The sequence below is a fragment of the Carya illinoinensis genome, chromosome 4 (assembly GCF_018687715.1).
Source record: "Carya illinoinensis cultivar Pawnee chromosome 4, C.illinoinensisPawnee_v1, whole genome shotgun sequence".
In the NCBI taxonomy this organism is placed as follows: Eukaryota; Viridiplantae; Streptophyta; class Magnoliopsida; order Fagales; family Juglandaceae; genus Carya; species Carya illinoinensis.
The window spans coordinates 4,700,945-4,842,133 of record NC_056755.1 but is presented as its reverse complement, the minus strand read 5'-3'; the positions used below and the strand labels follow the sequence as shown (position 1 = coordinate 4,842,133).

At 35.8% G+C, this 141,189-nt stretch overlaps 11 protein-coding genes, 1 long non-coding RNA gene, 1 other non-coding gene and 1 pseudogene across 30 annotated transcripts; 8 read left to right on the top strand and 6 right to left on the bottom strand.

Moving 5' to 3' along the window:
• The first annotated feature begins 8,944 nt into the window (after positions 1-8,944).
• LOC122306661 (truncated transcription factor CAULIFLOWER A-like) lies at positions 8,945-18,564 on the top strand. The gene is made up of 8 exons (XM_043119110.1): positions 8,945-9,158; positions 15,557-15,644; positions 16,106-16,173; positions 16,687-16,786; positions 16,912-16,953; positions 17,713-17,754; positions 17,880-17,977; positions 18,206-18,564. Exons 1-8 carry the CDS (start codon positions 8,974-8,976, stop codon positions 18,402-18,404), a joined length of 822 nt encoding a protein of 273 aa, XP_042975044.1. The 5' UTR covers positions 8,945-8,973; the 3' UTR covers positions 18,405-18,564.
• Positions 18,565-21,002: 2,438 nt separating this feature from the next.
• Positions 21,003-25,033, bottom strand: LOC122308041 (E3 ubiquitin-protein ligase At3g02290-like). 2 transcript variants are annotated; one of them, XM_043121200.1, is made up of 5 exons: positions 24,815-25,033; positions 23,717-24,107; positions 22,777-23,206; positions 21,632-21,741; positions 21,003-21,305 (listed from the first exon to the last, which is right to left on the bottom strand). In XM_043121200.1, exons 2-5 carry the CDS (start codon positions 23,834-23,836, stop codon positions 21,279-21,281), a joined length of 687 nt encoding a protein of 228 aa, XP_042977134.1. In that variant the 5' UTR covers positions 23,837-24,107; positions 24,815-25,033; the 3' UTR covers positions 21,003-21,278. The 2 variants fall into 2 exon arrangements, with proteins under 2 accessions (XP_042977134.1, XP_042977135.1); XM_043121201.1 differs by lacking the exon at positions 24,815-25,033 and adding an exon at positions 24,230-24,721.
• Positions 25,034-27,254: 2,221 nt separating this feature from the next.
• On the top strand, positions 27,255-38,293 carry LOC122307627 (annotated as a pseudogene).
• On the top strand, positions 34,474-34,578 carry LOC122308671. The gene has a single exon (XR_006242184.1). It is a non-coding gene; the product is annotated as a U6 spliceosomal RNA (small nuclear RNA).
• Positions 38,294-40,299: 2,006 nt separating the features above from the next.
• On the top strand, positions 40,300-41,870 carry LOC122306936 (proline-rich protein 4-like). The gene is made up of 2 exons (XM_043119510.1): positions 40,300-40,625; positions 40,728-41,870. Exons 1-2 carry the CDS (start codon positions 40,460-40,462, stop codon positions 41,606-41,608), a joined length of 1,047 nt encoding a protein of 348 aa, XP_042975444.1. The 5' UTR covers positions 40,300-40,459; the 3' UTR covers positions 41,609-41,870.
• A 4,627-nt stretch (positions 41,871-46,497) lies between these two features.
• LOC122306633 (rhamnogalacturonan I rhamnosyltransferase 1-like) lies at positions 46,498-50,300 on the top strand. Its single transcript, XM_043119072.1, has 8 exons — positions 46,498-47,484; positions 48,042-48,109; positions 48,289-48,377; positions 48,485-48,650; positions 48,752-49,041; positions 49,158-49,362; positions 49,453-49,610; positions 49,681-50,300. The coding sequence occupies exons 1-8, from the start codon at positions 47,172-47,174 to the stop codon at positions 49,913-49,915; spliced, it is 1,524 nt and encodes a 507-aa protein (XP_042975006.1). The 5' UTR covers positions 46,498-47,171; the 3' UTR covers positions 49,916-50,300.
• A 1,838-nt stretch (positions 50,301-52,138) lies between these two features.
• Positions 52,139-56,479, bottom strand: LOC122308414 (transcription factor BIM2-like). The gene is made up of 7 exons (XM_043121729.1): positions 56,284-56,479; positions 56,089-56,179; positions 55,136-55,205; positions 54,947-55,042; positions 53,680-54,107; positions 52,795-52,924; positions 52,139-52,563 (listed from the first exon to the last, which is right to left on the bottom strand). Exons 1-7 carry the CDS (start codon positions 56,378-56,380, stop codon positions 52,453-52,455), a joined length of 1,023 nt encoding a protein of 340 aa, XP_042977663.1. The 5' UTR covers positions 56,381-56,479; the 3' UTR covers positions 52,139-52,452.
• A 3,370-nt stretch (positions 56,480-59,849) lies between these two features.
• Positions 59,850-67,378, bottom strand: LOC122307751 (U11/U12 small nuclear ribonucleoprotein 25 kDa protein). Of its 3 annotated transcripts, XM_043120832.1 has the most exons (5): positions 66,932-67,368; positions 66,716-66,821; positions 66,365-66,464; positions 60,702-60,844; positions 59,850-60,145 (listed from the first exon to the last, which is right to left on the bottom strand). In XM_043120832.1, exons 1-4 carry the CDS (start codon positions 67,161-67,163, stop codon positions 60,749-60,751), a joined length of 534 nt encoding a protein of 177 aa, XP_042976766.1. In that variant the 5' UTR covers positions 67,164-67,368; the 3' UTR covers positions 59,850-60,145; positions 60,702-60,748. The 3 variants fall into 3 exon arrangements, with proteins under 3 accessions (XP_042976766.1, XP_042976764.1, XP_042976765.1); XM_043120830.1 differs by lacking the exon at positions 59,850-60,145 and having other exon boundaries at positions 60,290-60,844; positions 66,379-66,464; positions 66,932-67,378; XM_043120831.1 differs by lacking the exon at positions 59,850-60,145 and having other exon boundaries at positions 60,290-60,844; positions 66,932-67,367.
• Positions 67,379-70,723: 3,345 nt separating this feature from the next.
• LOC122307793 (calcium/calmodulin-regulated receptor-like kinase 2) lies at positions 70,724-75,718 on the bottom strand. 3 transcript variants are annotated; one of them, XM_043120889.1, is made up of 9 exons: positions 75,446-75,717; positions 75,271-75,337; positions 74,512-74,905; positions 73,338-73,491; positions 72,648-72,774; positions 71,958-72,043; positions 71,795-71,866; positions 71,291-71,494; positions 70,724-71,189 (listed from the first exon to the last, which is right to left on the bottom strand). In XM_043120889.1, the coding sequence occupies exons 3-9, from the start codon at positions 74,838-74,840 to the stop codon at positions 70,899-70,901; spliced, it is 1,263 nt and encodes a 420-aa protein (XP_042976823.1). In that variant the 5' UTR covers positions 74,841-74,905; positions 75,271-75,337; positions 75,446-75,717; the 3' UTR covers positions 70,724-70,898. The 3 variants fall into 3 exon arrangements, with proteins under 3 accessions (XP_042976823.1, XP_042976822.1, XP_042976824.1); XM_043120888.1 differs by lacking the exon at positions 75,271-75,337; XM_043120890.1 differs by lacking the exons at positions 71,795-71,866; positions 75,271-75,337 and having other exon boundaries at positions 75,446-75,718.
• A 7,651-nt stretch (positions 75,719-83,369) lies between these two features.
• On the top strand, positions 83,370-85,431 carry LOC122307090 (GDSL esterase/lipase 7-like). Of its 2 annotated transcripts, none has more exons than XM_043119711.1 (5): positions 83,370-83,689; positions 83,824-83,945; positions 84,098-84,352; positions 84,539-84,794; positions 84,983-85,431. In XM_043119711.1, exons 1-5 carry the CDS (start codon positions 83,434-83,436, stop codon positions 85,192-85,194), a joined length of 1,101 nt encoding a protein of 366 aa, XP_042975645.1. In that variant the 5' UTR covers positions 83,370-83,433; the 3' UTR covers positions 85,195-85,431. The 2 variants fall into 2 exon arrangements, with proteins under 2 accessions (XP_042975645.1, XP_042975646.1); XM_043119712.1 differs by having other exon boundaries at positions 83,824-83,949; positions 84,237-84,352.
• A 10,892-nt stretch (positions 85,432-96,323) lies between these two features.
• Positions 96,324-109,544, top strand: LOC122307326 (DNA-directed RNA polymerase 2B, chloroplastic/mitochondrial-like). 3 transcript variants are annotated; one of them, XR_006241738.1, is made up of 20 exons: positions 96,324-97,456; positions 98,365-98,580; positions 98,673-98,806; positions 98,892-98,958; positions 99,253-99,311; positions 102,511-102,628; positions 102,842-102,955; positions 103,121-103,252; positions 103,333-103,749; positions 104,430-104,480; positions 105,464-105,534; positions 106,238-106,322; positions 106,557-106,709; positions 106,832-106,906; positions 107,021-107,110; positions 107,210-107,257; positions 108,015-108,129; positions 108,211-108,314; positions 108,838-109,064; positions 109,427-109,544. XR_006241738.1 is itself a non-coding variant. In XM_043120137.1 (19 exons), exons 1-19 carry the CDS (start codon positions 96,533-96,535, stop codon positions 108,946-108,948), a joined length of 3,084 nt encoding a protein of 1,027 aa, XP_042976071.1. In that variant the 5' UTR covers positions 96,324-96,532; the 3' UTR covers positions 108,949-109,544. The 3 variants fall into 3 exon arrangements, 1 of the variants encoding a protein (XP_042976071.1); XR_006241737.1 differs by having other exon boundaries at positions 109,355-109,544; XM_043120137.1 differs by having other exon boundaries at positions 108,838-109,544.
• Positions 109,545-128,021: 18,477 nt separating this feature from the next.
• On the top strand, positions 128,022-131,827 carry LOC122307004 (pentatricopeptide repeat-containing protein At3g29290). Of its 4 annotated transcripts, none has more exons than XM_043119598.1 (3): positions 128,022-128,157; positions 128,236-129,888; positions 130,116-130,636. In XM_043119598.1, the coding sequence occupies exons 1-3, from the start codon at positions 128,146-128,148 to the stop codon at positions 130,356-130,358; spliced, it is 1,908 nt and encodes a 635-aa protein (XP_042975532.1). In that variant the 5' UTR covers positions 128,022-128,145; the 3' UTR covers positions 130,359-130,636. The 4 variants fall into 4 exon arrangements, 2 of the variants coding, with proteins under 2 accessions (XP_042975532.1, XP_042975531.1); XR_006241605.1 differs by adding an exon at positions 130,741-131,827 and having other exon boundaries at positions 128,028-129,888; positions 130,116-130,410; XR_006241606.1 differs by adding an exon at positions 130,734-131,827 and having other exon boundaries at positions 128,028-129,888; positions 130,116-130,410.
• A 131-nt stretch (positions 131,828-131,958) lies between these two features.
• On the bottom strand, positions 131,959-132,853 carry LOC122307007. Its single transcript, XR_006241607.1, has 3 exons — positions 132,618-132,853; positions 132,329-132,450; positions 131,959-132,133 (listed from the first exon to the last, which is right to left on the bottom strand). It is a non-coding gene; the product is annotated as an uncharacterized LOC122307007 (long non-coding RNA).
• A 669-nt stretch (positions 132,854-133,522) lies between these two features.
• LOC122307006 (amino acid transporter AVT6A-like) lies at positions 133,523-138,643 on the bottom strand. Of its 7 annotated transcripts, XM_043119604.1 has the most exons (7): positions 138,326-138,640; positions 138,174-138,243; positions 137,398-137,835; positions 137,063-137,215; positions 135,838-136,041; positions 134,619-135,084; positions 133,523-134,011 (listed from the first exon to the last, which is right to left on the bottom strand). In XM_043119604.1, the coding sequence occupies exons 3-7, from the start codon at positions 137,822-137,824 to the stop codon at positions 133,873-133,875; spliced, it is 1,389 nt and encodes a 462-aa protein (XP_042975538.1). In that variant the 5' UTR covers positions 137,825-137,835; positions 138,174-138,243; positions 138,326-138,640; the 3' UTR covers positions 133,523-133,872. The 7 variants fall into 7 exon arrangements, with proteins under 7 accessions (XP_042975538.1, XP_042975539.1, XP_042975534.1 ...); XM_043119605.1 differs by having other exon boundaries at positions 135,838-135,929; positions 136,032-136,041; positions 137,398-138,643; XM_043119600.1 differs by having other exon boundaries at positions 138,174-138,640.
• Between the last annotated feature and the right edge of the window lie 2,546 nt (positions 138,644-141,189).

The window sequence follows — 141,189 nt, the reverse complement described above, 5'->3', positions numbered from 1 at the left end:
CTTTCACGATAACCAGCAGCTATGATCGAACCATAATATATAAATATATATATATGTATGTATGTGTATATATATATCTAATTTGTATCTTCATTTTAACCGTTCATATATTTAATTTTATTATAATTTTTTTTTTACTTTATGATTAAAGATGTAACTCCTAATGTATTGGTATTTTTTATTTTAATTTTTTTTAAATGTTAAAATAATATAAAAAAAGTTAGGCGGCACATTAGCATCGCCGTAAAAAATATATCGCATTCTTTCATTTTCATTTTTATTATTGTTAATTATATTAATTAATAATATGATATATTTTTAAATATTTTCCTATCTAAATGATTGACGTGGAAACTAATGCACGGCATAAAAAATGTATAAATTTATATTTACAATTGTAATATAAGTTTATATTTTCCAAACTTCTACGGTTACAAATTATTAAAAAAAAAAAAAAAGATTAATAGTTTCTTACAAATTAGTGCCAGATGATCTCATGCAGCAGTCGTCTGAAGATCAGTGCATATTGAACGTCAAATTAACTGAGTTTCAAAATGTTTACATATAGTAACCAGGAAAAAGAAATAATTGTCAGTTACGATGTCAGTAATTTTAATTACTGTACGCTGTGCATGTGCAGAAAAAAACAAGCCTGACATGCTACTGTCATGCACCCGTGCGTATGGATGGTCGTGTTACATATGGCATAAACAGTAACAAAACAAAGCCACTTTATTCTTGCTTATTCAAATTAAGAATAACATATAGGGTAGTACACAAACGGTGAAACTGGCTGCCACCAATGTGAACTGATCGGCCCCGTCAGGAACAAGCAGGAACCGATGGAGAGTTGGCGTGCGGTAGAAAATATGGAAAACGAAAGTTCAACGGTTCAGTCTCGAGTTAAACCTGGACCGGACCATTGAACTAGTCGATATTATAAACTCGTTTTTGTTTTAATATACATATTCCAAAATGATACCGTTCCACTTAAGTTAAAATTTAAGTGAAACGACGTTGTTTTCTTTACATATTATACAACACATAGCTGAAACAACATCGTTTGACATTAGATTGCCTGCAACTTTCTCTCTCCATAGTCTATCAGGATTAGACCACCTCTAGGGAAATCGAAAATCGGCCGAAAATTGATAGAGAATTGCCGGAGTCGAGACTGCCAGTTTTCCTCCTCCCCATCAACTACTTACAGTTGGTGGCTCCCCCCCTCTTACACGGCATTGATCGGTGTTGGTTTTGCCCAAAAACTATGCCGAATGAGTCAGTTTTCATCCCTAATAATATATACAATCTCGGTTTTAAATTCAAGGATGAGATGAGATTATTTTAAATGACAGGTGAAAGTTAAATAAAAGATTATTAGAATATTATTTTTTTATTATTATTTTAAGATTTGAAAAAGTTAAATTAGGATTTGTAAAAGTTAAATTGTTTATTATATTTTGTGTGAAAATTTAAAAAAATTGTAATGATGAAATGAGATAAAATGAAACGCTTTCAGAATCCAAACAGTCCCTAAATGAATCATGCAATCTTTTTATAAAAAGGCTAGGTAAATTTTATTATATAAAATTATGAAAAACTTGCCTTTTTTTTTTTTTTTTTGTTTAGCAAAGTTCATTTTTTTATAAAAGGTTTTCACAATACTCATGTATTGGAGGATTATCCCTAGCATTATTTAAAATAAAATAAAATAAAATAAAAAGGTATTTGGAGATAGTGTTTTTTTAATCTGAATGTATCCATTATAGCATTCTGTATAAGATCGAGAAGAGTTTAGATCAGTTTTCATAAAAGAACACAAATAGCTATATAGTTTATCAATTTTATTTTACACGCCTAATAATTTGGACCATCAGTTTCTACTTTATATATTATATATATTTATATATATATATATATATATATATATATATATATTGTATAGGGACAAATATATACATATTATATATATGAGAACTACTACAAACACGTACAAAAAGATTACATAAAAATAAATCTACAAATTGACATGGTTTTATATGATCTGTTAGATCTACTTTGCACTAAAAGTAACTTTATAATCTGATATACTGTATCAAGCCACATCAATTTGTGAAATCACTTTTGTGTAATCCCTTTATAGCTAAAGTATTTCTCTCTCTCTATATATATATACACCCACACACTTTGGTTTGCTTAATTTGGGGTGAATGGCCTGCCACACAATTGATATGCGAATATATAATATATTATGTTCAAATGTTATTTTTCATTGGGACCTTGAACTTTTTCTTGTTATTTTTTTGTTGTAGATTATTTTATATGATTTCTAGGAATATTATGTGACAAAATTATGAAATTTTAGGATATATTTTTTACGCTCCCTTTTGTTTATAGTTTTTTTTTTCATGATTTTCGAGGGTACGTATTTAATTGTAAAATGGTCCCTATAACTTTATATATATAGTCTACGAGCTAGGCCGCTTGTAAACCATATATGGTCCCAACATCATGCAGTTCCCTATTAATTAAGAAGCATGATGAGATGCTTAATTATAAAAAGATTAAAACAAGAAAGAAAAAGAAACAAAGGCATGCATGCATTAAATTAGAAGAATAAATAAATGATTCATCAGAAATTATATTAAACTGGCAATTCATCGACTTAAAAAAACCCTATTTACGTACGTACCTGGACAAACAACTTGTTCTTTATATTAATGCTACTTCCAATTCAATACCAATCTGAAGAATGAATATTGGACCACATGATCTAGCACACGTCGATCGATCTTCATTTGTACCATAGCATTTATTCCTTCTTTTTTTTTTCTTTTTTTTTATTAATTTGATGGTCATGATCATCACCTTCTTCCATGTTCTGTGGACAAGCTGGTTTCATGATACCAATTTATTATATGATCTTAATTTGTGTGTGCATGCATGATGAGTTATTCTTCAAGTTAAAGCACATGCATGCATGCAGTTTTATACATAGGATGTGGACCATGTGGTTTGCGTTTTGAGAAGTACTACTACTGTTCGGTTTATAAAGAAATTATATATACATATATATAAAGTTTATAAGTTAATTGGACTTAATTAATGCGACATGTCAAGTTTAGTTAATTCTAATAAAAAAAAGTTTTATAATCTAAAGTTTTATATCAAACCATTTAATCTTATTGTATGTTGATGGCCGGTGAATTCCGTACAAGAATCGAGTATTTCTTTCTCAACCCTTGGCAACTTGCTCATGATAGAGGTAAAGCATATGCCATGTTTTTTTCATGAATACAAGATTTAGCTTGTATCTAGGATGGGAAATGAGGCAGCACATCATCTAGCACGCCATACTTGGAAGGTTGACATGAATATTGACATGTGGTGGGGAGATGTTCCTTTGTATGTGGATCAAGCTATTTGGCTTGACAAACTTCATATGTAATGGTTATTCTATTAATGCTATTTTTGCTATAAAAAGAAGAAGTTTATAACGTTTTATAAACTAGTTTTTTTTCACAGTCCAAACATATTATAATTAAATTGAGTAATGTATAAGTCTCAAATAGACGAATCTTAAGTTTTTTGTAAAAATGTGGGTTCCACTAATAAAAAAAATAGTTTTATTTTATACTTTTGAAGGTGAGGAACACTTTTTTACAAAAGGCTAGCTTGCACAGGACTTGTTGATTTGAGTCTTATACAAATTATTTCTCTTATAAGTTAGAGAAATAATATTTGCAATCTTAGAGCATGCAAGTTTCAAACACCTTTTTAAAAAAAAGTAAATAAATGTGGAATCCATATAAAAAAAATTACTTTTTCAAATAATAGAACTCACTATATTTATAAAACAAAAAAAAGTGCGCGATGTTTGCACAGTACCCTAAAACTGTACTTAAATTGTAATATTTAGTCTATGAGCCTCGTTTGGTTATAAAGTTTAGATGAGATGAGATGAGATGTTTTGTTGAAAGTTAAATAAAATATTATTATAATATCTATAATTTTTTAATATTAGTTTTATTTTAAAATTTGAAAAAGTTGAATTATTTATTATATTTTGTATGAGAATTTGAAAATTTTATAATAATAAGATGAGATGAGATGAGATAGTTTAAGATTTGATAAACAAAGGAGGCCTGTTATAGCAGCTAGCGTCGGCAGTTTTGCTTGACACAAATTACTACTACGTACGTACTATATGCTTTACTTATTGTATGTCTCACGAACGTACTCAGTCTCTTTCATTCTTTCTTTTAAATTTTCCAGAGAAATTACGTATCCATGCAACGAATTAGTACTACAGGTAATTAAGGAAGCGCCATGGGCGCTCGATAAATACCCAATGAATAGTAGTATAGATCGAGAACATCAAATGCACATGCAAAGCTAATTAATCTGCAGACCATGTGAAGAACATCAAATCTCATAAAACCTGAATCCAACATTAATATTACCTATGGACCTGAACAGATGATCATGAGAAGCTTCCGTCCAGCATCGATCGCAGCTAGTTGGCGTGAATAATACTTAACTAGCTATAAACACTTTGATGATCTAAGTCAGTTAGATTAACCTAATTTTATTTTACTTAAATTATATAATCGATCAAATGGGTTCCTCACCATCCTGCAGCTTTTCAGATCATATTCCAGTACGGTGGCAGGCCACCATCCATTAATTATCACCACTACTAGATCATGATCGATCTGAACTAATTGCTATATTCCCGGCCAGATGATCTTAATTAATTAATTTCATGAATGGTTGGCCCTATATCCGGTGTATACATACATAAATATATATATATATATATATAGCTGCATCCACAAGCTAGGGACTAAGCCCATGCGCAGGTCCACATCCATATATATATGCATGCGCCAAGTAAGCTGGTCAAGCAGCATATATCGATCTCTGCAAGGCGTATACATGATCCAAGCGTCGGTGCATGCTCGTGCACTAAAAGTACTGTTCCGCCAATTATATATCAACCCTCGTACGTAGCTAGCTATATAGGTCTTCTAGCTCTAATTTTCTAGTTTCCGTATGGTTGCCGATCCGTCCATAATTTAATTTGGTACAATATATATAGTTAATAGAGTAATATATATATATACATGCATCTAGGTTTGTTTGTGAGTTTAATTAGGAGAAAGAAGTATAAAAGAATACGTACGTCGGCTGTTGATTTTAGGAAATGCATGCATGCATGGGTCATGTTTTGGTTTTGTATTGTTGCGAGTATGCATGATTCATGAGTATATAAATAAATCCTTTTGGTAGAAATTTAATATATACAATATTTAAGTAGCTAGCAATGCAAGGTTCTATGCTTGTTGAGGGATTCTTAGAAAAACGAGCCTTAATATTGGATGAATCTCGACGAATATGTGTATTGTACCGAAATTAATGTGGTTGCATGCAATTGGTTCGAGCGGCACTCAAATGATTTGCCGTTGGTCTTTGGGGAATTAGTATTAATTACTTGACCGGATCGAAGTGATAAAGTGATATATATATATATATTTATATATAAGTACGTACATTGATCACTGGCAAGACAAGTAATAGCTAGATTCCTGCAGGCAGATGATCGAATCATCATGAGAAATTAATACGCACGTCATATATTTATATAATTTATATCATCATATTCAGACACTTACGGAAATTGCACGTATTAATTATTTTGATTCCGAAAGATCATATATATTATATGTTTTTTTAAATAAATAAATAAATAAAAAAAGAACACTTTGTTAGAAACAATTTATTACACATTTTATCATTAATATATTATGTTCTGCATGCATATTGTCTTTCCCATAATTCAATTAATCGATCGACTTATGAAAAATTAGAACTTTCTCGCTACACCCAAAGAGAGTTATTTTCTTGCACGACAATTTGTTTTAAAAACTCGAGTTTTGTAATAAAACAGCAAGCACGTAGATCTATGATCTGCAGCTTTATCCATGGAATGGATGCATATATATCATATGCTTTGGGAGTTGAGAAAGGGTAGTGAATTATATAGATTGTACCACCCAAAGCTCCATCATGTATTAAAAGCTAGGTTGTCAACTTATAAAGCATTTCCTTCGCCATAAATATGAGTCAAGCTGAAAGCTGGAAAACGCTTTTGAATTTGCAAAACATCATTCCATATGTCTAGCTAGGTATTTCCAAGGGAGTTGAGATTTGTTGTTCAGCTAATTCATCGCCAAGAGAGAATCATATTCAATGATGAGTTCTCCGCACTAAACTGATAACAAATGAGAAACCCTATTAAGGGCAGAAACCCTAGCAAGAATATTGTTAGTGCCAACACACCAAGGTAGTGAGAGAAACCAATAATTAAAGAACAGCTAGCTTTTTGGTGTCCTCAAGAGGACACCACAACATGCCAGCCCTGGATTCTCTCTCGAAACACCATCTATATTGAATTTGAGTTTTCCTAGGGTAAGGGGAAACCATTTGATCAAACGGGGTTTTCTCAGTTTAATGGCCAGGGTAACGATGTTGAATATTTTGAGGATTTGGGCATGATTAGAACTACTAGTGAGGTGACTTGGTTTTAATAAAGAACCAAGATCTCTAACCCATCTTGAGATGTTATGGATAACAACCTGACCCTCGATTAGATCAAAATTTTCCTTGTTTCTGGCCAACCAGAACTCGTCCCAAAAAATAATGGGAGGAACCAGCTGAGCAATCGTGTGAAATTGATAGGTGGCATTGTAAACGGACCACCAACGATATAGCTTTTTATCTTTCCAGCCATGGAAGACAATATGGGAGCAGACAAAAGAGGAAGAAAAGAATTGCTACAGTACTTCAGAATTAGCAAAGATACAATCCATGAAGACATGATGAGTGGCAAATTCTTAATGCTTTTGCAGTGGCCACATATAAAGAGCTAGTTAGAAATCTGCACGGGGAGTTTGCCACTAAATATTCTGTGTCTTTTTGTGAGAATAGGAACAGATGCAGAGGAAATATTACCGGAACTGGATGAGCGAGGCGCCGCGGTCAGTCACCAGGAGACACAAAAATAAAGGGCGGTAAAATAGATGGGCGATGGATGCATGCATGTCCCCTTCGGATCCCGCAGAGCTTTAGCTGAGACTCGATATATGTCTGTGTACCGACTTCCTCAAATCCGTGGCTCAAAATAGAGACAATAAGGCTGTGGCCCACTCCCGACCAATCACTGCTCGATAACGCATTCCCCCAACTGCTCTCCTTTTTTTTCTCTCACTACCCACTCCGGTCTCCACATATACCATTGTTTATTTAGGGATCCGTACCCTGGACAAGGTGCCATTGTCCCACCCCCGTCAGTCCCATTCCGTCCACTGCCCGCCGGTGAAAAATAGTCGAAATATATATAAAAAAAATTATAAAATAACCGATAAAAACAAGAAATCTACATAATCACATATCCATCCATAACAAATTGAACAATAACAAAAAAAATTTAAAAACAACCAAAACAAATTAACAACAAATCTAAGAAAAATAGTTCTTTTTCTTTCACGTTATAGATCTGAACAAAGATTCAACCATTCATGACTTCAAGAAGAATGAGATCAAAAAAATGTAGAGGAGGAGGAGAAGAAGAGGAGAGGAAACTCAAGAGAGGCCATGCCGGTGAGTAGAAGAGAGATAGACAACTGGGGGGAAGAGAGGTATGAGCAACTGATAGGTTTGGATAGTGAGATGAAAATTTTTTATTTTAGATGAAAGTTTAAAATATTATTTTTTAATATTATTATTGTTTTATACTTTAAAAAAATTGAATTATTTATTATATTTTATGTGTGAATTTGAAAAATTTATAAGGATAATATGAGAATTTTGTATCTCATTCCACTTGTCAAACTTGTCCTGAGAGAGGAAAGAGAAAGAAAAAGAGGGGGGAGAGAGAGAGAATGGAAAGAAAGATAATCCCTGAAACGATTATCTTTAAAACCTAATCCTGAAACAAAATCATTTATGTCCTTTTATTTTTAAAATAAAATAAAATTTAAGATAAATCGACGCCATATTATTAAAGAGATTAAATACAATCTAAGATAACTCTTCGTCATTTTATTACAAGATTTTTTTTAATATATATGTGGGTTGGGCAGCGCCCGGCCAAGCTTAGCCCCGCCACCAGTTCCCAACTACCCTAAATGAGGTGGGGGGTGGTGGACCACCCCCGCCAACCCTTTACTCACGTTTTAATATTCTCTCTCTCTCTCAACTTAATATGTTCCGAGTAATGCTGATATAGTAATGAGTTGTGCAAGTGTCGAAAGCTTCTTTTGGTAAACAATATCGATTATTAAAAAATTAATTTTTTTATGTAGATCTTATATTTATTTATTTTTTAAAAAGAGAATACAGAACACTTGCACACCTATAACCGCAAATATCATTCATTTCTATCATTTCTTCTCACTGCCAACTTTTGAACAATTTTCATTGATTGGAGAAATATTACATGCCACCGATTACGTGTACTCAGGTAGCAGGAAAGACATTGGTTCCTGTTCTCTCTCTCTCTCTCTCTCTCTCTCTCTCTCTCTCTCTCTCTCTCTCTCTCTCTCTCTCTCTCTCTCTCTCTCTCTCTCTCTCTCTCTCTCTCTCTCTCTATATATATATATATATAAATTTATATATATATATAACATAGAGGAGCTTTTGCTCCATAATATATCCGAAATGCCCTTCATAAACATAAATACAGAAAGATACCCATAACACTCTGAGAGGCCCACCCACTGTCATTATCGTCATCTTCATCATATGCTTTCCTTTTTTATCTCCTTGAAATCGTGAACCCACTTTAGGGCTTTTTCTTGGAAAATCTTGTGCTGGCTTTGTTTCTTTATAAGTCCTTTCCTCTTACTTCCGATTTTCTTTTCAAGAGGGAGAGAGAGTGAGAGAGAAAAAATAAAAAGGTTTCACAAAAGAATGGGGAGAGGTAGGGTTCAGCTCAAGCGAATCGAGAACAAGATCAGCCGGCAAGTGACGTTCTCGAAGCGGCGGACCGGGTTGCTCAAGAAAGCTCATGAGATCTCGGTGCTATGCGATGTTGAGTTAGCTCTGATCGTGTTCTCCACCAAAGGAAAGCTCTTTGAGCTTTCCTCCAATTCGAGGTTCGTACTTTCTACACTTTATAGTTTAATCTTCATCTTCATTTTTGGGTGCTTTATGTGTTTTTTACAACATTAATTTTACAGTTTTTCTTCTGAATTTTCTTTTATTTTTTTAATCTATTTTGTCACTTGGTATCACAATGTAATCGTCAAAATCTAGGTCATCCCCGAGGGATCATGTGTGTTTGTTTGTCATGGCGGCCTGCATATTCATAATTAATCAATATCATCAATTTAGAACATCCGAAATTACAATATTGATCTAGTTGTATTTAAACATTATCAAGCTAGTTGATCTTTCTCTCTTTCTTTTTCCTATTGTTCTCGAGCACAAATTTGAAAGTACTGCAGCCTGCTGATCGATCAATGAGTTTTATATAACTTAATAATAAAGTTTGATCTATTTTTTTAATTTTTTTTTCTATATATATTTCTTCTGGCGCGCAGCTTCAAAGAAGGAACCAAAAAAAAAAACCTTACTTATCAAGACAAAGCCTGTAACCAGAAAGAAGTTAATTGGAAAATGCAAGTGTAAAATTAATGTCTGTCTGAGATTTGTAAAACGGAAAATTAATCGTGTTAAGCAGTTCAGTCCAAAAGAGAGAGAATTATCATCTCCTAAGAAAAATAAAGATCAGAAGGAACTATATATCCCAGTAAATATAGATTGATCTTTCATTTATTTTCATACTGATCATGCATGTTTCACGGACACCACATTGCATCCATATATTGTGTCAGACAAGAAGTGGATATTAGCTAGGCATTTTAATTACTAACTATATATATAGACACACACACACCTTGAGCTGTGTGTCACGAGGCGTGGTGTTTTTTCTCTCTTTTTTTGTTCTCGGTTTTAAAACCTAGTATAATATATATATATATATATATATAGATGTATGTATGTATGTATTATATATTGGCTAGCTAGTACCCAATGTGGGTGGTGCACAAAGGAGGAGGAAGCCTTCTCAATGATTTTATTCCTGGAAACGGCTGCTTATGAAAAGTTCGTAGTACGTTTATTTAAAATCTCCATTAAGATCTTCATCAACCCATATATATAATCCTTTTTCATTCCGATCAAACCTGCATGAAGCTAGCTAGCCTTGACATAGTCATGACATATATATATATATATAAGTTTTATTCGCACACCTGCTAGAATATTTATGTCTTTGGTTCTAGCTAGCTAGGTATATTAATATTGATTCAATATTGTATGAAGTTTTTTTTTTTTTTTGTCAAAGTTAGGAATTAAAGCTCCACAATATATATATATATATATATATATATATATATATATATATATATCTAATATTAGTTAGGTTTTTTGTTCTTAGGAGCTTCGAACATCCTTATTTAAAAATTAAAAAAAAAATCGAAAACGAGTAAATAATATTAGTATCGGCCTATCCAATGGGCTTGCTAATTTGCTTCTGGCCGGGTTTGATATATTTTCAAGAGTCATTCATGATAAAGGTCGTAAAAACTGCTTAAATTCAGATCAATTCTGAGGTTAATTAGAAGTACGCATGCAGTACGTTATACGTACGTAGAGCATAATTTATTATTGCTCAGGGTACGTTGGAGACTAATTACTACCGACTACGTACGTACGTTATACGTACCGTACCCGGGATTTAACAATCTGGGAGCAACATTACTGATCTTGCATGGCCCGTCACATATGTAAGAATTAACGAGTCCCCATAGAAATAAGCTAGAAGACTAGCAATGATACATGTATATTTTTGTTTTATAACTCTTTATACATCCATATCTTAAAATGATAATATTTATATAAAAAATAATAATGTTATTTAATTTATAAAATTGTCATTCATTTAAAACAATATTTTATACGGATGATAAAAAAAAAAAAGGGCTAAGGCTGTATCTCCATGATTTTCCAATTGGTAATGGCCGGGATTCACAGTTATTTCATGGAAATGAACATTGAAGATCAGTTCTGAAAGCTACTGATCATCATGAATTCGTTTGATTGAATAGTCAAAGTGCGGATCAGAAGTATATATATTGGCGCTGCAGCTAGCTGGGGAAGGTTCTCTGAAAAATATATACATTCGATCGCTAACTTTATTATTTTAAAAAGCTTCTATATATAAATATATGAATATCTATAAGGCCGAGGATACTTATAAATTATTAGTACTTAGCTAGCTAGCTAGGCTACTGTGTTTGAGATGTACGTGTAGTTCTTGTAACTTTTTTCTGCTTGATCATTGCTTTAATTTTTTGTGAATTTTTTGTTTTTGTTTTCATTTTTGGAGAACGAAATGAGATAAAAATATTTTGAATATTATATAATAATAATATGATTTCTAAATAGTATTGAGATAGTTTGAGTTAAGTATATTTTGAAAATTGAAAGAGAAAAAGTTGAATAAAAAATATTATAAAGTTAAAATATTATTAGAATATAGTTTTTTAATATTATTTTTATTTGAAGATTTCAAAAAGTTAATTTTATTTTAAAGTTTGAGAAAATTATAATGATTAATTTGAAAAAATTGTAATAATTAGTTTGAAAATATTTGTATTTGAGTAATATTTGGGAAATAGATTGGATCATCAGATATTGAGATATAAATTTTGGGATGGAAACTTTTTCCAAACAATTAGTGTAATGGAAAGAAGTTCAGAGCAAGGAATCCCTTCTAGCTTTTTAAAAAATCCAAGTCTAACTACGATATGTTCAGTCAAATAGATGTACTTTTTTCTAATTAATATTCTGCACATTTCAAGAGAAGTTGCACATGCAGTATTGAAAAGAGTAATATTAGATACAAATTCTAAATGTATAAGCTTTTGTAAAAATATGGGTCCCATAAAAATAAAAATAAAAATGTGAGTTTTTCACCTTTTTCCATGGTGTGGTTCACTTTTTTATAATGGGCTTGTGTGAGGCTTGTATATTTGAGACTTGTATATATCATTTCTTTGCAGGAAGGTTTGGATAGTAAGTTGAGATGAAATAAGTTGAGATGAAAGTTGAAAGTTGAGTAAAATATTATTAAAATATTATTTTTTAAAATTATTCTTGTTTTGGAATTTGAAAAAATAGAATTATTTATTATATTTTTTGTAAACATTTGAAAAAGTTGTAATGATTAGATGAGATGAGATGAGATAATTTTTATATCCAAACCTAGCCTAATTTCGATTTTTGTAGACTTAAGCATCATATTGTAGATTCATTGAGTGAGTCACTCAATCTTGACATATAATAGATTGCAGAAGACTTGATGCAAGGCAGAATAATAGTTATTCTAACGGCTAGTTAATCAACAAAAACTAGAGATTAAGTTTGAGAAATGATGCAAAAAAGAGAGAACACTCTAAGATTAGGGTTTACTCATAAAAGTCGAAAACTGGTTCTAAAGCCCACAAGTCGAGCTTAAATAGCCAAGAAAATCCAAGACTTTAAGAATGCAAAATAAACCCTAAAATCTTGGATTTCACCAAAATAAGTAATAATGTAAGGGTTTCACCAAAAATCTAGCCCAAACTGGAATAAGAGTCATATCTAAAAGTAACAGTGAAACATTACTATAAAAGAAAAAAAGAACTTAAATCGATGATTCTAAAGGGAAAATGACTGATCTAGGGGTCGAATCGGGATCCCTTAGGCTCAGCGTGATGACCATGACATGTGTGCCAAAAAAAGTTTTTTGAATTGGAATCATATGTGCAATTTTGATACCTATAGTTAAAGTTGTAATTAAGATATTAACACCGACACATGTGCAATATTGTCTAAATTCAAGCAATCTTCACATTTTTTTCTGTCCTTTTTGTGCTACTCTACCTTCTTGACGTAGTCCAATGCTATCTTTACCTATATTTGAGTAAAGAGATGAGATAAGAATTTTGCTAATAATATTGAAATAGTTTATAAATAATAATAAAATGGTTTGAATTAAGATGTTTTATTAGATTTTTGAAAATGAGAGAGAAAAACTTGAACAAAAATATTATAAAGTTAAAATTTTTAATATTATTTTTATTTTGAAAAAGTTGTATTATTTTTTGTGTTTGGTTTGAAAGTTTAGAAAAATTATACTAATTAGGTAATGATTAGATGAAAATGTTGAGAATTTGAAATTGAAAAATGTCTTGTATTTGAATAATATTTGGAAAGGAATTACGGAAAGTTTTGACATGTGTATCATCTTATAACTTCCCAAACAACCCCTTAGAATTTTACTATTCTAGAGTTTCTCTATTACCACCAATAATACAATTTTATCTATACTTTTACTATTCTATATACACCTTACATGATTCACTAATCTCATCTTTGGATCTTCGATCTACTAATATCTTTAATTTGGATTATGATCTACATGCACCATCAACAGTACTACGTACTCTTCCATCCTTTGTTTCCAACTACGTACCCATAACCTTCCATCTGTTGATTTCAACAAATTAAAAGTACTAGCATGCATATATTGACCTGCATAGTAGCATCCCCAATATGACTTACCGATAAAAAAATGTATCTATTCTGCATTTATCAAAATAGCTAGGATGGTGATGTTAAAGTTTTCAACTTGTGATCTATCCTCTAAAATTCAAGCCTATAATCACACTTAGGAAATATTCTTAACTATAAGTGAACTTAGCTCCTATAGTTAAGTGAACTTAACTATCAATAAATGTAATACAGAAATGGAGATCCAATGAAACTAATCTATTAGTCTTATGAGAAAGGATGATGGAGAGGGTTAGCAGAGAAGAGCGAGAGGAGATTGTTATGGTGATGAGAGGTATCTGGCTGAGAATGAATGAGTTCATTTTCGAAGAAAATTTCAGAAGTTCAACCCAAGTAATAAAAGTAGCCAGAGATGATTTAAGAGTATTCCAATAGGTTCAGCAGAATGTGAGGCAAGGTGATGATACAAGTTCAGCAAGAAGGGCTTTGTTGTGGAGTAGACCAAAAGAGTTCTATGTTAAGAAAACTGGAAGGCAGCTATTAATAAAAAAGATAGAAAGGTGGGTCTTGGGGTGGTAATCAAGGATGAGGAAGGGGAGGTCTTAGGAGCTGTTGGTGAACAGAAGAGGCATGTGACAGATGTAGCAATAGCCGAGAGTCTTGCTCTATGGAAGCATTGAAAGGCTATGGAAGTGTGTCGTGACCTCAATTTTAACAATGTTATATTTGAAGGTGATGCTCAAATCATAGTGAATGCTGCAAATACAGGAAAGGAGGACTTGACCAGGTATGGCAGTGTCATTGAAGATGTAAAGAGATTGTTAAAGGGTAAAGACAAGTGGAGTGTGAACTTTGTGTATAGAGAGGTAAATGAGGCTACACATGTGTTAGCAAAAGAGGCTTTATATTTTCATTTTGAAATTGTTTGGATGGAGGATGCTCCGGGTTGTAAGGAGTATTAGAGTCAAGGATATGTCTTGTAGTGATAATTTAGCTTTCATTTTGAAATTATTTGGATAGAGGATGCCGCAGGTTGTATAAGGAGTATTCTAGTCAAGGATAAGTCTTGTAGTGATAATTTAGCTCAATGAATGAATGCAAAGGTATTTTCTTAAAAAAAAATAAAAAATCTCCTATCGATATCAATTCTTAAATTAAACTCATATGTATAGACCCGAAAACTTAGCTCCACAATTGTAAATATAATTTTTCTTTATGTTTTGGTTCTGATGATCACTACCACTCAATGTAGACAATATTAACTGGCCACATATATAGATAAAATAATTAACTACTAAATTATTGATACTTGTCCATATGATTTTTTTTTTAATTTTGATAGTAATTAGCAGATAGATATTATAAATATATAGTTACAATTAGGGATCATGTCATGAGTTCATCAAGTCACAACAGTAATTAATATTTAATGAAAAAAATCAGTAGTAGCATTAGTTTTGAGAATGTTATATATTCAAGACTATTCGCAATTAAAACGTTATAAAATATGAAAACTCATGGAGGTCTGTTGATCAACAAGTACTTAAAACTAGGTCTGAAAAGTAAAATCAGAGTTGTAATTAATTATATGTTAATAGTGTATTCACTTGGTTACTTGTATATATATAATTTTTTTTAATCAAGTTTTAATTTTGAATTGAACCTCATCTTATAATCTTGTTGCTCTGATCTGTGATCAAAATCCTAACTAGCATGCATGTAAAGTAGTTAAACTTTTTACCTTAATATGAATACTTTCCTAGTCGATCATGATCAACCTAACTAGCTAGCTCTAAACATTTTCAGCGGCTATTTTGAATTGTTTATTTTAATTAAGTATTATGCACTCTATTTATTTTAATGTTCTAACTTATAGCTGATCTTAAAAGGCTAGCTTTAATCCATTTAAACTTACTACATGGTTTTTTGACAGCATGGAGAGGATCCTGGAACGATATGAAGGGTATTCACATGCTGAACGGCCGGCGCTTGTCGCAACTGATCATGATTCTGAAGCACAGGTACGTATGTATCTCATGCATGGCCATTATCTATATATGCGAAACATATATGTCCTAGTTTAAACAAGTTAGACAACATGATGCATATATATATGGCTTATATATATGGTAGTAACTAATATTTTGTGTCCATTCAACCCAAGATCTTGCATGTGGCTTTTCCGGGTTTTTGTTTTCTAATTTTTCGTCAAGTAATTTTTTGCTTATGTATTCAAGTTCACATCTGATCATCATAATATTGCATGTGTTTGAAATGTGCGTTATACAACGACCATTGGCCACCAATTTACATTTCAGTGTCTTAAGTGTACATATATATAAGAGCTTTATTAAATATATATCAATGCTCTGGTTCGCAGCTAGCTCTGTGATCCATCAACTGACCACAATCTTTTGCTGCAATATTATTATTGTTTCTTATAGGCAGTGATTTATATAACCCTAATTCGAATAATGTCCAGGGAAGCTGCAGGTCTCTGGAATTCCCCAGGCTTTTTGCTAGAAATGAAGTTTTACAAAGGAACATAAGGTAATGATCATCTGATGATCAGTTTTCGTAGCATATCCATTGAAAAACATGAATCGCCCCTAGCTAGCATAGCAGTCATGATCATGAAGAGTCGGCAACTAATGCCTTCGGATGAGTATAATTTAGAGAATCAGATTAATTTACAGCAAAGGGATTCGCCTGAAATTATGATATCTTACACAATGAATTAATTATTTCAAGGAGAATCGATTTTCTAGCTATATGATCAAAATATTTATATAATATCTATATGTATATATAATGATCACCGGAAGAATGCTTTTAAGTCCAATGGATTTTCGCAAAGTTAGTCTGTTAAGTTTGTTTAATCAAATTAATGTTGGGAATCATACAAATTGCATACAGTACTACGGCCTGCAGGCACATAAATTGATAAATCCATGTGATTACATATATGCATCTTGATTTGCGAAAGGCGTTGGCCAACAATCAAGAGGCCAGGTCTTGATCGTGATCAGATTCATGAGACATCTTATAAATTGAGTGATGCAGGAACTTCTTGGGAGCAGATCTGGATCCCTTAAGTGTAAGGGAGCTCCGTAATATTGAGCAACAGCTTGATACAGGTCTGAAGCGCATACGAACAAGAAAGGTGAACATATATAGCTGCTTTTGAGTCTCTTTGCATGGCATCATTTCAAGAAACTTGAAAACTTGATCGATTGATTTAGATTTATACGTATTCAACATATGACATGATCAATTTGGCTTATGCAGAACAAACTTATCCATGAATCTATTGTGGAGCTGCAGAAGAAGGTAATTAAAGATGGTTACATACATACATACAAACATACATTCCTATATATATTTATGTCATGTGTTAGGTATAGGTTGCTTTTGGGTGGGTGGGTGGGGGTGGGGGGGGGGGGGGGGGGGGGGGGGGCTTCGAGTGTGAAAGATAGTCTTTCAAAACTTAATTTTGATGAGATTTTGATATTTGTTTTGGATTGAAATTTAAAGTTTTTAATACTCAAAATTAGAAGTCTATGATTACTGGGAAAAACTGGAGATCGATTTTGAGGGAATGCATATGGAGGCTAGTTTGGACTGAATCCAATTGTATATAATATGAATAGGCCATCAAGGGTACATCATAGAACTTCAACAGAAACTATATATATTATTTAATGGGAAAATCATAGCTAAAAGGGGGAACAATGGGATGAACAGTAATAAAACTGTGAGTATGGTACTCCTTGTTTAATTTACTTTTGTTTGTGCCCATTCTTGTAGCATAACTCTTTTTAAGATTTCACAAGCTAGGCATATATATATTTGGACAAGCATATATTGTTATACACTATACTCTTATTTCACTTTATAACTGTAACAGTACTTTTAATTGCTATTGGATCATTTCTTGACATTTTTTTTTTATAAATTTTCAAAGATGAATGGAGAGTATCATCTCATCGTAATGAGATAAAAATAAAATGATGGTATAGTATATAGAATTTTTCTATTCAGATGTTCTGGACGTAAACTGAGCTAGTTAGTTGTGGCCGTATGTGACAGGAAAAAGCCTTGCAGGAGCAAAACAACTTGCTAGTTAAACAGGTAAATTAATCTACTCTGATCTAGGACTAGGGCCGTCGCATAATATTTTCATTAGGACTTCATGGATCCACTTCTACAGATAAAACTAACCTCATGTTTACAAACATTTATTTTTATGAAAATAGCTCCAGGAAAATGGAAAGACAGTACTAAGCGAGCATGCACACGGCCGAGATCAGCCACCACCATCGACGCAGCTAGCACTTCCACCTTTAACAATCGGGTACTCTCTTTCACAGCTCTCTCAAACAGCTAGCTAGCACGGCTGTAGATAAGATAGTACTATTAGGTTCCATCCACGAGTAGGCAGTACTAATAATGCATGGGTTGAAGCAACCTCCACGTAGGCCACATAAATTAGGCTAGGCTAGTTCGATCTCTCATTATTCAACAACTCTTGATTATTAGCTGATCTAATACGTAGATTTTCTTAAATAAATTATATATGCAGAGGGACTTTCCGGGCAACGGCAATGGATGAAGATGCTGGAGCTGATCAGACTGATCAGCCTAGAAACACTACCACTACCCTCATGCCACCTTGGATGCTTCACCATGTCATGAATGGTTATAGAGACTCTTCGCGAGGCACCGGCCCATTGGCCAGCTTTGGAAGTGGAACACATGACAGTTCTAGCATTCCTAATTGAAAAGTTCAATATGACGTTGTTCCGCTTCAACCCCATCTCTCTGTTTCGGGAATTAAGAAGTATTTCGAGATCTCGACTTCACCTTTTCGAATCAACAAATTGTAGTTTTAAGCCTAAGAGCTCAAAGTACTACATATGAGCGTGGCTACCAAGCAAGCCATGGACTGAACAAATAATTTTGACAGTATTTGCTACTACGTACTTTGCATAGCTGAACCTCAACCATGCATGCTTTGTTCTTAATCTAGTTAACATGGTCACAACCGACCTCTTTTTGGAAGTTGTCCCAAACAAATTAACAGTTAGACCACTAGAAGTTTGTTGGATTGTTATAATTAGGTGGCGTCGGATCAACTAGAAGATTTTCCTTCCAGTTTCCTACGATTTCTTGATGGCAACATGAAGGTTCATTGGATATTTAATTAGCTGATTTTACACTTGCTTTTTTCTTCCTCCAAAAGCGTAGCAGCATACTGGAAGTTCTAAAAAATGTCGAAGAAGTCCAGCGAGGTAGGAGATGGAAAGCAGCGCGCCAGGCTCGTTGTGTTGGTTTTCTAGTTGCATGAAAAAATGGCAACGATTCCATGCATTCCAATTTTCGAAAATAACGGATACATCTTAGCATTTAATACTCCATAAATATTGCAGATACGTCTCATATCTCCCCCTATCTCTCTTCTTATTAATGGCGGCTTCAAATTCTGAAGGATCTTGATTCGATTCTTCTAATTAACATCCGCACTGAAGGTTTTTTTCTTCATTATATGTAGGTTACACAGCCATCGATCGTTCGATACTTTCTGCATTTGTTTGCAGTACCATATATATATTGCAGGTACCTATTAATGAATATTGGGAAATGAAATTTGACACTTTGTTTGGAACATATATAACAGTGTCATTATCCTTGGAAGATAAATCTCCATAGTTAGTACTTAGTAGTTACTAATTCTTATCCCATATTTCGTAAGAAAAACACTAAGGCTACCGTTGGGTGCCATTGCTGGCCAATTTTTATTTTTTTTATTTTTTTAAGCAAAAATTATTTAATATTATTATATTTTTTTATATTTTTTTAAAATATTAAAAATTATTAAAAAATGATTTGAAAACAAAAACAAAAAAAAAATATATTTTTTGGCCTAACGGTGGCTCCAGCAGTGCCTCTAGTACCATCCATTTCGTAATCGTATGTCCCAAAAGTTTCTAACTAGAGAGAAACCAATAAGTTAGCTATTATTATATATAGTTGTGAAGTGCATAAATACAACATAATTATTTTAAAAAATAGTTAGATCTGTTATTAAAAAATTAATTTTTTTCATATAAGTCTCATATTTATTATTATTTTTTAAATATTATACGGTACTTAAACACTCCATGACTATTAATATTATTTCTCAAGAAATAATTCCTAAATAAATAATAAAGTCAATGATCCTTACCGCCAAGACAAATAATAATAATTATAAAAATGAAGTGAATCCCTATCCCAACTAATTTTGATAGAACCGACAACAGGCTAATTTTGGTTTGAACTAGACAATTAGTGGAGTCCAAACCAAAGTTTTAAAAACAGTTTTGATTGATACAGTTAAAATTTATCGTGTTGAAACAATACTCAATACGGTGGAAGTAGATATTTCATACCAGGTTAAATACCAGTCATTTTGGTCAAATACTAGACAATACTAGCTGATTTTCGAATTTCGCCAGTCGAGAGAAATCACTTGGGGAAGGTTAATTAAAAGTGAATGGCAATTTAGTAATTAAGAGTGAACTCAAAGGACTTTTCGTAAATATGCTTTTCCAAAACTCAGCCTAAGGGACGTTTTTGGTTTTTATATTTTTTTTAAATCCTTTCCGTCATTCGTCAACTCTCTCTCAGAATTCTTCTTTAGATCTTCCTCGGATCTTATAAAAGAATAATCTTATAAAAAGTGTACAAGCAACCCCAACACATTGGTCTGTCTGTCAACTCTGGTTTAAATAGCTGATATGGTTCTGTCATCTTAGTAACATCACTGTGAGATAAATTTATCAATTATCACAGTTAAAAGTATTATTAAATTTTACAAATAAAAAATTTTATCCATTATCTTCGCACCTTAAATCACACATAATTTTTTTTAAAATTTTTTTGTCTTACCAAATATTTAATGTGTAAATGATGCATAGAAAAAATTAGTTAGTTTATAAAAAATAAAACTAAAAAAATTAAAAAATAAAATAAAATAAAAATAATTGTAATGTATGATGTATAAAAATAATGAGTAGCAAAACTTTATTTTGAAATATAGTTTATAGAATAATTTTACTTATCATCCCCACAAACCACAACCATACCTATTTTGATTTTTTTTTTCATTATTCCTATAACAAATATGTAGTATATAAATAATAAATAGAACAACTTAATTAGTTTAACAAGAATAAATCAAATAAAAAATAAAAAAAAAATATTAAAATATATAAATTATGTGTTGCGAGATGATGAATAGAATCTCTCTAGTTTATATATATATAATTAATTAATTTATATATATAGGAATGGCACCGATGCCGAAATATTTCATTCCAATGTCTCAACCGAAACAGTATTAAAAACTTTGGTCCAACAACTTCGCTTCTCCACGGTTCATTCACAAGACTGTACAAGGCTATTTTACGAAAATAAGGCCGTATTTCCACTATACTTGGAAATGTTTTTCCGGAAACAGAATGTGCTCACAACAAAGGATATGAAAACAATTTGTTATATTTATACTATGGACAACAAACACTTCAGTGTGCAGTATTCACAATGAGTACACTTTTTGGTTTCCTCTCGTTGTGCTGCTTGCTTCCTCCACAACGCAGACCTTTCAATCAAGATCACGTTGTTTCATGGAATACCATCACCTAATGAAGCCGATCCAATAAACGGCAAGTCAGAATGAATTGAGATTCAGGCAGCATAATTTGTTTCATTCCTATTTTTCCAGGACAAACAATTTTTTTCGGGGAAATTACAGTTTATGGCCACAAATCACCATCTATTTTGTCTCTCAGTCTTTCTCATTTTTGGTTCTTAAATTACCAAGTTGAAGAGCCAAACCCACACATATAGTGATGAGTATGCATGCATATATGTATATGAACGTATGTATGACTATGTATCTATGAATTAATAAAAATACTATGTATCTCTATGAATGTAATAGACAAACAAAGAGAAGAAGTTGTACCTTGCCACAAACTGGACAGCTTTCACTTCTCTCCATCCATTCATAAATGCAACCCAGGTGAAAATGATGACAGCACTTGGTCATTATCTTAGGGTTCTCTCGAGTATATTCTGCGCACCAAATGTAAGTTTAATAGTTAAAACCATGAAATTCTATACATCAAAAGATGAGCTTCATAAGAGTACATTTTCAAAGATAATTGGCCTGTTGAATATAACATGCACAAATCCACAAAACGTTGCTTAGGATTTCCAGATTGGCTTATATGCCCTCTGTCCTTGCTAAGGTAGAACTCTGTGTTGATCTTATAAAAAAAGTAGCACTCTGTATTGATATTTCTTTGCAATCAACAAATCTTTGCCTCCATCCTTCAAGCCCAATTAAGTAAAAAGATGAAAATTGTCAAGAGAGATGTAAACTGCATGAAACCATTCGTTCAGCATGCCTTAGTTTCCAGCTTACAGAAATTTACCCTTTTTGGTCAAGGCTGCTGAAGAAATTCTGACTTTGCCAATTCTAAATATTGTCTGAGAGAACAGCGATCCTTTTTTGAAAAATCACCTGCCAATTCTAAATCACCTCCCAATCCTGGTTCGGATTGGGAGGTGATTTCATCTTATCTCAACTCATTTCATCTCATCTTATCTCATTATTACAATTTTTTCAAATTTCCATATAAAATATAATAAACAATTCAACTTTTTCAAATTTCAAAACAATAATAATAATATTTTATTTAACTTTTATCTTTCATCTAAAACTATCTCATCTCATCTCCGAATCCAAACCAGGAACCCCACAAACTTCTGGTTCTGCAGAAAGGCACTGCCCAGTCTAGCTTTAGCATATTTTAGGACGTCTGTGTGTTAACAGGAAAGACACCATAATTATAGGTTTTCCACAATCTAAATGCGAATATCAAAATAAATTAAGACCCGTCAGGGTGCAGCCTAATGATAAAAGGTGGGGCTTGGGATGAGCTGTATATTCAAACATCCTGAATTTGATCCCGCACTATGAGTTCCCTCAAGTACCTGACACATGGTTCTGTATTTGGGGTTTGCTCCCCAAAAGTGGGCTTGAAAGGTCCTACTTTGGTGATGTTTCACGTAATAAAAAATAATAAGAATTGAAAAAAAAAATACCTTCGAGACATGTAGGACAAACGTCCTCATCTTCTGCTGTTGTAAAAAAGCTCCCCACTCCAATATTAGTATTTGCCTGTGAGAGTTTGAGTGAGGACCTAGAAAGATATTCTTTGGATCCATCTTCACAAGCAGATCCATTCCATTTGTCTCCTGAATTGAAAGATTCTGCATGATCTGCATCAACATCACTTCTTAGAGGTTCAGTCTCCTCATGTGAATGACTTGAGCTCTTCTCACGTCTTGAAAGCAGTCCATCCCGCTGCAAGCAGAAATATCTGGGGTCGGCATCGTAAGGTAGGGGCCTTGGAGGAGAGCGATACATGTCAGATAGAGAGTTGTCAAGAGAAGCTGCAGAAGTCAGAGACGCTGCCCCCTGAATAGATGAAGTAATGGAATGCACTTCCCCTCTTCTAAACAGTGATGTGTACTACATACAAAAAACAAAAACAAAAAGTTAAAGAAAATATATGCTTAGGCAGTTAAGAAATATTCTCATCATTTAATGTTAAAATCTTTTTGAGTGATTTAGGACTAAAATTTGCGTCAGTGTACTAGTGCTAAAACAAGCTTGACCTACAAACCCAGATTAACAAATGCTAGTGAAAATCCCAAAAATGAGAAGACACTTTAACATGTATTTGTGGTTCAAGCATACAAGTGCACGCCAAGACTAATGCAGTTAAAGAAAAACTTTCCACATGTAGACAATGCCGAGTTGTTTGTAAAAAGAAAATGGAATGTAGACACCTATTTGCACATAAAAGTTTTAGGTTTTGACAACATGAAAACAAACTAAAAGACCCCAACAGCAGTACATAGCAATGGAGGAAAAGCTCTCAATTAAGTAACAGAGTCGTAGCTGCAGGTTTTGACTTTTGTAACTCAACTTACAGGAAATAGAGAATTCACCAAAAAAAGGGGAACCTTAGATACATACCGCATTTAAAAGGTTCTGAACAAAGCAACTGAGACACATACAATTCCTATATACAGGCCTATTTGAATTCACATATTCTTCAAAACTGTCGGAACTCAAACAGCAACAGACAGCACCCATTATGCCAGCTGCAATCTCTTTCTTTTACTTAAAACCCTCCACAGCAACCCCCCAATCTCATCAACAGATACCAATTGTCATATGCATATATGTCGAGCTCAAAATGATCTTATAGCAGTAATTCTTCTACTTTGATAAATGAAGAACGAGAAAGGACGCTCTGCTTGCAGAAGTCCCACATCCCCCGCAAACCAGTACCCTCCCTCTTCAATTTAAAAATACGAATGCCTTAAGAGGTTTTTCTGGCTTGCTTATGGATAGATTTTATAACCTGTAGAAAAAGAAAATAATAGCATTAAACAATTATGCGAACCATAGAAATGAGAAAGAGCTGAAAACGCTGTCCTCAAACCAAATTGAAAACCGAAATAAGTATAATTCCATTTACAGAACCTAGAAGCCAATCTCTAATAATGCAATCGGAGCTCTCACAGTTGGTAGTATAATCAAAAATTTGCCATCACAATCTGTTTACTTCAATATACATGCACAGATGATAAAGTATTTTTTGGTGTTCGATTGTAGCTGTATTGCCATAAACCAACAATCGGTGCAAAATTTATAGATCAAAAGGGGAAATACGAGAAAACTTTTTGCCGTCCAAGTTTCCACTTTTTTAGTGTTTCCCTTCAATTTAACCAAAAATTCTTCCTTTCGTTGCTAGGAATGATACCACATCGTCCAATAGGAAAGGTCACACAAAAACAAAGACGATTATTATGCTTATTGCACAATCGGACGACATGCAATTAAGGCAAAACACATGTATTATATGAAAAGACACCGACTTTTGGAAAAAGGATAAATCCTATCAGAAGAAAATGATCGACCCAGATAAACACGACAAAAGTTTCAAAACAAGAGAAACCCATTGGAGATTATCAAAACCAAAGAACCAAAAACAGGAAGAATGAAATAGAAAATCACAAGTAATAGAGGGAGAAATAAATCGATGAAAGAAAAAGTCAATAAATTTACCTTCAGGAAGCTGACTGGAGGGAGAAGAAAGATGTTATCTTTATCTAGCTTTAATTGTTGATTGGGCTCGGATTAGGTGCTACGAAAATCTGATACTAAAAATGGGTTTTGTGCCATTTTGCGCGTTCGAGAAGACCTGTGAAAGCGCGGAATAAAGCTCTCACATGTTTTTCTCTATCTCTATCCCTGCCGGTGGTTGGACAATTATGAGGAATCTAATCCAACTTTACTAAATTAATATTTAAAAGGAGATATATATATATATATATATTTTACTTTAATCTGGCATGCTTTTTCACATTGAGATAATGATTTGAATTCAGGCTTGGCAGTAGCATACGGTTCTAACGTGTTAGTTCGTAGAGGAAATGGGCACATTTGAGGTTATCTTGTATTATAATCAGAAAACTATTATTAAGGGTATTCGGCTTCTCTTTGATCACAAGTTCTAAATACAAATATTAATATAATATTTATAAGAAAAATTATAGAACGCGTTTGAAAATCTTTTTCAATCCATACGTACCAACCTTGGATGGAGGGGAAGACATTGTAAATTTTATTTATTCGTCCAACTGTAGGGTTATTATTTACTGTATATAAATTTAAAATAATTTGTGAATTTCAATTTTTTTAAAAATATTTGATATTTATGAAGGACTGGCTCAATACTTTTTGAGGCTTTAGGCTAAAATTTTGAATGAGGTTTTTTTTTAATAATTTTAAAAAATAAAATTTAATAAATTTATTTTTATTTTAACATTACATTTTTATTTAAAAATAACACCTATAGTTTTGCAAAGTAAAATTAGTGATTAAGATTTTATACCACATTTTTAACTAATAACTAATTTTACTAGAAAATTTTTTATTTAGAGAGGATTTTATCAAATCTAGTTTTACAATACGTGCTTTAGACTCTTAAAGTCTGTTAGGAAACACAATTCTTTTTTAGGTATTCTCAACTATCTTTAAATTTAACTTTTTCTCTCTCATTTGACAAAATTCAATAAAATATCTTAATTCAAACTATTTTACTACTATTAACAGATATTTTAAAATATTCTTAGTATCTAATTAATAAGTCTTAAAAGTAATTATTATCATTATTTTCAATTAAGTTCTATCAACAACCTATACATTTAGGAAAAAGTGGACCTTTGCCTCTTCAAATGATTATACTACAAATTTTATGAACACTCAAAATTTAAATTTTGCTATTTATAATTTTTACATTATATATTAAATTACTAATGACAAAAGAAAAGTATATTTTTAGAATGATAGTATCTGAAATAATTATTATGTGTGATATTTTTTAAACTAACAATGATATAATATATATTTAATATTTTTGATGTTCTCTCATTAAGTTAATTAATTTTTTAATTAAATTTTTTTCTTTTTAAAAAATTATATTTAAATTTTTTGTTTTTAGGCCCTTTTCTACTGGAGGCGTTAGGCAATTGCTTAACTTCCATAAGGAAAGAGCCAACTCTATACTTATATATTTAAAAATTGTATCTAATATGCCTGGTTTTTAATTGATAAGTAGAATAATTGATTATTTTAATAAGAATAAAACTCAAAAAAATTTTAAAAATAAAAAATTATGTGGTGTGTGGTGTATGAGACTTATGAATAGCAAAACTCTTCTTAACAACATTGTGGAACACTTAAAATTTGTTTGGAAATAGATCTCATTTCATAATTCTATCTATCTCTTTCTCAAATATGATTCAAATACAAAATCTTTAAACTAATTATTACAATGTTTTCAAATTAATCATTACAATTTTTCCATACTTTTAAATAAAAAATAAAAACAATTCAACTTTTTTAAATCATTAAATAAAAATAATATTATAAAACTATATTCTAACAATATTTTAATTTTATAATATTTTTTATTCAATCTTTTTTCTCTCATTTTTCAAAATTAAAAAAATATTTAACTCAAACTATTACATTAGTATTCATAAACTATCTTATTACCATCTCATCAAAGAAGAGATGAGATGATATTAGACGATTTTAGATAAAAGATTAAAATTGAATAAAATATTATTAAAATATTATTTCTTTAATATTATTATTATTTTAAAATTTGAAAAAATTGCATTATTTATTATATTTTGTGTGTATATTTAAAAAAATTATAATAATGAGGTAAGATGAGATAAAATACTTTACGAATCCAAACGAGATTTGTCTCATTCAGTTACACCATTTAGATGACATGTTTTATTAAAAATTGAATAAAATATTATTATAATATTAATTTTATTTTAAGATTAAAAAAATTAAATTATTTATTATATTTTATATAAAAAATTTATAAAAATTATAATAACAAGAAAAAATAGTTTAGATTTGAATATCAATCTAAATCCCAAACGAGCACTTACATCAGCTATCACTGAAGCGTTAGTCTTACGTAGACTTCACACGATAACAACTAAAAACGGAGCAAACGGTTTGAATTTTGCACGTTGTAACAGATAGCAGACAATGGTGGGAATAAAGACGATTGGTACATTTCATTTCAGTTCCTTACATCCTCTCCTGCCTTCGCCGGCCGCTCCACACCCGTCTTTCCCTACCCTCTCTCTATCTATACATAGATCTCACTTCAGCCCAATTTGGTGAAACTCTCGGTTGTTTTGTTTTCCCCAAAGAAATGCAGATCTCTTCCTGCTCGGTGGCCCAACCGGAGGCCATACTGGAGTGGCTCCAAAAGGAGATGGGTTACCGACCCTTGGGTCCGTACAGCGACTCGAGCGGCAAGTTACAGTTGCCCTGAATAGACTCGCTTCGCAGGATTTGCCGCGGGAATATGATCCCGGTCTGGAATTTCTTGATAGCCCGCGTGAAGTCGGCGAAGACGGCGGAGAACATTCGTAGGAACATTACGGCTCATGGCGGTGGTGGTAGCGGTAGCGGCTGCGGCAGTGGCAAAGAGGAGGTTAGGGGTAGAGGGAGGAGGAAGGAGAAGTTGCCCGTGGAAGAGGGATTGGGTGTGGCGGATACGAGGGAGGCAGCGTTGCAAGAGAGGGAATCGGCGGCCAAGGAGGTGGAGAGGTTGGGGCAAATCGCGAGGAGACAGAGGAAGGACTTGAGGGCCAAGATGCTTGAGGTTTCGAGAGAGGAGGCCGAGCGCAAGAGGATACTTGACGAGCGTGCCAATTACAGGTTCAGTCACTCGTAAAACCGATGACAATGTTTAATTCTCTATCTGTTTGTTGACTTTCTGCGATTTACGCTGTTCTAGACGAAATTGTGGAAAGAAATGTGAATTCGATATTAGGATCTGGTGTTTTAATGTGGAAATAGCTGAAGAAATTGTACCTGAATTGTATTTGTCCTTTTTATTCGAGGGTCATGCACATTGCAAAGTTTATGTTAGTACCCATATTTTTCATGTTTTAAAGACCAAAACTTGGTTGCTAGAAAGTACAAAGTTTATTGAATAGATGAGCAGCATAAGGATGAATACCCTACATGGCATTGCATAGGTCTTTTCTCGGGAAGTGCGTTAATGATACAACAGGATGATTTTTTGTCATTGTATATTTTTACCAAGTAAGATAATTTTTAAAATCCAACGGTGTTATCGAAGTACACGTGGAGTATACATTAGAAACATCTAATTATAAAGTGTAAGAAGATTAAAAAAAAAAAAATCAGAAGACAAAAACTGGAAGGAACTAAAGAAAGCTGCCATCCAATGGTATAGAGAGGAAAAAGAGCCTTATTTCTTGTCATTGTCTTTTCATAATTTGTTAATTAACTTCAATTTTAACAAAGCCTTATACTGAAACTATCTGGGATCGGCATCATTTCCTTTTTACACCTACTCTACAAGCAATTGATCTTCTTCTTGGTAACTTTATTAAAAAAACACATTATCAAGATATCAATTCTAGTGGCCCTTTTTAGGCTAGCCATCATCTTTGTATTTATTTATAATTTTACTTGTATTTATTGAGTCTTGATTCTAGATGCTTAGAAATGACTAAGTTTGATGGCTACATTCTCAAGAATAAATCTTTTTGGATATATACATTCAATTGATGTGGATTGCATTGATCTATGAAACTTGTGGCCTTTACATCGTGAACAGATTTTGCATGAGGGTTGATGGTATGACAAGACTGCTAGAGCATATATTGGTTTACACATAATGCAGGTACAAAGAAGTATTGTTGAAGGCTTATGAGCAACAGTGTGACGAAGCCACAAACATATTTGCAGAATATCACAAACGTCTTCATTACCATGTCAATCAAGCAAGGAATGATCAGAGGCTGAGTGATGACTCTTCAGATGAAATAAGTAACAGCTTTAGTGCAAACAGTGAAAAGGAAGCTGTTTATTCAACTGTTAAGGGAAACAAGTCTGCAGATGAGTGATTCTTATTGAGACGAATTGTGAAAGAAATATCCGAAAGGCATGTGAATCTCTTGCAGCGCATTTGATTGAAAAAGTACGCAATTCTTTTCCTGCTTACAAAGGAAGTGGTATTCATTTGAATCCTCAATTGGAAGCAGCCAAGCTAGGCTTTGATTTTGATGGTGAAATACCTGATGAGATTAGAACTGTTATAGAAAATTACATGAAGAGTACTCTTCAAATGCTTCAAACAGTTACTGCATACACTCTAAGGTTGAAAACTCTGATTTCTAGAGAAACTGAGAAAATTGATATTAGAGCTGATGCAGAAACTTTAAGGTATTATTATGCTTTCCTGTTTTGCATTTGTACCTCTGTGACTCAACCAACTCTTTGTTCTACTTTGTCAATGTTCGACTATAGTTGTTCAGTCAGGGGTATATAACTAAACAGACAAATGTCTGTGACGAGATTGTTACTTGCAATATTTTTCTACCATCGATTTTAACCATTTCTGTTATTTTCTACCATAGATTTTAACCATTCCCGTTAGAAAATAATTCGCTCAGGGTCTTCTTGAATGGTCATTTATGGTGCCTGTGATATAGATATATTGGTTGGCTTATTATTAGGAAACCTTGTTTGAGAAAAGAACTTACGTGTTTCAGTTTTAAATAGATGACCAAGCCTAGTTGGTCCTATACCGTCATTTCTATGTTTTACTATAAGCCACCACCCTTTACCGCAATGCTTGGAGCCGGTTTTGAGAGCTTGAATGCACTATTAGATGATGTTGTTCCGTGTACTTTGGCTACGGCTATTATTATATCTGGAGTTGATGTTTTAGAAGTTATTACTTTGGCAACAATGTCAACTCAAGGCTCTTTGAAGTATGTTCATTGGTTGAAGGTCCTTTACTGGATTTATTATTTTCTTTGGCCAATAATTAGCTTTGTGGGTCTTAATCCAATTTTTAACACCCTAGGACTTGTATCTTCCATTTGTTACTCTTTTGTGAGACACAGGGTCTATTTTTTGTCAACATGCATTTTTTTTTTTTTTTGAGTCGATAAACAAGATTTTATTGATCAAAAGAATAGGCAAAAGTCCAAGTATACGGGACATATACAAGAGCAACGCCTAAGCGTGCTTAGTTTAGAGATACAAGGAAGTCAAAAACGAAAATGGTGTTTATGAGTTTAGATTACTACTGAAGAAGGGGTTAAAAACAAAAATGGTGTTTATGAGCCTAGTGGAAAAGTTATCCCAACTATAGAAATTCAAGTTTGATTTTAGTATAGGATGTCTTTTTGGCATTTTTGGCTCTTAAATTGTCAAGTTTAAGAGCCAAACACACATATAGTGATGCGCGCGCGCGCGTGTGTGTGTGTGTGAGAGAGAGAGAGAGAGAGAGAGAGAGAAGAAGAAGAAGTTGCCATCATGGGGATATGTTTAAAGTGGCATGTTTATTCATTTGCGATATTTAATTGTTCTGGCATGATTTGTTACTTTATTTGACTTGTTTCGCCTTTGTTTCCTTTTGTCCGATAGTGATGCTTCCTTGTTTTCCCTGACTCTTCAGATTAAATAGATGTTTCACTGGTATTATGATTTTCAAAATTCTTGTGGTGGAATTCATGGTCTTTTTTGTCAATGTGTAATCACCTTTTAATGGGCCAATACGTTTTTATTGCTTAATATGAGAACAATACAGTTATGGATACATCTTCTACTGATGTGAACTCACCATTACACTATCAGCTTTATGGTAATGGAACCATTGGAGGAGATGTACATTCTAGAGGAACTCAAAATCAACTTCTTGAAAGACAGGTTTCCTTTTGAGTTTTCATTTTAATTTAATTTTATTTTTTCTGCATAATTAACATATTAGATCTTTCTTATCTGGTGGACCTGTAAACTTCTTTGTTTTCCTCTCTTCGGACTTTGACTTTTTATATTTATCTTCTACGGGTCACCTAATAATGTAAGTAGTCATGTTCCTTTATCTAATCTTATCAAGTTTAATTCTCTCCCTCTTATTTTCTAATATTCATTTGAACTCCCGTGTACCTGGCCTATGCCTAGTTCTCATCAATAAAATCCTTATTTACTGATTGAAAAAAAAAAAAAAGATCGTTTGAATTTATTTCCAATGATAAACGTTTTTTTAATTTTTTTAATCTATCGAGTGTAAGCTCCCTTTTTTTCCTCAATGCCAAATGGGCTTTTAGAGCTAGACACTGGCACCTTTTCCTAAAGACGGTTTTGATTCAATCATTCAACTATGTGCGCTCTGACTTTTTGTTCTTTTCGTTTTCTGATTTCTGTTCAGTTAATGTTGTTGGGAAGTTTAACTCATTCTGGTTTTTTGGTTGTTCATAGAACGCTCATGTTCAACAATTTTTGGCTACTGAAGATGCACTGAATAAAGCTGCTGAAGCTAGGGACTCAATTCAAAAACTTGTAAAACGTTTGCATGGAAGTAGTGATGCAGTTTCTTCACATTCATTTAGTGTTGGAGGTACATCACAGAATATGGGTAGTCTTAGCCAATTCGAGGTAAGCCGGTAGATCTTATGGGTTTCAGTTTCTGTTCAACAATAATATGGATGGATCATTGCCATGGTTAGAGGTTATTTACTCATCTTTGTTCTTCTGTATTTTCTTGTTTAGAATAATGTATTTTACTCAACTCAACTCAGTTCAACAAAGCCTTTAGTCCCAATTAGCTTCAGGTTAGCTCTGTGAGTCCTCATCAAGTGATTGGAGTTGGCCACATTTATTCTATGCTAGGTTCTATCCTATCTAAAAGATGCTCTCTTCTGCCTTCTAATTCAACATATCCTTCTTCACGATTTGTCAACTTGAATTATATCACTCTGAATCATTGGGCCATTCTATTATCTGTGGGTTGGTACAGTTTGAGGTTTGGTCAAAGGAACGGGAAGTTGCTGGGTTGAGGGCAAATTTCAATACACTAATGGCTGAAGTACTGTGCTTGAATAAATTACGTGCAGAAAGGAAAGAAGCAGAAGATTCTTTGAAAAAGAAATGGAAGAAGATAGAAGAATTTGATGCTCGTAGATCTGAACTCGAAATGATATATACTGCTCTTCTCAAGGCTAACATGGTAAGATACGTCAAATTTCTGGTAAAACCAGTCCTTTTTTTAGGCACTTTTAGTTTTGGGGAATATTTTTGTTGTCTTATAAAAGTTCGAGGATCTACTTTACTTTTGAATGGCATTTAAGAATTTGTTTTCCTTTTAAATGGGGTGATCAGAGAAAATATACGCTGTCAATGGAACTGCCATTTTAAGCACAATTTTATTATTAAATGGGATACCATACTTCCACTTTCCATAATTGTGTAATGGCCAATGGCACATCTTTGGTGATGGATCTATTGGTAAATTATAGTTTTAATTGATGCTGGAAGAAGGCAGGAAGGGATAAAAGAAAGTGCATTCTGTTTGAGAAATTATATCCAACATGTTTAGTATCTTAGGCAATATATTCATGTAGTGAAAGTAGAATATGGATTTAATTTGGAATTTATGGCTGTTATTTCCACAAGTTAAGTGACAAAGTGAATAATTTTTTTCTTCATAAGATTCTTCAGGTGATTTCATTAATCTTGTAGGATGCTGCTGCATTCTGGAATCATCAACCACTAGCTGCAAGGGAGTATGCATCAAGCACTATAATTCCAGCATGCGCAGTCATGATGGACATTTCAAATAGTGCAAAAGATCTTACTGAAAAAGAAGTTTCTGCTTTCTATCAAAGTCCAGATAATAGTATCTACATGCTTCCATCGACCCCACAGGTATGTCAGCTATGGTAGATAATGTTATCATGTGATTTATTTAAGTATTATAGTGAGTCTGTTGGCAGTCTTAGGTTTTGCTAATTACTAGTTTGATTTTTTTCATTGTTCCTTTCACGATAGTTGAATTCGCTCATATGATTTTGGGGGGAGAGAATTGGCTGTTGGAATCTATTTTTAATGACCAACTGCTGGAATCTGATGGAAGTAAAGGGAGCTAGATTTTGTTGAAAAATCGATTGCTTGTCACATGAGCTTAAGGATCAATAATATTTGTTTATTATTTTATATTTATCAAAAAAAAAATATTTGTTTATTATTTTACCTTTTGTGCATTCATTTAAATGTGCAATAGTATAATTATAACTATTGTACTGAACGTGGCATTTTGCCTATTCTTTTGAATATATCTTCTTACTTTTCTCAAAAAAAAAAAAATTATAACTAGTGTTTTGTGCATAAAGGAATGTGCATTAAGAGGTGCTGCATGTTAAGGCAGTTGTGTCTGTATGGTGCTATCTATGTTTCTGATTGCCATCTTAGCACGAGTTATTGCAAATGCTACTTGACATAAACGTTATTAAACAAAATGCACCTCATCCCATGTTGAAAATGATGAAAAACAGCAATCCCAAAAGCTTTAAACTGTTGGGATAAAGCTTTTGGGAAGTGAACCAATTTGTCTTTCAAGCTTTATGACATGAACACTTAGGGCTTGTTTGGATGATTAGAATATCCCAGAATATCTGTGAATAGTAGTGAAATGGTTTGAGTTAAAAATGTTTTATTGGGTTTTGGGAAAGGACAGAGAGAAAGTTGAATAAATATATTATAAAGTTAAAAATTGTTTGAACATAATTTTTGGTTTGAAGTTTGAAAATTTTGTATTGTTTTTTGAGTTTTATTTGGAAGTTTGGGGAAGTTGTAATTGATTAGATGAAAAAGTTGAAAGATTTGAAATTGGAAAAGTGTTTTGTGTTTGTTGTGTTTGAGTGATGTTTGGGAAGAAAATATCTAAGAATACCTTGGTACACAAACAAGGCCTAACACCAACCCTCCTGACTCCCCCCCTTTCACATAATGTCATGAAACAGTTCCATGACTTGTGCCCCCAACTCAAACAAAATGCACCTCATCCCATGTTGGAAATGATGAAAACTAGCTATCCCAAAAGCTTTAAGCTGTTAGGAAGACACTAACCACCCCCCCCCCCCCCCTCTCTTCTCTTCTCCCCCTTTTTCACATTATGTCATAAAACAGTACCATGACTTGTATCCAACTTAAGTTTCTAACTAGTAGGCAAAGAAGCCGAACTAGTTAGTAATACTATACCAAATACACATCTTGATGTTTTCTAGGACTCATCTCTAACAATAATTTATTATCAGAACTCCTTTACCTGCTAAATACTAAATTACAAGGGTAAAGTTTTGAGCCTCACTTTGAATTGGTGACACCTGCTGAAATTGGAATGACACAAAGACGCTTAGCATGACCCCTGTGTAACAATGACTTGACAAATCTAGGATTGATATTTTCATGGATGATTGATGAAGTATGTCCAAGGAACTGATGTTTTGAACTATTTCTGACCTATTGTCTGCAGTGCAGTAATTGCCTGTCTCTTTTGTAGTCTTCTTGAAAATTGAAACCCATTATTCACTGGATCTCACCAATAAAGTCTTGCAGGGTTCAATTCCGTATAGACAGTCAATTATTTGATCCGTGGAGACTCAAGTTGGATGTTGATAATGATGTTGCCGCCTAATATAAATGGATTTCCTGATAACTAATCAGACAGATCTGGGCACTAAGATATCCCTTATGGCATCATTGTCTGAAATAGCCCAGCCTCCTAGTGTGCTTATCATGTTTGCAACTGCTTTTTTTCTTGGGTTTAAATTTTTTTCTACTTTAGAGGTCATGAAAATATTTCTCTGCAGCTTGCATCTATAACCTGTAGGACTTATTTTCCAGTAATTTTGCATCAGGCCCTCTTGGAATCCATGGGTGCCAATGGATCCACTGGACCTGAAGCCGTCGCTGCTGCTGAAAAGAATGCTGCTCTTCTGACTGCAAAAGCTGGTGCCAGGGATCTATCTGTAATTCCATCAATATGCCGGATTTCTGCTGCGCTTCAATATCATTCTGGTGAGTTTTTGACCATCGACATAGAATGGTAATGCCATGGAGTACATAAAAAGACCAATTGCCTCCTTGGGTGTTTTGGTTCTTTGATTATTTCTTTTTATACTGAAAATGGAGAAAACCCAAAAAGAAAAGAAAAATACTTCCTTTCAAGCATGGTAAATGAGTTCCTGATCATTTAAAGTCTTACACGCTATTTAAATAAATTATTTTAGGGCAGATAAAATTGATTTCAGTCACTTGATCTTATGTATAGCCCAAACCTACTAGCCCTGAAAAACCAATCTTAATGGAAGTAAAACCCCACTTAGGTTTTCATTGAAATAATGGGTGTGCAACCTGCCATGTTTGTGTTTTTCAACTCGTATTCCTTAGATTAGTTGTGTGGCATACTAACAAAGAAAGAGATTATTCATATGGTGTGGAATGCCCACATGATAGGTGTATTTTCAGTCCCTACCTAATTCTTGTTTTTATCACCAACTAATAACTTGTGCTCTATAATTAATTAGGCTTGGGGGGTTCAGATGCTAGTTTATCATCAGTATTGGAGTCTCTCGAGTTCTGTTTGAAACTTCGTGGTTCTGAGGCTAGTGTGTTGGAAGACTTGGCAAAGGCAATAAATTTAGTTCGTATACGGCAAGAACTTGTTCAAAGTGGTCATGCATTGCTGAACCATGCTTACCATGCTCAACAAGAATATGAAAGGTGAGCCTGAAATGTTCTTCTAGCTGATAAATGCTATTATTATTATTATTATTATTTTTTTTTTTTCCTGTCAGTTTCTCCCTCATGGAAGTTAGTCTTCTCAATCATATTGCATATCAACCCCTAGGGGTTGGCTTAAGTGGTCAAGGCCTTGTTCTTTTTAGTATGCTCCCTCCAGGTCTAAGGTTCAAATCCTCTTGAGTGCAAACAATTCTTAGGGGCCATCGGACTAGGAGATTTTCCCCTTGAATTACCCGAGGCCCACTTGTGGGAGACTCCTTGCCGAGGGCTTGTGCACCTCCGGGATTAGTCGAGACGCTTTTCTTGGACAGATACCTAGTGCCAATCAAAAATGATATTGCATATCGTTTGAACCACCAATGACCAAGCAACATCTTTTACTGATCTGCTGTGTTTCATTTGTGTTGCTGCTTCAACCTTTTGCTGACTGTGCATCTTTTAGGAGATGCGTTTAAGGTCTTTCTAGTCTTAGTTCTTTCCCTTTTCTTCATCTTACATGTACCACGCGTGCATAGCTCTTGTGCCATTTTGGAAATCGATCTGCATTATTGAGCTATACCACTCAGGAAGGATCACATGTGCATTGTAGTACCTGTGACTTGACTTCTCTCTCTCTCCCTCTCTCTCTCTCTCTCCCCCTTCCCCTTCCTTTCACCACTCCCAAATGTAAATAAACATGTTGGTTGAGTTTCTTATTTATATAGTTTTTCTAAGTTTTGTGAATGATTTGTTTCAGAACTATCGACTACATTATGCAGGACAACAAGTTATTGTTTGAATATGGCTGCTGAACAAGAAAAAATGTCACGGAGAAATGGTTGCCTGAGCTTAAGACTGCAGTTTTGAATGCTCAAAAGTCCTTGGAAGATTGTAAATACGCTAGGGGATTGGTAAGCAAATCACTTTTCATCATGACTAAAGTTAATCAACTCTAGCAAACACTTTCTATATGCGCGCCCCCCCCCCCCCCCCCCCCCCCCCAACCCCCCCCCAACAAAAAAAAAGAAAGATAAAAGATAATGTTAGCTTTGGTATAGGGGTTGGGTTGGGTTGCGTAATAGATACTCTTATTGATAAATTCTCAAATAACATGTTGGTTGTAGACAAAAGGATATCGAGTTATGAACTACTCAAAGTTTTAGACAACATATGTGCTCCATCCTAAGTTTTTTGTGATATTCAAATCTCTAGGCATGCTGTTTCAAGAGTATCTGATTGCTTTTCCTTGGAGTTTGTTTGAACTCAGAACATTATTATTTATTTGCATCTGGTTCATGTGCCAATCCTGTTTTCTGTAGATTTTTTGGATGACAGGTCATAGATAGATCTTAATGAGAATGGCTGTTTTTCAAATTGTTAAGGCAAGAGAAAAAATGATTAATTCCAAGTACAATAATCTCAAATTCAAATAGTTAGCATTCCTGTTCATCCTGGTAAATTACTGAGAATACTGTTTTGGAGCCTTCTTTCTCTTGAGGCCTCATATGCAACTATATCTTCCTTAAGCACTTCAAATGATACATGCCAGATCAACATTCCTGAGTCTGGGTCTCAGGTAACCACTAACTATCCAAGTCCCCACATGTTTTCTGAAGCTTGATGCCTATATCTTTGGAAAATAGCTTAGTTTGTAATTTTTTACAAGTGATTTGCTAGACTGGTAATCTAGGTCAATGCTTCTTTGGTAAAAATGGCATCTCCACACTAGATACGCAATGGGTTGAGCAAAATATCACAGGATCAGTCTCGTATGTGTGCATGAGTAAACGTTAGGGAGGAAAAGAAAATTATTATTTTTATGTTCCTGATGTTAGTATGTTGTACTGGAGCTATCATCACGGTGCCAACGGGTGGTCATATAAATCCTTGATTTTTATTTTTTATTTTTACTTTCTGGGTTATTTTATTTTATTTTCCTTCTTATTAGTTTTTTTAATTTTTTTGTTTTATGACATGACACTGCAGCTTGATGATTGGTGGGAGCAGCCAGCGTCAACTGTTGTTGACTGGGTGGTGGATGGCCAAAATGTTGCTGCTTGGCATAATCATGTTAAGCAGCAGCTTCTTGCGTTTTATGATAAGGAGCTCTTGTGAGTGATTTTTTTAGGCTACGATGTAACAGTTGGGGCCTCATTTGTAGTTTGACATACGGCTAGGCCAATCTAATTTTGTACATGATGGCCCTCCTCCTCGGGGAGATCATTTTTTTTTTTTTGTATTATAGGCTATTCAATAGTGTTGGTTTTCGGGTGGTTTATTATCCCTTTTCGGGGGCTTGATTAGTGCCATGTAATCTTAATCTTAGCGATATGTGTTTGTAATTGATTGTTTGACATGGCTATAGGTGAAGTGGAATGCATAAAGATATTAACAGCTCTACTTCTTTGTACTTCTATTGAGTGCATACAATCTTTAGGACCATCGGATTGGGAGATTTTTTTTTTTTAAATCACTCAAGTGTACTTGCAAAAAACTTCTTACCGAGGATATGTGTACCCTCGGAATTAGTCAGGACTTTATTCTATAACACCCGGAGTCAATTAAAATAAAAAAAATTTCATTATACTATAGTTTCTGGTTGATTTATGTTAATTGGAAGCAGTCTGCTGCTCAATGGCACCAAAATCGTTTATACTTTATACCTCTGTCAAGGTCATATAAACAAGCCTGGCATTGATAACTTTAAGGTTTAATGGTAAAACTAGTATGGTAGAACGAGGGACCCTCTCTCTCTAGTTTTAAAACTTCTCCCTTCTCTCTAAAACACCCACCAATGTATCTCGGCTGGAGGGGGTGGGAGCTTCGGCTCCCTTCCCCCTCCCTCCATCTCCCCGCCTCCCTCCCCCTCCCCCCTCTGTTTTCGTGTTTTGTTTTTTGTTTTTCAGGCCAAATAAGGAAATCGAAAATCTGGAAGAATCTGACGACCACCGACCAACACGCGCCCCTCCATGGCGTTACCTAGCCATCGCTCTTCAAGTCCACCAAATACGGTGCCAAACGGAGCGGAGAAGGGCCCGCGCGCGCAGGTTAAATTTTTTCAGCGTTCCGGCGCGTGGCTCTCACGCGCCACCGGGAATCCCTCTGCCGACGCCACGAGCGGCGTTTCTGGAGCCTATGAGTAGGGGACTACCAAGATCTGCTGTCGGTTTCCTTCTAGCGTGGCGCGTGTACGGCATGCGCTACAGTACTCACTGGCTCACTGGTTTTTCATGTACAGTGATTCCAGTATTTTTTTGTTTTGTTTTGTGTCTTGTCTTTTATTTCCAAAAAATAAAAACTCAAAAAATAGTGTCATCGGACTTTTGTCCGGATGGAATAGTCCCCCCCTCCACTTCACGGTGCTTGGTGGGGTTGGTGTCCCATATTCCGTTTAGTCAGATATGGGGATTTGGTAACTCTATCATTGATAGAGTTGAGCTGTCTCTTAGACTTACGTCTTTAGAGGTTGGCGTCTGGACTAGACCATGTCAACCACATTAGTGTGTTGAGAAGCTATTAACGTTTGTAACTGGCTTGTTGTTTTAAGTCAAAGTTGTATGTCCTCTTTAATGAATGGATGTGATCTGTTATTAAAAAAAAAATGGTAAAACTAGTACATGAATTTTTCTACGTGTTTTCAATTGGATCTCAGTTTTTAATTTTGTCAAATTAATACTTGAACTTCAAAGAATTTTTTTTTTTCAAATAGGTAGGTACAGATGTACTGAATTGCAAGTTTCTTAAAATTTTAGGTATTAATTTTGCAAAAGGTGAAAACTCAAATATTAATTTTGCAATTAACCCAAACTTTAATGTAGTTATGACTGATCAAATTCCTCTAATGTTTTCATGGGCGTCTTAGTCATTAAAGTGATTCTCCCAAATAAACATTCATTGTTTTAAAATTCAAATATTTATCATTTAATTTCTTGTCTTATCATATTTAGCAATGTTAATTCAGGGAAATCTCTATAGAAGAATTGAAATTAATGATCGATGTAACAAAATCCGCATGGCATGGTACGATGCACAACTGATAAAAGTGTTTCAAGTTTGAACAGGGCTTGCAAACTCTGTACATGCATCTAGCAATATTACATATAATATATATATATAGCCTTTGCAGTACAAAAATGGATGGACATTCGGCATTCGCCATGCAGTTTCCATAAGAATGGTACTGTCCCACCAACATTTCCACAAATTTGTTATATAATTGGTCATCGATTCATGGACTGATGAAATTTATGGCTAACTTACATGTCTCGTGAACCAACAGGGACCCAACTATACCATCTTTACCATCTTTAGTTTGTGGTTGACTGGCTTTTGCATGAACGACATAACTAAAAAGGCAGCTTGGTGAACTGTGACAGTTTATAAGAATTGTACGTTCAGACCCTAAATCTATAACTCAAGAAGGCAGCTAGCTAGCTAGAATATGATGATCAAACAGACAATAAAATTCACAGAGAGTATATTACATTAGCAATAGGCCTCCCGATCAGCAATTCTCATTAAACCGAACTCGATCGTGCGTAGCTCATTTTCTTCCAAGACAATATAATGTCTACCCTTCTAGTCATACTCTTCCTCGGTATCGCAATTACCAATCTTTCGGAGGCTACTAGGCATGAGACGAAGCTGCTTTCATCTGCAGTTGTTGTCGGGACTGTCTACTGTGACACATGCTTCGAACAGGATTTCACTCGGACCAGCCATTTCATTTCAGGTTCATCTCAATAACTTCATTAAAGAAGTTGTGTGTGTGTCTGTGTGTATTCATCCACTTAATTAAGAGGCTAGGGAAATTATTTCTGGGTTGTGTATGCAGGTGCATCTGTTGCTGTAGAATGCAAATACGGGACCTCAAAACCAAGTTTCCGGAAGGAAGTGAGAACAGATAAGCATGGAGAATTCGAAGTCCATTTGCCTTTCTATGTAAGCAAATATGTCAAAAGAATTGAGGGATGTCGGGTCAAATTGATCAACAGCAGCGAGCCTTACTGTGCTGTGGCCTCAATAGCAACTTCATCTGCACTCCATCTCAAGTCTAGAAAGGAAGGGACTCACATCTTTTCTGCCGGACTTTTCTCCTTCAAGCCATTAAAGCAGCCAATCCTATGTGACCAAAAACAAAGCATTCAAAATCCCAAGCAACTCTTTTACAAGAAAGTAGTATCAATTTCTCCAACAAATTATTTAGGATTTCCATCACCTTCAAGTCAGGATCCAATAGTCCCGGATCTTCTTCCCACAAATCGTGACTATCTTCCCCCTCTGCCAAGACTACCCGAGCTTCCACATTTGCCACAACTCCCTCCTCTTCCAAGACTGCCCGAGCTTCCACCATTGCCACAACTTCCCCCTCTTCTAGGAATTCCATTTCCACCCACACCAGGAAAGACTACAAATTCAAAATCTTCTGAATCCTTTAAGACAAGTCAGTTACAAGATCAAAAGGTAGCCCAACCGGAACTTTTCTTTCCACGACTTGTCCCATCAAATCCATTTAAGCCATCTCCAATTATCCCGAAGCCATTCCAGCCATCACCAGCACCATCGATTCCTTTTCCACCAATACCAGGTTTGAGAACTCCATCGCCACCTCCACAATCTCAGCCATTTCCTTCCCCTCCATTTTCTCCAGTCCCAACTTCCCCTCCCATACCTGGCATTCCGGATGCTGCTTCTTCGAAGCCAGCTTCTCCTTGACTCATCAGAATTTCTCCGTTTACAAACTCAAATAACATCTTTCGCATGTTGGTAACCTGTTTTATATAAATCATGAATCATTCATGATACGTTAGAATATTATACGTAGTTGGATATTTGCGGAGTATTTAGTATGGATGTAGACCTTTTTTCTTCTTCCAAGCCATGCCTAGTGTGGCTATTGTCAGTCAGTTGGGAGGGATGCTAAATTATTGTACTGTTCGAACAAAAGAAAAAAAAAAATTGTCGTCTTAAATATTCACATAGGCCCAAGCCAGCTCAAGTCCAACCTGCAAAGTAAAAAATTCATCTCCTAGTTCGGGCCCAAATCAAAAGTAGTATCGAAACGATCGACCTTGAAAATTTGATCATTTTTCGATCCATCCAAAGCCCGGCCGAACAAATAATGTTAGATATAAATTTATAACAGAGTAATATTATATATAATTTTTGGATGTGTAAGTGCATATTTTTTTTTAAAATATTAGTCTATTATTTAAAAAAATAATTTTTTTCATATGAATTTTATATTTATCTATTTTTTTTAAAATGAATGCACGGAATATTCTAAGACTGTAAACATATTTATCTCTTGACTATGTGATTGGAATACACTCTATATATATAATGTAATTACTTGTCTATATTGTAACAATATTGGATTCTATTTTCTATCCGTATTAGAAAATGAATACCAAACTACTTTGAGGATGAAAATGATACGTACGCTAAAAAAAAAAAAAAAAAAAAAAAAAAAAAAAAAAAAAGAGAAAATAAATAAATTTCGAATTTTCTACGATTTTATAATAATTTATTTACAATATTATGAGACTCTGGTGACATCATGAATAATAAAAAAGATGATTCCTTTTAAAAATGTGTGAATGTGTGCGCATTTTAAGATGAATGACAGCTGTGAACAGCATGAGCTTTCCCCATCAACGGGGGAAAAATGCATGAAAATTATGGAAGAAAACAGAAAAAGCGTCAGGTGAGTAAAAAGAGGCAAGGCCTGCAAAATTGGCATTAACTATAGTATCTGAGATAGATGAGCTGGTCCATCGATCACGACCCTAACTACAAATGTCAGAGTGTTGTTGTATGGCCAATACATGTCGCTGCCATCACTCATTTTCACCGCTGAAATGCTCTCAATTTTAAGAAATTCCATGTTAGCTGTGCTGTAAAAAAAAACAGAGAGAGCTTGTACCTTCCTAATTTAAATCATATTCTAAACTCAAGTGACACTCATTACAGATTTGTCTTTTAAAACTCACCATTGCTTGATAAACGCTCTAAAGTTGCATAATGTTAATTGGAACGTGGGTTTTAGCTCATTCATGGTTCAATATATAGTAATTTACATTATTTTACTCTAAACACCGTCTATATAGTATAATTTGATTTATAATATTAATTTAAATTTAAAAATTTATCTTTTAAATTAAATTATATCACATAAATGAAGTGTAGTGTAAAAATTTTCTAATAAAATTATTCTACAACGAAAGCTAGCATTCAAATGTAAGTTGTACACGTTGGTTTGGCAGGAAAAAATCCCCATCAAATTCTCTTTATTCAAGATAAAAGTCAAAATAATGTAATTTTAATATCATGATTTTTAATCATTTGATAGAAAAAATCTACACAATTTTTTACTATTCATACAATCTCTACACACCACATTTTTTTTAATTTTTATTTTTTTATCAAATATTTAATATATGAATAATGAATATAAGAATTGAATAAATTTAAGAATAATAAACTTAAAAATATTAAAAAATTATTATTTTTTTTAAAAAAATATAGTGTGTAGAAGTTAGAGGATTGTGTAGCATTGCTCTTTTTTATAAGATCATCAAGTAGAAAAATTCTATTAGTATGCGTGCAAAGCATACCATCTATATTATTGACATGACAAGACGTAATTTAATATTAAAAAAATATAAAAATAAAATTTATTATAAATCAAACCTTGTCATGTCAATAAAATAAAAGAACTCAAGATGATATGATATAGATTCTCTAAAATTTTTGTCTAACCCTAGGGTATAATTAAATGTGAGAGATAAACTAATAAAATGAATATGACAATATTTATTGAACAATTAATAATATCTAGAAAACACTGGCCTGTACATATATATATCTTCTTTCATCTTGTTCGAAATGATCTTAAATTTCAAAGAAAACCTCCAAGAAAATCTTGACTGACGGTAATAAAAACAAGACAATACTACTGATACCCCCGTCAGCTAAAAATATATAGGGTTTTTAAGTGGCATTAGTCTTCAGAGTTCAAACCCTTATGAAAAATATGCTATTTCATGACGCAGAGTGCAGCGATAGCCATGAGGAAAATAATCCATGTGATTTTGTCACCATTGTATGCTCCAAAGTGCTTTCGGTCTGTAATGTACTTACGATCGAATAAAGCTATATTATACGTGTCAATCGAGATGAGTAACATAGAAGTGAAACATAGCGCAAATGATATTCTCAAATATCATTCATTAATTTGAAAGCACTGACAGAAATTATATATATATAACTATATGATAAAATAATACCTTAATATCTATATATATGTAAATTATTAAAGAATAAAAAGGATTTTTGTATACCCAAATCTTGAAAAGGGGCTGATTTTGCATGCAAATTTGGCAAAGCAAACAAGTTTTAAACATACTAAATATATAATTTTATGCCTTGGAAAGATTGTTAATTAGTTTTATTTTCCTTTCTGATCAGTACTGTTGCATGTTTCCGGAGTGTTTCCTTTGTCCATTTCTTGCAGCTCTTTTTCTTCTGTTTTGGGTGCAGAAACAAAGCCTGTACTGGCCGAATTGAAACGTGTACTTTTGCTCGTTAATCCACCTTTCCCTGAGTAAAAATACATTGGGTTTCTAAATTCATCTCAGATTCTCAATCACTGTTGAAATTTTATTAAAAAAAATTACAAAAAGCTGCGGATTTTTTAGGTGAAAAAGTGTACTATAATAGTTGATGAATCGATCGGTAATGTCATATTCGAAACCCACCATCGAACACAGATCGATCATGAAAAGAGAATGGATTAAAAAGTTGTGATGATCCCATTTCGCACTAATAGTGGCTATTCTTCTTGACCTGTTATCTTTCTTAGTTGTTGTGATTGTGATATTGAAACATTTACTTTTTACGGGTTTTTATTTTTTATAAAACTTCTTTTAATACAGTGGGAATCAATGCAACTCATTCTAGTTGTGGCGTAAAACTTTTACGTAAGAAGACAAATTCACTGCAGAGAGATATATTGTTCGAGTTTAAACTTTAAATGCATGCATCAGTACTAAAGCCACAGTAATCCCCATTCCAAAACTTTAGATTAAGAATCTCATAATTCATATTTGTCTATCCATGCATGCATGTTATTGCATCTTCTCGAGCCCTTGGTCTCTATTGAAGATAAGAGAGTCAGTGCCATCGTGTCAAAGTCACCAACTCATATAAGACGTTTCATCTATTTCTTACCACATACTAGCTAGTTGTATTTAGATCTACGCGACGCATGGGAACGATTAGGTACGTTATCATACTGTAATGGTTTCTTTATAGGATTAGTTTATGGAAGTGTGTTGAAGCCTAAACTCAGGTCGAAAGACATAAGCTCCGGCCCATTTGAATAGCGAAAGTGTATTATCTCATTTCATTATTACAATTTTTTTAAATGTCTATATAAAATATAATAAATAATTCAACTTTTTCAAATTCTAAAACAATAATATTAACATTACAAAATAATATACTAATAATATTTTATTGAACTTTTATCTAAAATTATTTTATCTCATCTCACTATCCAAACTGCACTATAGTTGATTGAATAACAGGAGAATATTCATGCATTGCATTTGTTGGTCGCAAGGCTCATTTGGCAAAATTTAAGATGTTTTCTCCGAACTACCAAGCTTAAGAACTAAATGGTTTACTGAAGTAATTAGTATTTATTAAATGTTTATGTTTTTACATCATCCTTACTTTTTTAAAGAGTAGTGCTATATGTACTTATAATTTTATTTACAATAATTATTTTATTAGTTTTCTTTTGAAAATTTTCAAATTTCATGATTTTCAATATATCAATAATTGAGATGTGGAGAAGTAAATTTTTTGTAAGTTTTTTTTTTAAGTACATTTAGTATTTTTTCTTTTTTAAATTTGGATATTTAATGAGTAATAAGTTGTATTTATATTTCTATGATTATGTTTCAAGGATGGAGATTTTCTCAAATTATAGGATTACCCAAGTTGAAAATAGATAAAAACAATGAGTAGGCACTACATCATTTAATGATATCAGTGTGAGAACTTTACTCACTGTGAATTCCATATATAGGGACTTTTAGTGCAGCATATATTAATATTTTTTTAATTGGACTATCCAATTCCAACTGAGTATTGGAGATCAATCTATGTGGCATGTTCTACATGTTACTAATTAAATTAGTAGGATAAAGCTTTTAATAATCAGATCGAATAAGACTAATGCAGACAAAGGATTGGAGATCAATACATGTTCTAGGAATATCTCATCACATTAGTAGGATAAAGCTTTCAGTAATTGGATAATATTGCATTGTCAAAATTGGAAACCTTGTCAAAATAATGGCTTTTCAGAAGAAACCCTCTGTATCTGTAATTGCAGTGTTTCTTTTGGATGATGAAAAATCCTTTACTGCCCATTTTTCTAGGGGAATTAAAGAGAAAGAAAAGGAAGGTAAAATAATGGATAATCAAAAGAAAAAGGGTGAAAAAATTAAGTTGGAGTTTGGGAAAAAGAGCTTACCACTTTGTCGGATGGTACTGTTAAACCCTTTACGTCTCTCGGCGACGTATATGTATATGGAACACTTTTAGCGCCTCAATTACAGGATTTTGGGTTTCAGTTCTGAGGTTTAAAACCTCAGGACTCTATCTCCATCTATGTTACGTCTCTTCTTTCAACAACCCTCGACCTTTTCTCAGGCGAATCTTGGATGAACCGCTAGGAGATATTCGCGGGAAATCTGCTGCCTTCTTTTTTGGAATATGTAAAGAACGAGCAAGTTGTAATTTCTCGGTGAAGTTTTAGTTGAGTCCAAATCATATTCTTTTTTTTTTTCTTTTTTCTTTTTTTTTTTTCTGGGTTTGGTTTAGTTTTTCATGGTCGGTGACTCAGTGCGGTGAGACTGTAGGCGATGGTGACACAGTTAGGTGCATTAAAGAACAAGAAAATGGTTATATAAGAGGTGGGTTTGGTTATTTATGTCAATCAAGTTTGGAGCATCTCGTGAGAAGATAACATTTACCCCGTGCTTAGAGTCACAATTGGTTCCAACTTCGAAGTTTTGCACCATCTGTATTTTCGGCATTTTAGAACACAAATTTGAGCGACAAGCTCATACCATTGTGTTAAAGTTATTTTTTTGGGGCGGGGGGATGAAGCATTTACAGAATTCATGGTTGCTATAACATTGAAGAGATAAAAGTTTGTGCGAACTAGTGGGGAGTTTGAATTGGAGGAGAGAATACTGTTACAATGTGTAGAATGACGGGCAATGATGGGAAGTGTAGTCATGGGGAGGAGTGTGAGATGGGATTCAAGTTTTTGAGTGGGGTGAAGGTTGAAAAGTTAAAGAATTCGAGGGTATTGAGGCCTCGAATGAAGCTTTTCGTAATTCGGGGGATAACGATTATGTTTATTTGTGCTTCTGTTGCTCAGTTGATAACACTGGGAGAGATGTGGGGGCCAAGAATGTTCGAGGGTTGGCCTTCTTGTTTCAGTCCGTCAGGATTGCCTCTGCCTGGCGAATTGCCTTCTGCCCCGTACAAAGTTGCTTCCCCACCAAAAAGTAAGTTTTGGGTTTGGCAATATAATCTAAGTTGCTTTCTTTACTTTTATAACTTAGACAAGGAAAAGTCTTTTGATTGCCATAGGATCGAAGTTCTAATATGCTACTGAATAAAATTTGGAGTTTTAACTACCTCTCATGTCTGTTGTTTTCGGTTTTCACAGTTCAATCTCTTTCTATGAACTCTGTCATTGCATCTTCTATGTAAAATTTTTGCTTATAACTTTTAAATGCATGAGTTTTTAGGTTCAAGCCCTTTGTGTCTTTTACTTGTTCATAGGGATGCAGATTCTAGACAAGAAAAGTGCCGAATTCTTGTAAATCTTCAATTGCTTTGTCTCCCGTTCCCATAACAACGTTTATGCAGTTCATCAGTAAAATAACTTGGGTCTGCGAGACAGTTTTCTAGTTGATTCAGATTTATGTTATAGTGCAGTTGATTTTTAGCCCGCTCCTCGCTGACCATTATGAGCTTTGTTTCTTTCTCTTTTTGGTTCAAACTTTGGGATTTGTTAATGTCATCTATCATTTCTGAATTTGATAAGTCTTATTTGCAGGGGCTTATAAGAACAATGGTTATCTTAGGGTTTCCTGCAATGGAGGACTAAATCAAATGCGAGCAGCAGTGAGTTTTCTGCTACTTTCATTGCAATCTCAATCAGTGTTAAGTTTCTTTTCTCTGCGTTGTATCATTGAGGGGGCTACCGTGAATGAAATGAACTAAAAAAAAATGACAACAATAGAATTCTGATTTAGATAAATACGATTAAGATATTATAAATCTGGGTTGGATCTTCTCTGCAGATATGCGACATGGTTACAATCGCCAGATACTTAAATGTCACACTTATTGTTCCAGAACTGGATAAAACCTCCTTTTGGGCCGATCCAAGGTAGGTTGACAGTCCTTGGAGACGTGGATAAATTATCTTTTCATAAACGTCTAGATTTCTCAATTAGGACTGCCATCAATTCTAAGCGAGCCCTGTAAACGTGGCAGTGACTTCCATGACATATTTGATGTGGATCATTTCGTCACCTCATTGAGAGATGAGGTTCGGATATTGAAGGAATTGCCACCAAGGCTCAAGAGAAGAGTTGGAAAGCGAATGCTATATTCGTTGCCACCCATTAGTTGGTCTAACATGTCCTACTACCATAACCAGGTTGGTTCATGAACACGTACTGCTGGCATCCAACCTTTTCCTTAAGGCTTGTGACTCAATTTGCACTAATTCCACTAATCTTACAAAGTCTTTACCAACAGATTCTTCCACTGGTGAAAAGGCACAAAGTTGTGCATTTAAATAGAACTGATGCTCGATTGGCTAATAACGGATTACCTCTAGAGATTCAGAAGTTGCGTTGCCGAGTAAACTTCAATGCTTTGAGGTATACATCCCAGATAGAGGAGTTAGGTAGAAGAGTTGTCGGGATTTTGAGGGAGAAGGGCCCCTTTCTAGTCCTTCATCTCAGATATGAAATGGACATGTTGGCTTTCTCTGGCTGTACTCAGGGTTGCAACAGTTATGAGGCCGAAGATCTCACAAGGATGAGGTTCCTTTTCTATTTCTGTTAAAACTCTCTTTAGTTAGCTATAGTGACATATCTTCGTTCCCCAAAATTATAATTTTTTGCTTTTATGGACTTGTGGCAACTCAACACATCATTAGATATGCATACCCCTGGTGGAAGGAAAAAGTAATAAACTCCACGTTGAAAAGGCAACAAGGTTTGTGCCCTTTGACGCCTGAGGAAACTGCATTGGTTTTGAGTGCACTAGGCATTGATCGCAATGTTCAGATTTATGTTGCTGCTGGAGAAATATATGGTGGGGAAAGAAGGATGGCTGACTTGGTGGCAGCTTTTCCTAATGTGGTGAGTATGTAGCTCAGCAGAAGCAACCTTCCAATATGTTTTTTACTTGGAGATGCCATAACACTTTGATTTTACTTTTACACGCTCCAGGTCTCAAAAGATACCCTGCTGGATCCCTCGGAGTTGAGTTATTTCAAGAATCGCTCATCCCAAATGGCAGCATTGGATTATCTTGTTTCTCTGGAAAGTGATCTATTTGTTCCTACATATGATGGAAACATGGCAAAAGTAGTTGAAGGCCATCGCAGGTAATATTCGCAGGCTGCCAGTCCTGATTATTATTTTTGTTATTAAACATGTGATTATTTCTCATTTCAGGTTTTTAGGATTCAAAAAGACTATTCTATTGGACAGAAAACTTCTCGTTGGCTTAATAGATCAGTACAACAATGGGTCATTGAACTGGGATGACTTCTCTTCTGTTGTAAAACAAACTCATGCCAATCGGATGGGAAGCCCAAAGAAACGAGTAATCGTTCCGTCTAAACCAAAGGAGGAAGATTATTTCTATGCCAACCCATATGAGTGCTTGCAACTGCTAGATGAACCTTGAGAAGCACACGATTGTCTTCATGTTTTCACCCCATTCTTATGTACTTAATCACAGATGATTATCTTAATTCTTTCACAATGGTTCAAATACAGAGAACTAGAGAAGGGATTAACTTCTGCACATAAAATTCAGCAGCTTGGAGTGAAGTTTGGAAATTTGCTCCTCGGGATATTTGCTTTGAATAGTCAATTTTATGTATAGAGTGAAAAACCTGCCATTTTATGGCTGATGTTAAATCTCAGCTAGACTGTAAGAGCAGAAATTTTCCTACAAGGGCAGTAAGTAGCTTTTGGAATGGTTACAACCATTCCTCCCCTGATATTTTCATATTCTTGTACATATATGAGCCTTAACCACTTTTTAATAAAAGATTCAAGTTCTATACTGTCTCTGAGCATGTGTTCTTGGTGGGATGCATCAGTGGGAATGAGTTAATTATCATGGAAGAAAAGTGGTTGTAGTGGAATAAGTAAGAAGACCTAATCAGCAACCACGAATTCTGAATACGCACGATTTTATTGCTCTGCTTGATCCGGGCATACACCATGTACTAAAGACGTGAAAACTAGAGCAAAGGTGGGGAGAATGTGGGTTTGGCTAGCTAATCCTATCAGTTTCTGTTGTAGTTAGGAGTCTTTGTTACTTTTTGGAATAGTCGTGACTCATCACAACAACAACAACAACAAAAACTGTACACAACCATGATTTTATCCTAAAATGTTTATCCAAAGGCTTCTTTTTATCAGCAGAAACATTCAGAGAGAGAGAGAGAGAGAGAGAGAGAGAGAGGATATGAGATGAGAATTGAGAAGCAAGGGGAAGAAGAATTGATTATTCTAATCCAAAAAGATGTTCAAGTTTGTGCGTGATTCACTGTACTTCTGTCATAGATAATTGATGACTAAAGTGATATCGGGCGGTTGTTAATGCACTTCAACTATATCTTTCGCACCACTAAACCAGTGCCAAACAAGCAGCTTAGCTGCTTGAGTATAATTTCAATGGAATCATTAGTGAATTGAGGTCAACATACCATTTTTATTCAGGATAATATAATCTCTCTTTGCACCAAGAAGCTTTAAATATTTTATTATCCTAACTGCTTGCAAATAAAATTCTTTTCTAGGTATTAATATAATGAAAGTAAAACATTGTGTGGGTCGGGTCTATTTTTGGTGCAGACCAGGTGTCGATTCTACGAGACAATGGCGTCTATTTAAGGTTCTATTTGAATGTTAAATTAAATTTAGATAAACTAAATTCTTTATGAATAGTAATAATTTAAGATGATCAAGTACATTTTGTAGAGCCTACCTAATGTGAGTTTAGATTTTTTTTTTATGTTAAAATAAGTTTAGATATATATACACGAGAAGTTGAAAAACATTATGGATCACGTGTAAATATATGTTAAGTTGAAAAAAGTTATAAATCTCACGTATAAAGAAATTTTGAGTTGAAATAAATTTAATAATTTAATAATTAGATATTTAGATATTATATTCAACTTAAAATTAGACTGAGTTGAATTAAAATTCCAAACGGGACCTAAATCTTACCAAAGAAAAATGAAGATGCAAACAAATTTATCCGTTTTTGTTTTTGCTCCAACTTCTTAAGTCGTGTGACTAGAAAGTAGAAACCCAAATAACCATAAAATGTTTCTTTTCGCTCAATCAAGCAAGCAACAAAGAAGCTCTTGCACTCCAAGTTAATCACATGCAAATAAACCAGATCAGTTTGTGTACACAGTGAGCAAAAACCACGCTAAAAACATGAAAATAACCGTAGAATTGCAATGAGAAAGCTTCGAAGATGATCACCAGCATTGTCTGGATAGTTTCTTGTACATATTCAAGTTTCAGTCAACTTCATTCTATACTCGTTGTACAGCCACATAATCCATGTGCAAATTCTTGCGTGTTGCGAAAACTTTCTCAACTATAGATGCCATCCTAGAACACATTCTTTTTACATTACTCTTTAAGGGATTCCAGGACACCAAATGTACCATTCCACGAAATATTTCACATAGACAAAAGTTACAAGCAAGAAGCCAAGAAGGTTACCCCACCATAGTCATTACTCAATGCGATTCACATGTCAAGAGACTTACCAAAAAATAAAGTGCCTTCCTAACATGAAGATGTATCAGATTTGATAGTGAAAAAGACGTTTGCATCACAATAAAAACATACAGAAGCGAGAATTTGGAAAGCAAAATTCACATGTAAAAATGAATCAATGAAAAATGAAAGTAGCTTCCCATTGTATATGCATGGAATCATCGACCTGAACTCAAAAGTACAACAAAATAATTTACTAAAGTACGTCTCTAAGATGGTCCATGCAACCTGGCAAACCAAAGAGCATCAACATGTACAATTGATCTGAGAGCCCTCTATTTCTCTGGAGACCATGACATGGCAAAAATGACCAACACCATCCCCACTCATAACCCGGGCAAAAAATAAAAAACAAAAAAGAAAAGGAAAAAAATTAAATCAGAAGGAGAAAATGGAAACCAGAATAATACACTAGCTTTCTTCTGTTCTGAGCCTCTTATGAGCTAATCCAGACTCATTATGGCAGCTACCAACTGCGGTATGTGCCATCACCTGATCGTTCAAAGACAGTTTCTTGCCATCCTGAAGGAGAATCTTTTATTTAAAGAAGCATCCAGATTATCGTATAGAATAGAAAAACAGAAGTGAGCATCTGGACTCAATGGCATAATAAAAATGGAAAAGTATGTCACCCATTTGGAAAAATGCGCGTCAGTATGCCAAATGTCCCCCATATGATAGATTTGAGAATCATTTTCAAAGCAACAATAATATCAGAGCTAGCAACAAAGGGATTTCTAATCGAAAACAAACCTTTGAATTAGATGCTATGGCATTCAGTCTGCTATTTGCAGATTTACCAACATTAATTTGTACTGAAATGTTGGCTTGTGACAAATCAACACCTGAAGATTGAAGCTCTTGCGTCAGAGAATTCAAAATCCTGTTCAAGACAGAAAAAGAAACCCACTCAGCAACATACACAATACTATTAACCTATATAACTAATCATATCAAACTTTGCCAAACAGTACCACGTGTATTCATAGTTCCCAAAATATGGTTTTTTTCATTTTTATTTTTTAAGAGGGGGGGCGGGGGGGGTGTTAAAAACAATACTTTTGGTATTAAACCCTAACATCAAAGGTGAGTGCAGAAGTTAGGGGAGATCAAAAAAGATAGCCAGGCAACAATAACACCTGCCTACCTTCCAGGTATAAGCCAAGAAATCTAAGCAGTACTGCAATTATGGAAAAATCTTGACGATCTTCTAGGCTGAAATGAAACCCAAAATTCGATAAATCTCATTGACCAGGTTATCACCAATAATGTATACACATTATTTGCTGACCTAAACCCTTCTTATTGGAGCGGGTACTCAAGTAACTACACATTCTTATTCCAAGTTTCTGGTTTCAGACCTTCAAGCTCAGATAAGCATGGTTGCCACATATAACCAAGCAAGACAACTTGCTAAATTGTGCACTTAACAAGTCAATATAGAGATGAATAAATGAATAAGAACATAATTTCTTTACACTAAATATTGCATTGCAATTTGCAGATTATGGCCAAACACGTGAGCATTACAGTAAAAACTAGATATAAACAAATTTATGCCAATCCAATGAATTTCCTTAAAATCTATGTTTGGCAACCAGTGCAACAATGAAAATAAACAATTAAAGGTCTGCTCACTCTTGGGAATAGGCACTTGACATGCTAACTGATCCACTATCAACAGCCAACTCATGTTCACTCATGTTATTTGGAGCAGCATCCTCGGTTGGGTAAGGTCTAGCATGCCACCATTGGGACTGGGGCTGGGAGGGCATGTTTTCAACATCAGAAATCGATTCCTGCAAAGACCAAGCAGGCACACCTCCCCCGACAGCGGGATCAAATATGTTTGGCTTCATTTGCAAATTGGAAGGAACGGCTGGAATAGCTGACCCAGTGGGGTGATTCAGTGCTTTGTAAGCTGCAGCTGTGCCCAATTCAGATTCCGGTGTGTTCTGTGCATTTGTAAGCAAAGCTGGTGGGGCAACATTATTCTCAAGGCCAAATCCATTCTTTATAACTTGAAAATGATCAACAATGCTCTCTGCAGGCCCACAATTATTTCTCTGTTACAAGCAAATGCAAGACACAATAAACAAGTTTCCTTTAAACAGCCTCTGTAAATCAAAGTGCAGAATTCTTATAATTCTTGTCATCTTTGCAATTTTCAATTTCAATATAGAGAAACAACACAAGCATATAAAATTCAGACTTAACACTTCTCGTATAAAAAAATATAATATAATTAATTAGTGAACGGTATACACTCATTGGCAAAAAATTGATGTTGCAACTTGAATTTAGCATGCCACTTTAAAGTCTTGGTTCTGGTTCAAATTTTGTCACATCATAAAACAGAAAGTCCAATATACAAAACCTGAACATTTATTTCCCAGTCACAAGAAACCATTCTACGTTACATGGACTTTGGTACACCAGCACGTTTCAATGGCAGGGTTGTGACTAGAGTTAGGGTCCATCTGCCCTCCAAATGCTTGGGGTACAGGAAAAGGCCAAATTTCAAACTTTTCCAAGTTTCTTATTCAAACATACCCCAGTGTGAAACAAAACATCAGCCTAGTGGCCTCTCTGTCATTTTCATGTAATAAAGGAGCACACTACCTAATTGTCTGTTGCAACTTCTACAGACAAAGGACCATGTTGAAAACATCTGCTTGGCACAGGTCAAGCAAGCATAATCTTCAATGTATATGTGATACACATAACCATGTTGTGCAGGCTGCTGTGATCAACCCATTTAACTTATATTCACAGAGCCCAAAAACACAAAGCTCCAAACTGAAGACAAACTAAGAATGCCATGCAAAAGCAAATAATACTCCAAAACAATTAACAGGTTAAAGTTAAAAAACAGAGATACAGATGTCTACCATCAGTATCTTACCCATGGTATCAATTTTTTTGGCTCTGGACTCCAACCATGGTATTGTCCTTCGTACATATTTAATTTATCCTGTAAAAACTGAATGTACTCGATAACCTGCAAATAAATATAAAAAATTGTCAATTATGAGTCATTAGAACTAATTTCCAAAATAAAGTCATAAAAAAAGAACATTGTCAATGGGCATACCTCCAACAAGAACGAAGCCTTGTCTCGTTTTTGATCATTCTGCGGTATGATATCTCTCAAAATCTGAAATCTGCCTCAACAATAAATTTTTCAGGTGAACAAACATTTACCAAAAAGGTTATTAACTACAAGGAATTAACTTAGCAAAAGAATACGAAAAAACATTAAAAACGGAAATCAGTATTCACATAGAAGCAACATGAACAGGGGGGCGGGGTGGAGGAATTTTTTTTTATGAGTCCAAAGAGAAAACAAAGCAAAAGATGACACTAACATTAGAAAGCTAAAGAAAAAGACATCAAATAAACACGAGGTATCAAATGTGATGTCTTTGCCATTTAGTTAAAAAGCTCAAACTGGACATCCAATGGAGTAGAATGCACTAGCCAAGAAATTGGGGAAGAATATGCATAGAAGAAAAAAAATTGCTTTTATTTATGTTAATTTTAAAATTCCACTAACAATAAACGAATATCTTATACACTGGGTGCCACTCAACGAGCAATTAGTTCATAGACGATTATCCTTTCACATACAAGCATCCCAATTGGTAGAATACAGCAGCAATTATGAGCTTTTACACATCTATATCTAGTCATTTTCTTCTGAATTTCCATATTTTACCTGATTTTTTTTTCACCATCTCAACTTATCTCGTTATTACAACTTTTTCATATCCTCGTATAAAATAAAATAAACAATTCATTTTTTTCAAATTCTAAAATAAAAATAATATTAAAAAAATATATTTTAACAATATTTTATTCAACTTTCAACTTTAATCTCAACTCTATCTCTTGCGAAAACAAACAAGGCTAAAAAATGTAATTTCCATATTTTCTATACATATGTATATATCATATAAGAAGATAACTTGAAAGCTTAATTCTAAGACTGTTACTAAGCCGGGGAATTCACATGCACAAAGAAACAAATTAACAAAATAATCTTGCCTTTCGTTAATCTTGCTCCTCCTCCGCTGCTCGGTCTCGGAATGCTTGGACCGATGCGCCGTCGATTTCTGATCCTTGCTCTTCCCATCCCCTGTCAATGCACAGCAAGAATTCAAGCTCTAAGCAAGAGGAAGAAAGGAAAAGGAAAAATAAACGACTACTGATAATAAGGAATACAAAGAAGAAAGCGGTTACCGCTGCGAGAACAGGAGACGTTTCTGCCAACGACGTCGCATTCTTCGAACTCGTCTTGGTCGTGGTCGAGGTCGTGGCTCTTAGGTGACTTCACCATTTCTGTCCCAGTTGAGCACTTGCAACGCACACCGCGGAAGACGAAGCCCTACTTACCCCAACTAAAATTCGATTTTTATTTTATTTTCTTAAAAGTTTTAAGTGGTCTGTGCTAACGTGCGCGGGGTTGGTTTTGGGGATCAAAGTAGCCCAATTAGGTGGGGCCCCCCTGAAGTGGTTCACTGGTGAGACCAAATTGCTATCGTCAGGTGACATTTTTTTGCTTGTTGCTTTTGAACGTTTCGGCGGTGCTTGGTTTCGGACTCGGAGCTCCGGTTTTTTAGTGGGCCATATAGATAAATAAAGAACGGTCCTAGCTCCTAGCCCAGCTAAATTAATTTTTCGATAATATGGGCTTGAGTCTGCCCAAATTATTATGAGTAAGGTTGTCTATCATTCTTTTAATTATTAGTTTTTCAGATTCTTTTAAATAATTGTTATATTTAGGTTATATGTTTCATTATTTCCTGAAAATGAAATTGTCAAGGTTCAACCTTTGAAATCTGTTATTCTCCCAAGAGCAAAATTATGGCACTCACATAAAATGACACATGGTAATAGAAGACTGTATTTGAATGTATTTAAGAATGAAGTTTATTTTCAATCTTGGGTCGTATATGGTTTTGTTCCTTTCGAGGCCCAAGAAAACCAATAAATAGCTTAGGATAGAGGCAAGGAGGGTTAGAGAGTCAAGCTGGGCCAAAGAAGGCCCATCAGATACGGTGACTAGTCATGGCACTTGTTCATATTGTAGTTCACACCGCCAAACAATGAGCACGCTGCATTAAGTTTCCATAGGAGCCAACACATAACGACAAGGCAGGATGTCCACTCATCCCTATAATTGCAACAATGCGCACACCTTCCCTTCACCTACGACAAGGGATAAAATTGAAAACTCACGAACAATACGACAAGGTAACAATTAACATGACAGAGAGGAACCTACAACCAGTACAATGCTTGGTACGCTCTAGCACGATTTGCTTGCAGTGGGCGGGGACCACCCCGACTAGGTATATAGGCACGTCCAGGGTTCATGTAAAAAGGGTTGAACCAATGTTTTGAATACCGTACCGGTCAAGGCATTAGAACGAAATATTTCAATACCGATACCGTTTCGTGTACCGTTTCGAGATAGTCGATATATAAATAAATTATATATATAAATATATATAAATTATATTTCAAAATAATAATTTATATATGAATAAATTATACATGAATATATATGTATATATAAATTATAAATAGTCTGATATGAATTGAGGGTCAAAAAATGAAATTATAACTTAAAAAAATGAAAAAAAAAAAAGATAAAGGCCGAAATATAGGCTGGTATAGGTTGAAACACAGGCCGGTATCGGTCGGTATTTTAGCCTGTACGAAACAAATACCATACCTATACCGGCCTAGTGACCGGAATGAAATATACCGACTGGCACGGTAGGGTACCAAAAATAATGAGCTGAACACTTTCTCCCAACTCTCTCTCCACACAAAAAGATTATTCTAATTTAGGTATCATAGGTATCCCTCACCATCCCGAGCTCTCGTCTCAGTAGATCTTGCAAATCACTGTATTCTCGGGCTCATTATCACTCTCAGCCATACAACCCCACCAATCTTCAACGTTATACATTTTCAGCCTAGTCAGAGGTGATGGGAGTGGGCGAGGACTTGGCCCTGCAGTTTTCCAAGATTAATACTATATCTTTTTCTCAATTAGAGGTGCGTTTTTAGGATAACTACTAATAAGGTTAACCTCACGACCATAAAGCCTACAAGCCCCCAAGGAGTGGTAAGGGAAGTTTTATCGACAACATTTTCGAACATAACATGAAGAGGAAGCAATGTCCCTTGGCCACCAAAGACTTCTCCACCAGAGACATATATTATTGTGTTCGATGAGTATCCATATGCACGAAGAAGAATACCAACCTGTAGAAATACAGATATGTATATCAACTTCTCACTTACATAGACTTTCAAAATTATCCCTTTAGATAGACAACTCTGTTTATTCAAAGAGTGTAAAAGTTGATCAACCATTTTCATAGTGAGGGCTCAAAACACAGGTTGGCCTATTACCCAACAGCTATTTTCCACAGTACTGAGACTTTGTCCAGTCGTTCGCCAGTGAAAACTAAGTGGAGTGACAGAAGCATCCTCAAGCCCTCCAAATCACTTTACGTTTGATATGTAGAACCATGCTTTAAAGCATAAGTTTTGGAGGTTATCAGGAAGCAAAAATCCTAAATATTGGCATTTATTTAACCGATCTTATAATCTATAGACAATCTCTTACCTCTTACGGCATCAGTGGACAAGAACCACCAAGGCGCCGCTTAGCTGAATTCATCGAAAACTTCTCTTCAACAGTCCCACGTTTTATCATCCAAGACCTTTCGTGCTGGATGAGCTCAGTATGTACATCCTTGAAAACAGATTCCAAAGCATAGGACAAACATCAAATTTTTGAATGAGAATCATACACACAGCTTGGACTTAAAATATGTGGAGTTGAAGAAATTAGCGAAATAACCATGCACCCAACCCACATTCAGAGAATCAGACTCATTAATTTTAAAGCAAGTTTTCAAGTTTCCATTTTATTGGAGACGGCCCTGCTCTACAAGTATGCATGTAGCGTTCAAAAAAAGGATTAAACACGTCAGATCAAGACGCTTGTAATTGAAATGGTACGCCTTTCTCCAATTGAACTCAACGAAAGTCATAGCGCTGTTCTTAATCAAAAACCCAGATTTTTGCTAAGCATATATCCTTGGTTGATTATTATGAATGGGATTTTCAATTTCCCATGACAATGAAAAGAAAAGAAGGAAACTTTCTTTGTTATGATGGTAAAGCTTTTCAAGACAAAAGTAAGCACAAACCTGTGTTATTAATTGCCTTTTAATAACACATGGTATTTTAATGCAAGATGAGATGTTGATTGACAAAGAGGAACAAGTTAATATTTTGAACTATTTGCAGCCATCAAATTTTGCACGAAAACAGAAAATCTAGCTAGAAAACGTGTTCTTGTTGTTTTTGGTGGCTTATAAAAAGAAAAAATAAATAAATTATATTTGTAAGTTGCTGTGTAAATCAATTGACAATATAAAACTTGATTTAAAGGAGAAATTTAAAATTTAAATCTCTTACAAATCAAATCTTTTCATATCAATGGCATGAAAAGTGTGCTTTACACATCTGTTAAAAAATAAAACTAGAGTATGAATAATGCTAGATATACTCATAAGTTGTATAAGCACTACGCACTCATTTTGAAAAAGAATAAAATCTACTATTAAAAAATTAATTTTTCATCTAGATACATATTTACTCACTTTTTTCGAAAGGAATGTGCAATACTTAAATACTTTATAAATGCAAATATCATTTTTTCCTCCTAATATTCAATGACTCTTAAAAAATATTAATATATTATTGTACTCTATTAAGAATTAAAAAATCCTTAAATTCTCTAAGAAATTATACTGACATTAATAGTATTTGCATTTAGTATAAAAAGTTATAGTATTTGTATTCAACTTGATAATTTATTATATTATTGTAACAAAATTAAAAAAGGCCTTCTAGAGTTTTAGCCTTGGGCCTCAATTTAAATTGGGCCGCCCCATGCACCAAAATCTTCTGGCATAATCAAAATGATCATGCACCAAAGACAGAATTTATTCCACACCGCTCGTTCATCCATCCTCTGCGCAACTTTATTTCACAATGCAATCACCCTGTACGATAAACCCAATGGCATACCAAAATAGTTTATAGGATGAATGCCCACCCTACAACAAAAAATGCTAGCCAAAACTTTACAGCCCCTTCAACCTTCCCATCCCAACTTCAAATTTACTAAAAATTAATTCTCCTCAACACTGCTTCAAAACATAAAGGACCTGTCCTGAAATTTTAAAGAATTTTAGCATCAGCATTACAGAATAAAGCAGTATTCAATGACCATAAACCCGAACCCCTTCCATGGTCCTAGTCTTAGTACATTCTTGGTCTTCCAAGTATTTAGGTTTACCAAGCACGGGGACATCCAGAGTTGATATACAAAGATATGTAATATTCTTGAAAGAAAATTAAATGAAGTAGAAACTTTAGGCACCCCAAAAACAAAGAGAAAAGTGCCGAAAACAATGCGGTATAAATTCATTGTTTTTTTTTACAAGTAATGTGGTATAAATTTATACCATATTATATGAAGTTAAATATAATGTGGTATAAATTCATCATAACAGGGACTTGTGCCATTCTTGGCTACATTCGTAGAAAACTATCAACAACAACGAGCCAGAACCTGTGCAGCACCTGGCGACCATGCAACATGATTGATTATTCATCCACGCTTGTTCAGACCATGAAAGAAACGATGCTTTCTCCTCTTTGAATGCCGTTGAGAACCCTTTGACATCACATAGGGGATAAAATGTACCTAGATAGGCACAATATATCACCGTTAACTTACACAAATAAGAGAGCCTAATACTTCATGCATGTTCAAGCTAATTATGCACCACATGCAAATTATGCAATCCTTGACATGCAACGTACAAATGATGCACAGCCAGCAGCTGGTATGAAACCTGCTCAAGCAACACCTGCATTACAATATGCAGGACACGCAGCATGCAGCATGAAGCAAGTATTGCGCAGACAGCACACAATGGAAACCCGTCCAAAATATTCAGCAGCACCCAATAGCCAAAGCATTCTCCAGAATACTCAGCAGCATCCATTATAGCCGTAGCATTTTGTTTGATTAGCTGTAATATTTCTACCGTGAAGAATATTCCTTCTGTACCAATTGTACTAGTATAAATATAGAGGCACTGCCTCATTGTAAAGTTACACAAATCAATATACAAGAAACCTTTGTTTTTAGCATGGTATCAGAGATTACCAAGGACTAATCGTCCATTCACCTTCTCCATCACCATGTCTAAATCCACAGGCACTCTTTCTTCATCATCACTTTCTTCCTTTCCCTCCCTCCCTTTACCCAATTTCTGTCATATACTTATAGTAAAACTAACTCCCAAGAACTACCTTATCTGGAAAGTGCAACTTGTTCCTTAATTACGAGGCCAATGTCTTTACAAGTAGGTTGATGGTTCCTATTTAGCCCCTCCATCTGAACTTCCCGATGGCTCATCTAACCTAGAGTATGAAACCTGGGCTCAACACAATCAACTTGTCATGTCTGCATTCATATCCTCCTTATCTGAATCCACTATTGCACAAGTAATAGGCTGTGCATCTGCTCGTGAGGTATGGTTATCTTTGGCCTCTACCTATGTGTCTTCCTCTCAAGCTCGACTTGTTCAAACACAGTTGCAGCTTGCCTCACTGAAGAAAGGAACAGACTCTATTTCTGTTTACTTTCAACATGCCAAACTGCTAGCTAATACAATGGCAGCAACTGGACATTCATTACCCTCATCTGAATTTGTTCCATATCTTTTAGCTGGTCTTGTCCACTGAAACATTATTAGGGCATCTTCTTGCACATGAGGCTAGTGCCACTAGGCTGCAACATCATGCATCCAATGCAGCAATTTTCTCTCCTGAAGCCAACTTCATTGCTCGTGGTACTTCATTTACACAAGCTCGTGGCTTTCGTGGCCGCAATAACTTCAATAGAGGTCGTGGAGCTCATCACAACAATCGGGGCCAAGGGTCCTCTTCTACTAATGGTTTTACAGGTATACCCCCCTCTACTCATTTTTCCTCTCAAACTGACTCAAGACCTGTATGTCAAGTATGCTACAAAGTAGGACATACAGCCTTTACATGCATGTACAGATTCAACCAAGCATACATCTCAGTAGCTCCTGTCTCAGCCCATTACAGTGCCTCTACCTATCTTACCGATGCCACTTGGTATCCTGACACGGCGGCAACAAACCATATCATGAGTGAGCTTGCTAACCTCAACCTTCAATCTGCTGAATACACTGGTGCAGATCAACTCCGAGTTGGTGATGGATCATCCATCCCAATTTCTCATACTGGTTCAGCCCTTCTTCCACACTCTTCATCATATTTTATTTTAATCAGTTCCATCCTTTACTAAAAACCTCCAGTCAGTTCTGTTCTGATAATAATGTCTTTTTCCAAATCGTTTCTGATCATTTTCATGTAAAGGACTGCATCACGGGGAACACAATGCTCAAAGGGACAACAAGTAATGGTCTCTACACTCTCTCATCTCAGTCCCCTCAAGCCAACTCAAGATCACTCTCTTCTGTCCCATTATGGCATGCACGTCTCAGCCACCCTTCCTTCAAAGTTATTCGCACGGTTTTACTTTAGCATGGTCTACCTTTTGAGAAAATGTCTTCAATGTTTTTATGTAATGCTTGTGCTATGGCCAAGCACCATCATGTACCAGCAAATGCTAAGTCTCATTTCATTCTCTGTTTAATCTGGTTTTTAGTGACTTGTGGGGTCCTGCACCATACGTTTATCATGATGGTTTTAGATTTTATATTTCTTTTGTAGATGATCATTCTAGATATACATGGTTATTTCCTCTTCAAAAATAGTCTCAAGCTTTGTCTATTTTTCTAAAGTTCAAGTCTTATGTTGATTTACAATTCAACACTAAAATTAAGCAACTTCAAACGGACTGGGGTGAGGAATTCAAAACATTCACTGATATTCTTTCCACCTCGGGCATTATTCATCATGTAACATGTCCTCAAACTCACACTCAAAACAGCATTGAGGAAAGAAAACATAGACACATTGTAGACTTTGGTCTTGCATTATTTGCACATGCATCAATTCCTTTAACATTTCAGCCCTATGCATTTCAACATGCCATGGAGTTAATCAACATGTTGCCATCCACTTCTCTCAATCATGCCTCACCATTTTCCATTCTTCATAAAAAGGACCCAAACTACAAAGCCTTGTTTGTCTTTGGCTCGGCCTGTTGGCCTTTAACCAGGCCCTATAATAAACATAAGTTTGATTATAGGGCTGTGGAGTGTGTGTATCTGGGACTAAGCCCGGCCCACAAAGGCTCAATATGTTATCATATCTCTTCAAAAAGAATTTACATTTCCAAAGACATTAAACACAAAGAAGCCCACTTCCCACTTCCCATTTCAAGACTCCTTCAGGTCCAACACACCAACACTTCTCAAGTCCTCTAAGGTTGTTCTTCCCATTTTCATTTCTTCTCCAGATTCTACTTGACAGGCCCAAAGCATCTTAGGCTCAATGCCAACTCTTTCTTCCTCACAACATCCATCACAACCATCTGCACCATTTCTTGCTCAGCCAGCACATTCCATGGCAACTCGCTCGAGAACTACTTTGTCCCGCCCACGTCAGTCCACCGATGGCACCATTCGGTGGCCACCTCCCCAAGTCCATCTCTCAATCAACTCGCCTATCCCAGAAACACCCACCTGCTTTTCGGTTTCACAACAATTTAAGGAATGGAGAGAAGCCATGTCAAAGGAGTTTAAACTCCTAGCAAACCATACTTGGTCACTTGTACCAGCCTTTGAAGCTCAAAATTTAGCATCGTGTAAATGGGTATTCCGTATAAAAGAACTTGCTGGTGGTACCATTGAAAGGCGTAAGGCACGTTTAGTGGCAAAAGGATTTCTTCAACAATGTGGTTTGGATTATGATCGAACCTTCAGTCCCATGGTCAAAGCAACTACTATTAGACTTGTTCTAGCTTTTGCCATGACAAATGGATGGCTTGTCCAATAGTATGATGTCCAAAATGCTTTCCTTCATGGACCTTTATCTGAAACCATAGATATGAATCAGCCACCCGATTTCTCACATCCACAATTTCCCCGTCATGTTTGCAAGCTAATGAAAGCCATCTATGGCCTGAAGTAGTCATCAAGAGCTTGGTACTCTCAGTTAAGTCAGAAACTTAGTGATCTTGGCTTTAATATTTCATTTGCCGATAGTTCTTTATTTATTCGAATTAATGGTTCTGCATGTCTCTATGTGCTAGTCTATGTAGATGATCTCCTTGTTACAAGATCCAACATGCAGCTCATTAATGATCTCATTCATGCCTTACTGTCATATTTTCCAATAACAGATCTCGGCAAGCTTCATTTCTTTTTAGGAATTGAAGCAACACATAACTCAGATTGCTCAATTTTACTCACACAAAAGAAATACATTGCCAACTTGTTGGACAGAACAAACATGACACTATCAAAACCTGTCAAGACCCCAATGGCTACTTCCACAAAGCTTAGTATTCATTTTTGATAGGTACAAAGCTTAGTATTCATTCAGGGAATTTATTTGAAGATGCCTCTCTCTATCGAAGTACAGTAGGGTCTCTCCAATATTTGTCATTCACAAGGCCAGACTTAGCCTTTGTAGTAAGTAAGGCCTGCCAGTACATGCACTCTCCAAGAGTTCCTCACTGGCAAGTAGTAAAAAGGATACTTAGGTATCTAAAGAACATGTCCCAGCTTGGTTTAAGCTTCTCCCATTCTCCCTCAATGAATCTCACTGCCTTTTCAGATTCGGATTGGACTGGGTGCCCAGATTACAGAAGATCCATAAGTGCAGACTATGTTTTCTCTGGCTGCAATCTGATCTCATGGTCCTCAAAGAAGCAGCAAACCATAGCGAGGTCATCCACCGAGGCTCAGTTTAAATCAGTAGCCAATGCCACTGCAGAAGTCATTTGGGTTCAACACTTGTGTCGAGATCTCAGCATCAACCTAACTACTGCACCAGTACTGTACTGTGACAACTTGGGGGCTACATATTTATTATCTAATCCTATCTTCCATGCTAAAACAAAGCATGTTGAAATTGATTTTCATTTCGTAAGGGATAGAGTCAACTCTTTGCAAGTTGCTTTCATTTCTGGAAAAGATCAGTTGGCAAATCTCCTCACAAAACCTCTGTCTACTTCGAGGTTTCAATAATTATGTTCAAGTCTACGCTTGTCTTCATTGCTGCTTAACTTGAGGGGGTCTGTTCAAGGCTTCAAGCTAATTATGCACCACATGCAAATTATGCAATCCTTGACATGCAACGTACAAATGATGCACAGCCAGCAACTGGTACGAAACCTGCTCAAGCAACACCTGCATTACAATATGCAGGACACGCAGCATGCAGCAAGTAGTGCACAGACAGCACACAATGGAGACCCTGTCCAAAGCACTCAGCAGCACCCAACAGCCAAAGCATCCTCTAGAATACTCTCCAACCATCCATTATAGCCATAGCATTTTGTTCCATTAGCTGTAATATTTCTACTGTGAAGAATATTCCTTTTGCACCGATTGTACTAGCATAAATACAGAGGCACAGCCTCATCGTAAAGTTACACAAATCAATATACAAGAAACCTTTGTTTTTAGCAATGCAAGAATATCAGATAGTACTAGCATAAACATAAAGATTTAAAATTTACAAGACAATGAGAAGTGTCAACTATGAGGTCCTTATTTCTTTTCCTCAGCCATATGGTACTTATTTCATCAGATGATAATATACAGAAAAGGGGATTTGGGTGTTTCACAAAATTGATCTACATTGCTTTATACATGACATTTGAAGGTAGAGACTACGTGAATCATTGATCAAAGTGAGAGCTATCATAGCTACTGATTGCCTGGTAAAATTATATGCTTTCATTGCAGACATACAGCTTCGACATTACCACCACTTCTAAGACGGCTGTCACTCTCTAAAAATCCCAGTAGGAATGTAGATTCATATGGAATCATTATGGATATATAAGACAAAATTGAAATATAAGAATCCGATGAGAAGATCCATGCCCCGGTAGTAGATGAGATCATAAAAATGGAGCACAAAAATCCACACAAATTAATCCTTAACAAGAAATACGAAAACTTGCAAGAAAACGTCATCTGCAGATAAATTGAAGACATGATACTCCGCAAACTTTTGTTGAAAACTCAAAATCATAGAACTAAACCTGAGAATTATTACGTATGCCAAAATCCTGAAGCGCAGAGTGATCATCTAGTAGCTTCTCCTTATTGTACGAAAGAGAATAATTCGCCCACACATGCTTCCTGCAAATACATGACAGAGAAGCCTAGTACATCGTTAAAAAATTCACCGTTCTGCTTAGCAAGGGGGAAATATATGAAGCACCTGTTCAGGGTTTTGATACAGATGGAAAAAATAAAAGAAAGATGCTTCCCATGAAGGCTTATCTTAACGTAAAGGATAGAGCTAATCAAAAACTACAAAGACTATACTAGTAACTCGGAGTGCTTAATAGATTTCTAACAAACAATAATAGAGGAAATGATTAAGCTACCATGAAATGTGACGATGACCCATGTAGGATTGCTCCATGTCGTTCACTTTCTTCTCTATTGCAAGCTTCAAATCCTTCACCGTCGCCGAATTCACCAATGCCACATCTTTACCACCAACAGAAAACAACAACAACTAATTTATTAGGATACTACCAACCTTGAACGTGCTTGTCGAAATGCCAGGCTGGGAGAGTTAGGGAGAGGCGAGTAGGTACCGAAGGAATTGCCGTCCAACTTAAGGACGGAGACGCGCATGGCGCTGCCCAACTCGAGGCTGATGAGGGTGTCCACGTCCGACAGGGTCGGATCCTTGGGGACATCGGCAAGTACGGGATCGTCAAGAAGAGCGGCGAGAGTCGAGTTTAACCTTGCCTTCTTGACCTTGAAGTCTCTGTCGTACTCGTAATCTCCGGTGTTTTCTTCCCTCTTCTTCGTGCTGCTTTCCATCGTCTTTCTTCCAGAAGCGTATTGAATCTTAACCCAGGCCCTCAAGGTTGAACTGTAATCCAGGTTTCCACGCAAAACGCAACGAATCTTAAACCGAACCAGATCTGACCACGTGCGGTCGTCCCCGTTGCCACGCAGGGTGGACGCCTCACTATTTTAGACGTAAAATATCTGAATGAAGGATCGCGCTACTAAACGCTGGGCGGCACTTCTTCTTTTTTTTTTTTAACATTGTTTTAATATATTTAAATATTTTTAAAAAATTAAAAAAATATACCAATATACTTAAAATCACTCCTTAATCATTAAGTAAAACAAAAATTAACCAACATTAAACTAGGACAGTCAAGCCCAGACGGCATAAAAGCTTTTCCCAATGTATGAATAATGACAACTATTCAACACATTTTATAATAGAAAATGCTGAGTCACCTACTTCAAAAACATAATTGTGATGACCCGCTTTTAAGTATATTTTCGCTTAAATGGTTGTTTTTATTTTAATTAATATATTAGTTTATTATTTTAATTTATTTACATTTTAAAATTGGTTTTTAATTTATTTGATGTTGTGTTTTATTTCTTTAAGTTGTTTTGTAGTTTTTAGTCCCTTTTCAGCGGTTTGTTTTGTTTTCCCGGAGTGAGGATTGGACCTCATTTCTTTTTGCAGCTCTTTTCCTTCTTCTCTTCTTTTTTCCTTTTTCCTTTCTTTTTCTTTTTCTTTTTCTCTTTTTCCTTCTTCTTTTCTTTTTCTTTTTCTTTCTTTTTCTTTTTTTCTCTCTTCTCTCCCCCGCATCCGAACCCCCCCAGCTCTCTCTCTCCTCCCTCTCCCTCACGCCGGAACACTCCTCAGCCCAACCCATCGCCGTCCGGCCACCGTTCGGCCCCCCACCGGTCCCATTCTCTTCCCCTCCCTCCGGTGCACCACCCCACCCAAGCTCACCCCCAATCAGCCGGCCATTTGGCCGGAAAAATCCCAACAAAGCCGCACGGTTTTGGCTCCGATCCACCGCCGTTGCTCCACCTCCGGCCACCATTTCTTCACCACTTCATCACCGGTCCCTTGCCGTCCTAACCCACCCATTTCCGGCCTCCAACGACCACCGGAGCAGCTCCTAAGAGCTTGTTTTCTGATTTGGGTATTTCGGCCATTTTCCGGCGATTCCGCCGCCACCCACGGCCGTTCATCACTTCCAATAGCTTCACAACCATCCCTTGACCACCCCCTATCAATCTCATGTCCTAGTTTGTTCCCGTTCAAAAGTGGATTTTTCAGACCCACGGCCACAGTGAATTTTCAATGTGACGTTGCTGTTTTTCCGCCGTTTGCATCGCCTCGTGTTTTCTAAAATTGTCATATAGCGCTGTAAGTATTTTCCAAACCCTATTTTCAGATTTTAATATATATTGCTCATTCAATTATTTACTGTTGTTGGTTGTTGATTCCGGACTGAGTCCGAGGAGTTTCGGGGGTCGGATGGATGGAGGACGGAGTTGCTGTTTATTTGATTTATGATTGTTGGATTATTTTATTATGCATTGTTATGGCATTACATGGTGCATGCACGTGTGTTTGTGGATTTGTGTGAAAAGCCTGTGTATTGGCGTGAGTGGTTTTACGGGTGCGTGGGTATCACGAGCCCAAGCCGGGATGGGTTATTATCCCGGTGGAGCTCCTCTGGTCACTCGGGAGCGGAATAAACTGAGTGATGTCCCCTGAGTTGTCGCTAGACGACGGGAGCGGGGGCTAGGGGTTGCTTGGTTACGAACGCGCCGGGCGCGGAACCGAGCATCGCTCTACGCACCGACTCCGTGGCCCTTCACTGGTGAGGGCTAGAGGATGCTTGGCTACGAACGTGCGGGGCACGGAACTGGGCATCGCTCGTTAGGTGTCACATGCGTGGTGGTACTCTGCGGTGTGGCACTGGAACCAGGGTGTGCGGATGACCCCTAGGGGAGGTCATGGTGCATACGGATAAAAAATGTGATTTTGGCGTGTGTGGAAAACTGTGTCTTTAGGTTTTGTACATTGGGCATGGTTCATGCATATTGTTTGAGTTCTATATGTGTTATTATCTGGTAGTGTTTAGGTTTTGCTTACCTGCGGTACCATTTATGGTTCCGTAGCTTTTGGTGCAGGAGATGAGGATGAGGAGGAGGAGGCTGAGCCCGAGGATGCGGCTCCGCCGGGTTGCTGATGTTATGCTTTTCTTTATAGTTTTAAAGCTGTATTTGTGTTTTGTAATATTTTATCTATGTACGTTTTAAACAGCTTGTATTACGTTAAGAAAAAAAATTCTGGTACTTAGTTATGACTTTCGTTATCCGCTGCGTGTTCTTTCGTGCACATTTGTTGCCTTTGCACACACTCGGCACCCGTCGATAGGATGGTGACCCGGGTTGTCACCATCCGGACGTCTCGATTTCCCCGTATTCGGGCGTGGGGATTTGGGGGCGTCACAATAATTATATAAAGTATTGTAAATAATTATGTGTATTTATTATTTTTCAAAATATTTTGTTTAGAAGTATTGAGTCAAAAAAAATTCACAAACTAACATAATTTTATACAATTAGTTAGAAAATAATGTTACTTAACAATCTCAAACTTATCACTTGGACGACCTTATTGACGTGAAACCTAAGGTTTTAATCTTTCCTTTTTTTTATATATTTTTTAACTCGTTTTATTTTCAATATATATTTTTTATTTTTTAATAAACCACATAGCAATACTTTCCGTTAAATCTATTTTGTTATAAAAATAACTTTATAATCTAAAGTACCATATTAAAATACTTCATTTTATAAATTTACTTTGTGTATTCTATTTATAGTTCAAATATTTCTCTAAATAAAATGTAATAAATTAAATACCACATTATGAAATGGCATGAGAACAATAACAAAAATAAAAACAAAACAACGATGATAAATAGCTCAACACATTTCAAAGCGGAATGCTGAATGCATTTTTGGTAGTTTGTGGTGAGGCAGAAATCAGATGGACCCAAAGATTAGAACTCATTTGGATAGATGTATGAAAATAATTTAAGTCTTATTCCATCTCATTTTCTTTTCAAGTATCATTCAAATATAAATATTTTCAAATTAATTATTACAATTTTTTTAAACTAATCATTATAATTTTTCCAAACTTAAAAAAAAAAATTAACTTTTTCAAATTTTAAAACAAAAATAATAAAAATAAATCATATTTTAATAATATTTTAATTTTCTAATATTTTTTATTAAACTTTTTCTCTCTCATTTTTCAAGACCCAATAAATATTTAAGTCAAATTATCTCACTACTATTCATAAATTATCTTATTACCATTTACAAAATTATCATCTCATCTCATCTCATTCTCCAAACATCCCTTTAACTTATATTATAATTCTATAAATAGTAGTGAAATAATTTGATTTAAGATTTTTTTTAAGTTTTGGAAAAGAAAAGAGAAAAAATTAAATAAAAGTATTATAAAAATATTTAAATATTATTTTTATTTAGATATTTGAATATTATTTTTGTTTAGAGGTTTTGAAAAAATTATATTGCGGATGGAAGACTCTTTAACTAATCATTGCCGCATCTGCGTTTGGCGTGTCAGTTGGCATAACTCAAACAAACACACAGGGGAAAGGAGATAATTATGCAAGGAAAAAAAAAAAAAAAAGAAGAAGAAGAAGAAGAAGAAGAAGGAGAAGATGAATTTCGCAGTCGTTACTCTCACTCCTTCAAGCTAGTCATCTTACTTAACTCCAGCTGTTGATCCTCTATTCGGCTCATGGCTCGTGAAAAATCTCTGCTCGCAAAAGACATGGTATCAACCTTAGCAAGGCGCCTCTGTTGTATCTTCAAAATAGCCTGGGAAACTTCTGCTATTGCAGGTCGCTTTCTTGGTAGCTTGTGCAGACATTTATGAGCAATACCGGCGAGGCCTCTCACTTCCTCAAGGCAGCATTCTCCAACAAGTTTTTTATCGAGTATCTCGTCCGCACCAGTTGGACTCATGTTGGCCTTAAAACAAAATATTGAAATGAATAAAGGTTTATAGGCTAGGAAGTTTGCAAATGCGGATCATTAGATATAAGTAGCACTCCAAAGGGCTAACAACTCACAAGATTTATATATTCCATCAAGTTTTGTTGAGGGTGAATGGCCGTGATGAGTTCAAAGATGATAATACCAAAACTGTAGATATCACTCTTCATTGTGAGCTTGTTTGTTGACAAGTACACTGGATCTATGTACCCATACGTACCCTTCAAGCCAGAATTCCGGCCATCAAAAACCTCTTCTTTTGACAACCCAAAATCAGCAACCTACAAATTGAAGGTAACCACAAAAAGGAGACTGAAAAGTCATGGTAACAAACATAATGCTACCATGCATATATATGCCAGTCTCAGGACCACAAAAGTGATGCATTGCTTCTCTTTATCACTGTTTTTCTATGCATTGTGTTTCCCTATGCATTTGCATTAGCAGTTTTACGATCTTAAAATTGGCATTGAGGTGAGGTTCTTGATAAAACTAAGAATTATAAAATCTGATCTCGGTAGTACAGTAATGAATCTCAGATACAAATGGATTTAATAGACCGTTTTTGCATGCTAGCTTACCTTGGCTCTCATTGACCTGTCTAACAATATATTAGCAGACTTCAAATCACGATGTATTACAGGTGGGACTGCCTGTTCAAGAATTTTCATATGAATGGACAATAAAAAAATTCACTTGGATAAAAAAATAATAATAGAAAAGAGAACGTAATATTCAACTTACCCCTTCATGAAGGTACTCAATCCCATGTGAAATATCAAGAGCAATTTGAAGCCTTTCATTCCAACTCAAAATCCGATCTTCTTGACCTAGGCAAATGCACATCAGAATGATTCTTAGTAAGAACAACCGAAAACCCATTCCAGCAAGAAGTTTAACTTTTTTCAGGGGGAAGTTCTGTTGCCTGTTTGGATTTAAGTTTGGAATTTTAAAAAGTGCTTTTAACAGCCTAAAAGCTCGTTTAAAGAAAAAAAAAATATTATGTTTGCTAAATTTATAAAAAGTGCTTTAAGCACCTAAAAAAAGCTGAAAATCCACTTTAAAAAAAAAAAAAATCAAATTGAAACTTTTGTTGAAAAGCTCCTGCAGATAATGCTATATTTTTAAAAAATCACCGTAACTAACTTTAAAAGCACTTTAGGTGCATGTTTACCAAACAGTAACCAACTTTTTAATAGTAGAGCTTTTCTACAATTACAAGCGCTAATATGAAAAGCTCTATTTCATACTGCAATCCCAAACAAGCCCATAGTCAATCTGTCAGCTAGCTTACCATAGAAAGGAAAATATCTATAGGTCGCACAAATTTGATCACCTCTACCCTCTTCCCATATAGGGCACATCTCTTCCAGCAGACAAACGGTACAAAAATAACAAATCTTGACATGGATATTAAACAAGGTTCGAGCTTACCATATAGAAGGTTTGCCAAACTCCCATTGCTCATGAACTCATAAATTAACATGTGCTGTCCTTTGTCAACACAATATCCTACCAAATTCACAAGATTCCTGTGATGAAGTCTTCCAAGCACACAAACCTGTATCAACCAGCTAATTTGATCAACTGAACATGCTTTATGGATGATCAAAATTGCCACATACACAGCCATTTATAAATTATGATAGCCCTCATAAGAGAAAAAAGGCATGCAACGGCCAAACTAGTAAATCATAGCAGTGTAGTACTCATAGAAAAATCTAATGACACTGTCATGATCTCTCTAGTAACAAACAAAAAATTAATGCACTCGGGAAAAAAAAAAAGTCTCCAGACATGAAGTCTCTAACTAAACTCAATGAATACTACCATCCCCATAGAATGCCATTGTGAATTTTTAGGAAGGTCACATTACCAGGGAACTTTCTTGCTAATTTGGGTCCAGACATGCAGTCTCCAACTGAATTTGATGCCACTAGTAGAACTTTTGAAATAGTTTAGTTCTCTTTCATGCGTCAATGTGGATTACAGAAAAGGGAAAAGATTTAAAAAAATCTATGAAATATATTAGGAAAAATATTTTTTCTCTTTTTAATTTTGTTCAGAACATACATCTTATGAGATCAAAGAACTTCATCCTTCCTCGACCAAGCAAGCCCTTACCTCTGTTTGAAATTCTCTCTCTCCCTGTTTGGAATCAGAAGCCAGCACCTTCACAGCTACTAATTCTCCGGTAGGCATTGTTGCTTTATAGACTGGACCAAATGACCCTTGTCCCAAAATGGTTGTAAAATTCTGTGTGGCTTTCTGAATATCCCTGGAAGGCATGGTGGGTTAAAAAATCATACATATGGCACAACATATCAATCTTCTTCTTCTTTTGACAAGTAACAAGACATTATCAATCTAAATGCTTTCAAAATTTGATATATAGTTATAAACTTCAGAAGATCTAAATATGAGAACCAATAACCTTTCAACTTCACCTCTTTGGTCATCGAATAAAATAATAATAGGTGGACTAAATTTTCCCTTGCTGATCATCAGCAGAAACTGTCACAGCACACAATATACAGCAGATGATACTAGAGTTTAATGCTGATAACCGGTAATTCACAGGCACCTAGGCTTTTAAAAACTACCTAACTGCTTATGATAGTCAAATCTAATCTACCAAGAGACTTTATATAGCTTGGTTTGCCTTCTAGTACTGCCTCTCTCTATCTTTGAAAAATCTCTGATCAGGTTTATTTGCTCATGAGAGCCACCCCCCCGCACGACAAATTGTAAAATAAACATGCATAGCAAGTGTTTGATGAAATGCCTTAAAGGGCTTTCTCTATTCTGAATATTGTTTTTCTACACATTCTTTCATACCTGAGTACATCTATTTATACTACTTTATACATAACAGAATGTTCAGACTATCCAATATTACCATGCCAAGTGTATCACAGAATCAAATTCAGTTTTTCAAGAATATTCTCATTGTCTATTCTGGAAGGTTCTTGACTGCCACGCATTTCTTCTTTGCTATTGATGCTTTCTGATTCCTTCTTGACAGAGGATGCACTTGCCTTATCACCTCCTCTCGAAAAACCCCAAAAACCTCTCCACATCCAACATAACCAAAGCCAAAAAGCAAATGTGCGGATGTCCTTTAATTCACAGTTGCTATACAATAAATTCTACTATACCTATCAAAAAAAGTTATACAATAAATTCTACTAGTAAGCAGCATCCACAAAAGGAAGACTTTGGAAGCATAAAACATCAACTATTATCCATATACCCCATAATAAAATTCAAGCTCGAGCAAAGCTCAAAATCTACATACTTGTACGAGTATCTAAGTGTGCCTGATGCAGAAGCAAAGCCACCTTTATTCTCATGTTTCCACCAAGGCCAAGAACTTTTTGGAAGTTTGTTAGATCCCTGTATGGCTATCGAATTTGTCAGAGACGCACTAAAGTCAGTGCTTGTGCCTGTCCCATTTGTGCGTATAGGAAGGGTCGCACTTGCTATACTACGCTCATTTGCACATCGTCGAAGATGAGCTCGCTTTTTGTACCACCTTTTGCCAAAAAATATGAGTGAAGCTATCACAATTCCAAGGGCTAGACCAACTGAGACACCAATGATTACCTTATCAGCCTCAAAACCCATTTTTTGGTCTCTTTTGGAATTCCAACTTTGAAAACATCTTCAGGGGAACAAGTAGTGCAGGTTCACTGTCATAAGGTGAAGACAGGTATTATGCAAACTTAAAGGATATTGTAAACAAGATCTGTACACAAGGACTACCCAATTAGAAAATATCATCTACTTATTGTAATGATTTTTGCGGAAATATGAGCATCTAACTAAAAATGGAAATCCAACCGTCAACAATAGAATCTACCTATCCACAAAATGTTCATCAGCACACAACTTCATATAATTACCAATATTTTCAATAGTAAAAATTCCCATAAGACAACCACAGCTAAAATCAGAAGGATCAAATAATCTTCCCTTAAACTCCTATACAAACTCATAACGCCAAACCCACCAAAAGAACAACAAAACAATTTAAACCCAAGAAACAGAAACAAACCAACAACACAATCAAGCATAATTCCTTGAAACGCCGTCTCCCATAAAGCCAAAACAGCCAGTCCCTCCTAGAGAACAACAAAGTATTATAAACCCAATAACCCTCTCAGCCAAAACAAACAAATAGTTTCCGAAAGTTCCCAAAACCCACGAAACCTTGAAGAAGACCCACGTACCTTATCAACTGATAACCCCCACAATTTGATCATCGGAATCTAGACCTAAACTGCTGAAGCTTCTTTCGCCTTCAGATATTTATTGGGTCAAGAGTGAAGTCTCGAGTTGTGACCAAGTTGAGCATAGAAACTGTCGAGAGAGACAGAGAGAGAGAAGTCTGAGTTGGAGGGCTTTGGGAAGGAAAATGGAATAAATAAAAGCGGTCGTGGTGAGAAGTTAACAGGAAAAACAGAGGTGCCCACCAAAAAAGACGACATCAACGAAACAAAACAGAGGAATAACAGGGACGTAGGCCTATAAGGCTAATAAATAAAGAGTTTTGTTATATATAAGCAAAGTCGCATATTAATCTGCGTGTTAATACTGATTTTTTTATATTTAAAATTTAAATTAATAATATTTTTAATAAAATTTACTTTTTAACCAATCACAATAAACTAGTGTAAATATTAGTGTACAAATATATTTACAGTTAGACTTTTCCATAAATAAATGGAAAATTTGAATAGCCGGTTAATCTTCGGTCATTCTGGCCGTACGCGGGTCACCAAACTTAAGCCTATCCGCCTCCTTAAACCTTTTATCATTCCTTTACTTTTTTTTCTTTTTTCTTTTTGCTTGATCTTTCAATGCTTTTAATTAGGTGTAAAAAATTATAAATAGATAAGAGATAAATTTTTATCATAAAAATAATTTATAAAAATAAACTCAATAATATAATTTTAAGTGATATGTTAGATTATAAAAATATATTTATTATAAAGTGAATATAGCGTATAATAAATAATTATGTTAATTTGTGAATTAATTTTTATAAAAAAAACAAATTTATGAATATAAAATTTTTTAAATAAAATAATTGCAGCCAGTTATGGAAATGTCCTGAGTTTGTTTGAGTCTTGAGAATTATATATTTTTGTAACAATAAATCTATGTTCAATATATATCGTTTGACCAAACGAAGAATAAGGAGAGATGGAAAACAAACGGCGACGACCCTACCTGATCACAACAAGACTAAAAATCCTACCCACTCTTTTACAAGTTGGCATTTGTTGATCGTTAATTAAACCTAAGTTAAAAGCCTGATTTTTTAGCTATGCAAAATGACATGCATGTACCCTTTTTTTTAATATTCTTTTATATATATTTTTATTTGTTGTAGTTTTTATTGATTGCCCATGTGAATTATGTATTGCCACTTATCTCTAGCTTATAAAGATTATACCATAATATAATAAAGAAATGATATTTGCAATCATGAGTGTATAAGAAAATTAATTTTTTAATAATAAACTCTACTTTTTTTCAAAACAACTGTACGACACTTACACATTTCATGATTGCATGTAGCATTACTTAATATAATATGTCCTTTCTTTGGCATTATTCAGACTTAAATGAGACCTAGAGTTAGGATGTAGGATTTTTTTTTTTTTTTTAAGAAACTGTCATAATTCAATCTTCAAGAAATTATATCCATGAGTATACATTTTATAATATCTCTATATCAAACATAATATATACATTTTGAGCTCCATCAGTACACTATTTCTTTTTGTAACTGGTATGATCTTCACTATACCTTACGGTTTGAAGATTGTATCTAAATGCTATATATAAAGGGATTTTGGGTCGTTGAGGATTAAAGAAATTGGGTCTTCTCTAAAATGGATGTGAAATATTTTATTTTATGAATTTTTTTGGGATTTCTATGCCAAGATGATACAATACATATTGGAAGTTAATTAATAAAAAGGCTGGAATTTGTGTAGTTTTATGAGTAATATTATGGTCCCAATTATTGCATATATGTCACAACCCTCAACTGCCCAATAATAGAGCCAGATCATCGATCGAGGAAAGGTTGAAATTATAAGGAGGGATTGGTTATACGGATGAACATCAATGAAAGTAAATGCCCCCTTCAAATTGATCCAACCGATCCAATATCGGTTTGTGTTTCTTTATTTTTGTGTATGCGTACGCGTGCTCACTTTCCCCACCAAGTTGTTTTGCTTGTTGCTAGGAGATAAATTTATTATTTTTACACATAGTTTTTAATTTCGTTTTGTTCCAATCATTTCGGCCAGAATTTTCCATTCCACTAGTATAATAATATCTAATGCATGTACGTTGTTTTATTTTTGGCATTCGTTGAGGGTCCGTCCTTGAGGAATTTGCTTTTTATTTTCTCATGGTAAAATAAAATTCCAATTGGATCTTTTGATTGGAAGATTTATAACTAGTTTGTAAAACATCTTTTGTTCATGTTTACAGGAGAAAATTTTGTTCAACCATTTTATTTTATTTTGATCAAAATTGGTGTACAGCTTATGATATTGATGGTAATTATACAAATGTTTTAGGAACAAAAATATTTCACATAAATAAATTTATAGATTCACTTATCTTGATGCAGTACGTCAAATTGTATAATTATTTTTATTATAAATTTAATTTATCTCATGAAATCATATCAAATTTTAAATTTAATTTTGTAAAATCTATTTGTGATATTACACCCAAATCCAATCAAACAAACAAACCATTGATATAAATATGATAAAAGTCATGCAATGTATAGATAAGACTGTGACTATAGGTGGCATTTGACAATTTGTGTCTGCGGGTTAGGTTTGTATCATGTTAAGTCATGAGTATTATATTATATGGGTCATTCCGAATATGACCCATTTAATTAAATGGATGGATCCTAAAAGCCTAACACGAATCAATGACCCATATAAATAACAAATGACATGATACGATTTGCTTAACTGTTTAGTAATTAACTTTTATTGAGTTAACCTGAACATGATGTATTTATAAAATAAAATTATATATTGACAACAAAATGTTTAATAGTTTGAAATATTAAAATTGTGTTTAGATGTTGAGCTGAATTAAATTTTTTATGAATAGTATATAAGTTGAGTTGGTGAAGTGAGTTATGCGGGATCTATCTAAGATGAGTTTATATGTATTTATATGTTAATATGCATTTAGTACTATTTATGAAAAATTGAAAAAGGTTGTAGGCCTCACGTATAAAAAGACGTTGAGTTGAAAAAGACTGTGGATACCACGTGTAAAGAGGTTTTGAATTGAGATTAGTTTAGTAATTTGTGAGTTAGGTGTTTGGATATTAGATTCAGTTTAAAATTAGACTGAACTGAGTTGATGTCAGTTGAGTCTAATAACTAAATAGGCCCTAAGTAGTCAAATAATAATATTAATATTATGAAAAATTTTATATATCACACTCTCATCCCATTAAGTAAGATATGACATATTTATTATAAATTTATTACATACTTCTTTATCATTCAATAATGATAAATGTGGCACATCTTACTTAATAGGATAAAAGTAAGATGAAAATATAGTGTATAATATTAATCTTATATGGATTGATTACGAGTTGACTCGCAATTGACTCATTTATTAACTTTGTGTTCTATGAGGTCAATTAATTTTGACCCAAACTCATTTATATTAAATTTAAACTGACTTATTTGATATTGAATTCACGACTCATGTAATATATTCTGCTACCTAATACCCTTTTTTATTCAAGTACACCCTTTGCAGTCATCGTTAGTCATGGGCTTAAGAAATGACAACTACGTGGTTTCCCTTCTAGTACGTATACCCATTAGCATTCTATTTTGTTACTAAGCTTGCGTATACCCATTAGCATTCTATTTTGTTACTAAGCTTGTCACTTATCCAGGACACTTTTCTAAAATTCAGAGAGAGAGAGAACACTAAGGTTGATCTTGGGGGATTTATAATCTTCTTTGCCTTTTAATTGTCATTAATATAATCTTCATTCCGATCTTTATTTCGGGCTTATTTGCTTGAACTTCTCTAATGGGCTATATTGTTTATTTCCACTCGAGATTTGATTGGATGGAAATGGACACATTAGTCGGATTGTTGATATTTCACGAATCAGTCTTCGGAAGCCTCCAGTTTTTTAACAAAATATCGATTTGTGAAATCCTTATTCACTGACTGTAACAATGTAATTAACTATTGTGACTGTAAAGGGGCTTTCACAAATAATTAATTACAGTCACAATAATTATTTGTAACAATGTAATTAATTATCGTGACTGTAAAGAGGCTTTCACAAATAATTAATTACAGTCACAATAATTATTTGTAACAATGTAATTAATTACAGTCACAATAATTGTGACTGTAACAATGTAATTCAATGAATGTAACAACGTAATTAATTACAGTCACAATAATTGTAAAATATTTTCCGAACTTCATTTTCTATATATTTTGTAGGCCCAGTATTGAAGACCCGAGTCGTTAAAATCTAATCTAAAGATGTACGAAACACAACATTAACAATAACATTGTAATAATAACTTCATATGAACTTTACTGATTCTATTTTATTAATGTTAAAAATTTCTAAAGTAGTCTGTAATGCTGGTTTAGGCAATTTTATCTTTAAAACTTTTTAAATTTATAAAAAATTACTATTTAAAATGATGATTTTTTTTCATTTAATAAAGAGTCAATATATACAGTCCATACTTAAAAACTACATATAGAATTTATCTTTACGGAAGTGAGTTGGTTTTGGGTTATATACCACTTCGCAATCACCAAAAACTAACCCCCAAAATTGAGGGGAGAGAGAGAGAGAGAGATTTTGATGCGTAGTCTCGTGAATCTGTTCATCCCCTGATGAGACAAGAATGCGAAATGCACTATGCCACTATCAGACAATTAACTCCAGTCATCAGCAAGAAATGTCAGGGTAGGCCTGTTCATCCGGGTTCCAACCCGGAAATCCGGGTAGACCCAAACCGGAACCCGGATTTCAAATCCGAGCCGGAATCCGGACCGGATTAGCCCGGGTCATAAACGGGCCGGAACCCGGATGAATCCGGGTTTTTCAAAACCCGGATTCCGGGTTCCGGATTAAACCCGGTTTTTTTTTTTTTTTTTTTTTTTTTTTTTTTTTTTTTTTTTTTTTTTTTTAATATAAACCCATATAAAAGCCTAAATCTATATACAATATTTTTACATGTAGCTCTGATTTTTTTATAAAAATCAAAAGAATAAATTTGATTGTGCATTTTAGAGGTTGAAAAACAAAAGAATAAACATGTAGCTATGCATGTTTCATTTGTTTGATGCAAAACATAGTCAAAGATGACCAAATACAGAGAGAAAAAAAATACTCATAAAAACATAGTCAAAACATAATATTTGTGTTCTAAAAATACTAGATGCATCTAAAAAAAAAAACCCAATATTCATCTATGCATGCATCATAATGCAATCTACTACATATTCCATTATTTGCTATATATACATTACAAAATACAAAATTACAATATATAAAATACAAAATTACAATATATAAATTACAAAATTACAATATATAAATTACAAAATCAGATGCATTTCCATCAATTATTTAATCTCCACACCAAATAGCAACTTCAAGTGATTGGACCGAAAGAGATCCTGCAAAAAACAAAAACTTGAGTAAATTCATGGGTAGACTAAGATATGGTGGTTTTCACCGACTCAACTAACTAATATCTCATATTAAGAAAAATATCTTCCAAATAAAGGGCCAAGATGAAATTTCTTCATCCAGTGGATGATTCTCATGATGCATCCCTGTAAACAAGTTATCATAGTTTGCTGGAAAACTATAAGTGAAGAAGGGGTGAAACTTTTTTGAGATAAGGAGTTCACATTTGCATTCACATTACTGCTGTGAAGCAGTCGAATGTTTAACAACTGCATTGGTAGATTGATGAGCAAAGTACTTTTGCCTTAGTTTTACATAGGGATACCCAATAAATGATAAAAAGTGGGCAGGTTTCGACAAGGAAAGTACTTCATACCACACTTGGTTGTTCTCATCCAACTCAATTGAGAAACGTTCTTCCCCAGCCTGTTTGATGACAAAATTCCAAGCCATGTATTAGTATCAGTAGTTCATCGAATTTAAGTAGAATTTAAGCAGATTTCTCATGCTAAAAGTTTATTCAAATGTTAAACAAGGTAAAAGAACTACAAGTACATGCAAGGAAATTAAATGATTCTACCTACAGAAGTAGCAAGGAAATTAAATAGTAATGTATGACAGTCTTAAAACACAAAGAGATGGTGGATGTGCTATGAAGGGTACCGCTACCAAATCCAAAAGAAGCCAAGGCCTTGCTAGCTTTTCTAGTTTCATGTACATACACAACCTCAAGAGGCATCATGATCCATGGGAGAAACTCCTTGAGGCAAACACAGAATTTGACTCCACTCTGAATGGGAGTCTTGGGATCAACAAATGCCCAATCAAGTCCAAAATGCCTGCACAAAACAGATTTCAGACACAGAATTAGCATTTCCACCCACAACTTTTCAAGGGTTCTCTACATTTGAATTGAATTAAGCTGTAGGAGATCCTCAAGTCTTTCCCTGCCTCAGACTCGAACTCAAACTGCGGGCAACAATAATAAATGACAGATAATCTCCTATATTATAAGTGCACAAAAACAAATCTAAATATTCTTGTATTAGTTGAAATGCAAGGCAGGTCACATGAAAAAGAGCAAAATAATGAAACATTTAAACATTAGAACCTGTTCCAATGAAAGGCCCATATAAATCTATGATCATGAAAATGTGCTACTGATATAAGGAAGACAAATATCTCACATGAAAAAGAGCAAAATAATGAAACATTTAAACATTTGAAAAATTATTCATCAAGTTTTGACCCAAATTTAAGGGTTTCAAGTGAAGAGTCGTCCTTTCACACGAAATCCTTAAATTCGAGTAAAAACTTTTGAAATGGCTCTTTATGGCTAACCAATTACTAGCACAAAGGAGAGCTTAAAACCTGCAAGATTAGGGAGAGACCTCCAGCTTCCATGCCCACCATTCTTGTTGATATACTCAACAAGAATCTCATCCTCCTCGGGAGTCCATGGCCCCTTTTTCAGACCCCTTTTGTCACAGCAGGGTGATCTCCCCATATATATCTCACTCCTACTTTTCACCAACACCACCACAAAATACCCACACTAAAACAAGTAACAACAGCCAAAACAAACCCCTTCTGCCTATAAGAAACAAAAAAGCAAAGAAACCCTTCTGATTCAGACACAAATACCTCAAAACACAAACACCAACAGAACCCAAATAAAGCCCCCCACCATTTTCAGATACCAAATAAAGTCCCAAGAACAAATTTTTTTTTTTCTCTAAATACCAAAGTGGGTGCTCTCCATATACCAATCTACTTGCCCTTTGCTTATATTATTATATAAATATCCATTGTGATGTGCCCATTACACACCTCTTTTACAGTTATAAATATCCTTTTATACTCGTATCAAAATGTAACTCAACTAATGGATAAGAAAAACCATTCCATCACTGACCATATGAGCCACTCTCTGTTATATAATATCTGGTTTAAGCCATAACTACTACCTAAAAGACTAAACGTCAGACTTAATTTACTACCACAAATAATTTTAATTTATATCTAATTTGAGCTATAGTTATTATATATCTAAAGGGCCAAACGTCAAGTTTTACTACTATTCAATTTATATTCTTACTCAGACTCCTAATTTTAAAATCATGAAATTCTAGCTCATACCAACTGAACTACTCCGTGGTAAGTTACGTATATACCTGTGCAATATTAAATAACGCTTCTTAATTTTATCCATTTTTTATGTCAAAAAGTGCTAACCAACGCGGCCTCCATATATTTCGGTTGCGTGTATGTGGATGTCTCTTTACACCCACTGTTTCCACCACCTTCCTCCTAGCGATCTTCATGTGATCACTGCACGCTTCCTTTCTGGCCGGGATCATCAATTTAAACAAAAATTGTTCTATTTATACAGGTACTCCTGATTTGCCTATTTCATTGATCTTCATTCATTCACTTTACGACGTACAACACTCATTCTTTCCAGTACTAGGAATGTCGGCAATTATGATAATTTCGATGCCTTCCATTTTCTTGTTCACGATTTTCCTTCATGTTCTTCCTCCAGCTATGATCCAGAGTCTGCCATTGGCACCAGCTTTGTATGTTTTTGGAGATTCCATGTTCGATAGTGGCAATAACAATTTGTTGCCCACCGTTGCCAAGGCAAATTACCTCCCCTATGGTGTCAACTTTGCCAAAGGAGTTACTGGAAGATTCACCAATGGCAAAACAGTTGCAGATTTTATAGGTATTCCAGTACGTCTCTGTGACTTTAGAGAGAGAGAGAGAGAGATGAAACGTTCGTTCTTGTTATAAATATCACTGTTCAAAGTATTTGACATAAACTTTTTTTTTTTTTTTAAATCTTCCCTTGCCTTTTAGCTGAGTTTCTAGGTCTACCTTATTCTCCACCATTCATGAGTATACGGAGATCAACACCACTTACAGGTTTGAACTATGCTTCTGGGTCCTGTGGCATTCTTCCTGAAACTGGAAACCTATTTGTACGTACGTAAGAGATTATTACTAATATGTTCTGATCAGCTTGTCACTTTCTTATATGTTTATGCTTGATTTATTCTCACTGATGCGACATATTTTAGGACCCGCATGAAAGCTTTATCATTAATCCATGATCATGCATGGTTGTTTGCAGGGAAAATGCTTGAATTTAAATGAACAGATTAATCTGTTTGAGAGGACGGTCAAGTCAGGATTAGAAAGGCAATATTTCAACATGAGCTCGAATGAGCTCTCAGATTACTTATCCAAGTCCATATTTATGTTCTCTGTAGGGAGCAACGACTACCTCACTAACTACCTTGAACCTAACGTGTATGATACAAGCAAACGTTATCCTCCTCAACCCTTCGCTCAGTTCCTCGTGGATACACTCAGCAAGGTTTTTCAAGTAATTATCTTTTTATCTCTCTACAGTACTGAGAAAAGAGATCGGTACGTCAAACTAACTAAATTAGCTGGGCATATATTCTGTCATATATATATATATATATATATGTATATATATAATATCTTTCAGTTTTACCTAATTATTTTCCGTGCATATATATATATATATTTATGTTCCCATGCGCAGAGATTATATAATTTAGGAGGCAGGAAGATAATCATGTTTGAAATCGGCCCCATTGGATGCATCCCATCAATTACAAGGAAAAAGAAGCACAACGTCGGGCAATGTGTGGAAGAAACAAATCAGATTGTGTCATTTTTTAATCAGAGACTCCCAACGTTTCTCAACAATCTTACATCCAGTCTCCATGGCTCCACCTTTATCCTTGGCCAAGCTAATTTTCTTGGCTATGATGCAATCATAAATCCTTCTAAATATGGTAACACACACTCTCTCATGACTAGATCTCTCTCTTATTAACATATAATTTAAATTTAAATTATTAAATTCATATATATATATATATTACCATCGGTTTTATCAGAATAAAGGTTCTGTAACGCTTTCTTTCCTAGATCTTCTTTTAATAGTGATTTTGGTTCAATATTAACACGTACATGAATGCAGGCTTAGAGGACTCGACCTCCCCATGTTGTACTACGTGGGCAAATGGGACTTCTGGGTGCATTCCATTTGTAACTCCCTGCCTTCATGCCTATAAAAACTTCTTTTGGGATGCCTTTCATCTTACTGAAGCTGCGTATTCTCTCATAGCAACACGATGCTTCAATGACTCAATTTGCTCCCCATTCAACATCAAGGAGCTCGTGAGAATGTAAAATGCATGTATACATGATTTTATGATAAATGTATATATATAAAAAAAAAAAAAAAATCACATAAGCATTGTTGCTAGCTAGCTAGCTATATATAGATTATAAGTTGATCAGAGATGGCCTTTATAAGAATGTAAATATATGTAAAATTAAAAGATTTATGTGTGTATATATATATATATATATGTGCACGCGCGCTCGTGGTTTGTGTATGAATGTGATAGTTAGCTAGTTTCAGCTGCTGCATGTTATACTTGATCCACCCCCGACGTATTTTGACCGATGGGCAAGGATGTCTTATGATCATCGTGTCATGCCAGGAAACTTACAAATCGATGGTTGAAATCATATATTTTTTTTTAATGAAATAGCGTATAAATATTAAAGGTACTGCTGCTTCGAGGTTCAATATTATATCTGTGATCAGTACTGACCAAGAAGCTAATGAATTAAAAATTCCCAGTTAGCCGAGGTACACTTACTAGTTAAAATATATATATTGCATTGTTTTAGAGCTGATCACCATGAAACTAGTACACTAAAAGTACTCATGATCAAAGTTAATACCATTATTATATTAATATAATATATCAATTCACAAAACTAGCTAGTGATCTACCAAAAGGCTTATGCAGCACACTTGATGTACCTACGTATAGCACTTTTATATGTGTCCTACTTAATTCTGACTTGTCTGAGAAACAAAAAAACAAAAAATAGTACTACTACTGCGAGCTTAAGCCCTTTTGACCCATCAAAAAACGAAAAAGAAAATAAATTAATCATAAAAGGTCATACCTATATAACTACTTGGGCAAAATTGTGTCATGCCTAATTAAACCTATCAATCGAGCTGCATGGCGTTTAATTTTCATTTTACTTAATGCCGCCAAGGGTCTTGATTGTTTGAGGGTGGCTTACGTCGAGCCATTTTCCCATAATCCTTGTGCATCAGGCTCACAATCTCTTTGGTTGCCTCAAGAAGTCTCTGGGTTTCATCTCTCTGCAGAGAAGTATCATATCTTTCTTGATGATCGGAGACTGTTTTGTCAGACCTTGAGGAACTCCCCAAGCTGGCAGCTTTGTTTGACAGTACTGCCTTGGCCGAGTCTCGATAGTACTGCTGATCTGGGTTGGTGTTTGGAAATTGGGCTGGCTCGATAGTAATCCTAGGAATTCCCCAGCTAGCAGACTTCGATGACTTTGGCCTTAGCATGTTCATATTATTCTGGTCATGTGAACGTGCATGAAATAAATTAAATAACGTCATGAGATCAGTGAAATACTTACAAACTCGGATTATAAACATATAACTGCATGCTGTTTAGCGAATATATATAACATGTTCATAATTTTGCAAGACCATAGCTAGGTTTATTAATAAAAGAAATGCAGATCCAAAGAAGTAGAATACTATAGCTAGGGTTTTTTGCATTGACTGCAACGTAAGTGCACAAGTTTTTATTTTCTTCGTATGAGCTAGAATAAATGTTTCTACGGAATATAAGTTATGAAAGAGAGAGAGAGACAGGAACAGATCACCTGAGCATTGATCAGTTTATCTTGTGAAAGTCCACCAGGAGAATTATCTGAAGCGTTACCGTCCTCTCCTGCATTCAGACAACAAATATTCATAACGAGCGAGGAAGTTTCGCCTCATCTCCCGCAATCATCAACAGATTGTAAAGAACAAAGTAGAGTTTCGTGACCTCAACAAAGACCTTTGCAAGCATCAAAACAAAACATCATAATTTTTCGATTGCGTACAAGTATTACATTTACACCACATGATACATATATTTTCATCAGGACTAAATATTAATTAAGACAAAGAAAGGAAGCTTAAAATTAAGGTTTTGATGCTTTTCAATTATGTTTTGGAAGGTGGCGTTTTGGCCCCTGATAATCAGCTGTGAAAGCCACAAAACCAGATGCTTTGTGCTTCTTAGGAGCATCACTTTTACCCCACAATTTACATTTTACTTTGAAATCGGCCCCCTTCAGTACTTCAAGGTCAAGTATTCCATCAGAATGAGTTGCACCTGAAATCTCTGAAGTCCGTCCATTCAGTCCATGATCTTCTCTTTCGATCTCTTCACTCAACAGTACTTTTTGCACTGCCATTTTCCTTCCCCCATGCCATATTTTCCCCAAACCAGCACCATTAACACCATCAGCAGGCACTCCCTGTTCAAACTTTTATGCCTCAGTTAATCAAATTTTACGAAAGATAATACGTATTCAGCTATTAAAATTCATGGAATAAGAAACCTAATATCTATCCAAAAAATAAAAGCAGATCAACTTGTAATTAATTAAATAACAAGCCTTGCCTTTGAAACTGCAACATTATTTTCCTTTGCTGCAAAGTACCCTTCCTCTCCTACACTCATATGGGGAGGGTCATAAGATTCATAACACAACCCATCTCAAAACCCATATTGTAGTTTAATTTGCTACATTTGAACAAAAATATTAATGGAGAAAAAATGTTCTCTACCTTGTTGAGCATATGCAGAAGACTCCCTAAGGAGAGGCATAACAAAGAGAAGCCCGAGTACGAAGCTTGTAAACCTTAAGTGAACCATATTTGAGTAATTTCTTTCCTTCTATATATTGGGTATGCTTGTTGTTCAACAAAACAGAGATAGGAAATTTGGAGAACATGGTGTAGGTTTTATAGAGATTTCAAAGTCAAGTCAAACCTAACTAGGGTTCCATCACCAGGTCGCCCAAAATAGTACTCCTGGGTATATGCAACAACCTGGGGAATCTCAAAACAGACAAATAAATAAATTGGCACACACCTAGATAATTAGTGAGAGAGAGAGGGAACAATGCTCTTAGCTTCAAAAGTTTGAACGTGGTTTCCGTGGTTTTTTTAAACTAAAAACAGAGAGAATTAAGAATAATATTTGTATATTTGGTATAAACTTGGTTTTCTTTAGAGTCATTGCATGCATTGATACCATGCACCACACTCAGACGTTGTTATATATATGATCTGTTTAATTTTCAATCCAATATCATAAATATATATATAGGAATATATTATTCCTATTATATTCCTATATATATATATATGATTAGGATGATTCATGTACTACGTACAAATAAGAAAACCCTCGTTGATCTTTTGAGGGTCGATTGGGAGAAGTAGTACTCCTAATTTCTTATTTCTGCCCACTCGTGCTAGCTAGCTAGCTACTCAATGGTCCTGGTCCCCAATATATGCATGGTGGCCCGACTCTTTTTATTGGTATATATACCCTAGCTAGCTGCATGTGTTCAAGAGAGTAATTAATTATATATAATTTAACAAATTAAAATCTAAAATATTTAATTAATTAGCCAGTCTCAATATATATTAATATAAGATATCCTCCAGCTACCATAACTAATTATCATATCAATCGTTATGCTGATCATCATCTATCTGCTACATATATATATATAGTAAGTTTTTTATTACAGAAAAATAATTAAACCTTTTTTTATAGTACTTGCGTACATGTGGTATTGAATTTTGAGACTTCATATATAGATCAGCTAGGTTGTCACACTTAATTTCAAGCTGCTCAACTAACTTACTTTGAATTATTTATAAATATTTAAACTAATCACTGCAACATATATACCATGCATGCAGCTGCTTGTAAATTAATCTAGTTAATCGTCAATCCTGGCAAAGATCCGCGCGAGTCAGAGATTCGGTCCTGATCATGACTCATGCATTTTAATATTTATTAATTAGATTAATTAATTATAGTAGAAGTACTACTGATCATCATGTGTAATATATATATTCATGGAATTTATAATTAGCTAGTCAATATATAGCTACTCCTAAAAAAAGTAATTAATTTAGGATATAACTTAATTGATCAGAAGCTCATGTGTTCGTACGTACTCAGTGCTACCTAGCTGTAGACGTAGTCCTTAAGATCATGCTGAAGAAATGTGAACAAAAGACTAGTACTTAATTCTAAGCTGGAAATTTCCTGACATTTTACAAGACTAGTCAACGAGTTTTTGATAGTAATACATACATATATATATATATATATACCCACTAAGTTAGAATTACGTGTAAAGTATATTTATCTAGTTGAATTGAATAAGTTTTTTTATAAAAATAAAAAAAAAATACTTGATTAATGAATAATTTAATGCATAGAGACAAGAAAAGTAAACTTTAGCAAATATTTTTAGATAATATAAGTATAATAATTACATATTTAGATATATTAGAAAACAAAGATATTAGTTCAAATTAAAGTCAAGATATATTAGAATAACGTAGATAAATAAGAATAACATCATTGTCAGCATAATAAATACTACCACTATACAAAATTAAAAAACGCATAAAATTTGAATTCTTTTAAAAATTTGGACTATAAATCCAAATCATGTGTTTTGATATAATTTTTTTTTTTTTATCTTGACATATTGGAACATATCTTGTTTAAATTTGAGTGTTTTTCTTTGCAAGGTTTTTTTTCCCGTTTTATACTTGTTGTTCTTTATTACTTTTTTTTCTACATATCTAAATATTTATACTTAGATTAAAATCATAGTATTTTAGGAAAATGTGTCATGAGGGTGTGAGTTTGAGGGGTAGGTAGAGAGATAGATATTGGAGAATGTGAGAGAGGTTTGAGATGAGAAGAAAGAGGGAATTGAGAATGAGAGAGAAGTATAAAAAGATAATTGTAAAACAAGAAAGTAATAGAATTAACAGAAAAAAAAAAGTTACTGCTACTTATTATAATATAATATATATATGCACTGTTTATGATCATAATCCCGGCCACAAATCCAGACTCCATGGGCAACAAATTAATTAAACTATATAGAAATTAATTAATCTCGTACTGATTAACTGGATGGGAGGGGATCGATCAGGGTAATTGTGATCATCAATTGGCCGGAAGGCATAAATATTCCCGATCGATCGAAGATAGTGCAGCATGGGCATATTGCATGAGCATATCTGCATCAAATTAGGAGCCCTTGGACGATTCGCCCAAGGGCATGCAAGTGATTATGCATAGATTTACTAAATTATGTCACCCTTCGGACATTAACTTTAAAAAATATAATAAAGAAAAAATAATTTATTTAAGGCGGCATATATTAAACTTGGAGCCTGAGTGTTAAAAGAGTTTAGAACACGAGGACGTGACCTCCAACTTGATGCTAGCTAGTGGTTGCTCCTTGAGAAAAGGAACGTCGACAAGGACCAAGGTCGGTTCGACCGCTCACGGGAAAAAGCAAAAAAGGCTGAAATTAATTAACTGACAGCTCTATGATCTTTCCCTCATAAATATATATAGTTAATAATTATGTGTCAGATAATTTACATGAGTTAAGTTGATCATTTTGAAAAATTACAACTGCTTGAAATGTCTCTTTGTAATCGTAATGGGCATTTTATGATCGTATATGGTAGGGGTGCTACCCGTCCCCGCCCATGCGGGAGGATGTTTTTTGTCCCCGTTCCTACATGGACGAGGGTGGGGTACCCCGTTCGGGAGCGGGGGTGGATCTCCCTTGTCCGCCCCCCACCTCCCCATTGGGTTATTGAAAAAGCTTGTCAGCCTAACCATCGCCAGTGGCAATCTCACGAGGAGACTTCTTGTGGAAATGGCAAACCTCACGTCACTCAAGGTACTCAACATCTCCAACAACGTCTTCAACTGAAACTTTCTCGAAAAAATAACTCTCAAAATGACGGATCTCGAGATTATCGACACTTACAACAATAACTTCTCCGAATCGTTGCCGGCAGAGTTTGTGAACTTGAAAATGTTCAAGCACCTAAGTCTCAGAGGCAAATTCTTCTCTGGTCCGATTCTGGAGATTTACGTCGACATTTAGAGCCTCGAGTACTTGCGCCTAAACGGCAACTCACATACGAGGCAGGGACCACCCCATATCACCCCCGCCCACGACCCAAAATATGGGCGAGAGAAACCCCGCCCTAGTGTGGCTGGGCAAGGTAATCCGCCCCGCCACACGGGGGTGGGGTGGGGTAGCCCACCCTCGCTGCCTACCCCTACTATATGGTAACAAAAATGTGATTGGAAGGTCTCCCAGTTAATTAAAAGCTCAAAAGGTAAGCCTATATAAAGAATGTCTATCCCGACTGGACGATCCCTAGGCCTGCTAAGGTTACCTGGCTCAAAAGTTAAGGCTAATTTATAACCACATTCAAGCAGAAAACCCAAGGGCAAAGATGAAAGGGACTTATCGCTCCAGTACTCTCCTACGAACCCTAGCAACTGAGAATCTGTGCAGGCAAGTGAGAGGTAAATACGTGGACCCCTTGATATCCTGACAACAAGCATATAGGAGTCTAATGACGTGTACCCATGAGATAAGGAGGTCAGGAAGCCATGCCACATTAATGACTCCTATTCCAAGACTCAACGTTGTATTAATTGAGCCACCTCAAGAGCCTCGTCACATTAAAGGATCATGACTAAGTGAATAGTTGAGGGGACATATACTCCTTGAAGCAGGGTATGTGCAGTTCCTCCTTAGAAATCTAGTATAATAACCGATCCTCATGAACATACAAAGATCAACTCTCTTTAATTCTTCTACACTCTTATAAAAACTATAAAGTAAATATTAACTTAAGCATAGAAAGCTGATCTCCAGCCTCCTCCAAGGCTCGCAACTCTCTATATTTTTCTAAGTGGGCAGATAATAGATCGATGACCCAAATTGCTAGAATCAAGCTCAAAGATGTACAAAGTACGGTATTAACTGTCATAAAAATCTTGTTTGTTTTATATATATTCCATAAAAAAAAACCTATAACATATCTAAGATACGATATCAAGTAATATAAATTTGTTAATTTAAATTTTTTTAGATTTTTTCAGGACTATATCTCTTAACTTATTGTTTTGAGTGTTAATTATTTACTTTTATCTTTCCGGCCCACCCAACCCATCATGCGTAAGAAGCAAATAAGATGATAGATAACACGAGTAGTGATCAAATTGACACGTGGATACAGAAAGCATGCATGGCTCATTTACCGAGGTTGTCTTTTGATTTAGGAGTAATCATAAATATTATGTGTACTAATCTTTCACTGAGCATGCAGATAATCAGTACGATTATTTGTTCTCTTGAGCGAGAAAAAATGATAGTACCAGGCTGTTTCCAGTTCTCGGCTCCCGCTGGGAGTTATTGTGTACATTTTTATTTTTTGATTTTTGATTTATTTTATAATTAAGAAATTACTTTTTAATGATGTTATAAATTTTTTTAAAAAACTATTTAAAAGTGTTTAAAAAATATATTAAAAAAATAGCAATTATGCCTAACAGTAACTCGTTGGGAGCGGTGGACGTAGTACCGTCCAAATACATATCAACTTCAAAGTGAGAAAATGATAGTCCTATCATTCCCAGCTCTTGTTGACCGGGAGTAGAGGTGAGTTCGGTTCAGTCCGGAGAGGTTTTATGGACCAGATCAGACCGGATCAATTCGTTACGTCTAGGATTTTCTCACCTTAGACCGAACCGAACTCTTTAAGGGTCGGGATGATCCGGACCCATTCGGTCCGGTCGGTCCATTCAGTCCACGGTAGACTTTTTTTTTTTTTTAATCTTATGACATTTTGTTTAATACTTTTGTAATTATATTGTGATATATTTAATATATATATAGTATACTATTATATATATTAATATATATTAGTAATATGCTAATACTATCTATTAGTATATAGTAAATTAGTAATAGTTATTAACTTATTTGCCAGTACTAATAATATACTAGTACTAATACTATAACTAATAACTATATGTAATAATAGTACTACTATATGTAATATACTAGTATTACTATATCTCTTCAAATACCACACATTTATTAATACTATATGTCATACTATATTAAATAATAATAATACTCTTATTACTAATACTATATATAGTTATATTAAATACTATATTACTAATACTCTATGCAGTTATAAACTTATAGTGATTTAATACTAACATATTACATATTAAGTTAACTATACTAATACATTATAAATTTATACATATATGATATATTATAATTTATACCATAACTCTTATAATATGTTAATATATTAATATATACTAGTATTATATATTATAGTTAATAATTATACATTAAATAGTATAATAATACATTGATACTAAATATAAAAAATTATAAACTTAAAATGATTTAGTTATTATGAATTTACGATTAATATAACTATATAATAGTATTTATATTAGACTATTAGTAATTTAGTATAGCTATATTATATTAGTAATATTAGTTATGTTAAATCAATCAGTTAATATAACTATTTTCTACATTATATAATAATATTAGTATTAGTTATAGCCATATAGCCTATATTAGACTTAAGAGTCTTAGACTATATAATAGACTAACAATATTAGTAGAACTGTATAGCTATATATTAATACTAACTATAGTGAAAAGTATAACTATATAATAGTATTAATAGTAGACTAATAGTATAGTTATATATTAATATTAGTTATATTGTTATAGTGATTTAGTATATTATAATTTATACTATAACTCTTATAATATGTTAATATATTAATATATAGTAGTACTATATATTATAGTTATACATTAAATAATATAATAATACATTCATACTAAAAATATATAGTTATACTTATAGTGATTTAGCTATATATTAGTATTAGTATTACTTATATTATTTAATATATTATAATATTAGACTATTAGTATTATTATTTTAATACCATATTAGACTATTAGTATTAGTATAGATATTAGTATTAGTATATAATTATAAATATTAGTATTAGTAAAATATTATATAATTAATTTATAAAATTATTTATATAAATTATATATATTTTTTATTTATTTTATTCGGTTTGGTCCCGTCCCGAAACTCCTTCGGTTCAAAAATGGCCGGTCCGGACAGACTGATAGTCACCCCTAGCTGGGAGATACTGCTAACTATTTTTTTTTTAAAATTTCATAATTAAATAAGTATTTTTTAAATGATGTTGTGAATTTTTTAAAAATATATATATATTTAAAAGTATTAAAAATATATATTTAAAAGTATTAATTTTTCTTGGTATAAATATTTTTTTTTTTTACAATCTAGGTTGCAGCTTTAATTGGTCCAAAGTTTATAGAAATTTATGATTTTTAATTTTAGGATGGGACTTTACATTATAATTATATTCGTTGTGTGATGTGCAGCTTTTTTTTGGTTTGCATGTTGTCTTAGATGATTCAAGTTTTGATCTTGGGTTTTTTTTTTTTCCCTTTAAATGATCCAATTTTTTTGTTTGGTTTTAGATCATGATTGAACATCCGATATTTTTTTTGTTTGGTTTTTGCAAGATGTTTGGGCTGTTTGGTTTAAGGTTTGTATTTCTCAAGTTTCTGAATCTGTAGTTTCTTATATAATTTTATATTTCCATTTTGTAATGATTTTTGCTTATTCATCTGTAGTTGCTTATATAAAGTTTGAATGCTACATTTTGGGAATGAAACATATCATCTCTTTGAATTGCTAGTTCAAAGAGAAAGTTGATATTGATTGAATTCTATGTTCATTAGCATACACTATGTATTTGCTCTTAATTTGTAGAGGACCACTTTTCGTATATGTCTATAAGGCTCTATATCTTAGTTGTAGACACATTTGAGGTGACGATCCCTTTGTATGAATTTGATCTTTGTTGGTTGGAATGATTGAAGTCATGACTTGATGCAAAAGTGGGAGTGGTTTATTAGACAAAAGTTGTGTGGTTTATTAGGCAAAATATTCTATATGAATTGACTGATCTAATATTTTGTAGTACTAAAGTAATATTTTGGGTAAGCAACAAATGGTTTTATTTTTTAAAATTCTTTTACATAAAAGTATTTTCTGGGAGATCAGTTCACTAAAAATATTTTATATGACTATTTTGCTGAAAATGTATTTTGCGGCCAATTTGTTCGCCCAAAATAATTATTTGCCACGTTTTTAATCATGACAAATGACTATTTGTGAAGATTCCTCCCAAACAAAGCTCCATTATGTTAAGACCATTAGGGACGCAGACAAAATAAAATCCATTCAAACGGTACTTATTTATTATTATTATTGTATTTAAATGACTATTAGGGACAAAATTTGTTTAGGTCCAAAAAGAAAATCCATTCGAACACTTCCGAATGGAAATGACAAATTTTATCTCAAAAAATATATTTTACAATGAAATTTGAATTTCATCTAAAAAAAATTTCGAGATAGACATTTTGAGATAAATTAGAGACAAAAAATTTTATCTAAAAAAACATTTAGAGAAGAAATTGAAACCTTTTGAGACGAAGAATTTTGTCCCTATAAAATGAATTTGTTGTAGTATATATTAGGGTTCTGTATTTATACTTAATGTGAATTTAGATGACTGATGTGGTTGTCTTGTATGATTTTTTTTTTCTCTCCGAAATATTTATTATAACATTTTTTTTTGAATTATTAACCTTTTAACGAGATTTATTCACTTTTTTTCTCAGTTTTAGATTAAATTGAATTTTAATTAATTTATTACAAAATAATGACAATATTTATTAGTTTATGCACTCATATTGGTTTTCATAAGCTCAAATTTTTTTTATTATGTAACCAATAAATTTACAATATTAGTGTTAAAGAACTTACGTTATTATGAATTTTAAAGATATAATTAATAAGGTTAATACATTATATAAAGGCTCTCAATATTTCTATTCATTTGTGAAACTTGTTTCGTCTCTGTTAACAATAATCGTATAGACAAGGGATTGGTTTGGATGTTGGAGTATTATAAGAATGTTTTATTATTATATTATTATTTATTATATATTTATTATTATTTTATATTATTATTTACTATTATTCAATACTTTTGATTATTATTTATAAAGTTTTTAAGATCATAAAAAAAAAAACTAATATTTATGATAAGAATTTTAAAAATCAATATATGAGTTTTGAAATTCCCCTATCTGTTATTGGTCCACGTCACCGAAGTGGAGCCGCATATAGCCACGTAATGCACCATTGACTACATGTTTAATCCATCGGACCATCAGAGTTCTGAGAAAGCAATGGGACAGGGAGATGCAGGGTAAATTAAAGGTTTATGAAGGGTTTAGCTTCAAGGCGGCTAGTACACACGCTCTCTATGTGAATTCAGTTCCTTTGCAAACTTCTTCTCCAACCCATTTCCTCTAAATCCCATTCGACATCCCAATCCTACTCGATTCCATCAATTTAATTTCCCTCAAAATATTATTCAAATTGATGTCCTTTTGTAAAACCCCAATAGTCTCTGCAAATCTCAGCAGCAAGACCGATCATTTACTTCCCTTTCGTAACGAAATAAATTTTTCTCTAAATACTTCTAGGATTTCCACAGCCATGTGGAGCAACATTGCCAAGCGAGCCGTTTCAAGGCCCCAGGGTTTTGGCCTTAATTCCCACTCCCTCAGACTGGTTCATAGCTTTCTGGGTCTTACCCAGGACCGGGTGTTCCCCGAGAAATTCAGATTTAGGCCCTCTGAGCTTAGCGCTTGCTCGGATTATGGGTTTACGGAAATGGGTTATCGTCGAAATGGCGAAGTTCTGTCACATGAGAACTTTATGGGGAGGCCAAGTTTTGGACTTAGAGGGTTTTGTCCCAAAGGGTATGCAAGTTTGGCCGAGGCCGAGGCCGTTTTGTCTACAGATATGGAGGAAGATGCCTCGGTTGCCGAGGATATACAAGAGTTATTGCAGGAAATGAGTAAAGAAGAGAAGAGGCTGGTTGATTATAGACGGCGGATGCAGCAGAATATGGTGAGGGGAATGGGGCAAGGGAAGTATCACTTGATTAAGAGGAGGCAGGTGAAGATTGAGACCGAGGCATGGGAACAAGCGGCAAACGAGTATAGGGAGCTTTTGATGGATATGTGCGAGCAGAAGCTGGCACCGAATTTGCCGTATATGAAGTCGTTGTTTCTTGGTTGGTTTGAGCCTTTGCGGGATGCCATTGAAAAGGAGCAAGAGTTGTGCCGGAATGGGAAGAACAGGGCAGCATATGCCCGGTATTTCGACCAGTTGCCGGCTGACATGATGTCGGTTATCACAATGCATAAGTTGACGGGTTTATTGATGACAGGAGGTGAACACGGGGCTGCGAGGGTGGTACAGGCCGCTTGCATGATAGGTGATGCCATTGAGCAGGAGGTAGGAAGTTTCTTTCCTCATTAATTTCAGTGTCATTTTGGTTTTAATCCTTTCATTTGGTCATCCTATTGTTTTCGGCCTTTCACTAGGATTGGTTGAAGAGATGTGCGTGCATTTAAACTTGGTTTAGAGGTGATGAATAAGAAGATACAAACTAAAGATTTATTGATCTTTCAAATGCATTGGGGTTTATGTTTAGAATTTTTGTTAATAGTGATGAACCGATAAATTGGTGAATGGTGACTGTCATAATTGCGAATTTAAAACCATGGAGCAAGATCATTTTTTAGTCTTAATAACGATAATTTTATGATCCTGAGATTTAACGTGTAATTCTAATGAAGCTTGTCTTAGGAGAAAGCTGACTGTGATAAAGCCATTTATGCATGTTGGCGTGTTTTTTAAAATTTGTTGTTTTTTGTAAAATATCGGGCAGCAACATTTTTTTAACAGCAGGCAAGTTACATCAATTAATTATACTGGCTTAAAAAAAGGCGGATACACCAGAATCATATCAGGTTCCATTTTTTTTCCTCTCATAATGGGGTACTTTAATGTGATTAAGCAGATTATAGACATGGAATGAAAGAATTGTGTGGCATGGCCGACACTCTAAAGTAAGAATTCTGTTGAAAAGCAGTTATTTATACTATCAGACGTCATTTTGTGCCATCATGAAATTCTTATTTTAGCACTTACGTGATGTGTGTTTAAGTTGCTCAAATCATGATGACATTAATGAGATTGAGGGGCATGGACTGTGGGGTTATGATTTTCAGACTAGTTTTCTCTCTTACATTAAGAAGTGCCTTATCCTTTGCTTCATACAGACTAAGCAAAGCAGTATTCCATACCCCTACTCGTTATCCCACAGTGAGCACTGATGTGTCACTACTTCAATGTGTCAGGTTAGAATTCACAAATTCTTGGAGAAAACAAAACAGAAGAAGGGTGATAAAGATAAGAAAAAGGAAGGAGGTGACTCTGATGCTGTTATAAAGGAACAAGATAAGTTGAGAAAAAAGGTCACTAATTTGATGAAGCAGCAAAAGCTGCTAGCAGTGAAGCAGATAGTGAAGGGACAGGATGATTCAAAACCGTGGGGGCAGGATGCTAGGGCTAAGGTTTGAAGATATCTTGTATTGACATGGAAAAGGTTATTTGTTTCTGTTGGTATGCTTTCTAAAAAGGTTCTCCTTGTCCTTGAAATTTTCAGGTTGGAAGCCGGCTGATTGAACTGTTGATGCAAACAGCTTATATACAACCACCGAACAATCAATTTGCAGATGGTCTACCTGACATTCGACCAGCATTTGTACACTCATTCAGAACTGTGACAAATGAAGGAAAGTACGATCCACTCACCCCTGTTTTATCAATACCTCGTATTTTTTTGCTCATCACAGTAAATGGTGTGCGGCTTGTCCTTCCACAGGAAAACGAGCAGAAGATATGGTATCATTGAATGTAACCCTCTAGTTCACAAAGGTCTTGAGAAAACTGTAAGCAAGTTGTTTCATCTTCCGTTCATTGACAAAAAGTTCAACTTTTAGATTCTGTTAGTTCTTGAGATATTGGAAAGTTTCATGTGTGCAAGTGGTGGTTTTTTTTTTTTTTTTTCAGATTTTTGAGGTGGATAAATTAATGTGAGTAATGATATAATTATTGATTGGAGGCTAAAAAAATTAGTCAGTGGAATTTTCTTTTCCTTTTTATTCTCTGTGCCTGCCAGGGGGCGGGTTTCTTTTCTCTTCTTGATAATGATGGATTACAAAAATTGTTATCTGCTCAAACAGGCAAGGCACATGGTGATTCCTTATATGCCAATGTTGGTGCCCCCAGTCAAGTGGAGAGGGTATGTTATTTAGAGCTTCATTTTTCATTTTTGCCAGTGTGCTGCCTTTGTTTGTTTTTCTTGTGTAATCATGGTGCAGAGAACTTAGGCCCAAACATTTAGTAATTCATCCTTTCCAGAGATAGCCCCTCTATTTTTTCACTTTTTTTTTTTTTTTTTTTTTTTGAGTGCAAGTTCAAAATTTTGGAACAGGTGTATTTTCCACACTCTTTCGCCTGTCTGCTGCCTTTTATTTATTTTTTAACGTGTAACCATGGTGCAGACAACTTTGCCTCAAACATTTGAAAATTCATAGGAGATAGATTGTTTGAGCTCCTCTATTGTTATGCTTGTTCAGTACAAGTGGGTTCTAATTTTTGACTGGTTAGGGTATTTGATATAAGTCTGAAGGAAGTGGTAAGAAGTGGATTCCTTGTATCTATCTCTAGTTCCTAAGTCGGTGCATTCTCTTGTATACTACCTGTGTACCTGGGCCATGTCTATTTTTGTATCAATAAAATTTCTTTTACTTATAAAAAAAGAAGTGGGCGTTCCTCTTCTATATATATTCCATGTACCTAGGTTGCACCCTCTATGCATTTTACTAATATTGCATTACTTATAAAAAGGAAGTGCTAAGAAGTAAGGGTGCTTTATGTGAAGAGGAAGTAGTCACTGTATTGTTATCATGCATGTTTGTTGTTCTTATTATTAATGTTATTTTAATTTTTGAATAAACTAGTTGAATCAAATTGGAAAAGCACTAAGTTTTTTTTTTTTTTGATAAGTAAACAGTAGTATTAATAATAATAGGCACAGCCCAAGTACACAAGATGGTATACAAGAGGTAAGACCTATCTAGGTAGCTACAGCAGTCACTAGAAACTCGTGTACATTTAGGCCATTAAAGTCTATAGCTAGCGACCACAGAAATAAAGTGCTGAAAAAAAAGATACAAAGCTCCTCCGTTGTCCTCTCCTTGTCTTCAAAAGTTCGTTCATTTCGCTCTTACCAAATGCACCACATAATGCAGATAGGTACCATCTTCCACACAGCTTTGATATGTAGATCTCCCCCCGGCATCGCCCAATTGGCTAATAATTCAACTACTGAATTCGGCATCACCCAGTTTAACCCTACACGACGGAATACTTCACACCACACGGCTCTAGCTGTCTCACAATGTAGCAGGAGATGATTCACTGACTCACCAGCTCTCTTACACATACAACACCAATCAGTAATGATTACCCGCCGCTTCCGCAGATTATCGGTAGTCAGAATCTTACCTAGGGCTGCTGTCCAAATGAAGAACAGTGATTTGGGCGGTGCTCTATTCCTCCACAATCTTCTCCATGGAAACGGAGCATTCGGTATAGCTGTAAGGGCCTTATAATAAGAGCGAACCGAGAAAATACCCTTACCCGTATATTTCCACCACAGCTTATCTTCATGCAATCCATTCGACTTCATAGAGTACACTAGGTTGAAAAAATCTGCAAAACTGTTTACTTCCCAATCATGTGCTGCTCTATAAAAAGTGACGTTCCAGTGAACATGGTCCCCTGAGCGAACCAAAAGGTCCGCGACCGAAGCTTCTTGGTCACAAGCCACTTGATATACACAAGGAAAAGCGTCCTTCAATGCCTCCTTCCCACACCAAATGTCCCTCCAAAAACTTATACGTGTGCCTTCCCCCACCAAAAGTTTAGTATGGTTGGCAAACAAACTCCATCCTCTTCTTATTTGCTTCCAAATCCCCACTCCATACGATCCATTCCCCTCTCTAGTACACCATCCCCCCCATAGGCTGCCATATTTACTGTGAACTACTACTTTCCATAAAGCTTCCGGCTCCATATTATATCTCCAAAACCATTTCCCTAGAAGAGCCCGATTGAATTTTCTCAAGTTCTTTATCCCCAATCCTCCTGAAGAAATTGGTCTGCAAACCGTGTCCCATTTGATTAGGTGAAACTTGAATTCATCCCCCAAACCACTCCAAAGGAAATTGCGATACAGTTTTTCAATCCTTGCCGCCACCGAAGCTGGAATTGTAAACAAAGATAGAAAATAAGTGGGTAAGTTAGAAAGAGTACTTTTTATCAAGGTCACTCGGCCTCCTTTCGACAAGTACGGTCTCTTCCATCCAGCCAATCTTCTCTCTATTTTCTCAGTAACTGTATCCCATATAGCTATGGCTCGTGAAGCCGCCCCCAACGGTAAACCCAAATATGTCATAGGAAGAGTGGCTACCTTATATCCCAACGTGTTAGCCAATTGTCGAGATCTACTCACATTCCCAACTGGTACTAATTCTGATTTATCAAAATTTACTCTCAAACCTGATGCTGCTTCAAAGCATAACAACAACGCTTTCAGAGTTCTAAGTTGTTCTTGTTCAGCCTCACAGAAAATTAAAGTATCATCAGCAAAGAGTAAATGGGAGATTGAGATAATGCCCCTATTCAGATCACCCACAGAAAAACCAGCCAACAAACCATTGGTAACTAGAGCCATTAACATCCTACTCAGGGCTTCCATGATGATAACAAAGAGGAGTGAGGATAGCGGATCCCCTTGTCTTAGACCTCTCGAGCTGTTGAAAAAACCTTCTGGACTGCCATTAATCAAAATTGAGAATCTTGCTGTTAAATGCAAGATATCACATGGGTCCATATGTGATATCTTGCATTTCAACAGCACTAAGTTACATGTCACATATCACATGGGTCCTGAAAATCTTTCAAGTACGAGACAAATGACTTACGATGGCCATTTGATTAACTTTTAAGAGCAATTTAAGAGCTCATACTTGAGCTGTTCGGAATGAGTAAAGAAAATATTGCAATTTTGATTGGAAAGAACTTTCTATTAAATATAAGTTGTCTCCATTGAGCACAAAAATCATAGATGTGATATCATCTAAATTATGGTGGATGAGAAGGTTAATTTAAACACACCCATAGAGACACAGATGCCCCTTCTGCCCACAGACTGGTTTATGTAAATCATCACTGCATCCAAATGATAGAAAGGGATTCGAACTGCCACTTGCCTATATGATTATGCTAATAATTCAGAATAAAAGATAATGATGGCTTTTTGGTGGTTCAACTGCTGGTAGATATTTGTGAAAATGGCTTGCTAGGTTACTTCCTTTTGGTTGAATAGTTACTCCTTTGATTATGTTCTTTCTTTTTCTTTTGTACTTTCGCAGTTATGACAAAGGAGGGCACTTGTTCTTACCTTCTTATATCATGCGCACTCATGGATCCAGACAGCAACGTGAAGCAGTAAAGAGGGCACCTAGGAAGCAACTAGAACCTGTTTTTGAGGTTTGAAATTGTTTGAATCGTTTCATGACTTTATTTCATGACATATATTGTTTAGTCTGAACCCTTTAATGTATTTAGCTATGAGGACTAGATACCAGTATTACTGTATTATGTTGACTGCGATACATGCATATTTTATCTGCTTGGTATTTCTTCTCGTTTTGTTCCATTCGGCAAGGTTGCAATAATTGTTTATGTAAATTAACTGTCCAGGCCCTGAATACTCTTGGTTATACCAAGTGGAGGATAAATAAGAGGGTCCTGAGTGTTGTAGAAAGAATATGGGCTAATGGAGGCCGTCTTGCTGATATGGTGGACCGCAATGATGTGAGTTATATCATAGCACTTATCTTTTTTTTTTTAATCATTCTAATTATGATTTATTTGTGTTTTTTGACACCATTCCAACTTCCAAGTGATTGGTATATGGAGTGAGTTTGATTCATTGACAGCAATTTGAAAATGCTGTTGTTTAACTTTATTGTGTTGTAGGTTCCTTTACCGGATGAGCCAGATACTGAAGACGAGGCTCAGCTTAAGAAATGGAAATGGAAAATCAAATCTGTGAAGAAAGAGAACAGGGAGAGACATTCACAGCGCTGTGACATAGAACTTAAACTTGCTGTAAGATGCCTTTTACTTCCTGTAAGTAACCATTTCTTATTTTTAAGAAGGTTTGTGCCAACTTTTCTTTACGGGAGCAGGTAGCACGAAAAATGAAGGATGAAGATGGTTTTTTCTACCCGCACAACCTTGACTTTCGCGGCCGTGCATACCCGATGCACCCATACTTAAATCATCTTGGCTCAGATCTATGTCGGGGTATTTTGGAATTTGCAGAAGGACGCAGTCTTGGAAAATCAGGCTTACGTTGGTTGAAGATACACCTAGCAAATCTATATGCTGGTGGTGTGGACAAATTGTCTCATGAGGGTCGAATAGCATTTACTGAGAACCATTTGGATGATATATTTGAATCTGCAGACAGACCACTTGAAGGCAGATGCTGGTGGTTGAATGCAGAAGATCCATTTCAGTGCTTGGCTGTGTGCATGAATTTAACTGAGGCCTTGAGAAGTTCTTCCCCAGAGACTTTTATTTCACATATTCCTGTACACCAGGTATTTTCATTGTGGCACATTGCTAGATCTTGCTCTTTTGAATTCTGAAGGACAGGGAACATAAGTTGCTTTGGGATTACTAATGCCTTGAATGGTAATTCTGGCGGTTATGGACATCTCTCTCATGGTAAATGACTTTTAAATAAGTGATATGCTTGTGCCAGCTTTTATAGGAAAAATTCATCAAGAAATTTGTAAAAAGAAAAAAGAAAGGGAAAAAAGGACCAGATCTTAGGCAAGGGTGCCATAGGAGGTTTAGCAACAGTTTCTATGTTTTTATGCATAAACTGTCTCCATGATTGATGTATTCACATATGCATATGTAGCTTTTTGTGGGCTTTCTGAACACTTTTGGGATTTATTTGTTATGGCTACCTCCTTCCTCCTGTCTCTTGCAGAGACAAACCAAAGATAAGTTTGGGTTTCTTTATTGGGTTGTTTTACTTGATTTGTCTTGTATTAGAGAGCATTATAACATATCATTGCAATTGTTGCAGAGATGTGGATGGGATCACCAACTTCATTCCACTTCATGTTTCTTTTCTTTTATGAAACTGTCATTTGTTGCCAATTAAGTTCTTCCAGTACCGCTAAACTTTGGCTTGATCTGGCATGTCATGCTTTCTCCATAATTCATAACCCGTACTAAGTCATCTTAGCCCCTTTATGATGTTCTCTAGGATGGCTCTTGCAATGGTTTACAACACTATGCTGCTCTTGGAAGAGACAAGGTAATGGCGTTATTTTTCTGTTCTAGTTTAACTTAGCAGAAAGTATTAAGATTTCACTTTGGCTTAGATGACTTTGCCCAGAAAATGCCAAATGTATGAGAGATGTTATAAGCTTCTCACCTGTCGAGGTGCAGCCTAGTGGTCAAAGGGTGGGCTTGGGATGATTTGAAGACATAGACATTCTGGGTTCGATTCTGCACTATGAGTTTCCTTGGATTCCCTGATACATGCTTTTCGCAGGTGAAGTCGTGTTTTTGGGTTTACTCCGCAGGGGTGGGTTTGAAGGACCCTGCCTTGTGAGGTTCTGGGTCATCGAATAAAAAAAAAAGATTTCAGTCTTTGAACTTATCAGGAGAAAAGGAAGCTTTTTGATTTACCACAAGTGCCTTCTCCAGTACATGTCAAACTTCTGTGTTTTTTTTATTGGCATAGATGAGAGACAATCTTTTCGCATTAAATTTGATTACCTGCTGCAACACAATGGGAAAGTTCCATGTTTTGAAGTGACATTTCTGTAAGTTAGGATTCAAAGCATCGTCTCAGTTGGCTTTTCATTTTGGCTTGTGAATTATAAGACATCAATAATATGATTTGAGAGAGTGTATGAACACTTAAAGACACTGAGAAAAGAAAATAACTTGTGGTAACTTATCAAATAAATTTTGCCAAAAATGCAGATGAGGTTAATTGAAAACCTTCTTAACCATTTCTTTAGTGGGAATTTATCCACTTGTATTTTCTTAATTTTCCCTTTGCCTGAGTCACTATTCTGATGGCATTTGTTGAACTCGAAATGGATATGCCATTATACCAGTGTTCTTCTTATATACTTTGTGTGCTTGGACTATACTGTTTGCATTTGTTAATAAAATATTCGATACTTATAAAAAAAAAGATATTGGAAAACTCTCTCGTGTATGGAGAAAAGATATGCTTCACTTTCAGATGCCCGGATTACTTCTCATTCCTGATGTTCAATTCAGTTGGGAGCAGTTGCTGTAAACTTAGTTGCGGGGGAGAAGCCTGCAGACGTTTACTCGGGAATAGCTGCTAGGTAAGCTGTTCTTTACTGAGAGAGGTAAATAGGATCCATCAGATAATAGGGTTCTGAGCCTTTTTACTTTCAGTAGCAATGGTATGATTTCAGGAAGTAGCTTTGCAATGTCAGAGATTGTACCTTCTAAACAAACATGCAAGTTAGATAATGAAATGAAGATGTTTTAAAAAATTAAATAGAGAGAGTAAAAAGGTTATTAATGATTTGAAATCAACTTCAGATTAAAATGAACTAATTGGGTCATTTTCTGGGTCAAATCTTAATTGCCAAAATTTGCATTTATTTCTCAGCCTGAAGTCAACCTTTTATGAATAATGCAAAAAGTAAGGCTATTTCTAGAAAATGAGGAGGATAACATAAATTTCTGGCAGGCGTGGTTGGTGGTAAGAGAACTACTGTATCAATCAGCAGTACTAAACAACCAAGAATGTGTGTACTTCGGATTTGATATCTTCTATAGAAAGCAAATGGATCGTGAAATGATTCAAGCTGAATATTAATTTTCATCTGTTTCTATCAAATAAATTTTGACAAATTAACCAAAAAGAACTGGACTAAAGGCAACTGAATGTGGTTTTCCACAGAGGCTGTCTCAATTCTGTTTATTTACAAGTATTTCTAGCTACATTGGCCATCATACTCTTTGAAAGGAAGTTGTCTGAGAGGACTATTTGATGAAAGTATCATGTTTGCTATGTAGGGTACTAGAAATCATGCAGAGAGATGCTCACAAAGATCCTAATATTTTTCCAGATGCGTTGCATGCAAGAATATTAATCAATCAGGTTCTATGCGAACTTTTCATTTATTGATTTGAATACTGTCTTGTGATACATATGTTACGAAAATAAATTTGGCAAATTAGAACCCTCAAAACCTTGTATTGTTTTTCACCCAAGTCACTCAAAAGATGAAAGTAGGTTTTATATATTTGCTCGGTGTATGTTGCGATTTTGCCTACTGGGTGACATCCCATCTCTTGTAACTGATCATTGGCCTATTGGCTTGATATCCTCTAGGTTGACAGGAAATTGGTGAAGCAAACAGTGATGACATCAGTTTATGGTGTCACTTACATCGGTGCTAGAGATCAAATCAAGAGAAGGTTGAAGGAACGCGGTGCAATTGCAGATGAAGCAGAGCTGTTTCGTGCTTCTTGCTATGCTGCAAAGGTAATTGGAGGGAGGAGCATTGATACCATTATAGCCTCACTTTTCTATGCTTTCCCCATGGGTGTTTGTAAGTATTTGAATATTTTATCCTTAATAAAAATGCTGTGTTGTTGCCTGCGCAGACCACTCTAACTGCCTTGGGGGAGATGTTTGAAGCCGCACGCAGTATCATGAGCTGGCTTGGTGAATGTGCAAAAGTGTGTCCTGCAACCGTTTTCTTTTGGCGTTGCTTAAATATGTTTAATATATTTTGTCCGCTTGTTTTTCTGTAGTCATTTAAAAAAATATATGCCTGTATTGGACACGAACAGATAATTGCATCTGAAAACCAGACGGTGCGGTGGACAACTCCACTTGGACTTCCTGTTGTCCAACCCTACCGAAACTTGCAAAGGCATCTTGTGAGTGCTTCAAAATATTCGGTGACGTTAATTGTTATTACTCTTGTCCACCATAAGTCATTAAGCCTTTTTTTTTTTTTTTTGTGAAACTCAATGCAGATAAAAACTTCTCTTCAGGTTCTAACGCTACAGCGAGAAACAGAAAAGGTAATTGTGCTTTATTTTCTCCATTTGGGCTCTGCTTAGTTAGGTGGGATGTTGTTTGGTGTACTTCCCAGCATACACATGCCACCTGTGCATTATTGAAATTGTAGGATGGCCTTGCATTTCTTTAACCGTGGTATATGTCCTAGGACCATTTCTTCTTATTTCAGGCTGTAACTAAGTTTGTCTATTGACTTTGTCTATATTATACAATTTTCAAAGCAAAAGCTTGCCCTCATGAAGGCACATCATCCACCGTCTCATTTTGTTATCATGAAATGGAAATTAATCATATAAAGCCCCATCATCCCTCCAATTGTATTATTGTTAAAATGAAAAATAAATAATACACGCAATTAAGTAAAGCATTTTAAAATAAAAAATATTTTAAAACTCTTTATATTAGTTTTAATTAAATATCTTACCATCCCTACTAAACACACCGCCCCCCCCCCCCCCCCCCCTTTTTCTCTCCCCTCCTCCACAAAAACCAAAGTTTCTCTACCTCACCCCTTCTCATCCACAAGAAACAATTGAATTACCCTGAATGTTGAAACTGGAAATGACTTTGAGCATCTATTGATGGGTTCAAACAAAATGCTGGATGTACGGCTGGTTCCCATATCCCTATTGAACACAAGGATATAGGGTCGAATTCCTCTCGGCTGGCCTGATTGTTTTGTCTTTCAAGGATTTTAATGCTGTGAATGTATTATTTTCAATGTTTTGGGCCTCCAATTTCAATTCTTTACTATTGTAGGTCATGGTCAAGCGGCAGAGGACGGCTTTCCCACCAAACTTCGTTCACTCCCTTGATGGTTCTCACATGATGATGACTGCAATTGCCTGCAAAAGAGCAGGCTTAAACTTTGCAGGTTTTTCTTGGTTTCCTTCATTTTTCTTCCCCTTTTTGTTTTTAGCTTTCTACTGACTTTACCACTTGTATATGATTGCAGGAGTTCATGATTCATACTGGACCCATGCATGTGATGTGGATGAAATGAGCAGTATACTTAGAGAAAAGTTCGTTGAACTCTATGAGACGCCAATACTGGAGAATGTACGGTAACTTTACATCTTATGTGCATCTAAGTTAGATAGGAAGCCCTTTCACTGGTATTATTATCAGCATAATTTTACTAATAAAATATGACAAGAATATATAAATTGAGCTTTTGTAAGTTTTTCATAAAACACTTCTGATGGTGGGGACACATGAATAATAAAGTTTATATTGTTATGTCAAGCTCTGAAGCAATTTTCACTGTCTGCACTTTCTTAAAAAAAAATACTTGGTTTCTGACGCATTGGTTGTCTCATCATTTTCTTATTTTTGTCATAATATTTTAGACCATAGCTGATATTGAGATATGTGCTGAAATTGCTGATTTAAGGAAAGAAAACGATGGTATATTCATTTATTCTCTTTTTCTGATTGAAACCAAGAAATGTTGATGTCATCTTGAATATCATTCTACATGCCTGCCAAATGTGAGCATATAAAATCGATTGTGTTTTGCCATCGCAAAAGGGGAAAACGAAAAATGGTATGCCATTGCTCTAACCCACTGTTTTGTATGCAGTTACTTGAGAGCTTCCAGCAGTCCTTCCCAACATTGTCTTTCCCTACCTTACCTGAACGTGGAGACTTTGATTTAAGGGACGTGTTAGAATCACCATACTTCTTCAACTGAGCTGACGCACAGATTTCTCTCATCTAGGCTAAAGAGATCTCATGCCTCGATTGATGTTTTCTTCCCTGGCATTTGTCTCCGTTTCTATCCATAGGCCATATCGGAACGAAAGGAAGGTAAGCCGCTTTACCTTCATTCGCATATCCTCTTTATTTTCTTCCTTTGCCGCTGCTTCGCTTGTAGACATGGGATAAATTAGAGGAATGAACGAGGTACTGCCAACCAAAGGAGCATGGTTAGGAAAGGAGGGTATTTTATCAAAATCCCTTCTCGAGAATTGCTGCACCATCCATGTATATGTATATATATATTGCGAAGGATGTCCCTGGGCATCAAGAAGATCGATATATGATACAGGATCTGCTCGATGTGGCCTCTAACTCTGAGCTTCTATGATCTAGTACAGCCAACATGAACTTTAGTTTCTGAAGCAGGAAAATTCCTAGGAAGCTGAGATATATGCACAACCTGGTTGCAGCTCAAAACAGCTTGTCAACGTTACATCCATTGCATCGTATTAAAGATGCAAAGCTTCACGATGATTCAATTGACATCAGAACCGGTTTGTATATCCTCGACAGCCAGAAAACGCTAAGGTCAGGTTCTTTCGATAGCTGCAGATGCTGCAATGGAATATGTACCTTTTCCCTTCTTGTTTTGTCCCACTTGTTTTGTGGGTCTTTTTTTTTTTTTTTTATTAAAATTTTTCTGTTCAGTGAAAATTTAATATAGCATGTAAAGTATAATGGGACGCAAAATGTAGTATTAAGTTCATAGATTTGCTTAAATCCTTTTGGTGGTTAAGAAAAAAACAATTTTTTTTTGCAGAAAACACGGCAAACTCTTGTAAGAAGTCACCGAGATTGTGCTGATTCAAATTGGCTGAATAGGCATTTCAATGAGACACAACCTTACTGTACTCGAACTTGTTTTGGCCAATGCATCGTAATATAATTTTGACGAGAACATTCACCAACAGCATTCTTGCAAATTGCTCTGCTTTCTTCCGATGACCGTACCTACAATGCACCCTAATAATTTTCAAGTCTTTTTGCTCTGACATTTTTTGTTTTTCACTTATTATATATATTTTTAAAATTAAAAATTATATTTATTTTTAAACACATAACATACAATGTGTCTATTTATACAGGCGTGGAGATTTGATTTGAAAAAAGAATTACACCCTAATTTTATTTAGGGTTTTTTAGGCCAAATCTAGGGTTTTTTGTTTTAAAAAAAAAAAAAAAAATCCTTCCAAGAATGTTGTAATCCTATTGAGATTTGAATTTTTTTAATTAAATTATATTAATGTGTGGGGTAAAATATTCAAATAGAATTATTTTATTTACTTATTACAACAAGATCTAGCAGGAACAGCCGCACAGGTATATTATTTTATAAAGAAAATCTACTCTGTCTAGTTGAACTGTGCTAAACGACCGATCGTCGGAAGAAGGATCCTTTCCAAATGGGCCGGGCCTCTACCTTTGAGACTTTTCGTCGGCCCATCTATTTTGCATTAGTCAAGAAATAATGATAGGATGCAAGTATAAATCTGCATCCCAAATATAAAGACCAATAAAAAAAATTCTTTTTAATTATTTAAAAACTTTTTAATAAAATAAAAAAAATTACAAATTCATTAATAACTTTTTTTTTTGAAGAAAGTCTCATCACATTCATCAACTGATTCCGAATACACATTGGAGATAGCGGGAAGTTTCCTCCAAATCCACCATACAGTCTGTAACACAAAGCATGTTTACTTAGTGTATGTGCAACAACATTTCCTTCTTTATAGACATGATTAATAAAACAAACTTCAAAATAAGTACTTTGAAAAAATATATATCTTGTTATAAACCAACTTGTATTGTATGATCATATTTAGTCGTCATAATTGACCAGGTCTTAACCGTCAATTAATACTTTTGTATTCTTATATATATGAGTATATTTCTAGGTTCATTATATGGAATAACAAATCTCTCTCTCTCATTCTCTCTCTTTGTCTTGGAGAATCTCTCTCTTTTCAATTAGTTCACAACACGTTATCAGCACGATTATTCTTTGTATTTCTCTCTCTCTTTTGCCAACTCTGAAATCCACGCCGCCTCTGAAATCCACGTGCCAAAGCTTTCAGTTCTTCTGGTTTGCTACCAGGAGCTCTAGGACGTTTGAGTAGGATCTCCTCGGTCGAACCCATAGTGAGGCGGCGACCGACGTCCTCGTGCACAACATTGTTGAATGATTACGGAGGGAGAGAATTGCTGAGATTTTATACTCTCTGTTTTTGATTTTTGCTTATTATCACATGATCTGTAAAGCGATAATATCATTCACTTCATTCAATTTTCTGTCTTTTTAATTACAAGCGAAATGATCCAACAAGATGAACAATCTCTTCTCCAAATCCTTCTCTCGCTTCCGAAGTGACATACTTTTAGTCATTTGCAATTCCATCCTCTGTGCGGTTCCATTTCCTCTTGTCGATGTTCCTTTCAGAACCCCTGTTTGAAGATGTCTGTCGGGATCTTCACAGCTCCGGTCACTGGGTCAAGATTTATTAGCTTGAAATCCAACTTGAGAAAGCAGCGAAGATGAAGAAGCCAGGAAAATTATTGATGAAAGCTTGTCCATGATTCCTTTTATTTTTTCGGTGAATCTACCTCTATGCCATAGGTGAGGTCAGCACTCGGTAGCTTGGCACCTACCCAAAGAGACAAAAGTTGGATTATGCTTGTTGGGGCGGTGATAGGGTCCTCGGTCGAGATCCTAGACACCAAGCTGCCGCGCCCCTTCTTGCTCCTCAATGACCGATGTGGGCTGCCACTTGCTTGACCGTGATGGTTATGGGTGGTGTTGGCTGAGTTCGTATGGTTGATCAGTGGCTGATGGTGGGCGAGATTCTAGTGACTGGACGTGCATGCATGCATGTGCAGTAGCTGAATCGTCAAAAACGGTTGTGAGTGGGATCAGGTGGTTAAGTGGCTGGCTGACCAAGTCAGGCACACGTGGCTCCTGCTGGTGGGCTGACCAAGTCAGGCACCAGGTGTCTCCTTATGGTGGCTGATCAAGTCAAGCACGTGTCACTCGCCTGGGGGCTGACCAAGTCTCACACAGGTGTCTTCTGATGATGAAGCACACGTGGCTAAGGGTGGTTTAAGTGGGTTGGCCGAGTGGGTGATGGCTGAGCGGTTTAAGGGATGGTTGGTTACTCCCTACAAAGTAGGGGAGCGGTTGTGGCTAGACAGGTGACAAGGGCTGGGCGTGTGGCTTGGCTGGTGGGTGGTAACTGTCAGCTTGTCCTTGACCTTGCTCCAGATTCGACCAGGGTGGCCTGGTCAGACCAGATGCCCTTCAATCCAAAATGTTGAAATACCTCAACAATGCATTAATCAAAGGAAAACAATGAAATCAATAGGTTGCCTTGATTCACGAATTGCACAGGGTGAGCCTTCTCCTTTGGGATTCACGGATTGCACCCAATGGAGCCTAAGTGACAAAGCACCAATGTGTCTATGGGGGCTTACAAGCCAAATTCTTCCAAATGTTCCAAGATAAAACTAAGTGATAGCCTATTGCCTCACTTATACTAGAAAGCAATTAAAACGATTACAAAGGGAAAATGGTTCTGGGCCCACGCCTCCTGGTTAAGGCCTCATGCTGTCAGTGGCCCATGGGTGGCCAGGATGACTCACAGCATAGGCTTCATGCTTGCACGCGTGGGTCTTCAGGTTGGCCTGCCGGCCTAGCCTTGGCTGGTCCATGGTCCTTGCATGTGTGGCCCAGGTTGTATGGGCTGGGCGTCATTGGTGAGTCGCTGGGTTGGACCGTGGTTGGCTTAAGCATGGCAGGCTGTTGCATGGCCCAGGCCAGTGGGGCCTGGGCGTTGGTCTGCATGGCCCAGGCTGTGGTGCCCTGGCGTTGGTCAGCAAGACCCTGGCCAAAGCCAGGGTGTTGATCAGCATGGCCCTGGTCAAGACCAAGGCGTTGAGCAGCAAGGCCCTGGCCAAGGCCAGGGCGTTGATCAGCATGGCCCTGGTCAAGACCAGGGCGTTGAGCGGCATGCCAGCATGCGTGGGCCTGCTGGGCAGCCGCACCGTCAATTCCAAGGTGGGTGTGCAAGCGTGCGCTGCGCGGGTGCCTAGGCCATGCATGGGCCTTGTGCATGCACGCGGTGTGTGCGCATAGCCCATGCATGCCCGCTGCGCATGCGCACTAGGCGTGCGTGCAGTCTAGCCATGCGCTGAGTGTGGTGTGACAACCTCGCTTGCGTGCACGCGCCTACTGTTCGCTGCCTGATAGAGGGTGACCGTGGTCTAGCATTCACCAAGGGCTCGGTTTGTGGGCAATCAAGCGACGCCAACAGTGCTGCTGGCGTGCTGTCCTGGCATGGGCTGGTGCTGGTCAAGGCATGGCCCATGGCCTCTTGCCTTTGGGTTTTGACATTCCCCCTCCCTTTTATCATATCCTTGCCCTCAAGGATCAATTGGGAATACTTCTTCTCCAGCCCATCATAGTCCTCCCAAGTTACCTCGTCCTTTGATAATCCTTCCCACAGGATCAATGCTTGCCACACCCTTGGTCTCCCTCGGCTCCTTCGATGTAGCCTATATCCGAGCACTTCCTTTGGCTTCATAAGGATCCTTCCCTCTTGATCCACTGTGGGTAACTCCTCCCCAATGAGACTCGGATCTCCAACCTTCTTCTTGAGTAAGGACACATGGAATACCGGGTGCAATTATGAAGTTGGTGGAAGCTAAAGCTTGTATGCAACGCTGCCCAGTTTCTCCAACACTCTATAAGGCCCATAGAACTTCTGGTTCAGCTTTGCACTCACAGTTTTCCTCATGGTCTTCTGCCCGAATTGCCTAAGCTTCAAGTAGACATAGTCGCCTACTTTGAAGGACACAGCACGTCGTTCCTGATCATGATACTTCTTCATTCGAGTTTGGGCCTTCTTGATCTGTCTTTTAACTTTGGCCAGTACCTCGTCCCTATCAATTAGCTCCTGCTCTACTTCATTATTACTGGCTGAGCCCTTTTCATAGCTGACCAAGAGTGGTGGTGGTCTGCCATATACGACTTCAAAAGGGCTTTTATCAATAGAAGAGTGATAAGAGGTGTTATACCAAAATTCTGCCCATTGAAGGTAATCTGCCCATCTCCTTTGCTCTTCATGACAGAAGCACCTCAAATATTGTTCCAAAGTCCTATTGACCACCTCAGATTGGCCATCCGTTTGTGGGTGATAGGAGGAACTCGTCTTAAGCTTGCTGCCTTGTAATTCAAATAGCTGCCTCCAAAATGAACTCATAAAGACCCTGTCTCGATCTGATACTATGGTCCTTGGAAACCCATGCAGCTTAGTGATGTTGTTGACAAAGGCTTTAGCCACTGACTTGGCTGTATAAGGGTGATATAGAGGGATAAAGTGGGCATACTTGCTTAGCCGGTCTACTACCACCAGAATCACTTCATGCCCTGCACTAATGGGTAGTCCCTCTATGAAATCCATAGCTAAGTCCTCCCAAATTCTGTTTGGAATTGGCAATGGTTGGAGAAGTCCCGCTTCTGGCCTAGTGTCATACTTGGCCTTTTGACAGATGTCACAACTGGCCACAAGTCTCTTGACATCACCCTTAATTCGTTCCCAATGGAAGAAATGCTTCAATCGGATGTATGTTCTCAACCATCCAGAATGACCACCTTCCTTGCTGTTATGGAAATGATCTATGATCTCCTTCCTGAGATTGGGAATGTTCGGCACATAAATATAGTTCTTGTAGAAGATCAGACCGTCTCTCACTTTGTAGTTTACAACCCCTTGCCCTTGGGCATCCAAGAGTTCAATGATCTCAAGTGCCCTTGCATCCAATCTGGTAGCCTCTCTGATCTTGTCTCATACTCGCCATTCTGCCTCGCTTAGTGCCAAGTTTGATGACTCCTCATCATCTCCCACTACCTCAAGTAGTTGGCTGCCTTCCCTGCGGCTTAAGGCATCAACCACCTTATTTTCCTTGCCCGGTTGATAGACTATGTCATACTCAAAGCCTAGCAACTTGACAAGGAACTTCTGTTGTTTCGGGGTGATAATTTTCTGCTGCAATAGATGCCTTAAGGCCTGCTGGTCTGTGATGATGGTAAACTTGCGCCCCAAGAGGTATGGGCGCCATACCTTGATAGCATGCACCACTGCTAATAGCTCTCGGGCATAGGTACTCCATGCTTTCTTCATAGGCCCGAGTGTCTTGAAAATGAAGGCCAAAAGCCTTCGGTCTTGGACCAACACAGCTCCAATACCTTCGCCGCTTACATCTGTATAAACTTCAAACGGCCTCTCAAAATTGGGAAGTGCCAACACAGGTGTCTTGGTCATGGCTCGCTTCAGTTCTTCAAAGGCTTCCCTAGCCTCAGTTGTCCACTCGAAACTGTCCTTCTTGAGCATTGCTGTGAGTGGCTTGGCTATGAGCCCATAACCTTTGACAAACCTCCTGTAATAACCCGTGAGCTCCAGAAATCCTCTCAAGGCTGAGATGTCCTTGGGTAGAGGCCAATCCACCATGGCCTCTATCTTTCTGTGATCAACTTTGACACCATCTCCTGAGATAAAGTGGCCTAAGTACTCCAACTCCTTCTCCATGAAGGCACACTTGGTGGCTTTGATAAAGAAAGGATGCTCCTCCAGAATTGTTAGCACCTTCTCCAAGTGTTGCTTATGCTCTTCGATGGTCTTAGAATAGACCAAAATGTCATCGAAGAAGACAAGCACAAACTTTCGAAGTAGTGGCTTGAAGATGCTATTCATTGCAGCCTGAAACATTGATGGAGCATTGCACAAATCAAAAGGCATCACCAGGTATTCATAATGGCCTGAGTGAGTCCTAAAGGCTATCTTATAGATGTCTTCCTCGTTCATTCGAATCTGATGGTAGCCGGCCCTTAAATCTAACTTTGAGAACACTGTAGCCCCATGCAGCTCATCTAACATCTCATCGACAGTGGGGATTGGAAATCTGTCCTTGACTGTGGCTTCATTCAAGGCCCTATAGTCCGTACAGAACCTCCATGTGCCATCCTTCTTCCTCACCAACAACACCGGTGAAGAAAAGGGACTGGTACTAGGGCGGATTAGGCCACTCTTTAACATCTCATCCACCTGCCGTTCAATCTCTCCCTTTTGAAAGTGGGCGTATCTATAGGGTGGCACGTTGATCGGCTTGGTTTCATCCACTAGTCGAATTCTGTGATCAAACTCTCTAGGAGTGGAAGTGCAGTGGGCACCTCGAGTACCCCCCCGTGGGCTGCTAAGACAGGCTTGACTTCCTCAGGCAATAGCTCTAAATCATCATGGGTGCCCTCCTGACCCTTGTTCTCGACTTGTCTCATTACATCCTCTTTGGCCACCACGATGGCGAAGCAATGTGCCCCGCCTTTGCAAAGCTTATCAAACATAATGGCTTCGCATGACTTGATCTCCTTACTGGCAATGGCTGTCCACAGTCGCTTCTTGGAGCCAAGTTTAAACTCCATGGTCATGTTGTGATAGTCATGGACGACCCTACCAAGGCTCTTCAGCCAAGCATTCCCCAGGACTAAGTCAAGGCCGACCAAGGGCAGCACATGCAAGTCTGCCATAATACGGACCCCCTGAACATTCATCTTCACTTCACGGATGAGAGCCTCACATTGCAGCTTTTCTCCACTCGCCACCTTTACTTCAAATGGGGGAATAGGGCTCGGCTTAAGTCCAACCTTGCCCACAATGCTGGAATTAATGAAGTTGTGTGTGGAGCCGCTATCCACTAGCAAAGTCACTTCATGCTTGCCTACCCATGCCATCAACCTCATGGACGTGGGTTTAGAAATGCCAGCCATGGCATTCAATGATAGCTCAGCCTCCTCTGGTGTGCCACCAGATTCAGTTTCCTCCTCTTGGCTGGGTTCCTCTTGGCTGCTTTCAGACTCATCATCACTTGACTCGTCCTCAAACATAAACAAGGCCTGAGCTGCCTTGCACTTGTGACCGGGGCCCCATTTGTCTCCACACTTAAAACACAGCCTCTTCTTGATGCGCTCTTGCACCTCTTCACTGGATAGCTTCTTGATCTCCGGTCTCGGTTTGGAGGTGGTGGCTGATGTGTCCCTTCCCTTACAAGAGACCTTGGTTTGCACAGTCTTGAAAAACTTGCTCCCCATGTCTTTGGTTGGGCGCCGCTCACTAGAATGGCTCTCCTCAAGAATTTCAGCCATCTTCATCACCTCGGGTAGCCTTGTGGGCTGTCTAAGTTTGATTTCCTTGGCAAGCCAAGGTCTCAAACCATCAATGAATGTGCCTATCAAGGCTTCCTCTGACCAGCCCCTAACCATGATCTGTAGCTGCCTGAACTCCTCTATATAGTGCTGGACCTTGCCCTCTTGCCTTAGCTTGGCCAGCTGCCCATGGTGATTGACAACTGGTGATGGCCAGAACTGACTGAGGAGCTCCTTCTCAAAGGCTATCCAACCCAGCCTCATATGATCCTTGTCGTACTGGTCCCTTATCCAACGCCATCATTTTCCAGCCTTGCCTTCAAGGTAAAAGCATGCTATGGACATCCTCTCATGGCGTGGGATGTCATATGTCAGAAAGTAGTGATGGACCTTGTCCAACCACTCATAGGGGTCACCACCGCTATATTTTGGGAAGTCGACCTTAGGGCGCCTGGGTCCCCAATCCTGATGCCGGTTTCCTCTTCTATCTTCATAGTCGTCCCTCTCAAATTGTGGCCCATGGTAGCCACGACCATGCTGTCTTCTCCATGGCCCGGGTTGTTCATGTTGGTAAGGCTCCTCATAGCCTTGCTCGTGCTCAAATTCCTGGTGCTCATGGTGAACACTAGGGCTCCTAGCCCGATAGCCAGCCAATGGCTCCTCTCTCTCAAAGGCAGCATTCGGAATCCACCTCTCATGGTAACCTTGACGGTTCTCTACACGGCCACCATGCCTCCAACCTTGCCTTGGCGACGCATGCATGGACTCGGTTACACTGGTTTCCAGTCCATCAGCATAGGCATCGCCCCTATGAGGTGGTGTCTCAGGACGGTTCTCGGCTAGTCTCCTCTCTAGCCGCTCCAATGTGGTGTTCGTCTCTCTCCTTATGTTCTCCATGGCCCTCTGGTTATCCTTGTTAGAGGTCTCCATGGCCACACGCAGCTCGGCTAAGTTGTTGGTGACACCATCAAGAATTGAAGTAATCTTGTTGGTGTGATCCTCTAGAACTTCTAGCCGGTCTCTATTAGAAATGTCCGTGGGCTCCTCTACAGACTGCCTCTCTTGCATGTTGATTCACTCTTGCTACTATATCACGGCTGAGTGGCTTGCAAACTGACCCTCACAGATGGTTTAGGCTTGCAAACTGTTGGTAAAAATGGGTGAAAAACGGGCTGATGGTGGAGGCTCGTGGTTCCAACCGTGGGTCCTTCACATTCGAGGGTGACCGACCCCAACCACAAACTGAGTCCGACCCTAGGTTGCTCACGTTCTAGCGTGGCAACCGCTCCAAACCTATCTACTCCTTCCTCTACCACAACCCCCAAACTCCACAATGCAACAATAACAATAGAAAGAAAAATTGCAACAACGTTGGGATCCTCCGTAGATCCCCTAACCAAACTCACAAAGACAAGTGATGGGTTGCGTACCTCAATAGAGAAGTGAGAACCTCTCTTGAACCTTCAAGCACGTGGCTGCTCTCAATGAAAGCACCAAATTGGTGATAGGGTCCTCGGTCGAGATCCTAGACACCAAGCTGCCGCGCCCCTTATTGCTCCTCAATGATCGATGTGGGCTGCCACTTGCTTGACCGTGATGGTTATGGGTGGTGTTGGCTGAGTTCGTATGGTTGATCAGTGGCTGATGGTGGGCGAGATTCTAGTGACTGGGCGTGCATGCATGCATGTGCAGTAGCTGAATCGTCAAAAACGGTTGTGAGTGGGATCATGTGGTTAAGTGGCTGGCTGACCAAATCAGGCACACGTGGCTCCTGTTGGTGGGCTGACCAAGTCAGGCACCAGGTATCTCCTGATGGTGGTTGACCAAGTCAAGTACTGGTGTCACTCGCCTGGGGGGCTGACCAAGTCTCACACATGTGTCTTCTGATGATGAAGCACACGTGGCTAAGGGTGGTTTAAGTGGGTTGGCCGAGTGGGTGATGGCTGAGCGGTTTAAGGGATGGTTGGTTACTCCCTACAAAGTAGGGGAGCGGTTGTGGCTAGACAGGTGGCAAGGGCTGGGCGTGTAGCTTGGCTGGTGGGTGGTAACTGTCAGCTTGTCCCTGACCTTGCTCCAGATTCGACCAGGGTGGCCTGGTCAGACCAGATGCCCTTCAATGGCAACTCGTGGCTGCCTTAAGCGATGCCCCACTCGAACGGTTCAAAATAATTAGCAAGCAAATGCGAATGTGATGCAATAGACACAATCCAAAATGCTGAAATACCTCAACAATGCATTAATCAAAGGAAAACAATGAAATCAATAGGTTACCCTGATTCACGAATTGCACAGGGTGAGCCTTCTCCTTTGGGATTCACGGATTGCACCTAATGGAGCCTAAGTGACAAAGCACCAATGTGTCTATGGGGGCTTACAAGCCAAATTCGTCCAAATGTTCCAAGATAAAACTAAGTGATAGCCTATTGTCTCACTTATACTAGAAAGCAATTAAAACGATTACAAAGGGAAAATGGTTCTGGGCCCACGCCTCCTAGTTAAGGCCTCATGCTGTCAGTGGCCCATGGGTGGCCAGGATGACTCACAGCATAGGCTTCATGCTTGCACGCGTGGGTCTTCAGGTTGGCCTGCCGGCCTAGCCTTGGCTGGTCCATGGTCCTTGCATGTGTGGCCCAGGTTGTATGGGCTGGGCGCCATTGGCGAGTCGCTGGGTTGGACCGTGGTTGGCTTAAGCATGGCAGGCTGTTGCATGGCCCAGGCCAGTGGGGCCTAGGCGTTGGTCTGCATGGCCCAGGCTGTGGTGCCTGGGCGTTGGTCAGCAAGACCCTGGCCAAAGCCAGAGTGTTGATCAGCATGGCCCTGGTCAAGACCAAGGCGTTGAGTAGTAAGGCCCTGGCCAAGGCCAGGGCGTTGATCAGCATGGCCCTGGTCAAGACCAGGGCGTTGAGCGGCATGCCAGCATGCGTGGGCCTGCTGGGCAGCCGCACCGTCAATTCCAAGGTGGGTGTGCAAGCGTGCGCTGCGCGGGTGCCTAGGCCATGCATGGGCCTTGTGCCTACGCACGGCCCATGCATGCACACGGTGTGTGCGCATAGCCCATGCGTGCCTGCTGCGCACGCGCACTAGGCGTGCGTGCAGTCTAGCCGTGCGCTGAGTGTGGTGTGACAACCTCACTTGCGTGCGCGCGCCGACTATTCGCTGCCTGATGGAGGGTGACTGTGGTCTAGCATTCACCAAGGGCTCGGTCTGTGGGCAATCAAGCGACGCCAACAGTGCTGCTGGCGTGCTGTCCTGGCATGGGCTGGTGCTGGTCAAGGCATGGCCCGTGGCCTCCTGCCTTGGGGTTTTGACAGGCGGCTACCTGGATAGTTGGACTTTTCTTGGAAGCTTTTGAGCATAAAGTGGAGTTGGTAACACACCCCAAAAGCCCTCACATGATAAGGTCCTCATGGAGAGCTGCACGAGGTTCTGTTGATTTTGAAGTTAATGGTATTTTACTTCAAGTAAATTTTTTAATATATTATTTGCAATTTTCAAGATGAGTATTAAATATTATATTCCTTATTATTACTTGATAAAATTCTATATTTATTCACATAGTTTACATATCAATTATATCTATGGTAAATTAAAATTTTCATAATTTACATTTCAATTATATCTGTGGTAAATTTTTACTCAAATAATTTATATACAAGTTCTAATTACTTTTTATACTTTTTATGAATTATTGATGATAAAATTCATATTAAAATAGAAATTGAGCATCCCTGAAGGATAGCTCTAAACCAATAATTTTATTGAGTATTTCATATTAAGATTCATCTTGGAATAAAAATTGAGCATCCCTGAAGGATCGCTCTAAATCAATAATTTTATTGAGTATCTCATAGTTTAAATGAGTGATACGTGTACCAAAACATCATTATGATTAATGCACCCGAAGTTGCATAATTGAAATTGTGTATAGAAAAGCTACTAAAGAATATTTGTTTAAATAAATGCCTCGAATGTGCTCATAAAGTAACAATATAAAGTATAAAAGTTTACAATATATTCTAAATTTATATCTGGTTTTCTAGTAGCTAAGCAAAATAATGAGTTTTTGTTAAGAAATCATTAGTCATGTCCTACTAGTTCCACATCATTCCCTGAAGTGAATGATATTTGATTTATATTATTTTATTCCCTGAATTGAAGAGAATGATACATTTTATTCAAAGAAACTAAGAGATTGGACGTGGTAATTAATATCTTTATAATACTTTTTTAGAAACTCGTATTAGAAAAACTATCAGCTTTCTTTTTGAAATGATATTATACAACTATTGAATAAAATATTATAATGCATCAAAAGTGATATGATTCAAAATATTTGTATGTTTTTCATGATTATCTTGATCATCCGAAATCAATTACGATATGTCAAATAAATTTTCATATGGACGTCCATAAAAAAACCAGAAGATTCTTTTACTATAAAGTCTTCCCATCATGAATGGAAAGAAAAATTTGCTATAAGCAAATAAAATGAAATAATTCGACGTTATCTTGATTATCATAAGTAAACTGGAAGTTCAGATGATAATTAATTTATGGATGAAATAAGATAACAATGTCTCGTATTTTAGCTGCTAAAATCTCAGGGAGGATTGAATTCCCCCAATGACAATTAAGAAATTTAGTAGTCTAATGAACATAAGACATGTCTAAAGGCATGTGAGACCTATTGATACAAAAGATAAAACATTCTGAAAGAGAAAAGCACAAATAAAAGAAATTGGTGCTCCTGAAGAGGCTGTACCCACAAAACAAGCAATAAGATTTATCCAAACTATCTGTACAAAATTCTCTCACAATAAAAGCTCCTGAAGAGTATAATCCTCCTGAAGAGAACCTCATGAAGACGTTTTTCATGAAATGTCTTCCTTTGAAGAGTGACAGGTACTTGAAAATAACGAGATCTCGATACATTTCATGAATATTGGAGAAATTCTGGATAAAAATAAAACTGTTATCGACAACATATTTTCATAAAAGATGGCAATTGACATTACCAAAAGTAATAAAAAAGTGAACCAAGAACCGTCGAAGAATACCTATGTAAAAATATTGGCCAAAATAGAAAGAAACAATTCTTGCAGAATTGATATCACTAGTAAAATGTGATACATATGGACTCGTAGTCCAAACACCTAAAGAGATGATACTTGTTGAATATCAGTGGGTATTTATACAAAGGAAATGAAAATGTGATATATAAATCACGAGTCAGTTTCTCGCAGACAATTCCTGCAGAATTGATATCACTAGTAAAATATGATACATATGGACACGTAGTCCAAACACCTAAAGATGTGATACTTATTGAATATCAGTGGATATTTATATAAAAGATATAAAATGCCTGAAACTTCTAATCTGAAAATGTGATAAATAAATCACGAGTCGGTTTCTCGCAGAAACAATATTAATATACTTTTAAAGTGGTTGAAATTATATTGAGGTTTTTATTAGCTTGAAAATTACTGAGAGTTTGGATATGCATGAGTAACTGCATATTTATATGGATCATTGGATCATGACACATATATGAAAATTCCTGAAGGATATAAAATGTCTGAAACTTCTAATTTGAATACATTCAGAAATATGTATTCTATTAAGTTTCAAAAATTCTTATATGATCTAAAAACAATCCAAACGCACGTGAAACAAGTTATTTTTCATATATTTTCAGTATCTATATTAACTTATTGCAATTTATATAGATGATTTAAATATCATTGAGCTTCCAGAAGAGCTCATGAAAACTGCACATATTTGAAATATAAATCTGAAACCCTTGCGGCTTCAAGTGGGAGATGAATGAAATTATTAGTTCTGAAATACCATCTCTTAAATACAATTAGTATTTCAGATTCATATTACAGTTTTGTAATAAGTGTGCATTATTGAAGGAGAAATAAAATGGAGCACACAGAACATTTACCAGAAGATAGAAACACAAATATAAATAATTTTGAAATATTATTTTATTATCTCGAAACAAAATTACAGAAATTTGAGGCTCTTTGCCTCATTCTTTAAACGCTTTTGCTCTTCAAAAATCTGCATGACATCCCTATCTAAAGGAATTTAAAATCATTGGTTAATTCTTCTTTTCATGCTTTTATCTTCATGTTGGACTCCAGAAGAAGTTGCTGAAGGATAGAAATATTTTCGTTGAGTTTGTCAACCTCACAAGTTTTGGATTATAGTCGTTAAGAAAATGCGACAATGGTTGATGAGTATCAGGTACTGAGATTCACAGGCTCGTAGATAACTTCATTATCTGACTTATTAGTTAGATCATTATTGTATTGCATTATAGCACCTACGGTAGAAGTAGAAACAACTGGTAAACAAAGTGCAGAATACATATATTGGTCATGAGAAGATTGCTGAGCCAATACAGAGTAAGAATGCAGAAAGAGATTGCAGAGTAAGAGTGTAGACTAATTACAGAAAAGTGAAGAAGATGAGATGCGAATGAAGATGAGCTGAATATTTCTTTTATAGAAAAAATTATGACAAAACATCTCTATTGCTTCACAACATCTCTCATGAAGTATCTCTCTACAAGAGACAAGAGATGTATCATCATAGCTCTGCAGCGCCTGACAGTTACAGAAGAGCTGTAAAATCTTGCGGTACTTGTCTGGTCTAAAAAGATAGCCACCGTTTTTGTTAAAAAAGGAGGTTAGCGGCTTAATTTTAATGAATTCTCCACTAACTATATTATTTACAAGAACTCCAGAAGAGCACAACTCCAGAAGAGTAGTGAATTTAATATGATCTTGAATTAATATGGTGAACTTGTTTACCAAAACATTTTCAACTGCATCATTTAAAGAGTTGGTACACAATATTGAGATGCATCAACGCAAAGACCTTTCACTATAAATTCTTAAAGTACTTTTATATGGACAAAGCTCATCCCCTGAGTACTTCAATGGTTGCTCTATCATTTGATGAGAAGAAAAGATCCATTTCGTCATTGTGAAGACAATGAAGAAATTCTTGGTCCTGAAGTACGTTATCTCCAGTTCAATTGAAACCCTGAATATGTGATTATTTTATCAACACGGATCAAGTCTACAATTAGTTGGATATACGGATGCAGATTATCTTTCAGATCCATACAAGAAGATCATTGCAATTCATGAGGAGAAATGTGAAATTAATGTCAAGCAGATACGGTTAAGTAATAATTTGAAAAATTTATTTACTAAAGCATTACCAACTATAATATTTAAGAAGATTATGCAGAATATTGGAATGTGGAGACTTGAAGACCTATTATCATGCATTTTTCAGAGAGAGTAATGTCTTGAAAACTTATACTTATTGTACTCTTTTTCCTTCGCTAAGGTTTTATCCCATTGGATTTTCCTTTGCAAGATTTTAATGAGACAATCCTAAAGCGCTTGACGGTACACATGAATATTGTACTATTATTCTTTCGCCATTGGTTTTTTCCCACATGATTTTTCTTTGGCAAGGTTTTAACGAGACATATCTTTAAATATGGTCATCCAAAGGAGGAGTGTTATAAACCAATTTGTATTGTATGACCACATTTAGCCGTCATAATTGACCAGGTTTTAGCCGTCAATTAAGACTTTTGTACCCCTATATATATGAGTATATTTCTAGGTTCATTATATGGAATAACAAATATCTCTCTCTCTATCATTCTCTCTCTTTGTCTCGGAGAATCTCTCTCTTTTCAATTAGTTCACAACATAACTGTATCTATTAAAGAAGTGTGAATGAGAAGTAAACAGTAGATTTTGTCCATTTTTGTTTTATTCGGCTTCTTTCCATTTTATTCTCTTTTATTGTCCAATTTTTCTTTTCTTACCCCCTGCTTTTAACCTTTTTTTTTTTTTTTTTATCCCTTTGACATATTCAGCAAAGAAGTTATACCCATAGAGATGAAATGAATACAGATAGATTCCAAACCGGAAAAAAAAAAAAGAAGGATCTAAAGAAAATAACAAAATTTCCTAAGACCATTGGAAAAGATTACAGTTAGATTTGTACAAAAAGAAACAAAATTTGTTTAGATTTGTAAGGATTGAAAGATGATTTCATACCCATATGTTCAGATCGAAAGAAAATCCCTTCAAATTTGTTTAAGTTTACTACATAAATCATACCCATTTACACTCAACCAACTTCATCAAAGAACAAAATTTCCTTCGACCATTAGACCATTTCTTGAATGTCTTGAACTTAGCAAAGAACTCATACCCACATAGATGAAACAAAATGAATACAGATTGATTCAAAATTGCAAAGAAAAAAAAAGATGAAAAGAAAAGAAAAGAAAAGAAAAGAAAAGAAAAGAAAGAAGAAGAAGATCTAATGAAAAGAACAAAATTTTCCCAGACCATTATAAAATTTTATAGTCAGATTTGTAGACCAAAAAAAAAAAAACAAAAAACAAAAAACAAAAAAAAAATGTTCAAATTTGTAAGTATTAAAGAGGATTTCATACTCATATGTTCATATCGAAAGAAAATCCCTTCAAATTTGTTTAAGTTTACTACATAAATGATATATTTATGCTCAATGAAATAAAATCTAAAAAGAAGATGCAATACGTGTATATCTAAAGAAAATAGTAAAATCTCCTCATACCATTAGAAAAATTTCTACTCGAATTTGTAGAAAAATACACCAAATTCGATAAAATTTGTGACGATTCAGAAAGCATTTCATACCCATATGAGGGCAAGCAAAAAAATTTCTTCACATTTGTAACAATTCACAAACAAAATTTATAAGAAACAAACAGAGAGAGAGAGAGAGAGAGAGAGAGAGAGAGAGAGAGAGAGAGAGAGAGAGAGAGAGAGAGAGAGAGAGAGAGAGAGAGAGAGAGAGAGAGAGAGAACTAGATGAGAGAGATGGAAAGGTTGGGGTTGTTCTTTGTAGATGATGGTCGGAGAGATCACAGCTTCATCCAGTGATAGAGAGAGAGGAAGAGAAGTGGCCACAATTTCATTGACTGACTGAGAAAGAAATGGATATGATGGTAGTTGTTCTTTGTTTTTGTTAGAGGTTCCAATGGAGAGATCGTGTGCAAGGCATAAGGAAAGCTGAGATCTTGGCTCTGACGTAAGAGAAGACGAAAAGGGAGAGTGGCTAGGTTAAATGGTAGTTTGCGAGAATTGGGAGTTATTTTGTGGGTATGAAACAGTGCAGTTTGAAAAAGAGGGGATACAGTGTCGTTTTAAGTCTATTAGGCAAGGGTTGTGATGTAAAGGGTGTAGTTTTAGTTTTTTTACTTTCCATTAAAATGATGTGTTTAACACTTGGAAAGGGTTATGTGACGCTCAAATGGAAGGCCCAATTTACATGACTTATACTCTAAAAGAACTAATCAATGATACAATTGGAGTCTCATTAGAATCTTATAAAGAGTAAGAATTTTTCATTCCTAATCAATGTGGGATCCCATATACCATCTATATTTATTCTTATTATATTGGGTATCACAATCTCTCCTCTTAAATTTTTGACGTACTCGTCGAGCCTGTCCTTTGTAGATGGCACGGCTCAAGTCCCATATTTTTAGTTGGGATAGGTTTTGATACTATTTGTAACATCCTAATAGAAGGCTAAATCCGCATGGCCTATACTTAACAAAGATTAGTAAATGATACAATTGAAACCTCATTAGAACTTTATAAAGAGTAAGAATTTTTCATTTTCAAGTAATGTGGGATTTCATATATTATTTACCCTTATCCTTATCATATGAGATATCATAGGTTGGGCTTTGCAAAAATTTGGAAAGTATTTAGGCTTCCACTGTTAAAATTTGGACTTCCCATGTGAAAAAAAACACTACTTTAAAAATTGGCTAATGTAAAAAAATTACCATAAAAAATACTTGGTCTTCATAAAATCTTTATGAAAAATATTATTGTTATTTTCTTCTTTTATATTATCTGATTATTGAATTTATTTATTACATTTTAGTATTGAATATTATATTACTTTTGACTATTTCACATGTGATTAATTACAAATTTGTAAATCAAAAGTGCTTCAGTTTTATTTATGTGACTAATAGATTGTATAACTGTTATTTTTCTTGGACATACAGGTGAGGTCAATTGTATATTTTTAAATCTATTTAAAAAATTTGATACATTACGTTTTTATATGTTTTAATTATTACAGGAGCATCTATCATATTTATAAAATATTTCAAATAAAGTTTCAGAGAAATATTGGATTATTTATGTAGGTGTAGAAATAAATTAACTTGAAAAATTATGTTAAAACAAGGTGAACATTCTTTCCATCAATCCTGTAACTAAAGCACATCTTAAATATTCCAAATCTATTGTTATGAAAGTTTCAATATTGTAATTATATGTTTGAATAAAATACTGGCTTATAAATAAAATCGATGTTTGTTTCCCACCTTTTATTATATTTGGTTTAACTTTTATAAATTTATACCTTATTTTAAAGAAAAAATATAATTACAAGTATAAGTGTACACTAATGTGATATGATTGGTCAAAAAATAGATTTTATTAAAAATAATATTAATTTAAATTTTATATATAAATAAATTAATATTGGTACACAGATTAGTACGCGACTATACTTATATATAACAAAACTCTATTTTAAATCTATTTATTTATTTTTATTTACTTTCTCATTTATGATTTACTATTATTATTTTTTCCAACTGGGGACACGTTGCACTTGTGCCCTTCCTAGTATATATATTTGATCAAAACCAACCCCCGCCCCCCCCCCCCCCCCCCCCCCCCCCCCCCCCCCCCCCCAAGTCCTCTCTCTCTCTCTCTGTCTCTTAGTTCGAGAAGCGAGAACAAGAGCGTCATGGTGAAATTATCTTTTCGTATTCATCATTCTCTGAGGGATTGAATCGCATACGCCAGCTGGGTCATGCTTGACAAGGTCAGTGAGTGTCTCAAACAGCTTCTCTCGCTTAAAGAGTCTCTGTTTTATCCTTTTGTTTTTCTCTTTATTTTTCAGGGTGCAGTTATGCTTGAACTATTGAAGGACTCAGTTTCTGTAACCATTCTGTCGAGTGGGTTTTCTTGCCAACATCACCCACATGACCGGACTGTCTACTTACGTAGAATTAGCTGTCGGCAATTTCGTTGTGGCGTGTATAATAATTCTGTGATAAAGTCGAATAGGTGGTGTGCGATAATGCCTGACCTTCGCATAATCTCCATGCGGCAACCAGGGACGCGACAAAATTGTTTATTACGACCCGTTTGGAATGACAAATCTCGCATCGATATGAACATGGTTGCGACTGTTGATGCTGGTTCGGTTTGTGAAGAGGGGGAAGGAAAGGAACTGACTGGAGGAGGAGATGAAGGGTTTGAAGCATCTATTTTTGAGCAGACTTTGCCTCCTTGGGGAGATGTAGCGATTCAGAAGGATCGAGATATTGAACCTAGATGTGTTGGCTTGCCTGAGTCAAATTCTACTGCGACGACTACTTTGAACGAAACGAGAGTACATTTCTTGGAGGAAACTGATGAAGAGCAGTTATCAAAGCGAGTTTTAGTGCTTAGCAGAACCAATAAAGTTCGAAGTGCATTTGAATTGTTCAGGTCGATGGAATTGTTAGGTCTTTCTCCTAATTTACATGCATGTAATTCTCTTTTATCTTGCCTTTTGAGGAATGGGCTGCTTGAAGATGGGTTGAGACTCTTTGAGTTTATGAAGACAAAGCAGATAACTACGAGGCACACTTACAGTATAGTACTGAAAGCTGTTGCCAATTCTCGGGGTTGCGATGCAGCCCTTGAAATGTTTATGGAATTGCGAGGGGAATGTGAAGTGAGGAAGGATTTTGATGCAATCGTCTATAACACCATGATAACTGTCTGTTGTAAAATTAACAATTGGGTTGAAGCTGAGAGGATATGGAATTGTATGAAGGCAAATGACTGTTGTGCGACTAGAGTTACTTACTGCCTCTTAGTCAGCAATTTTGTTCGCAGCGGCCAAACCGAACTGGCTATCGATGCTTATAGCGAGATGGTTCGAAATGGATTCAAGCCAGGGAATGATACAATGCAAGCTATAATTAGTGTGTGCACGAAGGAGGGAAACTGGAGTTTGGCACTTAGCGTCTTTCAAGATATTTTGAAGGGTGGGCTTAAGCCAAACCCGATTGTATGCAATGCATTGATTAACTGCCTTGGGAAAGCCGGGGAGCTCAAACTAGCATTTAAGGTTTATGACATCATGAAGTCATTGGGCCATTCACCAGATTCATACACATGGAAAGCTATACTTGGTGCTCTTTATAAGGAAGAGCGACACAATGATGTTCTTTGGCTCTTTGAAATCATTAAGAGAGATCAGGGCTCTCTGTTGAGTTTGCATTTGTTCAACACTGCTTTAATGTCTTGTTCGAAGCTCGGGTCATGGGATAGAGCTCTTCAGCTTTTGTGGCAAATGGAAGCCTCCGGACTCTTAGTTCCAACTGAATCATATAATTTGGTCATTAGTGCTTGTGAGATTGCAAGGAAGCCGAAAGTTGCATTGCAAGTGTACCAGCACATGGTTCACCAAAAGCGCTATCCCGACACATTTACTCATCTGTCGCTATTAAGAGGTTGCATTTGGGGATCTTTATGGGATGAAGTTGAGGAAATCCTAAATGTAAGTTTCATTTTTTGACATGCTCATTCATCTGAAGATCTCAACATGTCAACATTAATGATCGTTCGGTTGATGTGCTGCCTTTCGAAACATTCAATTCATTGCATGTTAGTGTTAAGATCCTTTGATTGTATGCCTAATATTCTCAAGGGCTGCTGCATTTACCTTACGCCAACCCTTGAATCTGCACCAGCCAATTTCACAAGTCTTTTTTTATTTCTTTGTAGCGGGCTACCCCAAATGTCTCTCTTTACAATGCTGTCATTCAAGGAATGTGCTTAAGAGGCAAGACTGAATCTGCAAAGAAGCTCTACATGAAAATGCGAGAGAACGGTCTTCAACCCGATGGAAAAACACGTGCTCTGATGCTTCAAAACTTGCCAAGTGATTCAGCTTCACGAAGAAACAGGAGGTTATTTCGTTACGGTGAACACGGACAGAAGATTAAAAGGAGAAAAGGAAAGAGATAATCAGTAATTAAGCTCGTCCGGATCGATTAGCTGAATCATGAATCAGTTGAAGGTATGTACGCCAAAGAAAGCCTATGTTGTACGGAGCAAAGTCATGTACACAACTGTTACCTGTTCTGTCGATGCTCTGTTTCTTCGGACATGGGTTTTCAGTGCATAGAAGGAACGTGTTGCAAGTATCCCATAATGATGTAATACAGAAGATTATTATATCCTTATTCTTTAAAGGGTTTTCATAAGATACTTATAAAAAAAAAAAAAGGGTTTTCCTAAGACAATTCGTCAACTTAGATTGCGCAGTTCAGTTCAAGTATTCGAATTTGATATACATAATGATATTTCACAAAATTCAAAAACAGTCATCACAAGTTTCAGATAACAGATATGAAGCAGAAAATGAGACAGCAAACATGATTAATTATGTTACGAGGTGAGAGGGTGTTGCCAGATGGATTGCACTTTGGATTCGAGCAAATACTCATACTGATCAAGCATCCTGACGACAGTTTCAAACTCTGTCACTTGCCGCACTATGGCATAGATCTGCAGGACGTACTCGTCGAATCAAATGCTCTCGGACTTTAACTGCTCCACAAATACTCTCAACCCAGACTCCACAGCCTCTGTACTTAACTCTCATATCCTTCTCCGACAGTTCCTCGTAACTTAAGGTGAGATTTTAAGGTGAGATTTGGACAGTAATATGAGATAAGATGAGATGATTTTAGATAAAAATTGAAAGTTTAAAATAAAATATTGTTAGAATATTCTTTTTTAATATTATTATTGTTTTGGGATTTGAAAAAATTGAATTGTTTATTATATTTTGTGTAAGAATTTGAGAAGATTGTAATGATGAGATGAGTTAAACCTATATTTTTATCCAAACCTAGCCTTATTCGTCCCTAAGAAAAAAAAAAAAATTAAGCTATCAGTGATTAATTTGAGCTCTAGAAAATGAGAAATGGGAGGGGATGGATGATGACAAAGAGAATAATACAATGGCAAAAGAGAAATTCTTAATATAGTCGCTAGCTAGAGGTATGCACGTGCACCTCTTACATGGCCAAAACGACTTGTTTTATTAATACCCAAAAAGGGTTTTGTTTCAAAGTGAAGCACGACTGACTTGAAGCATTGGACACGATGGAGAAATAAGTTGGGGAAGAGAAGGTGGGCGACGACGAACCCTAGTAGAGCTACCAACCACGACAACGGTGTCCCCTTTGAGTTGTCTGCGACTCCATTTTAATGGAGTTTGGTAGAGCTCTCATTCAAATTACTTTCTCCATCGCAGGTACCTTAATGATTTCTCCATCGCAATAAATCCATTACTTGCATTGACAACAAATCTTGCCTTGATGTATCTCAAGAATGCTATAAATGACTGTACATTGTTAGGTGAAAAAATGATACGTCATTACTCGGATGGGTATTTCTTTGAATACATAAGAGAGTTTGAAGTTCAAGTCTTGGATATTTCTTTGCTAAAAATCATGTCCAACTGGGTGCAATACAAACGTTCTTCCTAGCCTTTTTTAATTTTTTTTTTCCTTGAAACAAAATAGTCCAGCCTGGATGGGAATTCTGCAGCATTTGTATCGTTACCTCTGTTTTATAAGCAATCATTGGGTGCAAACGACTTCAGCTCAATCTTTATGTCCACAAAAGAATAGTCATTCTGATTAGACATACTAGACCAGTGGTGATGTGTTGAGCTCTTGTTTGGACCTTGATATTAATTCTGCAAGGGATGAGAGTGGAACACATACATCCTGCAAAAATGAAAAACTATACATTTTAAATTGGCACCCCCCAAAAAAAAGGTGGTTCTTAAGATAATTTGATATAAATAAAACGAAGTTTAGTTAAAAGGGCCACTGGCATCCTGCACATAATAAATATTTTGCTTCATATCATTGATGCTTGTAGGCAATAAAACAGCTGATTAAGATGCAAAAAGGATGAACCTTGTGACTTCGTATGACCACACCCTCATCACTGAGTTTACCAAAATTCTTGAATTCCTCCTCCACTTCAAAAATAGATACAGAAGGTGGCAAGTTTCTCGCATAAACAGACTTGATTTCATCTACAAATATCCACACATAAAATCATAAATCTCCAAAAAATATTTTTCTTGGCATAAATGCTGCAAAATATCACTGAAGGCAATGACAAACAGACGAGGTCCTATCCAATTTCGCAAGAAAGGAACTTCGAATAATGATAAGAAAATCTTGGTGAGCAAGAGCTAACCACAACGCCGGTGGTGATAGGAGCTGATCACGATGCCGATGGTGGAAGAGCGACGTCAGATTTCGAACGGCACAGTAAAGAAGAGCTGAGTAGTGGCAAAACAAATAAAAAATGGGCTGGTGCGCGCCGTATACGATTTTTGAGTATTAGAGAAGCATGACATTTTGATCATTTGACATAATCTGATTTGGACAAAATGACAAACCATAGAGTGCACGGGAAGCCCCACTAAGGACTGTACCTAGCAGCTCCCATGGCAAAAAAATGGGGATGAGAGGGAGAGAATTGGTCAAAGAGGTAGTTGAGGTACTTGGCAAGCTCGTCCTCCGCTGCCATGGGTTTGCTTTGAACCGGTTTTGGCCCAAGACAAAGTATGTAATAATAGGTAAGGAAAAATTTAGTTGTATACATAATTGTGTATTAATTTATTATGATTAGTTAAAAAGTAAATTTTATTGAAAATAATGTTAATTTAAATTTTAAATATGAATGAATCAGTATTGGTACGCAGATTAGTACGCGACTTTACTTGTATGTAGTAAAACTCAATAGGCAAATACTGTATCCACTGAGGTTATCTGATAAAAGCTACCCATTTTTTGTTGTTTTCTTTTTCTTATTATTGGTTAAAGAAATATTTTTTAATAAATTTATATTTTTTTAAAAAATATTTAAAAATAATAATTTATACACCACTCTTGGTAGCTGTAGCAATCTCCAACAACAATTTACGAGAACGATAGTGATCGATGCCATTCAATTATTTTTTGGCGATTCTGTTTGTTTATTTCCTACATTAGATGGAATGGAATCAAGCATTTCTCTATTTAAATCGGTGCAATGTCTATTTTATTATTTTTCAATAAAATACCAAAAAATAAAAAATAAAAAATGAGGCAATTAGGTGGTTCTTTTGCAAGTGAAACCTCCTATCACACAGAAGGTTTGAAACACATACTAGGAGAAAGAAAAGAAAGAAAGAGATACAAATGACATATCCATAACGCACGTTTGCATTTCTACAACTTGATCATGACCTACAACATCCAATATCGAGCAGAACGCAAGCCAACAATGCCCACAAATCTCAAATCGGCATGCATCTCCATACACTTATTTGGCATAGTTCCTTAGTCCAATGAACAGTAGGCTGATTTACTATAACCATAATTTAACTCTGGTTTTTCTGATTGGCCTCCAAATAAACCTGCCACAAGGTTCCTTCTTTCAAGCATGACATGAGCGACATGGGTGATCATTCACGGGGAGATGGGCTCTTCTTAATCAAGGCGTAAGCATCACTATATATGGCCACCAGATTGGAGAAGACTGCAAGGACTATCATAAAAACAGCCACGATCTTGTTCTTCTTTGTTGCTAAGCTGTAATTATCCCTGAATCACCAAGGGAAAAACAAACTTATGATAACCCATAAAAATGGAAAATAAATAAATAAAAACTGATTTTTTAAGATCCAGCTCAAGAAATTTGTAGAGCACCGATAAAAAATAATTTAACTCATTCCCTTGGATAGGGATACTAATGGAAAGGGCATAGCTGGAAGATGGCATCTGTAATAATGTTTGTATAATAGTAGTAATAACCATATAGAATTTAATATATGAATGATATACAAAGCATATTTATCCCTGTCAAAGCACCTGCCGATCACAGTGTTTTCATCATCAAGTTCATTAAGTGGTTAACTCGGTTCACTTGACAGGAAATCTCAATCCCATATGTAAATCCCGCAATTTAAAAATGTCTTAATGTTGATATTTCCTTTTTTAAGGAATGAGATCACACAAATTAATCAACCATGCAAACCTTGACAAAATCATTGCCCTTTCTACAAATTCATTCTTTTTATCCCCCCTAATTCTTATGGGGTGAGGAAATGCCATTAGAGCCAAAGCTCGTTGAGTTTAATATTTAAATGAAAAGGAGGAAAAATGAAAATCAATCCTTCAACAAAGTCCAGGGACATGTTGGAAAACTCACCTAAGAGTAATGGCAGCAGGAAAAATGAACCCGAGACAGACTGCAGCAGTCGCTCCAGTGAATTGAAAAGCATCCCAAATGCTGGGTATAAAATTTGCACCTATGAAGATAAGAGCAATAAGCCCAATTGAGATCAATGCAAACCTACAATTGTCGAGAACCAATAGCCTTGATGAGGGAAAGATGAGGCCATCCAAGTTGAGCCGCAATGGAAAGAAGACAACGGGAAATACAAGCATAAGGTGAGCAGCATAGCTGACACGAACAGCATCATTAAGCAAGGAACCGTAAGGAATCCCAAGGTTGGTGTCAAAGTTGGCAAGCACGTCATCTAAAGTTGCATCACCAAACAGAAGGAACCCGAACAAGCTCGTCATTATGTACACAGATGAGCACAGGGCAAGTGAAGTTCGCACAACCCCTTTTATCTGCGTAGAGTCTTCAAGTTCATTGTCTATGCTGTGAACTGCAAATGAAGTGTCCAGGAAATAAGTTATTGTTATATATACGCTTCCAATTTGAGAGGAGAAAAAACATGAAAATAATGAAATCTTCCATATCAATCAAATGTCTCGAGCTTATTCCAATCCTAGAAACCATACCTCCTAGTTAATAGGTAAGGTCTTCTGTGCAACCAGAGCTAAGATTCACATACCAAAAATCACATTAAGTTGGGGCAATCATATGAAATTGTAAGGAAATGCTGGTAAACAAGCAAAGAAGTTGGATGCAGGAACACTTCTTTTCTTCTCTCTTTGTTGACACAAAATAAACTGATTGTGCTTATTATTCACAAGCTCAAAAAACCGAAGAAAAAAATTCTAAGAATGGCAGGGTCCTAGTTTCATAGAAGCAAAAAAGAAAAATGTTGCACACAACCAGAAGCAATGCCTAAACTATGCATAATTTACTATTAGATTAACTGAGTTCAACCAGAATTTGACCACAGCTGGCTGACAAAGTCTTCGTGGTCCCTTTTTTGGTTGGGGGTGGGGAAGGATGGAGAATCAAGCGATCCTTTTTTTCTTCCTTTCCTTTCCATTTCTTTTCTTACGTTTTTGTGGATGCTTTTTTTTCTTTTTCTTTTTTTGTTGGTGGGGAGGGGTCTATATCATCTCAACATTCATCACGCTAAGAAACCCCATTGATCCCATTCCAATAGAAACACCAGGATGCAGGAAAGTAAGATCTGCGAAATTTGGGTAAGCATCTTGCATACCATTATAGTGGCAGATATAAGCAGTGACGAGAACAGGGACTACAGTGAAGATGTTGAAGAATGACGGAAGATCACTGACATCAGGTAGCAATCTAGGCATCGTAATGCCTCCACTTATCAACTTCATGATAAAAATTCCAACAGTAATAACAAGAAACACTACAGCCAGGGCAACTGATAAAGCAGATGTGTACCTCAATGAATCTGCCACCATAAAAAGAAGCCATAAAAGATCTCCACAACAATGCACATCAAACATGATAAAGCCAAAGAATACGAAATGCATTAGAAGTCCTACTACCAATATCATATGCTACACAAAAGATTTTTAAACATAACATTTAGATAACCAAATGTGAAGAGAAGATGCAAAAGTTCAAAGTAAGAGAATGCCCAAAGACAACTTAAATTTCTAGCACATATATTCAAAATCACCCAGCCACAGTACTGTGCACTTCGAAAATCAATAAACCAATTATCTGAGTTATGTTCATCCAGAAGCGGATATCAATTACAAATGAGAAAGCAGCTTTTGATCTCTATGGGCTCGTCTAGGTGAGACTTGGACAAGTGGTAGATCTACTAGCGTGCTAGAAAGGTCAATTTGTGAGTGATCATGACAAGTTATAATGATTCCGAAATGCCTAATGCGGTTCCTTGGCGAGAAAGAAATATAAGAGTTTCGAAAACAACACAATGACAATGGAAGATATCAAAGCTTTCTTACTTAAAATTCTGTCCTTGTGGCTGGCTGCCCATTTATGTTTGTCTAGTTTTAGCTTTCAAGATTTTCTCCAATCTTTTTACTTTCTCTAGTTAGAAACTTAGATGTATCTTTATTTTTTTAAAAGATTAGAAAGGCTAGGACTATCGTGGGCCAACATCCAAATAAAATTAGATTCTAGCATTATATATCTAATGTATACTCCCTATTTATTTAGATGGTGACTTTTTAATTTTAATGAAACTCATCTTACTGATCAAAAAATGAGAACAAAGTCAGGCTGCAATTCTATATCTCTATGAATATAAACTACTGCTATAATCTGCACTTAGTAATGAATTAGTGTTAGTTATCAAAATTATAAGCTACTAGTATAGTTCAAGCACAATAGTTTCAACAAAACCTCAGATATTGCTAGATCGGAACGTGTTCAATTTGAGGTGGAAAATTAAGAACCATATCAATGTCATTGTACATGTCTACATGAAGGATAAAACTAACCAATTCGCTTAAAGCATGCCAATGGAGAAAATATACAAAGCGTGGTGACGAAGAGAATAAAGGTACGCCCATTCCACCAGTGGTCTCCAAACCACCCTTCAAGGACACCTGCATGGTGAACTCCACTTGAAGTTGTTCCAGAAAGCACATCGCCTTCAAGAAAAGGATACAAAATTCATCAGCCAAAACTGTAGCTTTCCACATGTATACGATGATATATTTTGTAGGCCAACTTTGTCTAGCGAAACGTTCCATGAATCAGATATCAAATTCACAAGCGAATATTTGAATACGGATTCCATATACTCAGTAATGAAAAGAAGAAGAAGTCATACCGATAATAATCATGTACACAATGAGTACGCCAATGTTGTTTATTACAACACATATCTGCAAGAATGTTCTCCCATATTTTCCAAAGGCATACCCCATAAGACTTCCATAAGAAGCCAACTTTCCTGCCCGGCTAAACTTAAGCAACATCTCGATTGAAGCATCGGTCAAAACAGCCATAAAGATTATCATGGCAATCCCAAGACCAAGTCCCAACACTTTCATCGTCGCCGGCAACGCCATGATCCCGGCACCGATAATTGTGGTAGATAGATTGAACACTGCGCCAGTAAAGGAAGCACCAGGAAACTCATCGAACCGAACATCTTCCTCTTGCCTCCTAGGCAATAAGGGGGCTTTCTCATCAAAAATTGCTTTGGCCTTTCGTGACTCCCTCTCCTCCTTAGGTGCAACATTTCCAATCGTCATCTTTTGGTATCCTAAATTTCTCCAAACGAAGATTCTAAGCTTAAGAAATGTACAAAAGGAGCTCAATAACTGTATACGTAAGAACCCAAAGTAGTTTCCAAATTCTACAATTCTTAAGAGGTTGAAGTCAAATTTAAGTTAGTACTCCTAACCAAGCAGATATTGAACCCAATACCCAAATAGCTAATTTGGGAAAACCCACTTCCTGCAAATTTCCTAAGGATGCGGTTTCTTCGCCAAATAGTCTCAAAATCACAAGGCAGAAACTAAGAAAACTGAAATAAATTTCAAAACTCAGAGAAGTAAGTATCGAAATTAAACTTCAAACAAACAGCGAAACTCCACAAACCCAATTCTCTCTTCGTAGTCTCGTAGATCAGCACCAAATTCAATCAAGTGAGGGAGATTTTTGGCATAATCTGAAAGAGATACAACGAGCTTTCCAAAACCCAAAAAGAGGTGAGTAAGCTTCAAAAACAGGAAGTTTGAGAAGAAGAGTACATTGAAATCTTGCTGTTTTGATCTTGATGCTTGGTTGAAATATCTCCGGGACAACGAGTTGAGTGAAATATTGTAAATGCAAATTATGATGAAGAGACACGGAAATTTTAGAGTACGGTGAAATTATTCAAATTTGTACAATGGTTCTTAGGTTTATCACAGAGAAAGAGCGCCGTTGACGTCAACGTCAAAAGAATCAGGTACGTCTGCGATTGGAAAGTTAAAACCACAGGAAACTTCACAAGAATTGGTGAAAAAGTTCCGATTTTTCGGACAGCAGATAAATGGAATGAAAGAGGGAAGGTCCAGCTGAGATGTTTTTGTCCGTTTTTATTACTTCGGGATGTTTTTGGCGTGAGGATATGATCTATTGACCGTCCAAACAATGAAAAAAGACTTTTTTTTTTTCTTCGTCAATCTTTATCTAAACGAGGATAACTGTTCCGAAAAAGACATATATGCGCTATATCTTTCTTAAATTCATTTTTATAATCAACTAATAAAATTATTCGATTTATTTAAAATAAATTTCACTTTGCAAAACTATCTTCCAATTTATATGAAATTATAAAAAATTGTAAATCGTTACTTTTCTTTCTGTAAATAAGATTTACACCTAATTAAGAGAAACTTAAAAAAAAAATAGTAAATTAAGGTAGAAGAATAATGATATATACAAACTCTAAACGTACAAGTCTCGTATAAACCTTTTATAAAAAAAGCATATTCTATTAAGAAAAATTGAATTTTTCACGTTTATTTTTAATTTTATTTTATCATGGGCTCTATTTTTTGACAAAAAACTTGTGCTGTATTACTCTTACAATAACAAGTCTATATACAAATTAGAAGATTTTATTTTTTTCCAATCCAAATCATGCAAATAGCATTCATGTTGTCCTTGTTGTGCGTGACCATGCCACCTAACTTATTGTTGAATGTGGAGCCCTGTTAATGCATCTATCATCAACTCATTAGATAGTTCTGGTAAAAGAGTAAAGCAGCTAATGCTTCTATGTTAAATTTAAGAAAAATTAATTATTTTTTTATTAATGTTATATAGTTTATGTGACATTGTGACAAATCACTTGAATAATCATCCCTTAAAACATGTCCTTAAATACTATTTGAGATAATGAAATTTAAAATATAAAATAGAAACTTTTTAAGAAAAGGTTGAACACGTACCACTTTTTAAAGAGTAAAGTGGGTTTGATGCTCTCAAAATTCAATCATTTGATCTATTTCGGTATTCATGTTAGTATTTTTAAGTAGGAAATTCCTATTTTCTCCATTATACCCCATTTTTCACATCTTTTTCCTCTTGTTTTCTCGTAGATCTAGTTTTTCTCTTTGTTCTCTCTTCTTGCAATTTTCATAGCCACGATAACATTTACTCTATGGCAATGAAAATGAAAGCTTGAACCACCATACCTCCAAACTCTATCTTCGTGATTATGGAGATGAAGATGAAAGCAAGGTAATTAATTAGAGGAGAAAATCTTGAAGGCATAAATAGAAATAAATAGATAAATAGCTAATGATTTTTTATTTTAATCTTAATATAAAAGACTTCAATATTGAGATCTTAAAATCTAACTCCTCATAATGAATCACCGACCCCCCCCTAAAAAAAAGATTTTAATGATCTGTTAACTTAATCATTTGTCAATCATAAACAAAACCATAAGTACGACATGATTATGAAGAGCATGGAAACAGATCAAATCTTTGAAGATTTTCGAATGCTGCTTAATTCATATTCTTATGGTTGATAAAAACTTTGAAAGTCCAAGTAATCTAATCAAAGTAACTTAGTAAGGATTTTTGTTGCGTTGGGAGAGTGGAGTCGAACCCACTTTGGAGATGTGGGTGTTGTGCCGTCAAGCCACAGGCCGTTGGCACTCAGCAAGGGTTAGATGAATATCAGATGGTTCTTAAGACAAATGTTGTTGAGCTTAATTGAGATGCATTTCAGGAAAAGAAGAAAGAGAAGCATAGGTGCTGGAATTGTAAAATAGAAATTGGAGGGGGAGGGGGGGGAGGGGGGGTTTGAATTAATGGCAACTTTATGCATGAAACAGAAGCATTTCATTAAACCTGTGGTTGCCGAAATCAAGGCTTTGTGGAGAGCAATAAAATTCTGTCAGGAATTGGGTTTTACAAATGTGGAGAAATCAAGAATGCAGAAAAAATAGGTTCTAGGTATGTGCATGTTGGAGGATATCAGATTAATGATTATAGGAAACAGTCATTGGAACATTCAATTTGCACCGAGAAAAAGGAAATCAAACTGCTCATATGCTACCTAAATTTGCTCTATCTTGTGACGGAGAGCAAATTGGATGGAGGATGGGCTTGATTTCATTTAAGAAAAATACACTAACTACAAATTAATTACACAAAAAACAATCATACAAGTTCATGTATATTGGTCGAAAAACAGTGCACTGATGTGCAGTACGAATGATGTGAAGCTTTTGTCTTTGGAGGAGATAAATGTTTGTATTACGGCATCCTACTACAGCCATAGACAAAAGCCACCAACAGATGGTGGCCATTTAATAGGCTTTTTTTATTTTTTATTTTTTTTATAGCTTTTTTTATATCTTTAAATATATCTATACTTTTTAAAAAACTTACAACATCATTTAAAAACATGATTTCCTTAATTATTAAGTAAAAAAAAAAAAAAAAGAGTTTTGCTATATATAAATACGGTCGTGTACTAATCTGTGTATTAATACTGATTCATTCATATTTAAAATTTAAATTAATACTGTTTTCAATAAAATTTATTTTTTGACTAATTATATCATATTAGTGTATATATTAATACATAATTATACTTGTAATTATATTTT

What these genes read in the sequence shown, in the direction of transcription:
- LOC122306661 (XM_043119110.1), top strand. Translation starts at nt 8,974, where the DNA reads ATGGGGAGAGGTAGGGTTCAGCTCAAGCGAATCGAGAACAAGATCAGC. An exon ending in TTGTGGAGCTGCAGAAGAAG is followed by an intron (nt 16,954 to 17,712) that starts GTAATTAAAGAT and finishes CGTATGTGACAG; the next exon opens with GAAAAAGCCTTGCAGGAGCA. An exon ending in CTTCCACCTTTAACAATCGG is followed by an intron (nt 17,978 to 18,205) that starts GTACTCTCTTTC and finishes TTATATATGCAG; the next exon opens with AGGGACTTTCCGGGCAACGG.
- LOC122308041 (XM_043121200.1), bottom strand. Translation starts at nt 23,836, where the DNA reads ATGGGTGCTGTCTGTTGCTGTTTGAGTTCCGACAGTTTTGAAGAATAT. An exon ending in TTCAGAACCTTTTAAATGCG is followed by an intron (nt 23,207 to 23,716) that starts GTATGTATCTAA and finishes TTTTGTATGTAG; the next exon opens with TACACATCACTGTTTAGAAG. An exon ending in TTGTCCTACATGTCTCGAAG is followed by an intron (nt 21,742 to 22,776) that starts GTATTTTTTTTT and finishes TTTGGTGCGCAG; the next exon opens with AATATACTCGAGAGAACCCT.
- LOC122306936 (XM_043119510.1), top strand. Translation starts at nt 40,460, where the DNA reads ATGTCTACCCTTCTAGTCATACTCTTCCTCGGTATCGCAATTACCAAT. An exon ending in GACCAGCCATTTCATTTCAG is followed by an intron (nt 40,626 to 40,727) that starts GTTCATCTCAAT and finishes TTGTGTATGCAG; the next exon opens with GTGCATCTGTTGCTGTAGAA.
- LOC122306633 (XM_043119072.1), top strand. Translation starts at nt 47,172, where the DNA reads ATGTGTAGAATGACGGGCAATGATGGGAAGTGTAGTCATGGGGAGGAG. An exon ending in AGTTGCTTCCCCACCAAAAA is followed by an intron (nt 47,485 to 48,041) that starts GTAAGTTTTGGG and finishes TCTTATTTGCAG; the next exon opens with GGGCTTATAAGAACAATGGT. An exon ending in GTAGTTGAAGGCCATCGCAG is followed by an intron (nt 49,611 to 49,680) that starts GTAATATTCGCA and finishes TTCTCATTTCAG; the next exon opens with GTTTTTAGGATTCAAAAAGA.
- LOC122308414 (XM_043121729.1), bottom strand. Translation starts at nt 56,380, where the DNA reads ATGGTGAAGTCACCTAAGAGCCACGACCTCGACCACGACCAAGACGAG. An exon ending in AGGAGCAAGATTAACGAAAG is followed by an intron (nt 55,206 to 56,088) that starts GCAAGATTATTT and finishes TTGTTGAGGCAG; the next exon opens with ATTTCAGATTTTGAGAGATA. An exon ending in AGGCTTCGTTCTTGTTGGAG is followed by an intron (nt 55,043 to 55,135) that starts GTATGCCCATTG and finishes ATTTATTTGCAG; the next exon opens with GTTATCGAGTACATTCAGTT.
- LOC122307751 (XM_043120830.1), bottom strand. Translation starts at nt 67,163, where the DNA reads ATGGAAAGCAGCACGAAGAAGAGGGAAGAAAACACCGGAGATTACGAG. An exon ending in GGTCATCGTCACATTTCATG is followed by an intron (nt 66,465 to 66,715) that starts GTAGCTTAATCA and finishes ATGTATTTGCAG; the next exon opens with GAAGCATGTGTGGGCGAATT. An exon ending in GCTTCAGGATTTTGGCATAC is followed by an intron (nt 60,845 to 66,378) that starts GTAATAATTCTC and finishes GTGCCTATCTAG; the next exon opens with GTACATTTTATCCCCTATGT.
- LOC122307793 (XM_043120889.1), bottom strand. Translation starts at nt 74,840, where the DNA reads ATGGGTTTTGAGGCTGATAAGGTAATCATTGGTGTCTCAGTTGGTCTA. An exon ending in ACACTTAGATACTCGTACAA is followed by an intron (nt 73,492 to 74,511) that starts GTATGTAGATTT and finishes CATGCCTTCCAG; the next exon opens with GGATATTCAGAAAGCCACAC. An exon ending in TGATGGAATATATAAATCTT is followed by an intron (nt 71,190 to 71,290) that starts GTGAGTTGTTAG and finishes TTTTGTTTTAAG; the next exon opens with GCCAACATGAGTCCAACTGG.
- LOC122307090 (XM_043119711.1), top strand. Translation starts at nt 83,434, where the DNA reads ATGTCGGCAATTATGATAATTTCGATGCCTTCCATTTTCTTGTTCACG. An exon ending in CTGAAACTGGAAACCTATTT is followed by an intron (nt 83,946 to 84,097) that starts GTACGTACGTAA and finishes GGTTGTTTGCAG; the next exon opens with GGAAAATGCTTGAATTTAAA. An exon ending in CACTCAGCAAGGTTTTTCAA is followed by an intron (nt 84,353 to 84,538) that starts GTAATTATCTTT and finishes TCCCATGCGCAG; the next exon opens with AGATTATATAATTTAGGAGG.
- LOC122307326 (XM_043120137.1), top strand. Translation starts at nt 96,533, where the DNA reads ATGTCCTTTTGTAAAACCCCAATAGTCTCTGCAAATCTCAGCAGCAAG. An exon ending in CACATATTCCTGTACACCAG is followed by an intron (nt 103,750 to 104,429) that starts GTATTTTCATTG and finishes GATGTTCTCTAG; the next exon opens with GATGGCTCTTGCAATGGTTT. An exon ending in TACTCGGGAATAGCTGCTAG is followed by an intron (nt 105,535 to 106,237) that starts GTAAGCTGTTCT and finishes TTTGCTATGTAG; the next exon opens with GGTACTAGAAATCATGCAGA.
- LOC122307004 (XM_043119597.1), top strand. Translation starts at nt 128,146, where the DNA reads ATGCTTGACAAGGTCAGTGAGTGTCTCAAACAGCTTCTCTCGCTTAAA. An exon ending in AAGTTGAGGAAATCCTAAAT is followed by an intron (nt 129,889 to 130,115) that starts GTAAGTTTCATT and finishes ATTTCTTTGTAG; the next exon opens with CGGGCTACCCCAAATGTCTC.
- LOC122307006 (XM_043119600.1), bottom strand. Translation starts at nt 137,824, where the DNA reads ATGACGATTGGAAATGTTGCACCTAAGGAGGAGAGGGAGTCACGAAAG. An exon ending in TGTGTACATGATTATTATCG is followed by an intron (nt 137,216 to 137,397) that starts GTATGACTTCTT and finishes CTTTTCTTGAAG; the next exon opens with GCGATGTGCTTTCTGGAACA. An exon ending in CCTGCTGCCATTACTCTTAG is followed by an intron (nt 134,012 to 134,618) that starts GTGAGTTTTCCA and finishes TTGGTGATTCAG; the next exon opens with GGATAATTACAGCTTAGCAA.